Source organism: Rhinolophus sinicus, chromosome 15 (assembly GCF_057876585.1).
Source record: "Rhinolophus sinicus isolate RSI-liver-muscle chromosome 15, RSI-T2T, whole genome shotgun sequence".
Classification (NCBI taxonomy): Eukaryota; Metazoa; Chordata; class Mammalia; order Chiroptera; family Rhinolophidae; genus Rhinolophus; species Rhinolophus sinicus.
The window spans coordinates 33,625,461-33,769,639 of NC_142515.1; the positions used below are offsets into that span (position 1 = coordinate 33,625,461).

At 36.8% G+C, this 144,179-nt stretch overlaps 1 protein-coding gene across 5 annotated transcripts; it reads right to left on the reverse strand.

Annotated features, from left to right (window-relative positions):
- Positions 1–255: 255 nt before the first annotated feature.
- On the reverse strand, positions 256–73,053 carry A1CF (APOBEC1 complementation factor). 5 transcript variants are annotated; one of them, XM_019738644.3, is made up of 12 exons: positions 72,945–73,053; positions 47,221–47,364; positions 32,442–32,576; positions 30,420–30,550; positions 24,509–24,747; positions 18,937–19,101; positions 14,586–14,683; positions 9,978–10,248; positions 7,785–7,966; positions 4,315–4,451; positions 3,463–3,611; positions 256–486 (listed from the first exon to the last, which is right to left on the reverse strand). In XM_019738644.3, exons 2-12 carry the CDS (start codon positions 47,317–47,319, stop codon positions 335–337), a joined length of 1,758 nt encoding a protein of 585 aa, XP_019594203.1. In that variant the 5' UTR covers positions 47,320–47,364; positions 72,945–73,053; the 3' UTR covers positions 256–334. The 5 variants fall into 5 exon arrangements, with proteins under 5 accessions (XP_019594203.1, XP_019594188.1, XP_019594196.1 ...); XM_019738629.3 differs by having other exon boundaries at positions 7,785–7,990; XM_019738637.3 differs by lacking the exon at positions 72,945–73,053 and adding an exon at positions 59,034–59,159 and having other exon boundaries at positions 7,785–7,990.
- Between the last annotated feature and the right edge of the window lie 71,126 nt (positions 73,054–144,179).

Sequence of the window (144,179 nt, forward strand, 5' to 3'; positions counted from 1 at the left end):
GTTATTACTAACTGCACAGTTCTGCTCAGCTGTCTCTCCACTCGGTCAGTGTTTGTAAACATATTCGCAATACACTCAGGAACCTTGGAAGAACAACTTTTAGGGGCAGTGGCTCTTTAGCTTTCTGTTAGATAAAAGGCTCCTTAACTTTCGATAGTATTAGGAGTAACATTCTCAGGTTAAGATTCTATAGTTAGTATAAGCTATACAGTCTCAGGAAAGGCATCATTTTAGGAAAAGTATTACATGTGATCATTAGGGGACTGAGTTAGAGGTTTATTTCTTCTGTATAGAGTTTTGTATATCTTATTATTAAAATAAAAGGCAATTATCTTCAGAAGGCTCCATATGCATCCCCTCGTGCAGTCACTGCAAAAGTGGGGTAGACCTCATATGTTGTATATGCTGCTAAGTCTTGTCCAAGGGTCATTGCTTGCTTGAGCTGAGCTGCAGACACAGGTGCAGTTGTGCCAGGGACAGCGTATCCTGGAGGAGGAGGCAGAGAAAATTTAATGAAAGGGATTCTGATTTGCTTCCCTTTGGCTTATTGTCTTCTTTTTTGGAATATGTGCAAATTCTTATATGTCCATTTTAAAAGGTGCTCTCAGGGAACTCATTCTTTAGGGAACTCATTCAAAATGAGGTCAGAAACCTGTGTCAGAATCACTTCCCTCTTAAATAATTAGAAACATTGCGGATAGATTCCAAGAAACAGAAATTTAACAGGATGCTGAGTTGATTAAAGTTTGCGATTTAGAACTTTTACAGAGGGTCTCAAAATTTATAAAGGAGGGGAGGATCGGTTGGTACGGCATGGAGAATGGGGGCTCTGTGGGTCTGCTTCTGCTGCACACTCAACCCCTACCTCAATGAAATGTTAAAACCGGTTGCTTTAGTTATCTAAGAAGTATGTGTAAGAACTGGGGAGACCAGTAGGAGAAATATTTAAAGTTCTAGCATGTTTTTAGAGTTTAGCACCATGAAAGCAAATACCTAGCCTGCCCACAATTAGACCTAACCATGAAGGACAAATAATATCTTCTCAACCTTCCTTTAAGCTGTTTTTGGTGTATTTGCAGGCCCTGAAGTTTGTCCTCACTCTCAGAGAAACAAGGGGTTTGACTGATAAGGAAATCGTCATGTATCTAGTTGATTAATATTAACTTTTGAAGAAGACAGCATAGCAGCTATTATCTAAAAGCAATATTTCCCTGTTAAAGTTTTGACCCAAACCTAGGCATTTCTGAAATGATCCAAATATTGTAAAAGATGACCAAAAAAAAAAAAAAAAAAAAAAAAAAGAAAAGTATACTTAAGCAATGAATGGGGACTTGATTTAAAAAAAACACACAAAAGCTCATTTGGTTTATGTGCTGTGGAAGTCTGCCCAATCCCAGACACATTGATTTCTTTCTGGTGGCTTCTCAGGAGGTGGTGGCAGGAAACTGGCTGGACTATTAAAAAAAAATCAAATCCACCCCTTGGCTCGTGCACTTTGGGCTGTAATGCTGACTAATGCACTAGTGAAGTTTGCTACATTTCCAAGGATATGAGAAATGTGTTAACGATTACTTTCATAATTTTGGAAACAGTATTTCTAAAGTAAGTAAGTGAAGGTATGTGTAGCATAGATTTATCTCTAGGGATTTTGAATTTTCTTTTCCAATTTGGCTAATTTCTTAAGTGCAGGAGTATTTGTGTTTCAAACAGATTACTTCCTTGCAACCTATTATTGTCTGCTTGATTCCACAGTACAGCTATAAGAGGGGTTCTGATATTCTTAGGCATTCCCACGGCAACTCTCATGCCCTAAATATTTTTCACTTCACAGGAGCGAATAGAAGTGAGGATAAGACAAAACATTCTTGCATAAAAGTAAGTCCTTTCTGAAGTGAAAATAAACTTTAAAATTCTTCTGACAATGGCTCATTTATTTTTATAATACATTACAGTTAGGTGTCTTTAGGGTGCAGCTTTCTGCAAGACAGGGCTTCAACTTTCTCCAAGAACTGAGAAGTCCTGAGAGGTCCCCAGTCAACACCCTATTTTATGCAAAGCAAGTACTGGGCTGATGGCCCCAGTACAACCCAGGGGAGAATTTGCTCTCTGCAGTGGCAGCTGTTCCCTTGGTAACCTCTCAGGGGCACTCCATACATCTCCTGGTTCTACAGAACAAAACTGGAATTGAGGTCACATTCATGTGTGAAGCATGATTAGTTTCAGCTTCACGTGCCTGAGTGGAGGATATATTCACAATTTTTGAGAAATAAAAGAAAATGAGAGTGATTCAGGTGTTATGGATGTGAGGACTACAGAGTTCTCATTCCTTCATATACCCAATGTATGAATTAATCAATCAATATGAATGTCATAGTTCTAAATCTAGCCAGAACTCTTTGATTTGGGCTTATGGGGGGTATACTAACACAACGACATGTCAGTGCGACACATTTCTTTAAAAGAAATAAACTTTCCTTACTAAAAAGGAATGGAGATACTCAAACTAAATGCTGAGGGAAAATTTCCAAAATAAATTTCTTATCTGGTCCTCTTTAATTTCTAGAGGATTCATTTTTAATTATCAGCATTTGTTGTGGGTACCTAATAAACGGGGAAAAGTCTTTTAAGTGTAACCCTGAAGGTATGTTGATCTACAGACAGGCTTTTTTTTTTTTTTTTTTAAAGTAATCAGCTTATGCCCCAGACCAAAATTACAGAACAGATAAAATGAGGTCTGATTATGCACATGTTGAAAGGATCTCTCTCTCTCTCTCTCTCTCTCTCTCTCTCTCTCTCTCTCTCACACACACACACACACACACACACACACACACACACACACAGAGCTTTTGACTTAAACTAATTTAAGACAAATGTGATCTGCATATCTCTTTCAAAAATCAAAGTGATAAAAATAGAATTGAAGGTTAGATTTGGGGAGGGATCCCACGGATTGCTTACAAGCTGATAGATCTTGGCCAAATGACTTAATCTTTCCAATACTTGGTTTCTTCATCTGTACAATGGGCATTATGATAGAACCTATCTACCTTTTGTGGTATCATGAGCATTACTGAGATAATATAAAGCATTCTGGGCATTTAGGTGTGTCTGGCACACTGTGAGAGCTCAAATAGATATCAGCTGTTAATAGGCAGTTCCAAGGTCTCTTGCTAAAAGTAAAAACCAAACCAAAGCAAATCAGATACAGAAAGACTGACTCAAGATCACACAGCTGTTAAAGCTGAGCCGAAACCAGACCCCACTTCTGCTGCCCAGCTCAGTTCTCTTGAATGGTTCATACTTGAATGGTTCATTTATCTGGCAAATTCTTTTTGGTCACAGATGGCGTAAATCGGATTTATTTTGGGTGTTCACAAACAACTCTAGGGTCCACTGTACGAAGAAGGGTTTCCTAAACACTCTCTTCAGGGTATCATTTCTGGTGCAATATTTCCATACCTGGAAAAGCAGTAGCAGCAGCAGCAGCAGCTGCAGTCGTAGCGTCAGCTCCATCAATGGGAATGCCCAGGGTCTGCAGAGTGTATTCGGCTGCATATGTCTTTGCTTCATCCACATAGGCGCTTAACTTCGGAGGTGTGAAAGCATGTCTGGAAAGTGTAGTCAGGGTAGGCGTTTTAAACTTGTGCTACTGAGTCAGGTAAAAATCTAAGGTGCTGCTAGCTTTTTCAGATGATAATAGAATGTTGTATGGGTATTTTTCATTCTCTTTGCTATTAAAACTTCTAAATGTATATGCATGTAAGAATATTTGTGGATTGACCTAGAACATCAGTGATTGATGACATTTCTGGAGCATAATTGTAACTCATTACATGGCTTTTCTAAGATACATGTGAAACACAGTTGTTCCTAAAAATATGTCGAAATGCAGGCTCAAGGTAAAATTCAGAAGGTGATATCCACTAACAGAGAGGTTGTATCTTTGGTCTAAAATTTAAATGACAGGACATGACATTATGTATGAAATGGCAATTTCATATGGTTGAACCTAAATACTACACAGACACATGAAAGGGCTACAATTTTCATATCTATTACATTTTACATCTGCAGTCCTCTGTTGGTTGATTATACTATCTGGTCTTCACTGTCTGTATGAAACTTAGGGGCTTTAAGATGCCAATCTTATAGGTGGCATATACATCCCAACTACACATCTCAACATTTGCGTTTAATGAAAAATGAGTAGGTAGTAGACTTGAATATTTCTCTAATTTAGATAGTGATAAACACATTTAATTTACAAGAGCCTCAGTCTAAAATGATTAGGAACTTGGAGAAGATACCCACATTGCAGGATTCTGGCTGGCCAGAGCAGGAATGGTTATTTTGTATAAGAATAGTTGTCTTTGATCTTGTCCAATGGCAGAGTGCAGTTGATATACTGGCTGTCCCCAGTTATTTTTCTGACAAATTTCTTCTAGTATCTACAAGAGTAAAAAAAGATTTCCCTTTCAAATGTCACATTTACATTATTTCACCAGCTTTCAGTTTTTTAAACTCTGCTCCTTAGAGTTTAAGCTGATATAAGAAGATATAAAATGCCACATGGTTTAATGACTCATAAAATTTAAGATGAACTCAATTTGAACTCCTTTTCAAATGTTAGTTCTATTCATTCATAAAAATCATTTTCACACCATTTATTCTAATGTTTTTAGTTTAGTCCATTAGCTGTAACTTTTTACTAATAGTTTAATTTTATGATTTGCTTGATATATTTATTCCATTTAAAAAAATATGATATTGTAGCACTGTCTGGATTTACTCATTAGTACCCTCCATCCTTCTGTTTATAATGGCTTAGAGAAAATAACCAAGAATACAGTATATTCTTATTTCATATTATTTATCATAGGGTTTTAACTTCACAGTTTCATAAAAATAGAGTTTAAAAGTTTAATGGGTTACTGTTTAATGTTGAGCATAAATAGATAGATGTTGAAAGTTGTGATGTTTTTGGCAAAACCCTAACTCTGGTTATTTTTACAATGATCTCATTTACAGCATCTTCCTGTACGCTTTTTTCCTTCTGTCATTATTCCAAACTGAATCGTGTCTAAAGGCACTTATCTTCTTCATCCTGAAGCCATGTGTGGTGACTCACAAGCCCCAATGCTCCCATTAGTCAGCAGATTTAGTAAACTGTGTAAAATAGGGCATACATCTGAAAAAGTAATTCTTTGGGATAGAACATTGTCCCAGGATGAATCTACGGAACTTATCTCATTTGTTCTAACACTAATCCAGCTGCAATAGCATAACATTTTCCAGTTTATTAAACTTGTAGATTGCTCCTATCTTCTCTATTAACTTTTCCTTTTAATATTCTTGTCTTTGTAGCATTCTTAGTTTTGTAGCATCGCTTGTCAGCTGCAAAACATTCTCCAGGTTCCTGAGCAATAGTAAATTGCTTTAACTGGCAGACATTCTGCCTTCCTGTCTATGCCCATTGGGTAAACACACACTAAAGGAGTACCAACTCTAACTACTGACTCTGCAGGGAAGCTCTTGTTCCTCTGCTCTTGCCGGAAGTTCGTAACTCCACCATGGAGTTGTTCAGGCTCCATGCATGTTGGCTGGGAGTGACATGGTCTTCAGTTTCTACACCATAGTTGCAGAAATTCAGGGACAAATTAGTTAAAGAACTTTCATTAGTTGATACAGATGGTTATTCACATACTAAGATAACGCATGACCAGTTTCTAATTAGGTTTGGTATAAAGAGCAGAGATCATTACTCATGCTATAAAAACTCTTAGAAATGTTATACTGAATTTGTGATGATTACTGGTTTTTATTTTCTTAAAAGATTTGCAGGTATCCCGGTACATTAATAAGGTTCCTTATTTTGAGATTTTAATGCAAGGTAGATTAGATGACTAGTTTTGTGTTTTCTGAGCAGAGCTTCATCATGGCATTTACTAGATTTTATTATAATTGTCTGTATATTTGTCAGTATCCTCTCATTGAATTGGCATATAATTTCCCCCAGTTTTATTGAGATATGATTGACATATATCACTATATGAATTTCAGGTATACAGCATGATGGTTTGACTTACATATGTTGTGAAATGATTACCCTAATAAGTTTAGTTAGCATCTATCATCTTACATAGCTACAATAAAAAGAAAAAGAAAAAAGGAAAAAAAAATTCCTTGTGATAAGAACTCTTAGGATTTATTCTTAACAACTTTCGTATGTATCATACAATGGTATTAATCATAGTCATCTCATCTTATATATTACATTTCTACTACTTATTTATCTTATAATTAAAAGTTTGTACCTTTTGACTACCTTCTTCAAATTCCACCCCCCCCCACCCCCCATTATCCACCACTGGCAACTGCAAATCTGATCTCTTTTTCTACGAGTCTGGATTTTTCTTTTTAAGATTCCACGTATAAGTGAGATTATACAATATTTGTCTTTCTTTGTCCAACTTATTTCACCTAGTATGATGCCCTCAAGGTCCATTCATGTTGCCTCAAATGTCAGGATTTCCTCCTTTTTTCTTTTTAAAAAATATGTTGACCATTTGTGCATCTTCTTTGGAAAAATGTCTATTCAGGTCTTTTGCTCATTTTTTAATTGGATTATTTTTGTGCTGTATATTAATAATTTTTGATGGCAAGGATTCTGTTGTATTCACTTTTGCATCCCCAGAGCCTATCACAATGCATGCCCAGTTAATGGTTTTTGAACAAGCAAATGATTGCTGTTTACCACTCTGATAGGCATTTTTTTAATTGCTTAGATTAACAGGGTTAAGAGAAATCTTAGATGAACTAATTTGTGTGTATAAGACAGCAATTAGTCTTATAAAAAAATACCGATGAGCTTTTAGAAAACCAAGTTTTCTATTTGACTGAAATCATAAGGCTCCTTCCATAAATTTAGGGCTTATACCTTTGGGGTAAGAGTAGGAAAATTTCTTTTAGAATATACAAACTGTAACTCTGGACAACTGGATATTGGTTATTCAGTAAAAGCGTCTCTGCAGAGACACCAGCTGTACCTTCACAGGGAACACTCTAAGGGTTAACACAAGTCCTGTTTTATGTTATTTTTAACCCTGGTTTGTTATTCAGTTTTCGTACTGGAACAACTTTTAATTTTCCAATAATAAAAACCACAGTCTCGTGCCGAAATCTGGAAACTTAGAACTGTGAAATGAAAGCAATAAAAACTCACCATAATGCCACTGCCCAAATATAATCACTGTAGAATACTTGATTTGATATGACTATGGCACCTCACACTTAATGTGAGTAATGATATTACCATAGATTGCGTGGTGGTTTTTCTTAAAAACAGTGTTTGTGAGAAAAGATGTCCTAAATGGTCTATTCATTCCCTCTCGTGCATACTCTTCATTTGCTCACCAACCTGGCTTATGCACAACTGGCATTTATTTTCAACTAAGTTTATTTGCTTCATATTATTTTGTTTAAGGTATTGGTTGATAATTCTTAGTAGCTCTCAGGATCTTTGCATTTCAGTAGAAGATTATTGAAGTTGTCAAATTTTATAATTAAAAAGGAAAAGAGTCTGTAATGGAACAATAGAACTCGATACTCAGCATTCTTTCCTAGTACATTATGCTGATTGGTCACTTTATCTACATAAAAACAAAAAACAAAAAACAAAACAATAGTCCAAGTAGGGATCAAGTCAAATCATTTGATGAAAAGTGAACTAGACGGTCTTTGGTTCAACTTAAAGAAACTATCTCTGGAATAACGTTACCCACCTGGGGAGCGAGTTTAATTCCTTGGGGTTTTAAGGTGACAGGATTCATTGGGGTGAGCTCCATCCCAGGTAAAAGATCGTAGAGTTTGTCTTCTTTCTTGTCTCCTTTGACCTGGTATCCACGACCCAGGCCTGTATATGCCAAGTAGCCACGGCCGCCCAGTCCTCTCACTCCCGCAGCCCCTACAGGTACATTCATGTAAATTTCTAGGAATGTAAGAAGGCATTAAGCTGAATCAAACCACCAGAAAATCACCCTGAATCTTACTGTAATGGAAAAGTTAGCCCAAGTCACATTGATTATTGCCCTGAAGATGGGGAGAAAACTCTAGGATTCTAATGTAATGAAACTCAATATAAGGTGGGGTTCACCATAAGTGTCTTTTTTTTTCCTTCTTTCTTTCTTTCTTTTTTTTTTTTTCTTCTTCTTTTTTAACTACCTGGAAGAAAGCAGTATGTACTATCAAAGCTACTGATGAGTACAAGAACCACTTTAAATTTTTGGTACAGAGAAAAATTTTGCAGTTTCTGACTTCAGTTAACCTTTTGTTGACATTTATTTTCTGTAGAATAATGTTGGGAAAGTGCTTTTTAAAAACATCCAAGCAAAATATGATTACATATATTAAAATCAGTCTTGCATTTTATTTTTTTGTCATTGATCAGTAAATCAGAAACGAATTCTAGCTTTCCCAATGACCTGTTGGAAAACCAACATGTAGAAAGCATTTTAAGTTCACCATTTTCTCTCTTATGTTTTGTCAATATGAGGAGTAAATTTCCATTGAGTTTCATTAATAGATTCCTTTTGATTTTTTTGTTTTGCCACATTGCTACTTTGATTTCCTATTGGTAGCATAAAGATAAAAATGTTAAATTGATTACCCTTCATCCGTGAATATCATTCATTGATTTCTTTCTTGTTATAAGACAGGTATTTTTTTCCTTTGGAGTAGAGTTTTGTTTTGTTTTTTCTTACATTACAACTGGTTGACAACTTATATGTAATGTATGGATTGTTTATGATGTTATTTTAGATTATAAATACATAGGTTTTAATGACATAATTTGTCATTATATAGACTGATTATCCTAAAGGACATCCTGATGATTTCTTTTGCATTACTATGTTAGGGGAAATGATTGTATTATGCGTATAGGACTTTTAAGCCTTTTGAAGACTAGAGCTCTTAGGATGATGGTCAATTCAGTTCTCCTGAAAAATAGTAAAAGACAGTAAGATAATTGTTTCCGCAGTAATCTGGACATGCCCCTTTGCTTCTAAGTCAAGCCCAAGAATAGATTTAAATACACAGTTTGTTGAATTGCCTAGAGTGATGTCATATTTGGAAGCTAGAACTGGGAATCTTTTGGTATTAGCCAGCTCCTAGCAGAACCACTATGAAGGATCCCATTAGGCAGGGACAAACTAGTTTCTTGGAAATAAAAAAAATGCTTTCCTTATTTTTAATATTGCTTGATGTAACTGAACTCAGAAAACTGCTGGAACATTTGGAATTCTTTTAAGATTCAATAGGAAAGATTTATTGTTTAGCAGTCAGATTGAGTTTTTTTTCCTTCTGTTTGTGCTTTAATATTTAGTTACCCATATCCTGAATAAGTAAGTTGATTTCCTTAGTAATGTGGCTTTTTAGAAGGCATAGCACATATTTCCTGGGGGAGGTAGATGAAAGTATCTCATAGATCTGTTAGAATATATTTATGATAATTTGTGATTTATAACTGAAGATGATGCCACCGAGTTACTATTTAACGCACATGTGCCTTGACATGTTTTTGCTATTTGTGGTGATTGGTTTCCATTGGACTGCCTGCTGTCAGGAAGTTTTGTAATGAGTCACATATGATGGCAATATGGTAGTTCAATGATAAGGGAGAAGCTAACAGTTGTGGACCTGAGTTTTAGTCTGTGCAAATTTTACAGGTCCATGCAAAGATCAAATGTGTGCATCAACTCATTTGCATCATGTTGTGACCAAGTTTTCTCAATAACCAGTTGTAATGTGAAAAAGGATTCCTGCTAAAGGAAAACTATTGATGTAACGTTTGATTTTTCATAAACAATTTTCCAGTCCTTTTCTCCCAGTGCACCCATCCAACTTGTCTAAGGCTATTGCAATACAAATCATTTAAAATTAAGAGTTATTCTAAGGCAAGAGCTGATTAGTGTTACCTCTGACAGAAGGGGCTCGGATAATGGCCCTGTTGCCAAGATGTCCTTTGGTGGCTGGGAAATGAAGGCTGGGAATCGTATAGGCCTGGGGGGCATAGAAGACAGGAGCTCCAAGGTAGGCTGCAGTGGGATCATAAACATGACCCAAAGAGTAGGTGTACTCTCCTTGCATCATGGTGGCCCTTCCACCTGTGCCTCGGGTATACCTAACATAACTGTCCTTGTCCACTGGTTTGGCTAGGGTCACTTCAATGGGGGAACCATCCAACACCTGTTGTGTAGAGAGCAAGGAAAAAGCAATAAGAGAAGATATGAAGACAATCAAGTGTGGCTGAGTCCTTGTAATGTGTCTCCTTTGGTGTTAGCCTATTTGCTGCTATGTGTACTGACTGCCTCAATTACATGTATCTTGTCTCTTTATAGGCTGGTACTTGTGTGCCAGTCAAATTTTCCCTGAATGGTTTTATTGATAAGTTGCATATAAGCTGCCAACAGTTTTGACAGTGACAAATTGGCCACCGTGCATTAATGTATTGGTTATACATTTATTATTTGAATATAGTCACTGACACAGACAATTATGTAGTATTTTTAATGTGATATATGTGTTTTAAATTACATATTTATATCATTATATAATTCTAAGACATTTAAGTCAATTATGGATGGAATATAATCTCCACTACCTAGCAAAGTACAATGAAGGTGAAAAGAAATCAATAAAGAGATCTTATCAATTATTAACATCTTGGCATGAGCAGCCCAGTTAGGGCTTTCCAGCTGCCAGCCAGCTAAGTGTTTTTTTTCTTAGAGCAGCTATACAATAAGTAAGTTTTCACTGGGGTCCTAGTCAAGGAAGAGGAATATGTGAGGCTAGTGCATTGTCCCCCATAGGTACTTTCTTATGAAGCAAACTTTTGGTCTGCTGAACAGCTGAGAAGTAACAAACAGGGATGGCACAGGCAGAATTGAGATTTCTCACCTCAATCACTCCTTAAAACTTTTCTTCAAGAATTATTGAAGTGGTTCTATTCTGACACGTTTTTGACATTGTGAACAGCTCCAAATGTTGAAGATAATAGCTGTGTGTAGACCAACATGTGTGACTCACTTCTATGTACTGCTTGCATACCCAATAGACAAAGATAGCTCTCAACAAATACTTGATAGATTGATGTATTTCTTATCAAGGGACTAGGGGTTGTGAGAAAGCATTTGAGGCTTCTTTCAAATATGAATATGATGAGCCTCTATTTTGTATAAAAAAGAGAAATGATATAAAGTGTACCTGCAAAAATCCCCTTTCACACCAGTTAAGTGTACACCCTTATTTTCTGATTTCATGAGTGATTTAGTGGTTCCTGGATCATTGAAATCTCCTGGATAGAGCCTGCTTCGTGATCATCGTGACCATATTGTTCAGCCTCTGGGGCAGCTTGTCCCTAGTTCCATGTATCTACCCTACTTTTTAGTAGCAGGAACCAGTATCAAATATGTTAGATCGGACAGACTGAAAGATAGAATACAGCTGATATTCAACTGTCTTATACTGACGTTGATATAATTAAAAGAAGTAGACTTGGAGTATTGGGTGAACTTGGATATAAGATTTTTTGTATCTTCAGTCCTATGTTGAAGAAGATGAGACACCAAAACTGGTCTCTGCTTATAGGCACTTCCATAGCAAAAACATTCTTAATGGAATGATTCTTTACTGCAAAGTCAGAATTCTTATTGTAAATAGATTTTGTTTTGCATTCCTCTGCCACTCGAATAGTGTTTGAAACTCAATACTGTATTTTAGTTATTTAGTTCAGACATTTCAAGAGCTAAGACAATATCTTATTAATATGTATAGCCCAAGCTCAGCAAAATTTCTTACATATCACTGACATCCACACATACTTACAGAATAAATGAATAATCACATCCAAAACTCAATTCATCAGTTTTCTCTTCAAATAGGCTTCCCTTCCTGACCAATATTTCTTAAGAGTATTGTCCTAGTTTCCCATATTGAAAACCTATGATGACTTGTCCTTCTTTCTTACCCCTATATCCAATCAGTTCCTGGGTGCTTTGAATTTATCACCCGTAGTCCTGTGTAAAGCTCTCTTCTACATCCCATTCGCACCCTAGTTCAAGCCCTTATTTCTTCCCATTTGGGTGACTGTAATAGCTTTTTAACTAGTTCCAATTACACCTCTTTTCCTACTCTATAAAATTTCAACTCTTAGTAAGTTAATTTCCCTAAATTGTAAATATGATCATTACAAATACTGGGGATGCCAAAAAAATGTATACAAATGGACACTTTGGTCAACGTTGCTCAAGCCCTAGTTTGCCATAGTTTGCTGTAGTCAGAAGTGTCTGGATGCTGACGGTAACCACTTTGAGCACCTCTTGTAACTGCAGAAGTAGAATGTGACTTCTTTTGTGACATCTATTGTTATTGCTATATATTGAGTATTACAATTTTAATACAATTTTCCTTTTTAAAATGTGTATGTATTTTCTTGGCATCCTCTGTTGTAAATATGATCATTCATTGCACAAAAAACTTCAAAGTTTCACCTGGTCTACAAATTAAATATGAATATCCATATGCATACTCAAAAGCCTTCATAGTTCCTCGGCAAACTTACTTTTGATTTTTCTGACACCACATTATAGTTAAATATAATTATAATATTTATTTTATATTTAATAATAATGTTGAATATATATTTAACTACATACTATATGTGTAAATTGCTATAAATTGCTAGGTGTAAATATATAGCTTTAAAAATTGGAAAATTTTCTATTGTAATTATTCCAATTTTTTCAATTATTTATAAATTAATCATAAATCAGCATTTAATTTAATAATCCTATAATAAATAATCCTAAATTAGCACTTAATTCATGATTATCCCTTTTTAGCAATCATTATATATACTTAGGAATGTTTCCAAATTGAGAAAGCTTAACCTGCAAATTGTTTCCAAAGTAATAATATTTTTATGATATTAAAGGTCATACTCAATGATGATGAAATAATGTTTTGCTTCATAGACATGTATTTAAATATGCATTAATTTTTGCTTTGCAGTTTTCTTTTTGTATTTTCAAGTCAGTGCTTTTTCCCCTCAGGACTCAAACATTTCTGTAGGTTCTGGAGGAGCTCTTATGCCCGGCCCCTACTGTGTCTGACGGGCCTATGTAGGGACATCCTCTGTCTACCCTCCAGACCTACTCCCTACCGGTCTCCAGCCTCTCTGTCCTGGGAGGGTGCTCTACATGGAGTCATCTTCAGGGCTCCTGGGCCTTCTGGATTATGACAGACTTTGGCCAACGAAGAATCCTGGCAGGAGGTTGGAGAGCAAGATAGCAGTGAGTTTGGGCCATTTCTTCTGGCTCCCTCTCTGAGAGGTCACCTTGGCCTGCCTGTGTCCCTTGAACGAAGATCACAACTTCTCTCCAAGAGCCCTGCTCCATAGGCTCCTCTCTCCCTGAGGTTTCCCTTTGCTTCTCCAGCCCCTGTCCCTTTGACTCAGGAGTGCCATGAGCCCTAGGTTTCTGCACTAGCTCTTTTGATCCCCTACCCACACTCACACCTTTGTAATTAGTGTCTTTGCCATCTGTCTCTTGTTAGGACTGACTGCAGCAAGGTGTAATAGGGGAACCAGCCTTACATGCATTGTGTTCTAACCAAATTGATCTACTTAAACTGTTCTCCAATCATATCTAACTCTTTTCAAATTGCATGCCTCCAAGACTGCTTCTCTTTTGCCATGATTTTTTCTTTTGGAATTCTGCCCGGTTTTCATGGGTTCTCTTAGATAGTCTCACCTCCATGAAGATATGTATTCTGATTTATTATGAGCCACTCCTCCTTTGAACATTCTCCCCATGTTTTGCCTTTTTTTTAAATGAAATTTATCTGTACTTTGCAAAGATGTTTGTTTACTTGTCTTATTCTTCTGGCAGACTTTTAGCTCTTTGACAAGCATCTTTGGTTTGGTTATTTTCATATCCTGGACATTATTTCACATGCTAAGTGGTCTACAGAAGTTTTTTTAATGTTTATGGGATTGATAAGAAAATGTTATATTGGTATCTACATACATATTAGAAGTAAGGATATAAAAGTTTTTCCTCAGTCCTTACTCTTGGCAAGATGAAGAAGTTCTAAACCTTCCAGAATTGGAAGATCAAACTCTGAGGGCAGAACGATAACAGCTACCTTGACATTTTTTTTTTAAATAATCATCAGCCTCCAAAATACTGCACTACAAAGATGATAATCTCTTTGCGTAATGAGTAAAAATTGGAATGGGAAAAAAATACCTGTAAATAATCTACCCCAATAACCTCTTTCTAAGGAATTTTAGGGCCAGTGGCTTGTCCAAATCAGCCAAAATCAGAGATAGTGTTGGACATACGAGCCACGTGTTCATTGTACTTTCCATCACTTCTCTTTTGTTCATCTTAAATGGACTGAGGCAGCCATGTCAGAGATGGAGAAGCTTGAGTGAGATAGGCTTGCAGGATTGTTCTTTTGAATAAACGTCCACACGAAACTTTGATGGAATTCATACAGATTTTATCTGTTTCCTATATTACCTTCCCATTTAAAGCTTTCATAGCCTCAACTGCATCTTCCCTGTTACTGAAGTGCACGAAAGCATAGTCTCGGATTTTCTTCACCCTCTCCACAGCACCTGTAAATAGAGTGAAAGTGTTATTAAAATGTTGTTAAAGAATCTCGTTCCTTACTCAATATGAAAAGTAAAACTTTTGCCTAGAGAGAAGTTAAGTTGGAAACTTTTTAATATTAACTTGCTAACCATTTAACATGCCAATTATCCTCTTTTAGTTATATTGACTTGGGTGTATCTTGAGAGACCAAGTTTTCTTCTTTTATGCTGCTTTTCAAGAAACAGTATAGGATGGGACCTTATGCCAGGGAACATCAGAAGAGGAGACAGGTTCTCTTTTCTTCCTCCCCCTGCCAAAGTTCGGCTATCCTCTTAGATCCAAGGTCACAAGGCAATTAGAGTTTCTACTCTACCACACGGTTCAATGGTTATAAACTGGTTTCCTTAGGAATAGTAATAGTGCTGTAATGTAAAGATAATTTTAAAACATTGACATCCTTCTCTCTCCCCTCAGCATTCAACCTTTGACTTCTTATGACGATGGCTGTACAGGGCAAAATTGTCTCGTCAGGCTGAGAAAAGTAAATAAAGGTATCTGAGACTATAAAACATGGGACATGTAATTAACTAAACTTCCAACATGGTCTTTTTCTTCCTTCTTTGTCAGGTGGGGTAATTTTTGTGACTCAACCCCATGGTTTGTCTTGGTAACTGACAAGTAAGAAGTGAACCATGAGGATCTTTACCCTATCAGCCTTCGCTCCACTCAATCTTTTTTTAAAAAAAGGAACTATTTTTGTTTTATTAAATTTATTGGGTTGATTTTGGTTACTGAAATTATAAAGGTTTCAAGTGTACAGTTCTATAATACATCACCTATATCTTGATTCTTTAGTGCCATCCTCCACCTAGTCTTTCCTAGACTGTTAGCACCTAAGAACAGGCTGTGCATCAGGGGCATTTTCATATATAGCCTTCATCCAGTTCCTACCTAGTGCCTTGTGCTCAGAGGCCACTCAATAAATGTACACAGAATGAGCAAATATTATCACACTCTAACTTCGATCATCCACATTAGTCGAGAGGCATTTCAGATGATAATGGATTTAGGTGTTCTCAAATTCGTCTTTCAGATATTGACATTGGCTTGCATTTTTGAGCAATGTCCACCTCTACCTGCTTTATGAAATTTTGATACATGAAAATTTAGCCTCATAAAACACACAAATTAGAAAGTGAGGAACTGGTTTTCTCTACAATAGGTTTCACCACTTGGCTTATTTGAATGTGTTTCTTCCTTGTTGTATAGAGTTTATCTATTGACCATCATTTGGCAGAGGGTGAAGCAATAAAATATGAGTGGTAATCCATCAGCAATGATGAAAAAGACTCTCTGAAATCATAATACAGGGAATTAGAAAAATATTACTCTGTTCATTATCAATTTGTCAGCAGACATCAATTACCTGAAGAGAAACACAACTGTAAGCCAAAGGGAAGATTATCAGAGGGCATGGTTCTCAGGCCAGGAGTTTCAGCTTCAGTCTGGAACTTAATAGAAATGCAAATACTGGGGCCCACCCCAGACATATTGAATAAAAAACTGGAGACAGGGCTAGCAATCTCTTTTTAACAAGCCTTCCAGTTGACTGTGTTGCTAAACTGTTTTAGGAAAATCAGATTTTGTAGACTGACTATAATTAGAATTTCAGCAGGTACCCTTAGGCCATACTAGGGGAAAACATACATTTTCAGTCCCCAGTTTCCACTCTGGTTGTCGTTTATTTATCTGAGTGGCAATATACTATTTTCGGGTTAACCAGGGTTAAAAAGATACATGCTCAAATATTTGCTGGGAATGTTTTTGTTCCTCTGAGGGATCCAAACTTTAAATAGAAATTTTAAAGAATTAGTTTCCTGCTTCTTTACATAAAATGTTTTAGATAAGTATAAACACATCCTTTCCACTGGAAACAAACTAGTTAGCTCTGATTTTTTTCTTCCAGGACAGCAAAAGTCTGCAAATAATCCACTCTCTGTAATTCAGAGACAAAGAGAGAAAGAAGAAGAGAGAGCAAGGTAGAATACATCTGATTGGCATTTATTATTTTCATAAAAATATGGGGCCTGGACATGTGTCTCCAACATGCATACTGGGAAAGCTGATAATTAATAACTATGAAAGGAAACAGCTTTTTAGTAGTTTCTTATTCCAGCCCCTTCCACACACACAAAAGAAGGTAATGTTTTAATTAGATAAAACTAAGAATTATTATTCACTCTGGGAAGGTAGAAAGTCAAGAAAAAGTCAGGGGTGGCTATGAAGCAATATTTATATGTGTGTATGTCAGTTCCTTTGCCCACAACGAAGTCAACTTTCAGATCTCAGCTTATGTGTCACTTCTCCTAAACACGAGTCTTCTCTGCACCCCAAGAATAGACTGTCATTCCTGTTATTCTTCTGGAGCATCTTAAACTCCTTCCATACACACATCACCTGTTAGCTTCTCCCACAGTTCCTAGCATATAGGAGCTACTAAAGTAATGACAGTTGAATGTATGAATGAGTAAAGGAGTAAGGGTGGGGTATGGGAGTCATAAGGTTGTGAAGAACGTTCTCTTAACCAGACTGATTCAAATCCAGGATTTGCCACTTGCTAGCTGTATGATCCTGGGCAAGTTACTTAATTGCTCTGGGTCCTAGTTTTCTAATTCAGAAAATAATGGAAGTAATAAAGTAATGTACATCATAGGGTTGATGAATAAATGACACATGCTGTGAAAGTGTCTGGCACATAGTGAGGCAATCAATCATTTGCAGTCTCTATATCAGTTATGGAGTTATAGTTGGTGGTATGGAGTCATACCATATACTAAAACGGCAGGGAAAGCAGAGTTCCTGAAGGATGGAAATAGACAAACCTCTGGTGAATCTTTAAAAAGGGAGAAATGACATCCTGACTAATTACCTTTAGGACGAATCATTAGCTTATTCTGTTACACCTGACATAGTACCCGGAGTTGGAAACAGGCAACATGACTACGTGAAGTGAATATTCTCAGGTAGTTTTAACATGATGGTACCATGGCCCATGCTTAGCAACCACCTAGAATTAGTGCCTGGAGACAGAAAATTCTCATTTATGGAAAGGTGTCCCCACAGTGATAAACTTAGGCCAGAGTGTGTTCCAAGACACACTAATCCCACAAGGTGGTCTGACAGAAAATGGGATTTATGGTCCAAATATTTGGAAAATCTGGCATCCTACATCTCCTCTTTTTGGAGACGTTCAAAGCTTATTAGAAGATTAAGGACTCCGATAAGTCCCACAATAAAAAGAAAGCTGTTTAAATTTGCTGAATCTGGTGTTTACAAACTTATTTGACAATGGGCCCTTTTTATCAGTAACATCTGCTAACAGTGTGTAGAATTAATGTTCTGTAGAACTGGCTTTGGGAAATGCTTGTTTGGACATAGTTTCTTGAAATGCTTTACCTGTCTCAGTGCTATAGTTCCAATACGAGGAAAAAAAAAAAAAGAGGGGGACTCAATCTCACGGCTTAACATTGATACTGAAAAGTACTGTTAACAAGATGAGCAGCAACTGGTTATCCTCTCCCACTTTCCCTCTATTCCTTATCCTTCCTCTTCACCCAAATGAGTTTCCTAGACATAATTATCACCTCATTACATATGTACCTAAAGTCAGTCATATTCCATTAGACCAGTGATTCCCAACTGGAGGTATTTTGCTCTCCAGGGTACATTTGACATTGTTTGGAGACATTCTTGGTTATTAATTCTTGGGGGTTGCCATTGGCATCTAGTGGGTAGAGGCCTGGGATCTGCTAAACATCTCATAATGCACAAGACTGACCCTCACAACCAAGAATTATCTGGCCCCAAATGTCAAGAGTATTGAGATTAAGAAATGCTGCATTAGTCTATAGATATGGCCATGTATTCATTAGTACAGTAAATATTTATTGAGCATCTATTATGTGCCAAGCACAAAGACAGGAGCTGAAGAGACCAAAAGAGCAAAAGGGACTCACGGAATTTATAGTTTAGTGAAGGAAATATGTATTTATTAAATAACCACACAGATAATTGTCAAATTATAATATTGATAAATATCATAGGACCATATATCCCTGTTTTCTAATCTGAAGGTAGGAATATAGTTTTAGTACTCTGCATGCAATTATGAAAATAATAAATGAGAGTTATCCTATAAAAACTTATGGGGAGTAATCTGAAGATAAGTGTTTTTAAAGTATGTTTTGTAAAAGTAATGTTCTGTGGTATGTCCTACCTGGTTTAATATTATTGAATTCTTTTTCAATCATCTCTTCAGTGGTAGACAGCATTAGGTTTCTTACATATAGGATTTTCACTGAAGACATTGTATCTTCATCAACTTCTACTTCTGGTTCTGCCCAGTCTACTGCAATAGGGTGTCCCCATAATTGAATTCTTCCTGTTGAAAAGGATTAAACGTATGATGAATTATGTAGAAATCAGGACATTATCTCAGTTCATACTGATGGCCTTTTAAATTGAACTGGCCCGTGAGATCTCTACTGAACAAGAAGAGAAATATTAAAAGAGGTGATTATTGATTTTAAGAGATATTCCAAGTAAATGTAAGCTGGCTAGAAGGGAGTTCTGTATGACAAGTGGCTTATCATAATGATTGAGTATAAAGGGAACTAGGATGTGGTTTGAAATGGAACAGAAATGAGACATCAGTGGGCATGTTTGGGTTTTAGAACAGCTCCCGCAGGGTGAAGGTAGACATTGAAAGTGAGATGGTAAAAAGGGAGAAATGAAAAATAATGGCTTTAGGACTCATACATAGAGTCTGACCTCATGAAACATTAGAAAGTCAGTAAGAAGTATGTTGCTTCTGTTGGAATATGTGTGGCCAACGGCCACAACTGAGCTGTCCTTAAAATGGTGCATGGGCAGGGGTTGGTAGGGCTCAGGCATCCCTACTTTGTTTTCCATCCCTTTCACTTGGTCAGGGCTCCGATCAACTGTGTTCCCTCCTAGTTCTCTCTCTTTCAGAACATGGACAACTCAGGAATCTAAAGAAAACAAAATTAAGAAATCAAAGGGCAATGGAAGAATCATAATGAGAAACTGAATTCTTAAAAGGTTAGTTGTTATCTATGACTCCATATAGTATTATTGTATTTCTATAATTGTGATTCCTATAACTTATTGAGTGTCTTGCACTATACTATGTGTTTCCCATATGTTATCTCAGTTCCTTCTCATAGTAACTCTGTGGGGAGGGGAATGGCTTTCTCAATTTTACAGAAGAGGAAATAAGCTTTTGAGAAGATAAGATACCCAGATCTGTTTCACTTCTTCACTGCTCCCCTGTTTATTCAGCCCTTGTACCCCGCTACACAGCACGGATCCATGTTGAAGTGATGAGAGGAGGGTTAGGGTCAACTCAATTTTAAATTTGATTTAAAATCTTTTTGTTTTTTATTAGTTGTTTTGGAACAATGTTTATCCTGGAAGCAATAAAAAGCTTGAGGGAACAAAATCAGAAATTCTAAGTACTGGTAAGGGATTAGTTGTTTAATTATTACACATGGGAAACAATTATTTTCAATCAAAATGCATCTTTTTATTCTTTGAAAAGTAGTCAGTGAAAGCATCTGTGGCATTGACATTGTAAACCCAAAGAAAAGACACATCCCAGTGAATTAGGTGATCCTAGAAACGCTGGCTCTTGCTATCCCAGCCAGCTAGGTACCTTGTTCTACACTGCTTCCCACAAGACTGTTTTCTTCCTTCCCCTCCCCTCCTCTACCTTTCTAGTCCTTCCTTTCCTTTACCTTCCATTCCTCGTCCTTCCCTTCCCTTCTCTTCCTTTCCTTTCCATTCTTTTCCCTTCATTTCCCTTCCCCTTCCCCTTCCCTTTCCCCTTCCCCTTCCCTTTCCCCTTCCCCTTCCCCATCCCCTTCCCCTTCCTTCCCTTCCTTTCCCTTCCCTTCCCTTCCTCTTCCATGCTTCACACAGACTTTGCGGTTTGTCTTATCCCAAAGCCCTACAGCTACCAGATGACTCCAGTTTCCGTAGCCCAGTGATTCTCAACCTTTGCTCCAGATTGAAAGAGCTTTAAAAAAATACTGAAACCTGGGTTCCACCCAGTGTTGGGCTGGACCCCGTTCCTACCCAAATGCAAGAATAGATTGTGAAATTTTCAGAATTCTGTGAGCCAGTTGACATCACCTTGGTAGCTTGGAATCAGCCACAGTGGGAATATTAATACCGTGGATATAAGCAAATGCTACAAATCAGGACTTTTGATTTTCTCCCGAGAGTTGGCTGTTAAAGATTTACCAACTCATCACTGATCCCTGGACTCTGTTTCCCAATTCTGATAGAAGTGATCTGGACCTCAGGACGCTTACAGTCACCTCAGTTCATTCTAACATGCAGCCAAGGTTGAGAACCACTGTTTTGCACACTGGTTTTTGCCTTCCCAGCCTGGGGCCATTGTAAGTCACCCAGGGACCTGAAGATCTCCAAAAGGCTAACGCGGACAGAAATGAGAGGAGGTATGGGAAGCAATGCCTTCCACAAATATCCTTGTGGAAATCAATGTTGCAGAGTGATTTGGGAAAATAGGCTTTGAAACCAGACACGTTCAAATATCAGATCAGTAATCCTGGCTAGGAAACATAACCTTTCTAGACATCAATTTCCTCATCTGTAAAACTGGGATAATAAAAGTATCGACTTAATAGGTTGTTGTGAAGACAAAAGAAGATGATGCATATAACAGACTCAGTTTATCACTTTTAAATGATGATTCAGTATACATTCTCCTCTTGATTGTCTACCATGGGCTGTAAGTTTGAATCACCTGAAGAGGACTTTAAACACTACCGATACCCAAATCTCCTCAGGTTGATTCAAATTTGTAGCCCACAGTGGACAATCATTATCTTAGATCACTGGTTCTCAAACTTGTGGTCTCAAGAGCAGTAGCATCCTGGGAACTTATTATTAATGCAAATTATGAGGCTCCACAGCAGGCCTACTAAAACAGGAACTCTGGTGGTGGGGTTCAGCAATCTGCTTTAGCAAGCCCTCCAGGTGATTCTGGCTAAAGTTGAAAGTCACTGTTAGAACTGATTTCCAGAACATTTTTAGTATTCTTTGATAGCCTCTGAGTTAGATGCAACATCTTTTTCCCATACATACTTCAGCAAAGATGTGTTTTGTCAAGAGAGAGCTGCCGCCGTTAACAGGAAATAGGTGGCCCAGGAGCCAACACATCATTTTATACAACAATTTTCTGTCTCCAAGTCTGGATTCATTAAGAAGGAAAAGCTTCTTGTGGGCCTTGCTTATCATGTTTCTTAAAGATCTCCTCATTCTTTAAAACTAGGCTGTGGGAGGATTGTCAGTTACTAAATTCGTTATTGTTGAATCTACGGTGAGGTAATAGATAGAGGGTCCAAATGGGTAATGCATTTTACTCTCAGGCCTCAGCAAAGATGAAAGCGTTTGCTCAAGATGGCTTATGCAGGATGATTGTACTTCATGGTGTTAGTTGGCTGATAAGGCTGACTAAAAGCCTGCTGAATGAAACTAGACTCAGCTGAGGCCAACTTAAAGGGTCACCGGCAGGGGGCGCTGCCTTGGATCATGATTAAGAGAGTGGATGGGGAGAGTGAGGTAGCTAGCGTCCATCTTGCGGGATGGTGGGCAGAGAATCCAGAGGGGAAAGTCAGGACCTTGAGTGGAAGCATAACAAACTGAAAATTTCTGAAGCCCAGCTGCTCAGCCCTGCCGACCTAGTCAGCTGGAATGAGGTAAAGACAGAAGCTCTTTGTACAGGTCAGCATGCTGTGGTTATTTTTGTTTTTATTTGTTGGTTTGTTTCGTGAAGAGAGGGGAAGCTGATGAGAAGTTCAATATTCTAGGAACACTGATTATCTGACCCCTAAAAACTATCTTTTTCCCATTCTGGACCCTCTTTTACTGTTATGTTTACCCCCCCCCCCCAATCATTGTGCATGTCTGTTTTTACAGATAATGAAGGAAGAAGGTGATTAATGTGGGCTCGACTAGTGACAGCAGTTTCTCAAAGATTTGGTGGCTGAGCTGGGGCTTTGTGCGCCCTGAGTCAGCAGAGCGAGGGGAGGGATATAGCCTTAGGAATAAAGGAGACAAAAATGAGAGTGGTGTTGTCTAGGACATTGAGGAGTTTGTCTTAATGGAGCGTTTTTATCGGGAAATAGATGGTATCAAATACAGTTGTAAAGACTGGGACCGTGAATGGAAGGCCTTGAATGGTGGGCTCAGGGGTTTACTCTTTATTTCACCTGCAGCAAGGAGTTGGTGAATATTTTGGAACTGACAAATGAGTGACACCATTCAGCCTCTCAGCAGTTGGAGACTGAATTCCTACTTATTTGCCAGAACTTGTTGAAAGGATAACATGATACTCTGTGAACACTAATCTCATGGTAACATTCAGGATGGTTGGGGTGCATCAGAGAGAGAGAGCAGAACTGGGAGAATAATTAGGAGATCTGGAAAAAACAACCGAAGGTTGGGAATATCTGCTTTTAGATTATAATGATGACCTGAGAACCGGATGGATTGGAGGGGTGTCAGTGGTAGAACTGTTGGTGCTGAAGAAAAGCATTGAAGAGGACAGCAAAATAGTAAGCTTGGGTCACTGAGAGGTGAGGTATGCTCCACAAGGAGCTTTGGTGACTCTGCACCTGTGAGTCAGATGACCTGACCACTGGGTAGTGAAGCAGCTTTAACATTAAAAATATGCTCCTCTCTAAAATAGTTCAGCCATTTTGCAGGTTATCTCATTTTTTTTTTGGTTTTTTTTTTCACTGTAAGCTGCCTTTATAAAAATATTATTAAAAAACCTTCCCGAAGCTCAGAAGCCACCGTTCAATTTTGAAAATCTAGAGGATGAATCCTGCTCTTGGTTTTTGTTTTGAAGAATATGTACAAGGGCAATGTAAATCCAGGTTTTTTTTTTTTGTTTTGTTTTCAATTCTGCTGGCTCTCCCATAATGTTCATGAGGAGAATTGATTCCAATGTGTCCAGTCTGTCCTTCTTGAAATGCTCTTATAATTCATTTTAGTACCTTGCTTTGCGTAAGGTTTAGCAAATGTTTTAGAATGAGCAGAGGACTTTCAACAATGTTTCCTAAATTGATATGACTGAGGCAGTGTTTTGGTGTGGTCTTTTAAACTCAGAAATTGATGGTTATTGCCCAAATGGGACCTACCCTGTGGTAGAAGCACCTAAAAAAAGGGGTCTTTCTACAGACCTATTGTTTATATTCCCCCAAGTTAGAAATTATTAGACACTAAGGAGTCATAATAAAAGCATATTACTTGTCATTGGGATAATGTATCACTTGCAGATTTATTTCTGCAGTGTAATGGATAATATACCCTATTTCTAATAAGCCTGATAAATATCTATGTATCTATGAATCTAGATAGATATTTTATAAATTTATATATATAAATACACATACGTAAAATATTGGTTGATATATTTAATTTTAAGAAAATGCTCCACTGTAAGGATTCATGACAAGATTGCTGTAGCTTAAAGTTCCAAATTTCTCCAGTGCGTGTGAATTAGACTTCATGCACAGAATGACTATTTTTCAGAACCCAGACTGTGAAAACGTCAGGGCTCTGAGTTAACTGTGAGATACATACATAAGCAGGATGAAGAGGTTAAAACAACCAAAGATGCAGACCAAAATAAACCAACGCAACAACAAGCACTTGTTTCCTTTGCTAAGAAGCACAGCAGCCTGAGGCAGGCAGGATGCAGAGGAGAAGACTGTTTTGAGCAGGGGTTTGCTAACCTGGCAGAAGTTTCCTCCGGGCCATGGCCGCTGCCCGATGACTCTCATATTCTACGAAGGCGAAGCCTCGGTTTTTGGTTTTATCTGCAGCGCTTGGGTAGACAATGACGTCGACAACTCCTTCAGTGACCTTTTTCATCTCTGATAAGATTTCTTCTCTCTTTTTGGTTTTTGGAATTCCCCCAACAAACAATCGGCAGTTGTCCACGCTGGCACAAACCCCTAAGAGCCGCCCATTTCTGCAAAAAGAGCAGACATTTGATGGGTGAGAATCTGTGTGTGATTCAAGTATAAGACAAGTTGAAAACGTATGGCCTTGGACTTGATATGGCCTATAGCTGTCGGATGCTTGGTTTTTATAGTGATTAAACTACTTTTTTTTGGATTGTTCTTTTGAGAAATTGGAAAATCGGTCAACGTTTGTTCTATGTTTTTAAAGAAATTAAAAAGTATTTGAAGTTGAGTAGCATTGGCTGTCTTTAGATTAGATGTAGATTGGCCAGTTATGGTCAATTCTCACCACTCCCTCATTTATCCCCAATGCTGAGGACATTATACTTGGCCCATTTTCCTCATGTTGACTGCCTGGCCCTGGAGGTATTTGAATTTGCAACTCCTTCTGCTCCCTTTCTTTTCCAGCCAAATAGAGAAGCTACTCTGATATGATTGCTGTTAAAAATAGTCCCTTATGCTTGAACAGATTTTTACATATTGTTTCATTTGGCCTCCACAAAGAGCCTGTAAGATAGGCAGAGGAGGTGTTATTTCCATTTTACAGATGGAGAACTTGAGGCTTCAAGAAATTAAGTGACTTGCTGAAGATTTTATAGATTTTTAAGGGATGAAACTGGCCTCTGGATTCTTAGTTCAGTCCCTGTTTCTTCCACTAAACAGTGTTGCTTAACAGTGGGTTGAAGTATACCTTCATTGGCAGAGTGTAGATTGATTAAAGTTTTCTTCGGACATTTGGTCAAATGTATCAAAAGTCTTATGGGTGTATAACCTTTGACTAAATAATGCCCCTTCTGAAAGTGAACTTAGAAGACAGATGAGCACCAAGATTTACCTATAAGGATAGTTATTGTTACTTAAAATAGTCTGCCTCCAAATTGGAAATGAGCAAAATATCCCAACGTACAGGACTCATTTAATGTACCTCAACTGAGCTGTTGAGTCTGGACATTTCCTCACTGTGTACTCTAGTATGTTTATTACCCTAGTTCTTGCCCACTAAATGCCAGTAGCTACCCGTTAGTCATTGTAAAATGCCTCCTCACTTTTCTAAGTGTCCCCTAGGGTGGACAATACTGCTGCAGGCTGAGAATCACCGGTAAACAAAAGACGGGCATTCATGCTATAGAATGCTTTGCAATCATTAAACATAGTAATGGAGAAGCATATTTATTGGTTAAAAAAAACCAAGACAGTTCATGATATGCTGCTGCATTAAAAACAAAAAAAATAAGGCTACAAATTCAGAATGTGAGAAGGCCCTTTTAATTAAAATTGTATAGAAAATCTAGAAAGACCATGAAAATCAACATAGGGATTATTGTTGGGCAGCGGAGTATGGAGGAATGGTGTAACTTTTATTACTTTGTTGTTTTTGTTGATTTTTGTGTGTGTTGTGTATTAGGCTGTGTGACTTATGTGGTAATACAAAGTTATTAAAAAATGGGTAAACTTAACGGAAAGCACTTATTTGTCATGAATAAAAGTACTCAGCCAGGTGAATGGGAGACTGCTGATTTCTTGGAACTAGTGACTTTTGGTTGTGTGGCAGATGTTCTGACCAGGGTTAGGCTACTGTCCTAGTTGTCTTCTGTGCTTTTCTAAAGAGCCAACGACCACATATCAGACCTGTGACAGCTCCACCTCAGTCTGGTGAACATTGCTCCTCTGAGAATGTGGCTTTTTGGGTGGAGAGGGAAAGGTTTATGAAGTAATCTCTGAGGTTTTTTTAAAAACTTCATTGGAAAAAAGCTCCATTCCAAGATATTATTTATTTGGAAATTGTGTTGTTTTTGGTAGGGGCGAGTCAGGTATCAGCTACCAGCAGGGGGAGCCTAGAGTCTCCATATCCTATTTTTAAAATTATAATTTGTCAGGCTCCTTTCCCAGAATTGTTTGGAGACAAAAAACCATCCCTCAAAAGCTGAGGGAAAGATTGTCTCCAGAAGTCAGGTGTTTAGATGATGCTCAGTGGATATTTGGTGATGAGGAAGATGCTATGGCAATTGTAGGTCTGTTTCACATAAGAACCTTATCTACCCCCTGAGAAATAGTGGCTAAAAGCAAATCTTTTCTCTACCAGAAATGTTCTCTCCCTGGCAGTTTCCACTGACCCAAGGCAGAGCAGAAGTAGGTTGCTCTGGGTTGTCTATTCTGCTATTCCACATTCCATCTATCCGATTCCTTACATTTTAAAGTCACTCTGTGCCTTCACTTTGCATCTGGCATCCAGCTTGAACTTTGACTGGAGTTTTAGCCACCAACTTTTTCTTTCCAAATGCTTTGTCATATTTCTCCTTTTCCTTCTGTCCCTCCTCCTCCTCTTCCATTCCCATCCCCATCAACAAACATTTATAGAGCATCGGATATGTGCCAGACACTGAGATTTACATGCATTATCTCATTTATTTTTCATAATATCCCAATGAGGTAGGTATATTTTTATCTCTATTTTATAAAGACACTAAAATTCACAAAGGATACAGTTACTTATCAGTCACCGTAGTGGAGTGATTATACAGTAGTTCCCCCTTATCTGTAGTTTTACCTTCCATGCTTCCTTTACCTGCAGTCAACCACACTCTGAAAGTGTTACATGGAAAATTCCAGAAATACATACTTCATGAGTTTCAACTTGTGTGCTGTTCTGAGTAGTGTGATGAAATCTCATGCTGTCCCACTTCCATCCTGCTGGGACGTGAATCATTCCTTTGTCCAGCGTATCTACACTGTATATGCTACTTGCCCCTTGGTCACTCAGTAGTGGTCTGAGTTATCAGAACAGTTGTCGTGGTACTGCAGTGCTTGTGTTCAAGTAATCTTTGTTTTACTTACTAATGGCCTCAAAGCCATTCACATAACTTTTATTACAGTACATCCTATTTTATTATTAGTTTTTGTTGTTAATCTCCTACTGTGCCTAATTTATCAATTAAACTTTCTCATAAGAATGTATGTGTAGGGAAAAAAAACACATAGTATATATAAGATTTGGTTTCAAGTATCAGGTTTGGTTTTAGGTAGCCACTGGGCGTCTTGGAAGTATCCCCTATAATAAGAGGGGAACACTATATTCATTATTCATACCCTATCTCTTTTCAAAAAAGTATCGACAGACCCCAGTGGGCAATAATGTATTAAGTAGATACAGCAGACTCTGTTGACCTCCTACATAGCCAGTTCCACATCCATCTCAACTTAAATGGGAATCACCCTACTGTTAAGATGTGCAGATTCAATGAAACATCAAAGATCTTCCAATCCCTGAAACCATATAACTGTACTATTAAAAAGCTACGTTGAAATATAGCTTTTCATAGCCCTTTCCAAAACACTTTAGTACACAGATAGTCCCAACTTCTGATGGGTGGAGAGGGAAAGGTTGATGGTTCAATTTAATGATTTTTCAACTTTATAAAGGTGTGAAATTGATATGCATTCAGTAGAAACTGGCTAGGCTAAACTATTATGTTTGGTAGGTTAAAGTGATTTTTTGACTTACAGTATTTTCAACTTACAGTGGGTTTATCGGGATGTAACCCTATCATAAGTCTAGGAGCACCTGTGTATTATTTCATATGATGGATGCTCAGAACATCTCTGCGTGATCAGGTACTAATGATAAAACTGATGCTGAAAGAGATCAAATGATTTGTCCAAAGGGACCTGTGTGAGACCGCAGATCTGATTCCCACTTCTAACAATCCTCCACATACCAGGCCTGGCCCTTTTGGATCCATGGAGGGATGCGTCAGAGGGGAGCCTCCTTTATATTTTTCTCCAAGACTCTGTTTCAGAATCCAACCTTGAGGCTAAATAGGTAGGCTACAGGTAGTTGCCAATCTATCTTTTAGTGCATGAGGGGCTTAAGAAAAATGACCCAGTAGTTGATTGAATTACAGAATTATAAGAGTGATGCATGACTTATTTTGGGCCTATAGAAAGTGATAGAAAAATAATGATGGCAAATCCACTCTTTCTGTATTCATCAAATTTAAGATTCTATCAGTTTTAAGGTACATCTCTATTTCAGAAAGCAAAAATGTGAAAAATTATATCTCAGAATGGATGAAATGAGCTAATATATAACAGTGCTATCCATCATTTATGGACCTATTCCTGTGTTCAAACACTGAGCTAAACATTTAAAAAATCTTCATGGTACTCCCACAATAAAATCTGTGAAATACGTATTATTGTCTCCACTTTTTAGATGAGGAAATTGAGGCTCAGAGAGGTTGTTACTTGTTGGCATTCAAGTGAAGCCTGTCTGGTGCCCAAACTGTTACCTTTTAACCGCTGCACTAAGCTTTCTTCTAGGTGACCCAGGGTTTCTTTTAAGAAAGGATTTATTTACAGTTCCCTCTCCAAGTGAAGGTTTTAGAACTCAGACAATTTCATGAAGTTAGCCCCATTTACAATGTATGAAGGTAATTATTGATTTTACAGGGTCAATTATGTCCTGGAACCCTTCATAGTTTCATGGTTTTAAATATTATCTATATTTGTCTGACCCCCAAATTTATATTCCAAACATGACGTCTCTCCTGACTCCAGTATCATACAGGCACCTCTTTAGCATCTCCCCTGGAATGTCTAATGTGCATCTCAAATGTAAATTGCCCCAAACTGAGCTCTTCATGTTTCCTGCTAGTCTACCAGTCTTTTCCATCTCAATGACATTATCACATTCACAGATCCTTGGACCAAAATCTGAGGTTTCCTCCCTGAACTCTAAATTCATTCATACTCTAATATTTCCAGTCTTATCTATTTAAACTCTAAAATATATCCCAAATTGAATCCTTTTCACCACCTTCACTACTAACCCCCTTGTGCAACTGGCATCATCTCTTGCCTAGATCTAGCTGTACTACTGCCACAGCCTTCTCACTGGCTTCCATCTTTCAGTTCTTACCCTGCTGTAGTCCATTTTTTCACCAACTGCCAGAGTAATGTCTTACCAATCATGAATCTAAAACCCTCCTTTGATTTCCCTCTTTTGTTAGAATAAAGTCCAAATTCTCAATCACGGAGTATAAGGCTCCCCAACTATATTGCCTTCAACCATCATCCTCTTTACTCTGTCTCACCGTCTTGGCTTTCCTTCCCTCTGACACATTAAGCTTGTTCTCACTTTGGGAATCTTTGCACTTGCTGTTCTTTCTTTCTCTGGAATAATCTTCCTCCAAGTCTGACTGTCATGGCTGATTTTTTTCATTCAAGTCTCAAATCAAATTTTGCTTTCCTGGAGACTATGTTCTTAAATACACCAAGTTAGAGTAGATACTTCCTTACACAACTTTTATCCCATTTTCTGGTTTTAGTTTTTCAAATTCTTTTGAATAATTTTATACATCCTTTTGCTCACTATGAGGATAGGAAAGTATACCTTGATATTTTTCCAATATTTGAAATAGTGCCCAGCAAATATTTATGAAGTAGATAAATTAATGAATTTTGTTTCTTTGAACATTTCACAGAACTTAATTTGGCACCGTATGTAGTACTGATATTAAATAAATATTTCATTAATTGATTTTTCCCTAGGAAAAAGATTAACCTCTTTTATTTCTGGTTTGGCTATCTTTTGCATATACTGTATTAGATAAACTTGATAGACGAACAGATACAGATGCATTGTCTGACTTACTTTTAATCTAGAAGAGGTGGATCTTACCTAATTTCATAATTATTAAGTTGCTTGATGGCATTCTTGGCTTCCTGTTTATTTGAGAATGTTACAAAGGCATATCCTCGATTGTTGCCATTAAAATCCATCATCATTCTCATTTCATAAATTTTACCAATCTATAAGTAATAGAAAAAGAGAAACTCATATTTATACATTTGTACTTCCAAATGAACACACACACATACACACACACACACACACACACACACACACACACACACACACACACACACCATGCTTTCTGAAGTCTGTCACTGCCTAATTTGGCATTTGCATCCCAGGTGGAATGGTTTGCACATTTTCATGCTGGATTCAGATTCATTATCTGACCCATGAGCAAAGTCAAGTTAAACAAAATAAAAAAAAATAAAAAAAGAAGCACAAAACATGCACAAGTGGCATTTCAGCTTGAGTTAATAGAATTTGTTTTTGATAGAGCAAGTGACCTTTTACCACACAATTATCTGGGGAGTCATACAATGCCTTAGGGACCTGAAAACACAATTGTCATCGTAAGGACAATTTCTTGATAGATTTGTCCTTGCCCTCTACATTGGCCTCTGAAGTCTCCATAGTTTTATCTTTATTTGGGCATGCTCTACCACTAATATTTAAAACAAAAATCAGGAACACTAATTTGAACCTTGCTCAACTTTCTTAGCTGTCTTTACCCCCACCATGACATCAAGATGCATACAGAAGATGGGTTTCAGAGGATGATCTGGGGAACCCTGTTATTTACACAATCTGTAGGCTGAAGGTCAATGCTAGTCTTTATATGACTGACCCAGGGCCAGGGCCCCACAGTAGGAGGGCACCCACCATCCCTCTGGCCATAGCTACTCTGCTTTGGCTATGCACTACTCCCTCTTGATACCCCAAATGTTCTCCAGAAATCCAGATTCAACCATTCATTGTTGCTGGCTGCTCTAAAAAGGGTGGTCCAAAGAGATATGAGGAACATATGTAGGGGAGAAGAGGCATTATTAAGCATATGCTATTACTTCAGTGGCTGGTTTCCCCTCATCTCAGCCGCACTCTTTGTTACCCCAAAGTGTTCAGTGAGGGACACCTATTTGTTCTGGGCTTATTAGGAAAGAGTTCAGGCATGTTTCATCTGTGTTTCACATGTGTCTTGGTGCTCAATTTCAGGTTCAGGATATAAGATTCTTATAGGATTAAGTCCTCATAATATGTCCACATGCCAAGTGGGATTGTATGTATAAAGTTAGGAGCAGTTCTGAATCTGAGGCTGAGTTACACACATGCACATGATATTGACTTTTGGCATTCGGGGAAAAGTAGCTAAACTTTCATTTTTGCTAAGTTTTCTAGGAATGTGGTTGTTTAAACACCACTTGGTAAGTTATTGAAAATAACTGTTAATTTTGTATTTTTCCCTTTAATTTGGGGTTTAGTAACAAAATATCATTTGGAATTAAAACTGAGAAATTGTTATTCCCTAATTATTATACAATGACTTTGAGAAGCCGTATTATTAATTTTGTTAATGCATTTGGGCAGACAAGAAATTCAAACTTGCAGAAGAAAATTTTATTCTGGATCGATATGTATAGGCACATGTTTGAGCCGTGACAGACTATTCTTTTTATGTAAAAATGTTGCACACACATTAAATGTCAAGTTGGAGCAATGTCTTTTCTCAGGCAGGTTGTTGAAGTATTATTCTATTATATTTTGATAGACAGGCTGAGTTTGTAGTGAGATGGTGTGCCAGTTGAGATCAGCGATTGAGACATAGATTTGGAAGTCATCAGCAATGATGTCTGTAACAGCTGATGTCAAGATGTCTGTGACAGGATAAAGAGCTGAGTGAAAGCAATGATAATAAGGGGACAGTCACTAACAGGTAGGAAAGTTTGAACTGCTTGAGGAATAACAATTGGAAGGGAAACCATCACTGACCAAGAAGAATGAGTGTGAATGCAAAGTGGAAAGAGTAGTACTTTTCCCTCAAACGGTAAGGAAATTTAAATTTGGACTCACTTTTTCACATAATGGTATAAGTTCATCCTCAAAAAGGTCTCGGGGAAGTTTTCCAATAAAAATTTCACAGCCCCTTTCTGGGGGTGCAGCATCCCAACCCGGTGGAGGGCCACCATATTTTCTCTGTCCATTTTCCTGCAAATCCGGGGGAGGTTGTATCAGGGAGAGAAGAAAACAAGAGAATCTTTAGTTCAAGTTTCTCAATTATTTTTCAGAGTAATTTTACAGTAAGAAACATTTATCATTGACAAATAATAGTTGACTGGTTAGAGGATAAAAATCATAGGAAGTCTCTTTTGTGTGGATTTTAAAACCGTGCTTTATGCTTCAGTGACTTGCTCAAGATAAGCATGTGAAAACTTGTAAAATGCTGAACAAATAAAAGGGGTTATTATTTTTTTCTGTTGTCATTCACCAAAGCCTGATCATCAAAGGATCTGGCTATAATTTGAATCTGGGGCCCTAATTTCACTCTGCAGTGTGGTAGTAAGCGTTCTGGAGCTGGACTGCTTGGCTCTGTGACTCACTAGCTGTGGGGCCTTGGACAGATGACTTCCTAGAACCTCAACTTTCTCATATGCAAAGCGGGTATAATATCAACTTCTGATTAAAGGAGGTAATGCATCAGATATGCCTGGCACAGGTCTTGGCAAATGACATATATTTATTGGTTATTAATTCTCTTCTTGTCTCCACAATTTAGGTTTTTCATATGCCAAACAAGGTAACACAGGACCCTAAATAGAGTCATAGTGAAGATTCCCATTTGAAGGAGGGGGTGGCCAATTTGGGGGGTAATTGTGGAGGTAAATTTGTTTTCAAAGCTAAAAAGATGGTTAGAATTGTTTATTAATGTTGGATCTCTTTGTGGGAAATAATGCTGTTCTCTGTCCACATAGAATTCACTTCTATTTTTCTAACAAACGCTTGGTTAATTTAATATCCTTATTTGGGGAGGAGTAGTGTTGGTGCTTCCCTGCAATGCCAACCATCTTTCATTTTCTAGAAGTTAAGACCTAAATGTAACTTCAGGGGCCGCCCAAGGAAGAGCAGGCTTAATCCACCACTGTTGATCTGAAATAGTTCATTTGTTGGGGAAAGTTCAATTTACTTTCCATTTAGGCATACCCAAGCCTCCTTGTCATTGTATTTTCTTTTGTGATTTTTGAAGAAAGGAAACTATAAGGGACCAAATATCAGTATGCATTACTTACTTTTACAATTCATACTGTAAAAAATTTTATACTGTAAAGTAAAACATAGTAACATATAAGGTAAAAAGAAACATTCCCAAATGCATCACCCTATTTATCATAGAAGTAGTCAGTGTTAAGAATTTATCTTCCTTTCCAAATATTTTCATGTATATTTTAAAAAGACATGTCGTTTAAAGACATTGTTTTGTACAATAGTTGCTTAAAATCAGAGTAACGCGGCTTCTAATTTCACTAACTCTTTACATATACTAACTTGAGTCTTTCTCAGTTATTTTATAAGTGTCAGAACAAAGCCTTTAAATCTGTGCTTGTGAACACTTTTTAAAATCCTAATGATTTATGTTCTGTTGCTTTAAATTAAAAAAAAGTCAGCTAGATGTTCTACCTTGCGGTGATTGCTTTTTGCTTAAAATAACTGGGTGTTTTCATTTTACTAAATATGTAAATATTTGCCTGAAGAGTTCTTGCATTTTTATTTCTTCCCCTGTATTTTTGCAGGATTATCCATTAGCAAAACTTTGGTATCACTGAGAAGTGTGAGAAATGAAATATTTTATACTTATAGGGAAAAAGAAAAACAACCCTTAAAAATCCAATGAGTTCCTAAGAACTATAAATATGATGTTTTCACAGACATATTAAAGGTTTTATGTATTTACTTATTTTCTAACAAATACCTATACAATGCTTACTACAATGCTGGGCACTGTTCTTATCCTCAAACAATGTCAACGGTTAAGGACTGTTACTATCCCAATTTTACAAAAGACACCTAAGCCCAGAGAGATTTAAATAATTTGCCAAGGTCACGTGGTTGGGAAGATTTGAACCCAGGTAGTCTGGTTTTAGAATCCAGCTTAATTGGTACATTTTGTTGTCTTATTATATGGAAGCCTAATCACTTGTAACAGGTCCATACATTTAAATACTTATCTATGAAAAATTTTATCATGCCATTAAATTGCAAACTTTCTGCTGCATTTAAAAATCCTTTTCAATTTCCAAATTTCCAATCATTTCGTTACACAATTTCTTTTTCTTTTTTTTTTTTTTTTTGGTTGGGGGAGAACAGCTCATATCTATTGCTTACAGAGAGGCATATTTATATTGCCAAATTGCAGTCTGCCTCCCTGGGTCAACAACTCTCATTAGATGGTTGATGGTAATCCCTCTGAGGCCATTTCTTTATATCTTAAATGTCTAGACATATACTATTTAAAGGATTATTGGAAAAACCTTAGTATGAATTTGTAAAGGTATTTTCACTCTTTAGGATGAAGAAACCAAACTTTCATTCTATAATAGTAAAGTGGTTATTCCAGAGTTTCTGATTTGACAAGTTTTGTCTGATAGTTTGACAATAAAGAGGCAATGAGCATATTGATCTTTTTTTTTCATTTTTCCTTCAACTTTCTTTTCTTGCTATAATTGCTAAAAATGTCACCAAATTATTTTGTGCATATTGTATATATAGGAGAAGTCATCTGCTTATGAACTGAAATGGTTAAATAGGAAAGCTTATTAATTGTCTTCATGTGGTTTCTATAAACACTTGAAATAAATTCCCCAAGAATATTTTTTGAGATCACAAAGAGTCTGACTGGTTCAGAGATGCTGGGGAGTTCATGCCCTGGAGGAGATTTGCTCTGCGAACCACCCACCGGGCTTGGAATGCACCAGTGGTGGAGGTCCAGGACAGTTTAAGACAGGCGCTGGGCATTAGTCATGGAGTCAGAATAACTGTCCATTACTTGGAATGGAGAGTTGTATGCTGGATTGCTGGTATTTTAGGCACTATTTTTATAGCTGAGGAGTTTAAAATAGATAAAACCCAGTTATAACTGCTCTTTCCTTTCCTGGCTAATGTCCTTCTCATGGAATGCATTCCCCCCAGAAGCACAACTGTATTAATAGTTCAGAGAGAAAGAATATGGGTAGAATATGGGTATCTTTTTTTTTTTTTCCACGAGAGAATGTTCATTCAGCTTTGGAAACTTGTATTTTTCCAATCAAAGACTTGGAAACCATTCACTCTTTCTAGTCACATATAAATAGGTGACAATCTTCAACTATGTAAATTAAAAGTTGAAGACCTAATTTCAACTATAAATCTGGTGGCTTTAATTTAAATATTGGATATTGAGCTCATCCAGTGACTCAGTTTTCATGTCAAGAGTACTTGGAAGTTCCTTCTGTGACAAATATTTTAAGCCTTTCATGATGGAATCAGAGTCTTTAAGAGATTATGCATACCATCTTGATCTTGGATAAAACCACACAACCAGTAACAAATGATTCAAAGTGATGAATCTTAGCATGAAGGTCAAACAGACTGAGTACATTTTGGCCACACATCTGAACATTTTATACATCTGGAGAATCTGGGCAAACTGCCTTCTCCTACAGGAGTTAAAATGACAGCTACTTGCCTTTCCATCTTCCCTTTAAGTTGGGACAGTCGTAGTTATAATAAAGTAAAATTGAGTTCTGTTGCAGAAATTGTAATGGTGTAAACTTTAGTGGTGAACACTCTGTAATGGTGGATGCATTTTCTATTCCAGATTTGTGATATGATTTTGGGGTTTGTTTAAAAAAGTTTGCCCTTGAATCTGGTTCTTCAAATCCAAAGTTTCAGTGAACCAATACCTCTTTAATAAGCCCTTTTCTGCTTAATTAGCCAGAGTTAACTTCTGTTACTTGCATGTAATAGAAACAGTAACAAAAACAACAGCTGAAACAACAGTTAACCTTAACTGAGTCCCCCCACTGTGCTAAGTGCTTAACGTGTATTAACTCATTTAATATTCTCAATACAACTAAGTGGATGATGCTACCTTTGATTTATCGATGAGGACTTCAGGGCACTGAATGTGTCCAAAGTCATACAAGCAGTAAATGAAAAGGCAATTTAAATCCCATGTCCATGCTTGTAATCATGACATCATTTTTCTTTGGTTTTTATATTAACCCACTAGGTTCATTTTAGAGATGAGGAAACTGAGTCCAGAGATATTATATGAGTTGTCTGAAAGCACAATGGTTTAATTTGTTGAGACAACACTAGAAAAAAGGTCCTATGATTCTTGATCTGGTGAACTTCAGGAATGTATACTCTTCAGAAGTCGTGATGACTTTTCTTCTAAGGCTTCCTAGTCTCATAATTCTGCGTGTTTTGGTACACCTACTTTTTTGTTCAACTTCACCAAACATGGAGATCAGATAGTTTGTTGTCTTCCATAAATGAGCTCATTCATAAACCAGGACATTAATGAATGAATTTTAATTCAGTTTTCTTTTTTTCCTGAGTAGTAATTTCTATTCCTTTAATGATTCTTTGGAAATTTTATATTCTAAATCTGGAATCTTCTTTGTGGTTCTTTTTGGTTCTTTGTGTTTTCTTACCAAGAGGGAAAGAAAGTGTCTATGTTCCCTTACTAAACTGCTTTCAGATGTTCTCCTACTCATTTTCCAATGATTATGTAGTTATTTCTGCTCCTGTTCTTTTAGGCACTGCACGATATACCTATGCTAGGTGGCATTTCTAGCCTTCACAAGCATGCCAGTCACCAGGGCTATACCCAGAACTACGGTTCTTTGACCAAACTCTTGGGGACTGTTCGCGCAGTTGAAGCTGATGCATCAAGAACGTCTCTCTGCAATGTGTCTGGAGAGTTCATGCATTAATACCATATTTCCCAGTTACTGATTTGTAAGATTGAATAAAAGTATTTATTAGGCAATATTTCTAAGTCTTTCTTATCAATGTATCACCTATACATCTCATCATGTGATAGGGTTCAAGGCAAATCCGAGGGACCTTGACTAGGACATACCAAAAAGATTCTCTTAGATGTGATTTTTACCTTGGCTCTGCTTATGATATTTTTGTTGCCTAAGGACAATAGGCAGGGCTACAGGGTATATTCATTTTGTTAATTCTGTATAAAAGATAATTATCTGTTTTGTGTGTTTAGTTTGCTCACCTTCACATCTTGTTAAGATCAGTGGATTCGTGTTGGTAAAATCTATTTTAGACTGGGACTTTTTAGAAAGCAGAATCTATTTAACTGTGAAAGGTGGCATTACCCTTATTAGCTATTTTGTTTACAATCTTTGTAAGTTATAAGTAATGTGGATGCCAGATAATATTTTTCTAAAAATAGAAAGAGAAATAACAATCGTGATATAAATAGGATGTTGAAATTTATAGAAATGTGGGACTACAATTAGAAACAAAGAGAGGAAAAGCTAGGTCAGACATAATATACAAATATAAATTTATCAGATTAGTGTTTCTCAGAAGTGTGGTATGTAAGATGATATTATGTAATTTATAGACCAATGCTTCATTTCAGTAGTTATGCATTTATTTTATTGTGTATTAGAAAAATACAATTATTACATGAAACTTATAGCTTTTCCATTTACATAAGTGAGAAAAGTTTACTTTTAAACTTAATTTGAATAGAAATAGTGAATTGATTTAACGAATTCTAAATAAATAATATTATTGGCAGCATTTGTTTACAGCGAAATGCACAAAGAAAGATGCAAATGGCTTTTGGCTCTTGAAAATTTATCTGTTTGTGTCACTGTTCCCAAAACCCTTGACCTTGATCTTGAAAATTATATGATATGGTTCATCCATGAAAACCACTCTTAGCAAATTATCAATCTGTTCCTGTATCACTTTGGCAGGCTGACTGTTAAAGCCCTGTTACCTAGGAAAATAGTCCTAACTTCATTTCAAGTTGTTAGTTGTCTTATGGAGGCAGAACTAATTTCTTAACCAATCATGCATTTAATAACATCATCTTTAATATTTTCCCTTTACATTTAAGGATTATGTGTGGCAAACCATGCTTTAGGAATTCAACATCTCAATATTTTATAAGCAAACAGGTTTTAAAAATGACTTGTATTTTTTAAAGCTTTTTATAATATAAGCTTTTGGCCAATTTATGGAAATATTAAATTCAAGAATATCCTGACACAAAATTAGAACTCAGAAAACATTTTTTTTTTTTTTTTTGAGTATGTATGTGTGTTTCTACATATGAGAACAAGTAAAATGCCAGCGCACTTCTAAGATCCTCTGTTCACATTTTGCATCAAAGTTCACACAACGCTGGACTGCAAAGCATACATTTACTTTATTGATCCCAGGGCCTGCTGTGTCGTGCTCACTTTTGGCTCTGGGCAATTGTCTTGACTCACTGCTCCACAGGAACCTCTCAGTTTTATCCAAGGAATAACTAGATAGAAGCTTTGGGGATTGCTTTATCCACTTTGGGCTTTTATCTTTTTGGAACATAAAATTTACTTGATAGATTCATCCACATTTTTACTTACTTACTTGAGTCACTTTTTGTTTGCCTTTGGAATTGGCTAATATTATAGCAGGCAAAGACCTGGTTAAATTATATGAACTGTCCACATGCAGGTAGACGTTGGTCCATGTGCAGACACAGAATATTTAGTTTGGGTAATTGCTCTTCTGTCCTTTCCTAGTTCAACATACGCCAGGGAAAAGTCCATCTAATGTATTTGTTTTTATGTGAGAAACAAATTTTATACAGTGAGAAGTTTTATACAGTCATTATTCTCCTTACCACACTCCCATGAATTTTAATTTCTGACAAACTAAGAAACTTGACAAGGCACTAAATCTTTCCTGACTTTAAATTCTTCATTTATAAGGGAATAGGAATGACTAGGTGATTGCAAAGGTCTTGTGAGGGTGTTAGGATGCTTGTGAAAGGGAGGCTGACTTTGATAGCTTAGTAAAATGTGGGAAAATGTTTATTGGACGTTTTGTGAGTTAGTCAATAGAATCCTTAAAGGGAATATCGTAGGGATTTTTAAAATCAGTGTATCTCCAATTGCATATCCACACCTATTTCGTTAATTAATTAATGAGTGTTTTTGTACTGATTTAGTTTCTTAAGGAAACTTATGCAGAAAATATATTTCATTCTTGTAAGTAGAGTATCAATATCATTTCCCACAAATAGAAATATAAAAACAATTTGAAAAGAGGGAAGTCATGATCAAATTCTAGCTAGACATTGTTGTTTTCTAAAAGCTCTGAGCCCTAGTCCTGCTCTCTAGGTTTAAAAAGATTAACGGGCGCTGGATAGGTGTTTTAAGACAGACCTCCAAAACTAACTTTTCTCCTCTGAAAGCTTGAAAGAGAATTGAAACTGGAATAATTTTCTCACTATGAAATTCAAAGTTATTTAATGTTGTGTCTGTGGATTATTTAACGTCGTCTCGGCTCTCTCCAGGCACCTCTGAAACAGTATTTAAAAGATCACAGTTGCTGAAGTCCTGGCAAATCCATAATTGTATGGCTCTGTAATCTCACTGTTTTATTCCTTAGCCTAACTATAGTTAGAAACTAACTAGTTTTCTAACTATGTTAGAAAGCTATCTTTGCATTTTATAATGATAAGCTTTTAGGATCTGACGATGAAGAGTCACTTATTTTTGGTTGCTGATTAGTATTAAACAGGTAACAATTTAAAAAATCCTGAGGCTGCCTGCAAGCAAAGTCGAAAGTCCAAAGTGCTTCTATGTATGAGTCATGAAGTTCACACCAATTTTTAAGCTGAGAAAATGGAAAACCTCGTGTGCTTCTGATTTTAGCAAACACACTGTAACACAGAGTTTGCAAAGATTTTGAACTTTATATTGAAGACCTCATATAAAGCCAACTCTCTATTAGGCTAGCTGAGGAGAAAGTCATTGCTGTTGGATAATAGCTTCTGGAATGTATTTCTATTTCTTGGAATGCTGAAGCTCCCGTCACATGTCAGTCACACACATTTTCCACAAAAGCATTCACAGAATTGTTCCTCCATTTGGAGTCTTCCACCCCATGCTAATGGCATTTCTGGCTAGCACAAGCAAGGCTTCTGATGAGCTTTAAAATAAAGTTGGCCTTTGGGTGGTTAGGGTGATAAGCTTAGGAAAACACATGCTTGTGATGGTCTGATTGTCCCATCCTGTTCCCACGCTTAGTCTACCTATTTAAAGAATTAGTATTCATGTACTTGGTGAATGACCTAAGTCCTCGGATAGCAGGGACATGAGCAGGTGGTGAGAACAGGCAATAGAAGAAAAAAGTAGGACCCAGGAGCTATATATTACTATGAAGTCAAATTCCTATTTCTGTCCCTAGGATTTTTGTGTGGTGGTTGGAAAAGAATGTCAATGACACAGTGTTTTTCCATCTGCTTCTTGCTGAGTTAATCTAGATGAAGCCAACTGTAAACACTGATGTTCCAAGTTACTTATGTTTATTTGCGTTGTAGGAAAAATCTTTGCAATTTGAGAAATACCTACGTAAAATTACTAAAGTACGTTATACCAAACCAGAGAGATGGTAGATTTAACTTAATTTGGGGTACCCTTAGAAGAGGGGTGATAAATCAGATTTATGTTGATCTAGCTCCATCCTTTGTTCCTTATGTGAATGCTTGTATTTGTTGAGGAACTGAACACATTAGAATTAAAATATATGGTTGCATTGAACTCCACATAAAAGAACATGCATGGAAAGCAAAGTGTGAGGGGTGGGAATGAAAGACTATTTTTTTCTTAGTGTCATGAAATTGTTCTCAGGAAACCAGACTGACGGCTGATTAACAGAGGAGGAGAAGGATGAAGGTCGCTTATTTCTCTTATTTATCTGCTGTAATCTTGCTGGATCTCGATTTTAAGACATACTAATGTCTTCACTGCTCAAAGGTGTTGTGTATTTTGCAACTGTTTCGATTAAGTAGTGATAAGGAAATTTAGAACTGTGGATTAGTTTCTAACATAGAGTACTAGACTAAAAATTAGAGATGGGGTCAGCGAATTTTTTTTCTCCAAAAGGCCAGATAGTTGATGCTATAGGCTTAAAAAAAACTTTAAAAATGTGAAAACCTTTCATTGCCTGCAATCACTAAAAAAACAGCCTGTAGACACATTTGAGTGATGGTCAGAATTTATAGACCTGTAGTTTTTGTCTCTACTGAATTGTACAATGCAGGGGCTTGTTTTCTAACTGCAAAATAAAAGGGTTAAGAAATAGCAATATGAAGTTCAAACGTATAAAGAATTAGAAAGAATAGCCTATTGAACCCAGGTACGTATCATACAACTTCAATAATAAAGTTTTCTCCATCAAATTCTCCCAAGTTTTTTTACTCTGAATTCTCCTTAGAAATTTTTTCCACTATGTGAGATTTTTCCTTATGATAAAAATAATCCACATTCATTGTAGAAAGTTTGGAAAATAAGAGCATCAAATAAGAACAAATTACCTCAATCATCGATTACATTTTATTTTCCAATGTTTTTATTGCATTTGAATAATTTCTTAAAATATTATTTGGACATTGATATATACAGTTGTACATTCTGATTTTTAACTAAACATTAAAATTTGGACATTTTCCCAAATAATTTCTCTTTGAAATTATAGTTTTACATGACTATATGATTTGGAAATATAAGGGTGATCATATTTTATGTGACCAGTCTTATTGGACATTTAGGATATGTTTATTTTTAAACATTATAAATTCCACTATTATGAACATCTTTATGTCTAAATATTTATCCTCATTCCTTAGGTCAAAGACCATGGTCAATGTTAAGTCTTTAAACAGGAAGGTAGCAACCTCACCTGGATTGCTCATTTAATACCATCTTATGTTGTCAGTTTATATTGTGGATAAATTTATTTTCATTGCAACTAGTTTATATGCATTTTAGGTCAGGTATTAGATCTTATAGTTCTGCAATGCCAAAGCCTCACACCAACCAACACATTGTGTTCAAGAATAAGGCCTAAGGAAACAAAACAGAAAACCAAAACCAAAACCAAAACCCTTTATGTTTACCAAGGACAACCACTGGATTAAGAAAGCATTGCGACTGACAACCTCATAAAAATTTATTGTGTTGTAATGATTTTTAGAAAATAGATTATCAATAGGGTATTGGGTTAAACAGTGCTTAATACATGCCACATTTTAAATAATTTAAAAATAATATATAAGTATCCTGAGTCTACTTTTAAAAGGTATTCAGACTACTTGAGGGTGATCTGTATTAAACGTATCTTTGGCTTTAGTTGTCGTAGATTTAAAATTAATGTACTCTAACCTCACATTGGGTGGAAAGTTTTCCGAAAATGCTCATGTATGAAAAATGTATTTTCTTCATTTTAAGGAGGAAACTCCAGATGGAAGGAGCATCACATGTCACAGAGTCTATGACCCACATCACTGATGCACTGCTGAGGAAAGAATCATCATAATGTGACGTTTTTCTTTGACACTCAAAAAGATATATGGTAGTTTTGGAAAATCTGAGAAGTGTAGTTAAGAGTGAAAAAGTCGGGAGAAAGAGCACCACGCACAATTCCATTGCCTAGAGACAAAGACTGTTTTTTACAAGTTAACATTGCAGCACACTTCCCAAATATTCCTCTGTGGCATAATGCAGCTATGAAGTTGGAAGTTTAACTTGTCAACATTACACAATTTTTATCAATATTTATTAAATTTCTACATTATTCAGGGAATTGTACGGTTTTTTTTTTCTCTGAAGTAGTTTGATAAAAATTTTCAGTGATCACTATCCAAAAATATCCAGTTATATAAAAATGATATCATAAAGTATATTTTCAAACCCTCACAGGCAGGTATTATTGCATCAAGTGCAATATAACAGACTGGCTCACGTTATTAAGTAACCTGAGAAATCCTATTTTTGACAGCTGTATTTGTCCTGCTAGTGATAAGAGAGCACAAATTCGTCACCCTCTGTTATTTTTTAATTCTTGTTTTGCAAGCATTCAACATTCAGTATCAGAGACTGCAAAGATACAACAGATGTAAATCCTTCAAACCCAAATATAGCAATTGTCATAAAATTTGAAATGATCATTTTATGGGTATGCTCCCTAAATTGTATTAAGATATTTATCTTCATTTTTGTAGAGAGGATATTTTTTTTTAAGTAAACCTGATGTTGCTCTCCTTTTTTGATAATCATGTTAATCTTTCCTCTGATCCAGAGTAGGAAGACAGAAGTATTGAGAAAGCTAATGGATTTTCTCTAAGTCATTAGGTTGGTGCAAAAGTAATTGCGGTTTTTGCAATTGTTTTTAACCTTTTAAAACGCGATTACTTTTGCACCAACCTAATACAAAGATTTTGAAGCTGTGTTTCAATACATGTTGGTCTCGTTTTCCAGCCAATTAGTCCAGTTAGCTGACTAGATTGAGCAGATGATAGAATCACAAAATCATGTCTGATAGAGTGGGGGAATGTCCTAGTCAAATTTGTGGAAAATTAAGCCCTCGCACAGTTAAAGGATTTATTCAAGATCATACTACTTGTATGTAGTAGAGAGCAGTCTCTAATTTGAAGTCCTGTGTGATTTTCAATACTCTGCAGCCAAAATCAGGAAGGATTTTCCAGTTCACTCAAAATGATTGAACTGAGTCATGTGTGTGTTTACATCTTGATTAGAGGATTTAGTCTAGATAACTAGGTTTTAGAATTCTAGGTTTCTGCATTATTGGAGAATTTCTGATCCAGTAGTCATTCTGCTGACAAATAAGTATTATTTAAAGGAATTATGTTACGAAATTTAGACTCCACAAAATATTTTTCGCATCCCCTTGCATGCTTACCTTTACAATTGCAATCATACAGATAACCTGATAACAGCTCTTAGTTCTATAAATCTTGCTAGAAATTTTGGCCAACAGTAGTGGAATTATAGTCTTTAAATCTTGGGCAAGTTACCTAACCTCCCTGTGCCTTGTTTTTCTTATCTGGAAGTTGAAGATAATCATAATAGCTACCTCATAGTATTGTTCTAAGGATTAAATGAGTTAATATACACAAAACAATTAGAATATGTGTCCAATAAATCTTTAGTATTATTTTGTTATTATTTGTGATCTATGTTCTCATTAACACTTTCTGAATGTAATTAAATACATAAGGTCAAAGTAATATGCAGATTGTCCGTATATTTTTAGGGGTATTTTATTTGAAAACGTTTTAAATTATAAAGGTAACATAGCCCTATTGGTGTTTTTCCTTTGTAATGCAAATATTCTTAGATCATCGCATTAGGTTTGTAAGATGATCTCCATTGCTGTTTGAGTCTCTTTTAAAAATACATTACGTGCAAGTTTTTTACATAGCTGTAATTATAACATTACAATTTTTTGTTCTGCAGAATTTTTAAAATGATCACTTAATGACTGAATACTACTTCATTTGTAACAGGATTTTAAGATAGAATGGAACTCTTTCGGCCTCTGATTTGGATATGAAACCAAATCCCTGGATCACCAAGTACGAAAAAGAGGTGGAGGAAACTGTTTAAATGTTTTACATTCTTAAGTGAACCCCCACTGCCCCCTCTTCTACACCTGAGTTTAGAAAAAAGATTGAAGAGTTTGAGGGGAAAGTTTGGAGTTTGTTGAAAGATATTTGGAGAGCACTGCTGGTGTGTTGTGAATCCTGGTTCCCCCTAAATGGGAGGAATTGCCCAGTGTTTCTCCATTTATCTAAGGCGGGGAGAGGAGTCGGAGGAAAATCAGAGAGCTTGATTGGTTTTCTCTTCATTTGGGAGCACGCTAGGCTGCTGGGTCTAACTCACTCCTGAGATACCTGCTGCGGAGCAGTGGTTGGCCTGCTGCTTTTGTCCTGGTGTCACCTGTGTTTCCGGGTTTTGCTGGGTCAGAGAATATGTGAGGGTTTTCAGGGGATTAGAGTGGCCATATGCAGGAATAAGGGATTATCTTTCATCTTCTCTAAGAGAGCTGCTTGGAATGTCAAAAAGAGTTCTGCAGGAGGAGATTGAGGCTCAAGAAAGTGGCCAGACAGAGGAGAGGGAAGCCTTGTGAGAGTTCCCCAACCATGAAATTAAACATGTCTCTGATGATCCTGCAAACTGTCCCATGAGCTTACCTGCCAGGCCCAGAGAGGCTAATGCCAATATCAGTCATGTAAGAACTTTCCTGTCCCCTTTCCTTTGCTTTTATCCCTTCCTTCTGCTTCAACTCTAAGACAGGAATTATAGTTAGCAAATTGGCACGCGTAAAGGAGAAAACAATAGAAAAAAATCGCATTCCACCCTGACATAGTTGCGAAAGAGAAATAGCTCTAACTTTGCATGAAGTTAACTTTTTAGTATAGTGGACTAGACCTATTAATTATTTAGTGGAGGATCTTTTATTTGGGGGACAAGGAAAAACCAGTACCCAGAACAAAATTAAATGGACAATTTATATTATTTTAGGATTATGTCTCCAAATTCTGTTTGTTGAATGTAATGATTATACATGTTTGTTCATACTTAATAACTTCCTTTTATACATTTAGGTGTGATATATTGAGGTTGAGGTATTATAAATTATATATATTTTTCTATCATTATATTTTGGATCATTAGAGATTTATTTCCAGAAGGGGAACACTCTTACATATAAATAAAAATGAAACTTTGAAGTCTACCATGAAATAATGCTTTCTGAAATCTTAAAAAAGCCTCAATAAATACTCTTCATTAGGGTGAAAACTTAAAAAATGACTTTGAGCATTTTATTATCTCTAAAAAAGCATGCCTTGATTTACAAGATTAGTTGAAAACTAAATGTAGTACATTTTGCAACAATCTGACAAAGGACACTTGCCTATCTTATTGTTATCCACATATGACATTGGTATTCCTAAGAGCAGACAGGTTTGGTTAAGTTGAAAAACTATGTAGGTGAAGGACAATAGTTGAGAATTAAAATATTTTGTCTTACTGTAGAAAGAGCAACATTATTTCTTCAAATAAGATCATTTCTATGTCTAATATTAGTTTGCTTTTTGATGTATCATAAGCTCTCTAAAGGAGTTATCATAAAGACAATAATGTACAGATAATTTTTAACAACCAACACCTATGAATAGACAGTTTAGGATTTTTTGTTTCCTTTTCAAAAATGCTGAACATGGAGAAAAATTATTATATTGTCCTAAACTATTGGGTTGGTGTTATAAGAGAAGGTCCTGGAATACCTAGGCTGACCAAATCATCAGTCCTTGGATCCCACATCTAGAATTCTTCCTACATCTGCAATGATCTCTCTAGAAACTAATGTTAGTGCCTGGATAGTTTGTTCTCTGCTGTTTCTTGACATACTATTATCCCTTGGTTCTGCTTTACAGACAGCCTTGGATGGTAAATTCCAGCTGCCTTTTCATTTACTAAAATGGCCTTTCAAACCTGGGATAGTCTCTATAACTGTGGACACGGATTCTGCTTTCAAATGACAAGTTAAAATTGAGTTGGTAACTCAGAGTAGAAAGAACATTTCCTGCACGGTCACCTACAAAACTGAAATGATGCAACTTTCTTTACCACTGGAAAGGGACATCCATCTAAAGAGATATATGACTGACTGTTCCCATTTTTGCATCTTAGGACAACTAATATCCCCACTACTCTGAATACAGTGGTGGGTCTCAGCAGATGTCACAAGAAGTTCCTACCTGGACCAAGCTATATCCTGTGCGCTGGACCAGTGCGCGGAGGGCTGCTTCCTTCTGGGTGCCGCTCAATCCATCCCCGGATTTGTGATTTGATTCCATTGAGAGTGATTATCAGCAAAAAATCAGGTTAATTAGGGTTGCTCACTGAAACCAAATTTAAGATAAATTAAGTAAATTGCTGTTGCAAAGTCCAAAATTGTCCTTTTCATGAAGGGCACCTTTAGGAAACATTCTCTATGAACGAGTCATTAAGGTTAGAGCAACTGCCGTGTTTCCCTGACAATAACACCCAGCTGGACCATCAGCTCTAATATGTCTTTTGGAGCAAAAATTAATATAAGACCTGGTATTATATTATATTACATTATATTACATTACATTACATTACATTACATTACATTACATTACATTACATTATATTATATTATATTATATTATATTATATTATATTATACCTGGTCTTATAATAAAAGAAGACCGGGTCTTATATTAATTTTCACTCCAAAAGACACATTAGAGCTGGTAGTTCAGCTAGGTCTTATTTTCGGGAAATGCAGTAACAGCCACCCACAAACAAAGCCAGTTAAATGTCCTCATTAAAAAAGAGTTCTTACCAAATTAAAACCACAATGAAATACCTGTCACAGTGGCTGTCATCAATAAATCAGCAAACAACAAGGGTTGCAGAGGGTGAGGAGAAAAGGAAGCCCTCAAGCACTGTTGGTGGGATTGCAAATTGGTGCAGCCACTATGGAAAACACTATGGAGTTTCCTCAAAAAATTAAAAATAGAACTACCTTACGAGCCAGCAATTTCATTTTTGGATACATATTCAAAGAAATTCGAAACACTAATTCGAAAAGATGTATGCACCCCTATGTTCACTGCAGTGCTGTTTTACAATAGCCAAGATACGGAAGCAACCAAATGCCCATCAATAGACGACTGGATAAAGAAATTGTGGTACATTTATACAGTGGAGTATTACTCTGCCATAAAAGGAATGAAATGTTACCATTTGCATTTACAACGTGGATGGACCTAGAGGATACTATGCTAAGTGAAATAAGTCAGACTGAGAAAGACAAATACCATATGATCTCACTTATATGCGAAATCTAAAGAACAAAATAAATGAATACACAAAACAGAAAACACTCATAGATACAGAGAACAAACTGATGGTTACCAGATGGGAGGGGAGTTGGGGGGTTGGGTGAGAAAAGTGAAGGGATTAAGAAGTACAAATTGGTAGTTACAAAATAGTCAGGGGGATGTAAAGTACAGCATAGGGAATATAGTAAATAATATTGTAATAACCATGTATAGTTATTAGCCAGGTGGGTACCAGACTAATCAGGGAATCACTTCATAAATTATATAAATGTCTAACCACTACGCTGTATACCTGAAACTAATATAAAATAATATTGAATGTCAACTATAATAAAAAAAAAGTTTTTACAAATCAATTTCAGTTCAACTTTAGAAGTAAAAATGAATAACATCCCTTCTCATCAATTTAATTGATGAGATTAGAGCTCATCAATTAAAAGAATATTCAGAATGGTCCTTGCAGATGTGGGAGGAATGCACTGTTACAAAAACAAATCAACTCGTATAAGGTAAAAAAAGTCCTGAGAGTTTTAGCTTCATTTATCTATGTGTTAACTAAGATATTTATCTACTTACTTCCCAAAGATAAATTTCAAGAACAGAGTGTGTTGGTTGCAGATATACAGAACTCATCATGCAAATTACTTTATGTAGTAAAAATATCACCTGGGTTTTAACAAAACAGGAACAGTGGATCCTTTTGAATGGTGCTGGAAGGGCCTGCTAATACCTGGATCGCATACCACATAGACAACTCAGTAGAGGGCATGAAGCCCTTTGTTAAAAATCTAAGAAATTATGGAAGTTTGCATATGTCTATGTTTATGTATGTAGATATGAATATGCAATGTCAGCATGTTATTGCCTAGACTTTCTGTTTGGAACTAGGATTTGAAGCCCATTCCAAATGTGATGGTTGTTCAAAGTTGCAGGTTCCCAGGGCAAAGACAGAGCCCACCAACCATGCTGATGGTTCCAGGTTATAGTGGTACTAGGCCCTGGATGCTCCCAGGTACATAGTGGCTGACGCGGACCAGCTAGGTGAGAGTGTGATGGCTCAGTGAAGGTTCTGTGCTGGGTTTTCACTCTGCGTAATGTGTTCTGCCAGTCAAGACAGAGGAAACCTGTTTTATGATGATTTGAATGAAGTGTAAATCTGACACATTTGACGATAGGCCCTTTAAAAGATTTTCATCCTGTGCAGTGATATTTTCTATACTGATTTTGGTTGTCATTTAAAGACTTAGAATGAAGGACTATTACGAATATAGGAAACTGGGCCAAAAATTGGGTGACAAAACAAAAAAAAAGTGAAGCTCAGGTGATCATTTCAGTAAAATGCAATTTCAAAGTGTTATTAAAATAATCACATTTAAAAAGCCCCTAGACTGGTAGACAAGCATCATTTAGAAAGTAATATTTTCCATATAATTTAGAAAACCAAAGGAAAAACAATACAAGATTCCTGAGCGAGAATACGCATTAGCTGTTATAGGGACAGAAGTGTTTTATGCTCTGCATATAAGCGTGCCCATTCTCTTACCCTTGACCTTTCTAATAATTCTTGCTTGCTTCTGACTCAGATCAATTCAGTTTTCACTCATTTCTTCTCTCAAGAAGTAGTTAGTGCTATGTGCTCCACCCCCTGCTCAACTTTAGGGCATTGTGTTTCATGGGCGGTAGGCTAGCTCAGTTACTGAACATACCAGTTTCTGTGTCTGTACTTTGCAAAACGCAGTGATTAAAAAAAAAAAAAATCCCAACTTTCTATTTTAGCCAAGACAAATTAGAAAGTGTCTTTCTGAAAGTGGCAATTTGATATACACATAGCAAGCTAGGTTGGGCCATGTAACTTCAGTGACACATTTATAGTGTAAATGCTCTTTCTGTGCATACTAACAGGTAGGGGGAGAAACAAGACCCATTTTCAGTTTATAATCCTAACTGGCTGGTGAATACAGTTATAGAAATCTCTACAAAACAATATAAATCCTCTAAAAAATAAAACTACAAAAGACATTTCGGAGATTTACAAAGAAAAACTAGCTTTTAAGATGAGATCTCACTTTTGCACTTTTCCCAAATGTTACTAAAATCGTCTTTTCATCATGACACTCTCAGACTTTCCCCCAGTGCTGAATTTAACCTGCAAGAGCAGGCAGGCCATAAACGGACTTGGGGTCTGATGAGGTTAGTCATGTGTGTCTTACAGATGTTTGAAGGCAAAGTCTGTTGTCTTTTGGGCCAAGCTGTAGATTTGCTTTTGCTGAACTTCATCTTTCCCATCAAAAGAAAACAGTTCATGGTGAAACAAGTTTTACTTACAAAACCTACTTTTAGTTTTGGTTAATAATTAGTCAAGGTGATTAAAGATACTTTACATCAGAAAGGTCTTTTGATCACATATAGAGTCACTCTGAAATTATTAAGAAAATCTCTCTAGCATCTCAATATAGTGTCAAGTCGTTGGAAATCTGGATGGGGAAATAAATTTCAAAATTTTCCATCAGAGAAACTTAATCTTCAGTGTTTATTTCTCAAAAACAACCCACTCTCCCAACGTTGACCTAATCTAAGGAGTGAACTTGAATCCCAGATAAATATTTTTTTAAGCAAGTCAAACTTTTATTTCAAAAACTGGTCAATTTGAAAGAAGGTTTTGCAATATGTTTTCTAATTTAGCACCTTGTAAATTCTTCAGATTTGAGACTGCAATTTGAAAGAGTAGTTCCCAATGTAATTTATTGAGGCAATATAATTCAAAACCTATACAGAGCAGGCATTAACACCATTGGAGCTAACAGAAAACACTCATGAGTATTTATTACTTATTCATTCAGATATTATTTGCTGAGTACTTAGTATCATCCAAGAATTTTTTGAGACACTGGTGATATAGCAGAGAACAAAACAAACCCCTCTCCCTCTAAATCTGTTTTGCAGTGTTTTATAGTGGGTGAGACAATAAACAAGCAAGTAAACATACAGTGTGCTTATGATAATTTCTGAGGAGAAAAAATAAAGAGTGGAGGAGAAATATGGAGTGGAATATGAAGTGTGTGTGTGTGTGTGTGTGTGTGTGTGTGTGTGTGTGTGTGTGGCGGGGGTGGGGTGGAATTTTAGATAGTGTGGTCCAGATAGAACGAATTTGGGAAGAGATCTGGGTGAAGGGAAAGAAGTATTTGGGGGAGAACGGTCCAGGCTGAGGGCCTGGCAAGTTTAGGGTGCCCTCAGGTGGGAGCTTATTGATGGAATAGCGAGAAAGTTCACGTGGAGAGGACAAGCTGAATGAGGAGAGAAGGGCAACCAGATCACATAGGCTCTTGTAGATCATGGTAAGGACTGGCTTTTGCTCTGAGATGGGAAACCAGAGGATCAACCAGATTTTACTTAAGTTTTAACAGGATCCTGTAACTGTTTAGAACACATTGAAGGGAATGGAATGAGACTGGGACTAAGGGGAGAAAAAAAAGCTGTGTAATGCAAACACAGGGTCTGGTCCTGTTTTTATTTAAAATTTTGCTATTTTAAGTTATGAATTTTCTACATTGATTTTGATTTTTTAAAATATTACATTAAAATACCATTTGCCTTGATTACTGTGTTTTTGATACATCTTAAATTTTGCATTCAAGGCAGTGTCTCACTCACCTCACTCTAGTTGGTTAGAGGAGTTAAGGGGAGAGAACCAGTTAGAAACCATTGAAACATGTAGTTACGAGATAACAGTCACTTGGGCTAGCGTGATGATAGTGGGGGCTGATGAAAAGTGGTCAAATCTTGGATCTATTTTACAGATAAATTGGATGCATTGTGAGAGAAAAACGAGAAGTCAATGTTGGCATCCGGTTTTTTGGCCTGGGCACCTGGAAGAATAGAGTTGCCATTAATGGAATTGGGGCGCCACAACTTTGTGGGAGCAGAGCAGGAGCTCAGTTGTGGGCTTGCTGATTTTGAGATGCCATTAGATAGCCATGTGGAGAGGTTGAATGGACAGTTCAATATATGCGTGAATTTTACCGGAGAGTTCCAGATAGCAGACATTGATTTGGGAGCCATCTGCATAGAGATGTTTAAGCTGTAAAATTGGATGAGATCATCTAGGTGCTGAGTATAGAAAACAGGTCCCAGGACTGATCTCTGGGGCCCTCCAAATTTTGAAAGTCAGGGAGACAAGGAGGCACTGGCAAAGGAGAATGGGATGGGGGAAGTCAGAAAGATAGGAGGAGAACCAAGTAAGTGAGGTGGCCTGGAAGCCAAGTAAAGCAAGGATTTTGAGAACAGATGAGTGATCAGGGGTGCCAAGTCCTGCTAAGTCAAATAAGATGAAGCCTGAATAGGAACGCAGACCCCAGAGCTGGACTTTCTGGGTTCAGATCCTCATTCTGATGCTTACTGTGGGTTCTGGGAAAGTTCTTTAAGCTCTTGGTGTCTCAGTATCTTCACCTGAGGAAGTAATGGTATTTCTCTCAGGGTTGTTGTCTTACCTGAGTAAACATGTAGCAGCGGCTTTGGAAGATTTCCTGGCACATAATAAGTGATAAATTAGTGTTAGGCATAAGAATATAAAATATAAAAAGGAGAAAAGGAGAGGCAATATAATCACTAAGTTCGTCAGCTTCTCAATGCAGAGATTTTGCAGTAAGAAATTCCACAAGGTTGTGGAGCAGTACTGCTACCTAGATGCAAGTGATGGAGAGAAGAAAGGGGCAAAGAAATGAAAGTTGCATGGAGAAACGTTACAGACAGTATTACAGGAAAGAATCATGGATACCCCCTTCCCGCCCCAAGCATCTGTTTCCTCATCTGCGAATTGGGGTAACAAGCAGATTGTAAGCAATGCTGTTGTGCAGATGAAATGAGAAAACACCCGTGAAGAAGTATTTTGTTTAGGTGAAGCATACAGCAAGCACTTCAACATGATTTACTAGTCTTATTGCTAAGACTTATGTTGGAGGAGAGAGGCAGAGTGGAGGAATAGCAAAGTGATTCCGGAAAGGGCCTGCTGCAGATGAAAGCACTTCCTTGTGTAATTTCCTTCCCTCTCCTTCTTCCTTATATTCATTCTGGAAATGGGGTGAAAGCGGGGCTAATAATATGAAAAACCAGGGGTCTCCTCTTGCTCTGCCAGCTTTCATTACTCTGCGATCAATGTCTCCCCATCCTCTAGGACTGTTTTTTTCTTAGCAAACGAATACTGTGTTCAAATATATACTTGTTGCCAAGCCTGCTAAGTTCCCCTCTTTTGTTCCTTTACCTCCATCCTGGTGGAAACTCCGAGCCTCAGTTTCCTTACGTATAAAATTATGTTAATAACAGTTTCTACTTCAGAGAATTGTTTTGAAGATTAAATAAGAATACATTTAAAATATAATACTTATAGTGGTTCCTCGTATTTACTAACCATCCAATAAGTGTGAGCTGTTATGTTACTTTAATTATTATTATAACTAATCTCTAATTCCAAGGCATAGAATTTCAAACCCACTTGCAGAGAAGATGAAGTCCCAGCTCTTTAGCATGATGCATTGTTTCCTCACGATTAGATCCCAGACTCCCTTTCCAGTGTCATTCACATCCCCTGCCACTGGGAATGACCTTGTTTTCTGACACTTTCTGGCTCTCTGCTTGGATGCCCTTCACTTCCCTTCTCATATCCGCCCAATTCATTACAGTGACACTGTTGATCCTTCTAGACTTGATTGCAATGCTGTCTGCTCCGGGATGCTTCTTTTAATACCCTCCCTGGGTAACATTGGGAGCCACCTCCTCAGTGCTCTCAAGAAAGCCTGCACACCACTGGACTGTTGCACACAATAGTGTAATTATTTGCTTCTTGACTATCTTTCTCACTACACTGTGAACTTCCTTAGTGTAGGGAGTATGTTGTACAGCACGTCCTCAAATAAAATGGTTTCCCTCAATGTCATTTGGTTACAATGTTAATAAGAAAAACAAATTCCTGGCAGGGGCCAAGGTCTGTGTGGGTTTTCTTCAAGGACCCTGGTTTCCTCCCACATCCCAAAGCTGACCAGGTGAGGTGACACTGTCCTAGTCTCAGTGAGTGTGGGTGTGGTTGTGAGTGGCTCTGCTGTGGATAGACACTTGTACAGGTCAGGTTTCTGTTTTGCATCCTCAGCTGCGGGGATGGGCTCCGGGCACCTTTACCCTGAACTAGAATAAGCGGGTTGGAAGAGTTATCTTACCTGGTTTTATTCGTTTTTCTTAAATGTATGTGTAGCTCATATTTATTTTCATGTTTACTCTTAGAAGGGTTTTGGATCTTTATTTAGAAATTTGGTGATGTTTTTGTGACCAGAAATAAGCTATAGGAACTTAGCTCTTGTTTATATCAATTAGCCTGTGGTAACATGGGTTCATTATAAGTCATTTTCACTTAAAGTCACACTTTCCAAGAACCTCTCAACGACATTAAGTGAGGAGTTACTATACTGATCTTTGTTTGCCTGGAAGGCTTAGCCTGACATTATGCTAAATACTCAATAATTACTTGTGAAACAAATGAAAGACTTGGGATCAGCCTGTTATAAATTACAGTAACATGCACTCGATCAGAAGTAAAATGAATCTGTAGCATGCAATGTCCTAATACTTAGTACGCTTGTTCCAGTCGCTTCCTGAAAGTTCTATCCTGGAATGAACTTGCTTTATGTGAGAAATTGACTTGAGTGGCTTCTCTGCATGTATGAATATGTCATCATATTTGTGTGAGAGACAGAAAAGTAAAATTTTTAGAATGCGAATGATTGAAAAATAGAGTTGACATGTAGATTTACTTTTCTTTTTCTTAATGCCTTTCTGGTTTTATAGTTGCAAATTTAGTGCCTATTTGGTCAAGAAAAGAAAGAACTAGAAGTTATTGGGGGTTCAATATACCTGCCTTCCTGAAAGTCGTGGTGCAGTAGCCTGAACATCTCACCTCATGACTTGGTTGAGACTGCTCAGTAGAAATTTCCAGAGTTCACTGTTGGGCAAGGTCAGAGCTGCTGTTCCTGACCTTTGACCCTGATAGCCCCAGGTCCCAGCGGGTCCTGGCTCAGGGAAGGTGTCAGGGAAACAGAGATAAGAAGGAAGCTGGAAGAGAGAAGCAAGTTGTGGGAGAGGGGGTGTTAAATCTGACATTCCCAAATCTAGACCTTTCAGGGGGATAATGTGTGCTGCTCTGCAATTATAATCCAGATTTGTCAAGAGGAAAAGCATTTATTTTGTACATAAAAAATGATCCCACATAGAGAACCAGATAGTGGAAGGAAAATAGGAGAGATTTTCAAGTGACATTGGTTATTGAGATTTGCCTGAAGTTATGGCAATGCTGGAAGGTTTTAATGCCCTAGTGAAGCCTAAGTTGGTGGCAAGGGAAACAGAGAAAATCGGAAAACACGTTTTTGTTTTGTTTGTTTTGTTTTTTTAAGTTTCTCAAAATTGTAAATAAAGTTGTTTACGGTAGATATATTTACTTTACTTCAGTAAGTTCCACAGTTTTAGGGTAGGACAGGCTTGCGTTTAAATTTCAGTTCTGCCACCAGGATTTGAAATTTTGTAAGATCCTGTTTCCTATTTTAAGAAAATAATAGAAACACTGATACCTATCTTAAGTTTCTTTTTTTTTAAACAAAAGATTAAATAAATCAGATAATGGATATGAGATCCCGTAACATAGTGTTTGGCGTACAGAAGGTGCTAAATAAATATTCCTTTTTTTGTTCCTTATCTGTGTCTTTGTCTGATTCATCTTAGACATCATCTGGGGTTCTCTGCATGGCTATTCTCCTTTCTAGCAATTGTCTGAGGTGAAGAGAAATAATGTTTTGAATGCATTATCTTAACCTCTTCCTTTTGGCTTTAATAATTGATCTAGTTATTTCATTTATGTTTGTTTTCATTTTTCAATAGGAGAAATTGTTAAGGTCCTGAGTCTGTATATCTTTGTGTCTCATTGAGCATTTTGTTGTTATAATGAAAATTAGACACAACCTAAATTTCCAGTCATGAAGAAATATTTGAATAAGCAGTGGACAGTGAAGCTAATAAAATTAATGTTATAGTAAAATACAGGGATAGTGATTCAGATAGATATTTGTGAAACATAATCAAGTAGAAAAGGAAGGCTACAAAACAGAATGTCTCATTTTGTTTGTGTTAATTTTTATATTCACAAAGATTTTGATTATAAAGGCTAACTGGTTAGATCTGGGTGGTGGATTAACAAATTATATGTATCATTCTTGCCTATTCGTCTATTTTCAGCTTTCTATAACAAAGAGCTCTTACTAATTAAAAAAATAAGTTAAATTACATTAATAATTGAATGTCAATGAAGAAAAGTCATATAAAAAACTGTGAGATTCTATTCTGAGGAAACTATCATTTATTAGAAAACAAAAAACATGTTGAAAATAATATGACTAAGCATTCAACTAAAGAACTAGGAAAGTAACAAAATAGACTAAAGAAATTAGAACAAATCAAAGATAAAAGTAAATGAATAAAACAGAAAAAATCTGTAGACTTGATAAATAAATGGAAGAGCTGACTAAAAAGACTGGCACCTTAGCACATGCCTGGCATTATTGACACAGTAAAAAGAAGAAAACCTATTTTAAAAACAAGGAAAAAATGAATATAAGCACTGATCAAGAGACTTTTCAAGAAAACAATGTTTTTATCAATATTGAAAAATATAGATGCAGGGGACAATTATCTAAAAAAGTGTAAATTCTCAAGATATCTCAAGGGTAAGTTAAAAATTTCAGTGAACTAATAAAGTATATTGAAAAATTCAATGCTGTCCTTCCAAATAGCACTAGGCCCAGGCAATTTTATTAGGCAAGTTGTACAAATAATTTAAAAAACAAATAATCCTTTTGTTATATAAATACTTTGAAGTGTAGATAAACTGGAAAACTTATGAAATTATCTATAGACTTATCATATCTCTGATATAAAGGAGACCAATATATCACAAAACAGAAAACTAGACCAATATCACGCATTAGTATAGATATGAACTTCATATAGCAAAGTATCAAAATACTAATATACAATAAACATGATTTTATTACAAGAATACAAAGGTTATTCAACATTAGTAATTCTAGTAGTTCAATTTCCTTCATTTATAAAGAAGAAAAAAACATATGATCATCCCAGTAAACGTAAAAGTGGCACTTAATAAAATTCAAAACCCACTACTGGTTAAAAAAAAAACCAAACTCTTACTAAGTTAGCAATAGAATAAAACATCCTTAAATTGACAAAGAACATCTATCAGAAACATGAATCAAACATCATGTTTAATAGTGACACACTGCAATCATTCATTTTCATTAAAAACAAATCAACTATACAAAAATATTAGAAGTAATAAAAGACAACTGCAAAAGGACAGTTATAAAATAAATGTTCCCTATTTAAAGAGAAATAAATGTAATGAGAAAATATGAACTGTATAAACAAAACAAAATAAGAATAAACTTAATGTAAAGTATCAACATCTATATGAAGAAAATGATAAAATTTTACTGAAGGATCCAAAAGCCTGGGTAAATGGAAATCTTATTGTAAAGATATCAGTTCTTCCCAAATTATTAATCTAATGCAATGCCAATTCCAATATAATTACTTTGAAATTTGAAATGTTGATTCTAAATTTCATCTGGAAAGAAAAACGTGTACTAAATGCCACAACATGTAGTGAAAGTATAGAATTATTTGGAGCCAGCCTAATCAAAGTTAAAATTAAAATAGGCACAGGAATAGACAAATAAATTAATGGAGTAGAAAAGTCTAGACCCATAATTTTGTTTATATTGGAATTTGCTAATAGGTGCTATTTCAAATTATAAGGAGATCATAGACAATTTAAGAAAAAGATTGTTGGCATATCATCTCACAACATACGAGTATATCAATATTCTAAGTGGATCACAGAAATAATCTTTAAAAATGTTGTATAACAGCTAGAAGAATATATGGGAGAATATTTTTATAGTCTTATGATGCAGAAGGTCTTCCTAACCAAGCATATCAAGAGCCATAAATAAAAAGGCTAACCTATTTGACTACTTAAAAATTAAAAACATCTGTAATGGTGAGAGAAAGTGAAAAAGAAGCCACAGACTGGAAAAAAAGAATAGCTACTTATATAATATACGGAGAATTAATATCTGTAATATACAAAGAGTACTTTAAAATCAATAATGAAGAGACTCACAAATCAGTGGGCAAATGAGCAAAGGGCATGAACAATCAATTTACAGAAAAAAGAAATAAAAATAGTTCATAAACATATCATTTAACTGTGGTCATTTTCTTTTTAGTGATCAGAAAAGGAAAAATGAAAAACCAAGATAACATGGTGTTTTTGCCTATTATGTAGAAAAATTTGGAAAGATTTCAAATAATAAAAATAAAAATAGCTAACATTGACTGAACACTTACCTATATGCTGTGTTCTAAAAATTTTAAATGTGATTAATTCATTTATTTCACATTAAAACTCAATGAAGTAGGTATTATTACTCCTATGATATAGGTAATAAACCAAGTTGGAGAGGTTAGTTAATGTGCTCAAGGTTATTCAGACAAGTGGCAGACCCATGGTGTGAACCTTGGTAGCTTGGGCCCAGAGTCTGTGCTCTTAATTACTAAGTTTGACTTCTTCTCAGTGTCCTTACCTTAAAAACATAGGCAAATGGTGACAGGGGGAGGAGGGAGATTAATATCTACCCAGATTCTTTTAAAATGTTGCTGTGAGGAACACATGGCACCATGATGAAACTGATGAGGTTGATATTGTGAGTCTGCATTCTCTTCCAAAGGGACAGTTGGTCTTGGTCATTTAAAGCACTCTGGAAATTTAGCCTCTTTGCTGGAATGAAAATGACCTATTGTAACTCAGCTCATTTGAGTGATGCTGTGGTTGGACCATCTAATGGTTCACTTGGACACATTCAAGATCTGCCCCCCTTTTGGACTTGATCTAAAATGGACCCATGATCATTACAAGCCTCTGTTACACACTTGGTCATACGTCACAGAAATCTCTCTCCTTAGCAGACTGTAGAGTCTTCAGAGGTGACTAAGTGATATATCACTTGGCAGAATCTGACTTGGATTTCATGTGAATTCGTATTTAAATATTTAAATTAAAGTGTTGGTTCCTTCTTCCCATTGATCTTTAGCTCTTTTGGATTGTACAGCACCAGAGAGGAAAAAGTCAACTATGGATCAAATACCTGAAGGAGTAGGTAGTCAGTAGGTAGTGGTAGGTAGTCAAAGCCACTAGTTCCTCTCATGGGCACCAAACACAACTGTTTTGGGAGAAGATTCTCCTTCTATCTCCACCTTCAAACGTCCATATAATTCCTTTTTTGTTTGTTTGTTTTTGCTTTTCCTGTGTCTTACTCTGTTCTATTCTTTAATCCTGTATTTTGTTCTCTCTCTTGCTCCCTTGGTGATAATCTTGGCTGAAGAAGTCACTCATTTTATCAAGAAGGTACATCACACTTTTAAGACAAGGTATTAACTATTATAAAGCAATGTGCTTTAGAAAGTACTGACAGACTTTGTAAAGAAAATTGTTATTTTTGCAAAGATGTATAGGGCCAGCCTGTACTTTGATTACTGTTTACTGATGTTTAAATCTATAAACCATCCTATTTAGAGTCACTCCAAGTTCTAAATAGAGTAACTTAAAACAGCAAAACCTAAGACACTGGGGAAATTGCACCACAGTAAAACTATATATAGAGAAAAACATAACTATATTGGAGGAAAAAATACTATTGGAGGTACTGACTTAGAATTAATCAGAGAAAAAGAACAAGGAGATATAAAATAGACAAATGATTGTATTGCAGTTTTTGTATATGTCATTGTGTATATGCACACATATGTGTACACACACACACACACACACACACACACACACACGTCGCCTGGACAAAATCAGTAAGGACCTATGTTTTTCCAACTTTTTTATTTTTTTAGTAATTCAAAATGAGAAATCACATACAATCTCATTTGAAAAAATGTTACCCAAACTCTTGGGAAAGTTAAGCACATTTGTCTAGTACTCACATCATCATTGTTGCAAAACAATACCAACAGCTAGCAATTTTTTTTGTTTTTGAGGAATAAGTAATTTCAAATAGAATGAAAAATAAATTTATTATTATTTTAAAAGTCTGTCTAAAATTGCATAACTTATGGTCCAGTAGAAACATCTCCTACTTTTCAGCATATTCTCATTAAGTGGTTATTATAGAGGTACATTTTATCTGCTTCAAAAGACATTTTACCATTTATTGGCTTAAAGTACCCTTGAAATATCAATAAGGAGCCTTTAAATCCCTGGGATTTAGCTTGTAACTGTAAATAACACAAGAAAAGATAGGAGAAACGCATTAATCTATGCATATCTTGTCAAAATAGGACTTTGAGGTTTAATTGTAATCCTTAAAATTTTGAGCCATTATTAAAACATACTCCAACCTGGCACTAAAAGATTATTTAAGAATAGCCACAGTCAACACCAGCTGACAAAAATATAAGATTCAGCAGCTATGAAGACTCCCTACCTGGCTTCACATTATAATCACCTGTACTTGGGCACCACCCACCCTACCCTAGAAGGATTCTGATTCAAATGGTCTGGAGTGGTGCCCAGGAAATGGTATACTATTTTAAAACGTCCCCAGGTGATAGTATGCAACTGAGTTTAGAACTCCTGAATTAAGCTCCAGTCTATACATGTTAAATGTCAAAGAAGACAAAACAGTGGAGAGAAATTGAATTCATTCTACCTTCCAAAGAGATAGGATGGATAAATAAAAATTTTTATTAAAAAAGAAGAAAAAAAAATCTATGAAAAAGGTAGCGATTCGATTATAGGAAAAAAAGGGAATAATTTAAAAATTCTCTACATTTTCATAATTTCTGATGAGTAAATGTTTTCCTAATTGCTAGTACTTAGAAATAATGATCTTGAACTACCAAAAAAAAAAAAAAAAAAAAAAGTATACATTCATCCTAGATTCTGGCTGAAGTGATTTGTTTTCAACTCAGTTTCATGAGGACCAACCACAAAGGTATTCATATTACCAGTGCATGCATAAAACTCTGACTTGTCCGGGTTCTGCGTATGGCGAGGAAGCAAAAGCTTTGAGGTCGAGAAAGGAAAGACAGTAGAAAGTAAGGATGGCTTTCAGAAGAGAGAGGAACAGAGGTAGGAAGTATATCGTGAGTCAAGTTAGCAGCAAAGCTCCTGAGCAGATCTGTGAATCCTATTACTGAAGTCCTTTCAGCCTTGTTGTCCAAAATAACCTCCAACATGGGCTCCTCCTGAAGTCTGGATCTTAACTTTTCCTCCTGCTTTCTGTACATATGTATCTTTACTTGTTCCTGTTACACTGCTGCTCCTATTCCCTACCCTCCCTTCCATTACTGGACTTAACCTGAGTTCAGCCAAAGTGCAGAATGAAGCTTCACTACTTCCTACCTTCTGGACACTGCCTCTCTCTGTTGCATACTACTGCTAGATGAGTCTCCCAAAAATGTCCCTTCTAATGTTCTCCTGCTCAAAAACCATCACTGGCCTCATCACTAACTATAAAGAAACAGTCCATTCCCTTAGCCTGACTTTCAGTGCCTGTCATGATCTAGCCCTAACTCTCCTTTCTTGATTATCTCTCAATGAAAGTCTAGAGCCATTCTGTGCTTGAGCCCAGTCGGTCTCCCAGACACACCAGTTACTTCTTAGGTTCCTTTGTACTTGTTTCCCGTTTGCCATGTGCCTAGAATTCCCATCCTTCTTTCCATAATTTCTCTTACTGAGACAAATGCACGCCTGCTCCATCAGGTTCTAATGTGGTTATGTGGTATATATGTAGTAATGCACAAACATAGACATGAGTGTACATATTTAAACAAGGGTGGATAAACTGGCAGCCAGTGTCAGCAGCACATCACCCAAGAGACCTCCGTATACACTCCTTTCCTTCTGTGACAAGCTCTGACACTACCACACCTTTACAAATCCTCCAGCCTCTGCTCAACTTGGATAAGAATATCAGAAACTCTGAAACAAAGATCCTCATAAGTGACTTATTCTTGATGACATTGAAGATTGATTGAGAGATTAATAATAATACTTTTTTAATCCAAAAAGGATTTTGGAAAATTTTAATAGCAGATGAAAACTGTGCATGTGTTGGAGGAGGGCGTGGATGATGGGGAGGAAATGGAGAGCCTTACAATCAGACACCATCAGGAGCTTTCTATTCCCTTAAGGTTATGCTGTGATGGTTAGTTTTATATGTCAATTTGACTGGGCCACAGGGTGCCCAGACATTTGGCCAAACATTTCAGATGTGTCTGGGAAGGTGTTTCTGGATGAGAATAACATTTGAATGGATAGGCTGAGTGAAGCAGACTGCCCTTCCCAATGTGGATGGGCCTCATCCAGTCCACTGAAGACCTGAATAGGCAAAAAGGTTGAGTAACAGGGAACTTCATTTGCCCTGGGACATCAATCTTTCTGGCCTTCAGACTTGAACTGAAATATGGACTCTTCTTGGATCTCGAGCTTTCCAGCTTTTGGGTGAACTAAACATTGGCTATCTTGAGTCTCCAGTTTGCCAAATGCAGATCTTGGTAATTCTCAGCCTCTATAATCATATATGCCAACTCCTTATAGTAAATCTTTTTAGATAGATAGATAGATCTTAGTGATACTAGTAAATAGCACTAGTATCTTAAAGGTACTAGAACAATGACAACACTAAAAAATCTTTATATGTATATATGCAAATATATATCTATATCTATATCTATATCTGTATCTATATCTATCTATCTATCTATCTATCTATCTATCTATCTATCTATCTTAACCAATTGGAATCACAATTGGAATATTGTTCTGTTTCTCCGGAGAACCCTGGCTAATGCATATACATAAATGGTTTGGGTGTTGTCGTTGTCCTGGTACCTGTAAGATCAGGCTACAAATGGCTGCTGTGTCATCTTCAGTCAGTTATGATACCCAACTCTTCCTACTATGCCTGCCTTTCTTAAAGACATCTGGGAAAGAGAACTGGAAGAGTTTAGAAATTCTAGAATGGCATAGCTTCCTGAGAAAAATAGAATTTCTTTGCATATATGCTGACTTTCTAAGTAGACTTACAAATTGGTGAAGTAGTAATCAAAGCATGCCATTTAGATATCCTTCATCCCAAAAGCAGGTATTTATTCAATACTCTTGGGACCAATTATTTATGTGACAGATTACAGAGAGCTGATGAACTTTGAGTGTTGTATTTCATTCATTCTTGGTCTCATGTTATTAAGTCTCTTTTTCCTTGTTGAGATGGTCCTTTTGAACTTAGTTGCTGCATGTGGTTTCCTCAGACCAACTTGAAAAAATTAAGTTGAAAGCTCAATTCTCACCAAGACTGCCAATCACAAATTAATGGAATATACAGATGGTGCCAAAAAATATATATATACACATTTTAAGAAAGGAAAAAAAAACTGTATTAAAATTGTGATACTTAATATATACTGATAACAAAAGATGAATACAAGTCATGTGTATACATCTTTTTGGCACCCCTGGTATTTGATCCTTGAGTGAAGTTTACAAAATCCATCTATCTAAATCTCTGTATTACAATGGCCCAGAAGCAATCTGACCCTTGTCCCTAAAAAGACAGCACATGTTTCCTTTAAAAAAAAAAACCCCAAATATTATATATGTTCTGATTTTATGCTAACTTACATGCACTGGCATAAACTGACCTTACTAAATTCTTGCTCCTTATTTCTCATCAGCCACTGAGTCCTGATACCTCACCTTTCTTTGAATTCCCACTACCATTAATTATGGTCCATGCAACCATCAGTTAATAACTAAATTATTGTCTCAATTCAACCTCTAGTCTTTGCTAACTCTAATGCTATCTGCATAACACTGGTTAGTTTTCTTAAATATCCATTTTATAGTATTCTCCTACTAAAAGAATTTGCATGGCTCCGTATTTCACAACTCTATCAATTAATGTCAACATTTACCCAACTTTGTACTCCATGTTAATTTACAGTGTATACCTTAGCTCTACTCAGGCCAGTTTGAAAGATGGCTAGGAATTAAGAAGGGAGAAGAAATGGACTCGATGAGACAGAGGGGGGAGCAAAAATAGCATAGGTGGTGGATAAGTTGAGTATGGTTAGAATGTTGAATGAAAGTCATAGAGGGAGGGCTCAGGAGGGAGTGGAAATGACAACAGATAAGTCTGGTTAGGTAGGTAGGTAGGTAAGAATTAAATCAATATTTGCATATAGAGATTCTCATCAGATTATGAAGTCACTGGGGTCAGCATGGAAAAATTCTAATAGGACCCTGTGTACCTTAGAAAGATGACTTCATGAGTTTGGTTGAGATTAGAGTTAGAGGCAGTTTAGGGACAGGTGGGAGAAACGAAGGGCAGGATTCTCTCTGGCTGCAGCAATGAGGATGAAGAGAGGGAGGACCGTAACCTCCCCAAGGACAAGTGCTCCTCTTTTTAGCTTTTCAGCTCTTAGCACCGAGCCTGGCACGGAGCAGACACTTCCTACATATTTGCTGAACTGCATGGAAATTTCATGTAGCCCCTCTGACTACTAAAGACTTTTTTCTTGTCCTCATTTTCAAGTTTCACCAAATGAAACTAGAATACACAATATTGTGTCTTGTGTTGTTCATTATTGATTTACAAGTAGGAATGTGTCATAATAAGAAAACCGTGGGATCATGGATTCAAACTGACTTTAGGTTCTAAAGTCATAGTTCCTCCACCTCTTAAGAACTTTGTAAACAGGGGTCAGGTTATTTAATCAGGTCCCAATTTCTTCATTTTGAAATTGGGGATGATGAAGCCTGCCTCAGAGAGTGGTTATAGTGATCCAAAAAGATAAAATGAGTACACAGCTCAGAGTTTGGTATGTGGCACTCAGTAATGTTTTTTTTTTTTTAACCTCTTCTACCTCTTCCCCTTCTCTCTCCAGTTAGGTGGCTCTTCTTTAGAACAAACAATATTGTGCATCTGTTATGTGCATAACACTGTGTTAGGTCTGAGAATTGAAAAATAAAATAACTGTCTTGCCCTTCAGGAACTCCCAATTTAGTATTGTAAATAATATTCATTTTCCAGCAATGTAAGAGACCTTGGAGGAAGACGTGGTCAATTATCTTGGGGCTGGGATTGGAGCTCTGGAAAATTCTTCATGGGTTCCTTGATCTTAGGGACAAATGTACAATATATCTTTATATCCAACAGAGCAGCTAGAACAACGCTGAGCTTAAACAAGGGGTCAATCAATCGATTTTAATGGGTAAATTAACATAATAATCCCAACGGTACTCCTTGGAGCCTTTTTATCTAGCCATTTCCCTTAAAACGGACACTGACACCAGCCCCTTCCATGGCAGTTCTGATGCCCCATTTAGCTCCTTCCCCCATCATTTTCTCTTCAGAAGTCTGTTGCCATGCCTGTGCAGGGGACTGAGTTTGGGGCAGGTTATATTAGTTCATTCTTGCTTTTTTGTTGTGCTAATAACCATCGTATTTGACAGTCTGCATCTTTATACCTGGCTTTGAGTATTTTGATGGGTTTTTTTTGTTGTAACTATGAAAACAACAGAGCTTGAGAGGTTTGCACTCTGGTGTGAGGAATCAGATTTCTGTTTTGGTTCCCTTGCTAATTACCTAGGTTCCCTTAAATCATTCAATACCTAGGAGGCCCTGCCTGTGATAGAGAACATCTCTGCCTTGGAAAAACTGCAACAGAATCAGGGAGAAATTGTTCCAAATTTTCACCACAAACCCATGGTGGATACAGTGAATTTCTAAGCCACCTGACTTCCCGTCTAAAAAATACTTTCTACATGTTGACCTCACATCTTCTCTTTCTTCAAACCATTTTCTTCTAGTAAAGCACTGTATCATCCACACAGAAATGAGATGAGAATGATAGCAATAGCTAAGGCATGTGCACACTTACTTGGTGGTGTTCTAAGCATTTCATGTGTAATTTCTGATCTAATCCTCAAAACAATCTTGACTTTACAGAAAAGGAAAACAGACACAGAGAAGTTAAATAACTTGTGGAAGGCCACATAAATAGGAAATGGTGGAGCCGGGACAGCCCCGGTGTTCTGGGCCCAAAGTCTTCTGCTTTAACATAATAATCGTTTCCCACCTCGCCATGTTAACACCGTGCATCAGAGCTTTGCTTCATTGGCATTTAGGGAATCTTCTGAAATCTTGAGATACTGAATTATTATTATAGGAAATATTTGGCTTTATGGTTAATTTGAAAGGCAAGTAAAAATAAGCATTTCTAGACATAGATTTTTCTTTTATCTGAAAATATCCTGAGGGGCCATATAATGGCATTTCCTGGATGATTCAAATATAAGTCAATGCACCTTTATTAAGTAGCTTTTATCTAATGAGGGAGCAACATGGAGGAATTGTTATGTGGTAAGTGTGATGCTCAAATGACTTTAATAATAAATCAAAATTATTTAATAGGTTAAATAAATGCTTCCTCAAAGATCAGACAAATACCTGCTGTTGAAATGCCTTATATTCTCTTTTGGTTAGCCGTGACATTTCCACCATGGACCATATCTCCTCTACATCTTCTCTTCCCCACCATCAAAACTTACTTGTCCTATGTGCCATTCCCACAAGGCTTTACCAGACTCCTCTGCCAAGTGATTTTAGGCTAAAGTGTTCCTAAGTGCCCCTCTCACTCACACTCTGCATCCCAACCAATTTGTATTTTAACAAGAAACTTCTGATAATATACTCTGATTATCCTAAATGAATAACACTATTGAGGCTGGCGAAGCTATTATTTGGGAGCATCTGGGTCCTAATTTAAAGCTCCAAATTAGGTCAGTTTAAATATAGGACTCCCTTAACATCCAGAGACCTAGCAGCCCAATTATTCTTTCCCTGGGGAGAAGGGTGTGTTCTCTAGGTGGTAGGTGCTGTGTCCTCCTAGATGCTAACAGAGTTTTGGTGTGAGGCACCTAAGTCATTCAGGACAATTACTTTGCATTTTCGGAGATGCCTTCTCTATGTTCACGGTGCCTGTGCCTGCCTATATTTCCTCTGGGATCTGGGCCTGGCAGCCTCTCAAAGTCACAAAAGAGGCCTCCTTTATCTGAATCTCTGGCTGTGTCTGTCCATGAGACTGGGCATAGCAACAACGGTGGGACTCAGAGTGAAGGGAATATTCCTCTTAACTATAAGGGTTCTGTTAATGTCTCCCAGAATTTGTGTAGAATCAGGCTGAATTAGAAATGCGGTCCAGTGAGAGGTGGTATACAGGAAAGGACCTGCCTGAGGATTGGGGTCGTGCAGTTGGGTTCTCACCCTAACAAAAAGTGGCTTTCATCCTTGGGAAACTCGCTTAGCTTTTCTCTGTCAAATAAAAGACCTCACAGTTTCTTTCTAGTTCCAAGATTCAGTGCTTTTCAGTGTTTCGTTTATACTCTGTTTGCAGGGTGGTATATGCCGGATTGCTGGAGTTCACTCCTGTTTCTACCACTTATTAGCTGTGTGACTTAGGGCAAGTTTATCTATGTCCATAAGACTTAACCTCTTTATTGGAGAAATGGCATAGCAATATTACCTATTCAGTAGGATTCCAGAGGATTTAACAAGTTAACTATGTGCCTGTCACGTGACAGGAGTTATATAAGGAGGTAAGAGCTGTTATTAATACTATTGTTATCATTATCATAGATAGTCAGGTCAAATTTGTTGGCAGTAAATGCCTTAATTGTGAAGTACTGCTAGGGATCTTCAGGAAAGACGATTGGAAAGAGGATTCCTGAGATGAGCATTTATATGTGCCAACACAGTTCCCCTCCAGGGTACCAGATTTTGACTTCTGACTTCTGCTGCAAATCATCGAAGGCATTAGGTACTTAAGTACATCTAATAGGTCAATTTGCTTCATGCAGAAGGCCCCAGATAAAAAAATAAGCACTAAACACAATCTAATAGAAGAGCTGGGTAGAAGAATACTAAAGGTGAGTTAATAGAAATGAAAAACAGTTGTATTTACATATAATACTCTGCTAGTGCCCTGCCAGCCTTTTAGGAGATGCTAGAGAATCCTCCCTTTACTTCTTTCACTATGTTAGTTATAGCATTTGTACTAGTTTAAACCTTTTTAGGGTAGTTTTCCTCTGGGATCTGCCTGGCACTGGTTTTCCTCTCAAATTCCATGTGGATTCTCATGCCTGCTCTCCATAGTGTCACCTAACCTCTTCGTTAACTTATCAGCAAATCAGTTAATGTCTAGAAGTCTCCCTTCATGATCAGCACTATGCTGCATAAGCAGAGCTAAACTTATCCACTCTAGGCGAGAGCAACTTTCAATTCACTAGCCTTGTACAATTGGAATGAATAGTGACTCGGCATACTACATCGACAATGAAGAAATTTGGCATAAAAATATCTAAATGAATTCTTTTGTATAAAATGCATTGTCAACTACAATCATCTATAGAAATAAAGTATTATAGTAGTTAATTCTGCTATATAAATCTGGTGTTCTTTATATAAATTAGGCACCCCAAAACAATGATCATTTTTAGCAGCCAGAGGAAGAGAAGGCATTACTACATCACTGAAAGTGAAATTTTATTGCAAACCAATTTGTTCACGTAGTCATTTCATCTGGCCAAATTGCCATGTATCAATTCTCTTTAGCTGTATTATTTACTGGGGCAGAACATAGTACATAACCTTGCAAACTAGAGGTAGTTATCTTAATCTTTATTATTTCCCTTTTAATACCCTATTGAAATAAGCAAACCTGAAAAATGTTTTCCCTATGGTTAGTAATACCTCCATACATAAAATTACACATACATATCTGTATGAGGGGAAAAAAGCTTCCTTTATGTATCTTAAAAAAATTAAATTAGAAAGCTCAAGATACTAGCATATTTTAGTCAAGAAAACCATTTCTATAAAAGAAAATATTTAAATTTATGGTTTGGATCAATGAAAAATTCAACACAAAATTTTAATTTATTAAAAATTCTAAATAGTTTTTAAAAACTGAGAACCTAGTTGGACTAGACTTGATAGAGTAAAATGACAAACAGCTTTCCTGATCCAATCAGCAGTAAACATTTGTTAATAACTGCCAGGATTTTATGGTATTGGGCCAAGGAGCAGATGGGATTTAGATTTCTAACACCGAATGTCACTGCAGTAGTGCTGCTCCTTTTCCAGATGCTTTCCCTGGGGGCAGTTTGGACTGTTAGAACTGCACTTTAGAGGAGCCTGGTTACTGTTTTCATGCATAAGATAAAATGGTGTTTATCCTCTGTCGATCAATACTGTCTTGTTTGAACTTATTGAGTCATGTAGAGACGCATAAGGTAGGGAAAACCATTGTGCAATAGTACCTAACATACCACCCAGCTTTCTGAGGAATGACACCATGTTTCCCTGAAAATAAGACCTAGCCGGACCATCAGCTCTAATGCATCTTTTGAAGCAAAAATTAATATGAGACCCGGTCTTATATAATATTAAAATAAGACCAGTTCTTTTATAATAAAATATAATATAAGACCGGGTCTTATATTAATTTTTGCTCCAAAAGACACATTAGAGATGATGGTCTGGTTAGGTCTTATTTTCGGGGAGCAACGGCAATATTTTAAATGACAGTTATTGAGACAGATTTTTAACATCAAATAACTGTGTGATGAAATGAACCACACTGTGACAGGGTGTCCTGTCGGTTTCAGTGAAAAGGGAATTGGGCTTTTAACTTAGAGTTTTCCTGAGTAACATTCTCTTAAATAAAAGTATATATATTGTGTGTGTGTGTGTGTGTGTGTGTGTGTGTGTTTTAGAAAAAAAGAAAATTATAGGTTGTTATCTTTCTCCGAATGAATGTCATAGGGTTACTATTTGTGGCTAATCCAAACTCATTATTTGTGTTCAATTTTTGATTTACACTATATTAGTACTGTTTTGACAAAGAGGAGCTAATGGGTAGGTTTGGGAAGTTTTAGGAAATTTTTTCCGGAAGTTGTTACAAATAGGGGAATGGAAAGGGAAGGGAGTTTTGCTAAACTCCTACTATGTGCTAGGAACTGAGCTTAACCATTTTGCTGTATCATGTCATTTAAACTTCACTAAATTCTGTAGGGCAGATTTTACCCCCATTTCACATTTGAGGAATTCAAGATTCCGGGAAGTTAACTATTATGTCCAAGGTCACAAACCTAGGGAGTTTTAGAACAGGCATTCCAACCCAGCTCTGTCAGGAAAATAGTCCAGTGTCCATGCTATAATTAATTTGGGACATCTCTAAGATAGACATGGTCCTGTGTGATGGGAGTTGGCTAGACTGTAGGTCTAATTGAATTACGATGATTTCAATAGCAATAATTTCAATCAACTGTTGTTGTGAATGCTGGACATGGACTATAAAAATGATTTGTTCTTTCTTAATCTGTGTTCTGAGAAACTCCCATCACACAGGACCATGCCTTTCTGAGACATTTATGTGCGTTCCTGAAAGACGTTCTGTTGTAAATTAAGCTTAGAAAACAAAACATTGCCTACTCTCCTAGATATTCACAATGAATGAACGTGTTTACACATAGAGTAAATCCCCAGTCATTGTGAGTACAGTTTAACGGTGACACTCTTGGACTCGGAGTCAGACCACCCGGTTGGGGAACTTGGCTCTGCTGCTTCCTCACTGGGTGATGTTAAGCCTATTAGGTAACTTATTTGTGCCTCAAATTTCTCACTTGTAAAATGTTATAACAGTATGTACATCATGTGGCTGTTCTAAGAATAACACGCGATAAATGCATGGAAAGTGCTGAGAAGTGCACTTGCCAATACAGTGCTTAATAAATGTCTGTTGTTATTGTTATTACTCAAAACACTCATATATTAACAAGACCTGCTTTAACTTGTCAACCACCATTTCCTCAGCTTACTTGACAGTGGAGTCACTTTTGTGAGCCACATTTATTGATGTCCACTGAATACAGAATAGAGATGTGTTTGAGATGATACAAACCAACTTGGTATTAGCCCAGTTGGAGATAATAACTAAATAGTTAGTGTTTTTATATCCATTATGTCATTTTATTTGCCCATACAACTAATTTTTTTCTTGTCAACTCTCTTCCCCCTGCCCTTACACTTAATAAATAATAAATTGGAACAGTAAAATGTGAGAATTGTTTCAAATAGGCAGTATCAACATGATTCCAGAAAATATGACCCTTACAAATGACCCTGTAAGTCATTTGTGTATTATCCTGTAGTTAGTAGGGGAGGGCCTCAGTGCTTTGACAAATAAGTCATTTCATTGTATTTCCAGAGCTATACTCTTATTGTATGCATTTCAGCACACATTATAAAGGGTGGTTCAGACCAAACCAATAGATCTTTGCTCCTAAATTATAACTAGAGTTGAGCTCGCCAATGTGTATTTTGCAAAACACTAATCCTGCACAATGAACAAATGATGCTGTGTTTTTCATCTTCTTGGAGCTACACATCTGAAAAGTTCTGTAGTAGATAAGCATGTTTAACTTGAAGCCCATTCTTCTTAAAACTTACTCTGGCAATTATAGAACAAAAGTATTTCAGAGAATTGTAAGAGGTTTTTGGTAGGAATGGGCTGTTCCTGGTAAGTGCTCTGGTTGATTTATTTCTTTAGATAAAATATCATCTTATTTTGTTTGTGAATCATCTTTTTGTAATGAACAAAAAGATTTGTGAAAATATATCCACTGCACAGTTGCTCAAACCATCCTATAAGGAAAAGATCTAATAATTAGGCATCACAGGGATGAGATTTAACACACTCAAAGTCAATCATTTGCCATGATTATTTTTGTTTTGTTTTGCTTTGTTAGAATGAAAAGTAAATAGTTTAGGGCATTCCTTTCGTTAGTACAATAATAGCAAAGAAAATAGCAAGAATTCACCAAGGTGTTTTTTGTTTTTGTTTTTTCTTTTTCTGGTGGTGGTGTAGGATAAAGGAGGGGAAAAAAAGATAATTGAATATATTAAATCTAAAGTATAGGAATTAAGACCCATACAGAGAACTCAGAATCTGACAGTCTAATACTATTTCTCTTGTTAATTACGTTTTGAGCTTCCCAGGGTACTAGGACCAGGACAGGTAGGCAACCACAAATCTCCCTGCAGTCTGACTATTGCTAAATAAACTTCTAGGAAACATTAGCCCTATTCTTGAACCCGAAGTGGTAAGTGTACATTTTTATAGCCTCAGAAAATGATTAAATCAAGGAGCAAAAGATGGCCGCCATCTCATTTTGAGATTATATGCACATTTCAATATTTACTTTTGTTTTCAGGTTGCTTCATTAGTATAAAAACAAATCAGAAAAATCCCCGAATTAGGCTCTATAATAGACATAAGTAAACGCTGTTTTCATTGCATTTCTCCTGATCCACACTGCATAATTTGACAGTTGAAATTTAAAAAGCAAAACACATGAACCATACCTGAGTGATTTCAGAGATCCCCACCCGGAAAAGGTTTCCTTGATTATGGAGAATTCAACGTGTCACTCTGGTTATGTTCTAATCATCATATCAAACTCCAAAGGTTCAGTGGCTTTAGGTTTGGTTTACAATTCCTGGGAGTTAAACTTTAACTCGCCCTGTCTCTTGCATCCATACAGCCCTTTGACCGGATAATTGGGTCACTACAGCCCAAACAGAATCTACAAAACTACTGTTGTCATTTGTTTACAAAATTAATGAATTTTGCATTAAAACACATTGATGTGAATATTATTTTGAAGCTGTTTTAGCAACATATAAAAAGTGGAACTCACTGCATCTAGGCAATAACCTTTTTTATTTGTTGGCTCCCTTGTTTTCTGCTACGCCAAAATGACATTAAACTTAAGGTAACTTAGGAGAATTTTTTTTGTTTTCACACATTTTATATTACATGGAGTAAAGTATGGAGTTTTAGGTCAAGCATGAAGATAAAGACTAGCTTACTTTTGTAAGCTAAAATACACAGAACATTTATGTAACCAAGTAAACAGGGTCAGATCAGGTTGGGGCAAGCATGCTTCCTTTTATACAAGCTGCTTATTCAGATTTGCAAGGAAGCCATCACTGTGAAAGCATAATAATCAGCTATGTACTGGAGTTATATGCGAGCTGAGGTTATTGTTGATGGCTTGAAATCTCAGCAGTAACTGTGTTTCTTGAAGAATAGATGAATGGTATTTTCAGAGATATGAACTCTGCATTCGAAATTCTCTGGGAAGAATTCTAGTCTATAGAAGAAATTCCTAAGGATAAAGTCCACTTAAACAAAGAAACAAACTAAAACCCTCCTTAGTTTCAAGTACATTTTAAGGGCTTATAAACCACAAGCCCCAAAACTAGAATAGAGGTCATTCTCACTTGGCTTCAGTTCTAGTAAGAGGCGTCTAATTTTCTCAAGTAGAAAAGCACAGAATGAGCCGTCCTTCCATTATAACAACACAGAGGAAGGGAAGTTAATGAAACATATCTGAGAATATAAAGCAGAGGCAATAAAACATCCTGTCTGATTGCTGGTCCTGCCTCCAGTTTGAGGTTCTCAAATCTGTGGAGGACTTGATTTACCTCAGTCTCTCCCAAAGTGTTGCAGAACAGGGTTTAACAAAAGTACCCCAGGAGCAGTGGTTTTGTCCTGAAGTTGTGCCCCGGGAGTGAGACCTCAGGGAAACGTTAATGCCCCACCCAGGTAGTCAGCTGTATGAGGGTCATGTGCTCTCCATCCTCCTTAGGAGGGGATCCCCCTCACCAAGCAGTGCTACTGGTTTTTCTCGTGAAAGCTCAGTACCTGCTTCTATGGTTCCCAAATATGTGAAGAATTCTAACCTTGCCTCTGCCTGGTCTGCCTCTTGTAAGACTGTTAGTCTTGGGAGGGCTTCCTTTGTTAATTTGTGTGATTGGTGAGAAATGAAGATGAAGAAAGGAAAGCCAGTGTTGTTAGGTAACTGATGGCAAAACCAAAATACCACGGGTATAAGAATAAATTATAGTTACTAATTATAACATACATAAATTTCTTATTTCCTGGGTTCTGGCACTCAACAGAGAGGATTATAATCATGTTAAACCAAAGTGTTAGAAATTAGTTAAAACAATCCTAAAATCTGATAATTCAGTCAGGACAATTTAAACATTACTCATAAGAGCCAACAGCAGTAATCAATTTGGTGGCATTATTAGGATATTGCTGGGAAATTTTTTTCCTTTTTATTTTCCTTAACCATATTTTGTTGCAATGATAGGAATATGTTGAATAGCAATAGAAAGAAAAATACTGGATTGGATTTTCACTTTCTGAAGGTTATTTAGGAGGTGGTCAGTGGCCCTGGAATAAAGAGAAACCTACCGATCTGAACGAGATCAAATTCATGACCTTGATCTCATCAGTCTAATCAAGGGAAATATTATAGCTGTACCTAGAATGACAAGGCTTGCTTTTACTTTGTAAAACTAAACCTGGTTTAGCCCTCCTGGGGACTCATTCTCTTGGGAGGGACAAAGCAATAATCAAATAAACTGTTATACAGTATTAGCAAACAGACAAATCTGGTTTAAATAATGGCTGGTAAATATTTTCTGTTTATTCTACAAAACATTACAGAGGATCTACTATCTGCTAGGCATCATGTTAGATGGGTGATTATTTAAAATGAGCGTTGAGTCTGTTAGTCGGCTGTAAAAATCAATAACTCTGTCGTATCCAACATATTAAAACCGAAACAGAATAGAAAATATCAAGTGAATTCCATCAAGAAAATCTATGTAGTGTTCATGAAACTTCTGGTTCAGTTACATGTATGTGTGTACTGGTTGTGATGTAAATTTTTTTTTTTTTTTTTTTTTTTTTTTTATGGTAGAGCACAATTTAAAAAGCTTGGAAAATACTGTGTTAGTCTTTAGGGATTCAGTGGTTAACAAGCCATTATAGAGTATGTATATGCATTAAGCAAATAATCCCCCCAGAGGTTAACTCTGCTGTAATAAGTTTCATGAAGGAGAGATACAGGATGCTAAACAGCATAAAACACAGGGACCTCATCTAGTGTAGGACTGGGAAGGAGTTGAGTAAAGTTGTATAGAACACCAGATATTTAAATTGAGGACTGAGGGATGCATGGCATGGGAGGGGGGCATTCTAGTAAGTGGAAATGGTCCATGTGGATGCTCTGTGATTGAATGAGTTTGGCACATTCAGATAACTGGTAGAAGTCCACTTGTGAGGGGCAAGAGGGAGAGAGGGGAAAGTGGCTGAAGGCCAACTCACACAGATTTCCAATGTTATCCTGGGTAAGTCACTGATAGGTTTTAAGAAGGTGAGCCACATGACCTATTTGTGTATATTCTGGGTGTAGAGTTGAGAATAAGTTGCCATGAGATGGCATTGCCTGCCCCTCTTCTTTTTTACTGAATTATAATTGACATATAATACTATATTAATTTCTCCTTTTTAAAATCAAAATATGCTTGTGTTAGAACTATTTTATCCATGCACATTCAAATAAGTTAATGACTTGTATTGGAGGGAAGCAAAGCATCTGACAGAGACCAGTTACAGAGGGAGGTGGCAGGGGATGGTGGTGAAGGTTAGGATGGTGACATTGGAGCAAGTAAGAATGAACAGGGGGAGAGGTTTGCAAAGTGGACTGTAATCAGGTCCATAGTCGGTGCTCATTAAATGGTAGCTGTCATCAGTTATTTGCACGTGAATTATTTGGCTTGTGGATTTTAACTAATATTGTCTTTAATATCAGACGAATTTTGCCACCCAGCAGACCTGGCATATTTAGGTAAAATTCATTGATTATGGCTGGCGTAGGTTAAAACCTAAAGCTTTAAAAAATTAAAATATAATTCGAAGCCAGAGATTGTCGAGTGTAAGAAGCTTCCCTCCCAGCCATTATCCTCCCTCTCCTACATCAATAAAAGATTTCTTTACCGTTTTCAGTTCCTAGGAATTCAAATTCATTTGGGATGTTAGGTGGTAAGGTGGGCGTATTTGATTAACAGGAAGGGCATGTTCTAAAGAATGAAAGGACCATGGCAGACACACGACATAAGGCGAAAGCCTAATTCTGTTTCTTTGCCTACTGTGTAGAAAAGCTTTGATCCTGAAGCTGGCACCTGAGGAATGTCGTCTTGTCGCTCACTTATGGGCTATGTCGCCTTAAGCAAGTTTCTGCGCATTGTCTGCATCTCAGTGTCCTTACGTTCAATGAGGAAAACGTGTTCCTTCCTTATCTACCTCACTGATTATTAAGAGTCAAATGAATTGGTATACATGAGAATAATTTGAAAACAATAAATAAGAGTACAGAGTGGAATAATTACAGAACAAATTAAATCTACACGCTCCAGCCTATGTCAGTGCCACTTCTTGTTTTAATCTGTGAAATAAGGACTTCTAGGATTTATGCCTGCTCTTTGAGAGCTTCATAGCTTTTCAAACCTAAAAGCTTGATGCTATTCTTAATGCCTACAAGACTCTGAAAGATACCACAATTTGATTTGGTGGGTTAGAATCCATCTGTTCTCGTAATGTCGTATCCCAGGATTTTAGACTTCTAAAAAGGTATTGATTTTGTAACTAGAGCCATCTAGTGTTGAACTGATCAAAACACACACACACACACACACACACACACACACACACACACACACACACACACACACACACACACACCAGACAAGATTATGGCATAACCTTGTTCTGTAATCTTTTTTCCCCTTCCACACAATTGTGCTACTCCTCATGACAAATTGATATTTTGAATTCAGTTTAAAGAAGAATCTGAGAAGTTAGTAATTTCTAGTAACTTAGGCAGTGTCTTAATTTTTTTTTCCAGTAAAACTAGATCTGACCACTATAATAGCCTGCAATCAAATCAGGTCTAACTAAGCCAATCCAGACTTTCTGCATCCAAATAAGAAACCATTTATTAACTAAACAGGGCAATTTTTAAAAAAAATTTAAATAAATGTTGAAATAACTTGGGGGTTAAGAATAACAGAAGTAGACTAATAAAACGCTGATTACATGTATTACTACATTTTCAAACCAAAAAAAAAGAAGGCTGAAGTTGATGGCAAGATTATTGTGAAAAAAACACAATTTTTTGAACAAAACTGAGGCTGCTGCTTAATGGGCCTAAATTGTGTTCATTGTGCTTATACAAAACGAAAACTTACCTTTCAAATATGCTTTGCGGTTTCCAAAACACTTTTATTGGGTCTTCTTAACAACCATATCAGTATTAAGAGTTGATGGAGTATAATATTTAAAAGTGCGGGTTTTGCAGTCCAAATGCTTGGATCGAAATCTCAACTAACCACTTACTAGCTACCTAATCTCAGGCAAGACTTTTAACCTCTCTAAGCCTCTCTTGTCACATCTGGAAATGAAGATAATAATAACCCTGGCCCCACAGAGTTCCTGGGAAACTCAAAGGAGAGAAGGCAAGGAAAGTGCGTAGCCCGATTCATAGTAAATATTTACCTATATTCATTTCATATTAATCAATTTTAGAATGAGTCTTGAAGGTTAACTGTCCTTCTCCCATTCTCCCAGCAAACAGAAAACTCTGATTCCATGTGATCTAAAATACACCGCTCTTAAAACTAGTGTAGCTTGTTGGAAGGTCCAAGAACATCTGTATGGTTTGCTTAACAATACCATGCATTTACATTGTGGGGTTAACAATGTGAACATGCTGTGAGAATCATGAATGACTGTAGAATTAAAAACTGGAAGAAGAGAAGATGAGATAATAAGAGATTAAATACTTGTGCAAAGTGGTTTTATACCAGGAAACAGCACGGGGCTGGGACAAAGAATGCAGGCTTTTGCTATTTACTCACTGAGTGATCTTAGACGTTTTTGTAATGTCTTTGAACATCAATTTTCTCATCTGCCAAATGGGACTGATAATCTCTAATTTATCATATGTGGTCAGGATGAAATGAACTATATGTTTGTACTGTGCCTAGCACACAGTATGTTCCTGTCTCATCCAGATCTCTTTCTACTACACCATGATCCATCCAGAGCAGGCAGACCTGGGTTCTTTTCCTTGTTCTTCCACTAAAAAATTCTATTTTCTTTAGACTTCTTGAGAAGGCTTTTACTTCCTGAATCTAAGGATATAAGTCTTTAATCAGTTCTACGAAATTCTTTGTCATCATTTCTTCAAATGTTGCCCTTGAATTCATTCTCTCTATTTACACTCTGATTACATACATTTTGGCAATTTCTACACATATACACTCCAGTTCACCAATTTCCTTGTCAATAATGTGTAATCTGTTTAACTCATTTTAAGCCATCTATTTAGTTTTTAAACTTTACCAAATATATATGTATATACTATACACACACCTACACACATATACATATGTATGTGTATATATGTATATGTGGGTATATATCTTAGAAGTTCTGTTTGTTTTCTTAAACAGAGCTATGCATTCTTGTTTAATTTTCTTTGTTTTCAGTTCCATCTTTTACTTCATGAATCATGATAAACATTTATTTTATATTATGTATATGAAAATCACAGTATAGGAAGTGATTAGTAGTCAAATTCTTCTCTTTGTTGTTTGTCAGCCCTCTTTCAAGATTTCTTATGCCCTTGTGGCTTTGTCATTTTAGATTGTGAGGTTATATTTAATGATGCTTTTATATGTGGGAATCCTGGACCACCTTAGTTTACCAACTGAGTTGAGGGAATGTACCTCCAGACAGGTTTTGAATTTGCTTCTTCTGGGACACTTTCCTATATAATTTGTTAGCTTGGGATTTATGAGACAATGCAAGCGATACATATATACACACATACGTGCATATACGACATATGCCTTAAAATTTGCATAAAGAGATATCAATGGTTATTAATGTCAGGAGAAATTTCATCTCATCTAGATCTGAGATTGAGACAGACAAGTCCCGTTTTCATTTCCCTTTGCCAGTGGGTAGATGATTTCCAGTCTCTATTTCATTGTGGGCAGTACAATTCCATCCAGTTCCATTCAAGAGTCCTGGCTTTATGAAGGGGCTCAATACCAATACCACACCATGCTTCTTTCAGGTCCAAGATCCCCACATGGTTACTAAGATCTACTCCACTTGGTTACTAATATCAGCTCCTGCCAATTTTTGTTTTTATCTCCTTTGGATTTCCATTCCTTCTTGTGAGACCTTGTAAGCTATTCATTTATATGAATGTGCTATGTTCTATACATCTTTCTAGGTATTTTAGTGAAAATTACATATACATTTGAATTGGGTTTGGATTCATATAATAGGAAACTCAAAATAGTGCTAGTATTGAAACAAGAGAGACGTTTATTTCTTTCTTACGTAAAATAAGTCCAAGAGAGGCACTGAGGGGGGCAAGGTGGCTCCAAGATTTTATCAGGGACCTGGGCTCCTTCCTGTCCTCAGCTAGGATGTAATCTTTGTCTGCGTGTTCCTAGATCCTGACTGAGCTCAGCATCACATCTGAAATCGGACTACAGGATACAGAAACAATTTAGAAGCTGTGCCCCTCTCCTTATGGAAACTGTTCCCCAAATCCCAGTCAACACTTCTGCTTACATTTCATTGGTCAAAATTTGGTCGTATGGTCTCACCTCAATCCTACTTGGGGGAATTATTCTTTCAAGGCTCCCCCATAAGATCAAGGTTCTTTTACTACGAAGACAGAGTTGCGATGGGTAACTAGTCTTTTCCATCACAAGAAGTTTTTCAAGCTGTCTAGGCTGTAGAATTGCAGCTAAAGGAACAACTTTCATTGAGCACTTGCATCACACTTGGTACTGGGGTTACTGGAGCCAGCAGGCATTGTCTCTGCTCTCATGGATCTAGAATGATATATTGTCATATACATAATAACTTAATTATTAGAGAGAAAATTTCATGTCTCTGAATGACTTCAAATTAGGGACTTTTGTGATGGTTAATTTTATGTGTCAACTTGACTAGGCCATGATACCCAGATATTTGGTGAAACATTATTCTAGATGTTTCTGTGAAAGTATTTTTTAGATGATATTAACATATAAATCAGTAGTCCTTGAGTAAAACAGATCATATATATGTGTGTGTATATATATATATATAGACACATATATATACACAGATATATATTATATATATATATACATATATATGTGTGTATATATCTATATCTATATCTATATCTATATCTATATCTATATCTATATCTATATCTATATCTATATCTATATCTATATCTATATCTATCTATCTCATGGTTTCCCCAAAATAAGACCTAGCTGGACCATCAGCTCTAATGCGTCTTTTGGAGCAAAAATTAAGACCTGGTCTTATTTTACTATAAGACCGGGTCGTTAATATAATATAATATAATATAATATAATATAATATAATACAAGGTCTTATATTAATTTTTACTCCAAAAGACGCATTAGAGCTGATTGTCTGGCTAAGTCTTATTTTTGGGGAAACAGGATATATATACATGTATGTATATGTGTACATATACATACATGTATATATATAGGGGGTGCCAAAAAATGTATACACATGGCTTGTATACATCTTTTGTTATCAGTATATATTATTACAATTTTAATACAGTTTTTGCCTTTCTTAAAATGCCTATACATTTTTTGGCACCCCTTGTATATACATATAGGGTATATATGCATATGTGTGTGTATATATTTATCAGGGTAGCACTATATATGTGTGTTTGTGTGTGTGTGTGTGTGTGTGTGTGTGTGTGTGTGTATATCACTTGACAGAGGCAGGCTACTATAAAACCTATGTTAGAAATTTATTAATCAAACAGGAATGATAAAATTTAAAAAATGGACATCAATAAGTACTTGAGGGAAGGCAACTCTGTGTACCAGAAACAGCAATTCAAAATGTAGACTATCTGAGAATTATCCTCAGATATATTTGATAGGAATTAGCATTCATAAAAACAACAACAATAAAAACCTGGCTATTTAAAAAAATTTTTAGGCAACTGAAAATATTCACTTCAGTATTATTTGAATTTTGACAATAAGAATATACATGTATGTAGTCATTATTTATAACACTAATTATCTTAGAAGTAAAATCTATATTCTACTATTGGTAAAGAGCATGCTAAATAGATTGGTTGGTCAAGAGATAATAAAACTGAATTTGACATGTTAGGCTGGAGGTGGGTCAAGAAAAGAGAGGCTGGGAGGGCTCACTTTCAATTTCATCCTCATCATATAAATAAATGGCAGTTACACTGTAAAAAAGGCTTTGAAGAGGGGTGCTGCCCTTTACGCCCTGTATGATCATTGGCACCCTTTCAGCATTAACTTCCCTTCCAACAGTAAAACTGCGATTCTTTTGTAACATGAGCTTCTTAAAGTCAAGTGCACAGGAATATCAACTTTAGAACTTGGTTCTAGGTTTGAATTGGCAGGTCAGTCCTGGAATTTGCTGGCATGATATGGCTGAATAGTATTGCCTAGTGGGATAGTGCAGTGGCTAAGAATTTTGGCTCTCAAGCCAGATTTTCTACTTAATTAAATTCTAGCTCCCCCACTCACTAACTATAACATATTGGTGCAATCATTTAAATTTTTGATGCTTAGTCTTCTTTCTAAAATGGAATACTTTAAAAGTGCCCATTTTCTGGCACACACTAAGTATTCAATGAATAGTATCTGTAAATTATCGAAGTAAACAAAAGTTCCAATGGTATGATTAGTTTGGTATCCAGAAAGAATTACTAATAAAGGAGGAAGAGAAGAGTTCCTTTATATTGTTATTTAACACAAATATAAAAGAGAGAGTGTAAGGGCTCACAGTATATTCAGTTTAGGTCAAAACCTGAATTAAAATGTGTGCTTGGTATAGAGGGTAGCACTATTGTATCTGAATCCAGGGGTGAGAGAATTGGAGAGGAAAGCAGCTCATGATGTAAAATGCATCCCAAGTTGTGTTTGCTTTGGCCAACTAAAATATTTCTGGATTTTGTTGCTGGAAATAGTCTGACCTGTCTACACAAATTACATTTAACCCATTACCTTCACACAATGGAGCAGCAGTGAAAGTAGAACAACCAGACTTTATAACCTCACCCAATTCTGTTCACTCAGTTGGAAAATTAGCTTCATTTTAATGGGAGTTATTGTGGATTTGTTTGCTGCAAAAGGGACATTCAACCAAAACATCAATTAAAGACACATTGAATTCAGCAAGACCTACTTCGCTGAGTTTCTTTGAGTTCAAGTGTCTGTTGACTTTATGCCTGAGAAGTTGTTTTCTTTTCTTTTCTTTTTAAAAACATTTTTAGTGGGGAAGTAGATTGACATTTCGACCATTCTGTGAACTTCATACATTTTTGTATAGCTATAGCAAGGACAGGCCTTATAAATGATTTCAGCTCAGTAGAGCTGTGCTCTCTGCACTATACAAAATAAGCAGTTATTCCAGGTTGATAGAAAAAGCAGAGAGTCAGAAAGATTTCAGTTTAAATCTGAGCTCTAGCCCATGATTTTTGAACCTTAGTTTCCTCATCTGCAAAATGGGGGTTCTTATACTTCAGAAATGCTATGAAGAGTGAGTGAGATGAGTTCTCTGTTTAAAGAGCTTGCTACTGTGCTAAACACACGAGCATTTAATACCTGTTAGTTTCCTCTTAGGCTGAAGGGCTAATGGTCCTTACCTTGCCTAACTCAGAATAGACACATTAGCTACTCTAAATGAGTCTAAACCCAGTTCTTCCAGCACTGCCTCAAGAGGTCAAATGTATATACATACAAAGTCAGAAATCAAATCTAGTAATTGCCTGTTCTACTAGTTCCATATGTCTCATGACTCTATTTAGGAGCATTTTATAAAAAGCTTTTGAGAGAATACTTATTAACGTTTAGAACAAATGCATTCTACATGTTTTACAGATGTTCCTTTAAAATAAACTTTATTTTTAAAAGTTATAAATTTAAAGACATATTGTGCAGACAATATATAGAGTTCCCATATATCTAGCACCAAGTTTCCTTTATTATTGATATCTTATATTAGTATGGTACATTGGTTGCAATTAATGAACCAACATTGATACATTATTTCTACCTAAATTACCTCATTCAGATTTCCTTAAATTTTGCCTAATATTTTCTATCACAGGATCTTATCCAGGATACCATATTACATTTAGGCATTTTGGTTCTTGTTGGCTACAACAGTTTCTCATACGTTTCTTGTTTTGATGACCTTGACAGTCTTGAGGACTACTGATCAGGAATGTGGCTTATTGGGATTTATCTGATGTTCTTCTCCTGATTAGATTGGGGTTATGGATATTGGGGAAGATCACAGAGGCAAAGTGATATTTTAATTACATCATATCAAGGGTGCATACTATCAACATGATTTATGACTTGCTGTTGCCCTCCATTCTCTAGCTGGAGTAGTGTTTGTCAGGTTTTTCTACTGTAAAGTTACTCTTTATTTTCCCCTTTCCATACTGTACTCTTTGGAAAGAAGTCACCATGCAAAACTGACAATGAAGGAATGGGGAGTTATGTTCCCCCTCCTTTAGGGTGCAGTAGCTACATAATTTATTTGCAGTTCTTCTGCATGGGAGATTTGTCTCTTCTCCCCCATTTATTTATTTAATAATTTATTTAAATCAGTAAGTATTCATGGGTATTTATTTTATACTTTATGACTTTCTTTTCTTGCTCATCTTGTTCTAGCTTTGTCTCTTGGGAGCTTTTTAGTTAATTGCTCTGTCCAAGCACATGTTTCACAATTGTAATTTTATGTATATTTGTGTGATTTTTTTCATTTTATGTAGTTTTGCACACAAAATTATAAACTTTATGGGGACAGGTTATGTGTCTTATTTTGTTTGATTGTCTATTCCTGTATACTGAATACTTGGATGTGTGCCTGGAATATAGTAGGTGCTCTATGAATACTGAGTGGGTAAATACATGAATGAATAAAGGAATGTTTCAGACACTGTGTAAGGCACATTACATATACCACTCCTAAACTTCAAAGCAATACTGAAAGGAAGGCATTATTATTCCCTATTTTATAAATAGAAAAATTAAACTCAGAGAAGTTAAGTAACATGATCAAGGTCATAGTCAGTAAATGAGAACTTGAACCCAAGATTGGCTGACTTTTTGTACGTAGGCAACCCTTAATATTGCTATTGAGAAATATGTTAAGCGTTGTCAAAAGTCTAATTATAAGGTTACATCCATGTATCTATAATCACCACTATTACTATTTCTCTGTCTCTTTCTGTTTATCTGTACTTATATGCAACCAGATATTATCTATTTTAAAAATGGAACCAAAAAGTTCAGTATAAATTTCAAGAAAACATTTACAACTGTCCAATCCTTCACTCAATGGTTATATCTTCTAACCATTTCTCACCTATTTCATTTTGCAAGAGGAATTCAAAAGTTGAGTAAGCTACATATTTAAATCAATGTAGGTTAACCCAATATACTGGTGAAAATTAAATAAAAGACCATTCTGATCTGCATGGACATTCTCAGAAGGAACCCCTGGTTTTATTTTATTACCTTCGAAATTAGTGAGGGGAGGCAGTGTAGTATAATGGAAAGCTAGTAGGCTTAGGGAAGCAATTGAATAACCAGGTTTGACCCCTGGCTCTGGCATTTCCCAGCTGGAGATCTCAGTCACCTTCCCTATCACTTCCAAGCCTCAGTTTTCTCCTCTATAAAATGATGATGTTAAAAGTGTCCACTTCATAAGTGAAGATTAAATGGGGCATTGTGTATTAAGGACATAGTATTGTGCCTGTCACATACAAAGCAAATACTTGATAGCTCTTGTTTGATTTTCATTATCATTGTTATTGTTCTGTTTCTTCTCTGGAGATCAAAATATATTTGAGTTTGTTTAAACACTGTTTCATTTTAATGGAGGACTGATGTGGAATATATGGAGACTCAAACTGAGAACTCATTAACTGCACATGACTGATTTGGGAGAAAGTTTAGTGTCAAGATGAAACTCTATTTTTCGTACAGAAATATTCACTTGAATATATTCACTCTCAACTTGTATTTTAATTAATAAACGTAGCTCCCAGGCTCTGTTCAATTGCTACTTCTCATACTCTGTGAAAAACATGCCCACCCCCTTTTTAATGACCCTGAGTGCAGACCATCATTTACTCACTTAAACCATTGTTTTTGTCTAAACCATTGATACTAAATTCCCCTTTGTATTGTGATACATCATGTCAAACACCACTCGTTCAGGTTGGATGTGTTGGACAATGAATATAATTGAACCTATTGCCAGCCAGTTTCCATGCCCTTTAAGAACTGCTTTCTTATACTGTGTAAAGTTTCCCTGATGACTCATCATTCCAACAATAAATCACAGTTGTCTTATAGAATCATTCAATTCAGACCCTCTTCTTGGCCCCAATTGTCCAGTGGTTTGAAGTGATTTTAAAGATGCAGTTAGCAGTCAGTGATAACAGGAGGTAGGGTGGCCTCTCAGGTGACATGTTCTCACATCCATGGTTACGGTCCATTGCAGCAACAAGCACATTAATTTGCACATATACTGTATTTCAGTGATTCTAAAATGCACATTTTCCGTATTTTAATATCTTAATGTATCTTACAATCGCTGTTGACCTGACAGTGGATGTGTTTTCATTGCCTCCACATGCATGTAAGCATTTGAAGAATGGGTGTCATTGGGTTGGAAGGAAATTCTGAAGATGGTAGATGACCATTCTTTAAAAAAAAATCTGTTGTTGGTGGTCTTAACGGCACAGAGAAGGATAGTATATGGAAAAACCTAGACCTACCTACTGAGTATGACTGAGCCAGAGTGAGTGTAAAGTTTTGAGATGACCTTAAATTTGTTTTCCATGCATCCCTTATTATCATCTATAAAGAGGAGATATAATAAAACTCTATGCCCAAATAAGTCTAAAAGAGCTATTTCAATAAGAAAGTTTTTGAAAAAAATCTAGTTGATAAGAAAATATAACGTCATAGGGCCATGTTGTTCTTTTCTGAGTGGCACCTAAAATAATGCTGTGTCTTTCAAAGGATGGCATATTAAATTTGGTAAAATATGGCAGCTGGATGTGCTCAGGTTGCACAGGCTTTAAGTTTGTTCTAGAGCTTCTGGTTTCATTTTCCAGCCAACACTCCACTCTTGGTTTAATATGTCAGCCTCATGCTTAGGTTGGCTCAGACCTCACATCCTCATACAGCAAAATCCAGAGGAAGAGAAAGATCTTCACGAGCCCATTCTTCGATTGACCTGTGTCTGCAGGAAAAATGCTATGCACTGCTTGGTTTAAGTCTGGTTTTTTAAGCCATTTATTGGCAAAGGGGAATTACATTCTCATGATTAAGATTAATTGGGGTCAAGTTTGAAAACCACATGGGCTGATACATAAACAGGAAAAGATGGGAAGAATGTTGAAAGGCCACCACAGAGTGTTCACTACAAATCTTTTCTTTCTCTCTGTTTTAAACTAATAGTATCAAGGCACATTTTTTTCAAAGCATACTTTTAAAGTTTAATACTATTGTTGAAACCCAAATCTCTTCCTCTTACTTGATTCAATAAGCATCATAAGCATCACATTTTCTGGTCAGTATTTGCATAAAATGTAATATATTTGCAGTTGTCACATTTCCATATGTGCAGAGTTGTAAAATACCTTCTTGAAACAAACATGTATAGAATTTCAGAATTATTTATTAGAAAATTCTAATACTTGAATATTTCTATTGTACCATAAATGATATCAACATGTCAGAGAAAGTTAGGTGAGGATATTTTAGCATAGTATATATTAAAATTAAATACTGTTCTTTGGGAACAGTTGGCTGGTATCAGCTAAGTGTCTTTATAATCTAGCGCCTGGAAGAGAGAATGGTTGCCATTACCTGGATATGAATGAATAGATGGGATAGCTTCTACACTGCAAGTTTTTGTTTTAATTTATTATCTGTTTTACTCTTGGGAAAAAGATTCAAGAAGACACTAAATATCAGTGATTTGTAGATACAGAAAAGCAGGATCTCTTTTTAAGAGGTATGATGTAATTCTTAAGTTATGGACAAAATGGCCGGCCGCGTCCAATTTCCTTATCAAGGGAAGGGCAGTTGGACCTTCTGGAGTTGGGGTAAAAGGTTGGTTTGTTATTCTTCATAACACAGTATTAGAAGCCAGAGAATGGATAACAAGTACATTGGAGATGGAGCCAGAATTAGAGCTTGAAAAATGTGTCCAAATGTATTAGAGCAAGAAAGTTTGGAATTAGGTGCAGAGGAGTCAGAAATTTGGGGAAAATAAGAGCAAAGTTCTCAGAGGTGACCAGTAAGGGGGTGTGGATGAATCCCATTTGGGCTTTCAGTGAAGGCACATTAGCAGAGTGGTTAAAGCAGTAGGCTCGGGTGTTAGAGAGACTTAGGTCTAAATTCCAGCTCTGCCATTTACTACCTACTTGACCCTCACCTAATTGTGTAACCTCCAATCTCAGTTTTCTTGTCTTTCAAATAAGGATAATAGTACCTACCTCATTGTCCTTCTACTGGGTTTATTTCTTTCTTAATCTATTCTAGTCATTACCTTTTTTTTCTCCCTCCTTTTCTTTGAGTAGTGGCTTTGAGGCTTTTAAAAGGTGTGCACTGAATCTACTGAAGGAAATCTGTATTTGTCAAGATTTTTTTTAAAAACATTTTTTAAATTAGTTTCAGATGCACCAAACGATGTAATAGTTAGACATTTATCATTTATATCCCTCACACAAACCCCCTCCCCCCATCCTCTACCCCTCTGACATCACACACAGCCATTACATTCCCACTGTCTCTATTCCTAATGATGTACTCCGCTTCTTGTAAATATATATATATATATAATTGTAGTTGACATTCATTATTGTTCAGCTTCAGCATCAGGTGTACAGTGCAGTGATCAGGCAGTCATTGCCTATTTTATTTCATTCATTAATTTATTCACTGTCTGTCCTCCAGAAGATAACATAAACCCTATGGTGGCAGCTTTGCTTGACTCATTCACTTCCATATTTCAAGCACCTTGCCTAGTGAAGACATAAGAAAATAAGGAGGTGATTTAATGTCTTTGAATAGACATGAGGGGATGGAGTCAAGGCGACAAACTGAATGGACTGGAAGGAAGAGGGGTACAGCTCAATGTTTCTTCAACTTCAGCATGTATATGAATCTCCTAGGGATCTTGTTAAAAGTGCAGATTTTAATTTAGTTGGGTTGGGCTGGGGCCTGAGATTCTGAATTTCAAATGAACTCCCAGGTGATGTCAAGGCTATGTTGCAGGGACCAAATTTTGAGGAGCAAGGTCTAGAGAAATTGGGTCAGATACTATAGAGATTGGGACTGTGTTTTCCTAAACTTACCAGGGGATTGTGATGCATGTCAATGTTGGAGAATTGCTGGGGTTAATGAAAGAAGAAAAATAGAGATTTTAGGAAGCATGGGTTGGGATTAAGTGAATATCTAATGACAGTCAAAGAGGCTAAGAGTAATGTATGATAATGCTTAAGAGGAGTTCTGTGACCTATTTTTTTTAGATCCCATTTGGGCTACGTTTTTATTAGATCAAGGAAAAATAATGCCTGCTGCGCTGATTCCCACATTGCTAAATTTCATATTGCTTAAAATGAGAAATGATATACCTCAGCCAAATTAACGCCTGCATATTCTCTGGTCATCTTAAGTTGAATGCGTCTAAGCAGTTTGGCAAGCACTGCAAAGACATAGAAAACTTCTCTAGTACCTCGCGCTGTTTTGTGAAGAACCAACTATGCCTAATAAATGCAATTTGTCTCTATGGCAAAGTAATAGAACCCTTATTGAAAATACTGAGGAAAGAGTACCTAGCATGTGTTTTGGCTTTAATAAACTTTTGATTCTTTTTCATATTTATGAGTTAAATTTGTTTGCAAGGTTTTATTTAGACTGCATTATTAGTGGTTTCATGTTAATATTGAAGAAGAGAAGAGGATGTATTAAATGATATTTTGTAGGTCTTTGGCCTTAGGCCACCTCTACGTACTATTGTTACATGACTTGAATGATGGAAAGGAAAGCATAGTCATTAAATCTCCAAAGTAGGCACAGCTGGTACCTCATGGATGGAATCTAAAATTGTACTTAAGTATTTTAGTATTCTCTCAATAAGTATTTTATTGACCGACTGATTATATATTCATCACATCCAAAAAGGACTCAGACTCAACAAATATTTGAGAGTCTGTTTTGTGAAAGCCCTATGCCAAGTGCTGGGCAGAACAGAAACTGAAGACAAGTGGTGACTTCTAGGTGCTTGCAGCCCGAGGAAGAAGGTAAGACAATTACCTGAATTACTAAAATAAGGTACGTATGGCTAAATCCTACCAGTAGTGTCAACAGAAGCCCAAGGGAATTGTAAGGAGGTGGTGAATTGTCATCAGCATGAATTACAGACTTGATTTGGAATTCAACAACACTACTTAACATGTAAAATACATATGCATTTTGAGTCTGCTGTCAGAGAAAATTTATACTACATCCAGGTGCTGAGCCAAGTTCTGGGATCTTGAAACATATATAATTTTTTGGTTACCTTTTTATGGGAAAAAATATATCAACGGACTCATGCAAATGAAGGACTCTGACACGTGGGCTTCAGTAGTGTCATTGTAAATTTGTTTCTGACTAGAGCTAGAATCTAGTATCATGTTTAGTAGCAAAAGTCTGAAGTAATCAAAGTTTATTAGTAGAGTTCTGGTTAAATAAATTATGACACATTTTATAATGGAATATTATGCAGCTGCTAAAAAGGATGAGGGGGATTTATATGTACTGATACAGAACAACCTTGAAGACATTATTAGGTGACAAAAACCAAGTGCAGAATGGTATAGTGTGCAACCATTTATTTAAAAGGGGCGAACATACATACACAGAGATATGCTTACAGGTGCAGTAAATAGCTCTGAAACTGGTATCATTGTTGTTTTGGGAAAAGGCTACAAGGTGGGGAGTCCATGATGAAAGGAGACATATTTTTTTTACCTCATAATCTTTTGTACTATTTGAATCTACCATGAGTACTTATAACATTTTGAAAATAAAGTAAAAAACAGCAACAACAACCCAAACAAAGAAGAACGTTTGAGGTAGGCCTTGAAAGAAAACAGCATAGGTACCTGTTTAGTGGTTGAATACAGTCCCCAAGTTGGGTCCCCATGTTGAAGAAGCTCTTTTGTGGAGATTTTAGGGAGCCACTGTGCAGAGGACTCACCTGACAGAAGCCATTTTTTGCAAATACTCATCTGGCAGCCCTGGTGAGACAGAATGGAGTCAGTATGTTATTTCTGAGCCAGCTACTGGGGCAGAAGAGATACAAGGATTTGGGCAGTATCAGGCAAGCAAGAACAGGAACAAAGAGGAGTGGGGAAGATTGGGAAGATAGACACATTAGAGTCGGGAAATGCATTAAGATATGGAGGGAAGCAATACAGAAAAGGGCCAAAGGAGTGCCCAATTGTGCATTCTGAGATGCTTTGGGGGTCGGGGGGCGTAATTCTTAGTAAGTGTACACTGTTGTACAAAACTATTTATTTGTGAAAGCTCCTGTTGCTATCGTCTCTTTAAAGCTCCTTCCTTTCTCTTCTCAATTACTCAGGGAAGGACAGGCCTTCTCAAGGACCCTGGCTTTGCTGAGAAACCCAGGGGCTTTATCAGAGGTTATTCTTAGACCTTATCTTTTGAAGTATGGATGGAAGCATAAAAGTCATTGGCCCACAGAAAAAGGAAATCCCGTTCATTGTGCATCTCATGTATGAGATATGAAGTGTGGATAGAGTGAGCAGTCCAAAGAGTAAGCCTGTCCTGGAGCTCTGGGGTACCTTTTCCCATAAGCTGAATAAATGGCTACCTTCCAGGAAAGGCTCCCTGGGACTTACACAGATAATCTTGCCTCCCTGAGGATGTTTCATGTTCCTTCAATTACAGACAAAGATTTTTGTTCTTCGGAGGTCAGGAGAGAAAGCAAATTCACCCTGTTTGTGGTAATTCAAGACCTTCATTTCACATTGGGATGCAAAGAGTTCACTTTCCAGAGAACATGTTTCCATAGCAGAGGGCATGTGAGTGACTGGGAGAAGAAGAGTGTGACTTCAGTGGAATGCCGCTGAAATGGTGCAGGTAAGATAGACAAAGTAAGGATCACTTTTTTGACTTTGCAATGCTGCCTACCTCCCATCAGGAATAGCACACTTGAGAGTGGAGGTGATTTTGGGTTGACTTGGGTAAGGCGTTTCTCAAAATGGGGTCTAGGATTACTTGAAATAGAAGCATCTGAGAACGCTTGTGAACAATCAGATTCCTGGGATCTACCTAGGCCCCAGTCAATTAAACTCGGGGGGTGGGGGGTAAGGAGCAATGGCTTGGGAGTCTGCATTGCAACAAAAGCTCCCTGGTGATTCCTTTGCCCACTGAAGTTTGGAAATCAGTTCCCTAGTCATTTAGGATTTATCTCCATTCTTCTTCTCTCCCAACTTGGCCTCTATTCTTCTCTCCTTTCTTCTCCTCTCTTCTCTTCACTCTTTCCAAGTATCCTTCCATCCCTGACCTTTCTCTCAGCTCTTAAGCCATGTCATTCTGGGTTGGCTGCCCATCTTCTCTGCTCCTACAACACAGGGACTTACCTTCATTATAGCACTTATCACATTGTCTTGTAAATATATTTACTTGTCTGTTGTCTACTAGACTGTGCATTCTTTGGGGCCAGGAGCTGTGTATTTTACTTTTGCATATCTTGTTCTAGAATTCTAGGCATTGAACACCTTGCCAAAGAGTTTCTCAATCACAGGGTGGCCGAGATGAGATTTGTTCTTTATATCAGTGCAGAGCTATGGCTTTCAAAGTGTTGAATGAAATCATGTCAATTCAATGATTTCTGATTCCCCCTTTGCCTTGTGTGTCCTCAGCAGGAATCTCATAGGAGCATGTATATGAGCTCATTCATGGAGGTACATCTTGTCTTCTTTACTTAGGTCTCTCCTGGGCTTCCTCTGCCCCAACACTGTTACCCACTTCGGCAATAAATAAGAGCATAGGCTACCATTTATAAAATTCAGATAAGAAAAACAGAATAGGCTAAAGCCAAATTTCACACAAAAATAACGCCAGAGCATGGGGCTTACATTAACTGCTCATACCAGAGATGCGAAAACAGGTCAGTGACAAATTTAGGTCCTGATCTAATCATGTAGTCTGGAAGGCAGCCAGCATGTCAGGACAGCTCAGATAGTGGATAGAACATGTTTGTCTCTTCCTAGCAATCTGCTGGTAGGCTTTTAGCCTCCATTTCTCAGCAAGAACTGCCAAGTACTTGCATTAGTTTACAAAGCACTTTAAAATTAATTCAAATCAGGCCATAGGTAGTTATGATGGAAGTTGTTGAACCTGAGTCAACGAGGATCCAGAATCATTTCTAGGATTTATTTCCCTTACCTTTGTCCCTTCAAAAATCAATTGGCTTTCTCTGTAGCCAGAAGTTTCGTGGGCTGGAAAAATGTGGATCTGAAATAATCAAGTCTTCAAGGGTCCCTGGCACTTGGAAGTGCTTGGCGTGGGACGTAGGCCTGCTTCTCATACAATAGACAGAGCCAAGTTCCAGAGTCAGGTGAAAGAGGATGGCCTAGCACTGAGGCCCATTTGGTGGGTTTGGGTTTATCGTCTGAGTCCCCTGAGGCTTAGGTGAAGTCCATTTTCTCCACCTGCCAAACCTCCCTCAGAGCTTCAACCCCACTCCCATGCCTGCCCTACTGTTCACTCAAAGTTTTATCTGTGCCTGTGGATGGGATGAGGGATCAACTCATTATTAGACATCCTTACAATAACCTGGACATGCACACCTGAGTCCAGGGAAACATAATTTCGGTTTGATTTGTATCTGACTTACATGGAATTTGCCAGTGGGGTAGAGTATGGACATGGCTCCGCTAGTCTCATCCACTTGTCTTCCCCAGAGGGTAAGGGCCACTCACAATTCACACTCTATCGGGCCATCTCTGTTAACTATTGTTCTCAAGGACACTGGGGAAAATTCTTTCTTCCTTTGGATCCCCCCCCTCTCTCTTTTTTAAGTTAATTGTAATGACAATTGTTAGTAAAGTTACATCGGTTTTAGGTGTACAATTCTGTAGTACATTATCTATATATATATATCACATTGTTTGTTCACCATCCAGAGTCAGTTCTTTTTCCATCACCATATATTTGATCCCCTTTACCCTCATCTACCACCCTCCTCCCCCCTTACCCTTTGGTAACCACTAAACTATTGTCTGTGTCTATGAGTTTCTGTTTCATTTGTTTGTCTTGTTCTTTTGTTGTTTTCAGTTTTATATACCACATATCAGTGAAATCATATGATTCTCGACTTTTTCTGTCTAACTTATTTTGCTCAGCATAATAATCTCAGGATCCATCCATGTTGTCGCAAATGGTACTATTTCATCTTTTTTTTTTACCGCTGAATAGTATTCCATTGTGTATAAATATCACAACTTCCTTTGGATTCTTTTTAATTTTTACCTCCTTTGCTCGCTCTCAGATCCCTGCCTTTTTTCTGGTGTTGGCTGCCAGTCATGCAGTTCCATCTCTGCCACGCAGGGTGGACCATGGTGGAGGGTGGTACTTCGAAAGGTGCTCAGACCTTGTAGGTGTTGCCTCAGCATGACAGTCAGACTCTACTATTAGGTTGGTGCAAAAATAATTGCAGTTTAAAAGGTTAAAAATTATCGCAAAAACTGCAGTTACTTTTGCACCAACCTAATATGATGGTCAACCTTTTAGAGTGCATTTTTGGGGTGCATTCTTCCTTTGCTTTGAGTTGCATCACAGATTGCACCTTTATGTTCTCTAGGTCTTTGAATGTACTGGGCCCCAAGAGTGGGAATAGCTCTGCCTCCCAGCACACATGTGAACCTGCCTCTTTGGCCATTGCCTCCATAAGTAAGATAATCATATATCCTGGGTCTCATTATTGGGAAGTTATTTCTGAGAAGTATGATGAGAGAGATGGGGAGATTGTCCTGGATTATCTGGACAGAGTTGATATAATCATAAGGGTTCTTATAATCCTAAGGGACACAGGAAAACAATCAGAACTAGAGAGGAAGGTAATGTGTTGGTAGAAGCAGAGGGAGAAAGGGCATTTTGATGCAGGGCCATGATCCGAGGAATGAGGACAGGCTCCAGAAGCTGGAAAAGGCAAGGAAACGGATTCTCCCCTAGAGGCTCCAGAAAGAAGCAGCCTGCCCCAACACTTTGATTTTAGCCCTGTAAGATTTATTTTGGCTATCTGGCCTCCAAAACTATAAGAATAAATGTGCATTGTCTTAAGCCACTAAGTTTGTGGTCATAAGAAACTAACACACAGTGTATAGATAGTGTCTGAGAATCACTGAACCTCACTAGAGTTGTTGAGGGAATTAAAAAGATAACTAATATGAAAGTGAATGTCATATATCTGTGTGTGTGTGTGTGTGTGTGTGTGTGTGTGTGTGTGTGCGCGCGCGCGGTATGGTCTCACTAAAGGGTATTTTGTTTACCGAAGGCAACCAAAGCAAACATTAAGATGGTTATATGCTTGCTCAATTGCTGGAACTGTGTGTTCTGAGACAGTATATATCATCTTAATTGGATAAGACTGGAAAAGATAATTATCCTGGGAGGATATAGATAGTCTTACTTTGCTCTCTATCCCCTTGGCCTCTGTTCACTCAAGAGGCTGAACAGTCTTATAAAGGAAATGGTTTGATTTTTGCTGTCTGATTCAGTTGTTTGTTTTCCTTATCTTTACAGATAATGGAGTTATTTTTATTTAAAACACACACACACATAAATATACCATTTAGAGTTTTGTATTAGTGGTACACTTTCCAATTTTGAATTAGAGTTTTTCAAAGTAGTGTTTTCTTTTGGATTCATGTTATGTTTTTGATTTTTATTTGACTTTCTTTTTCTTTTATTATTCATTTGAATCTGATCTTTTGATTTCATTTCTTTTTATGTTTTATCTATTTGAATCTTGTATTTTTCTTTTACTATAATTTAACTGTCCTAATTCCCGTTTTCTTTCTAACAGTATTTTTTCCTCTTATTTTGTTCATTGTTTCTGTGTGTGTTTCTTTCTTTCTTCTTCTTTTTTTTTTACCAACATGTTAGCCTACAATGAACTTATTATCTTTGTTTTGATATTGCTCTCGTTTATGTTTTCCTTTCATTTTATTTAATTTTGTTACTTGTTTTTATAACTAGCAGGAAGTCTGGTCTTTGGAGAATAGGGAAACAACTCCACCATAAATGGAAAATTTGTAGGCCTCTTTCTTTCCAGCCAGTTTTGCAGGTGTTACTCTTAATAAAAGTCACATTCCACTGAATGTTGTTTCTCAAACACTCACACCTCTCTAAGTATATGTCAGAAACACCTTTGAAGGACAATCATGGCTCTCCCTGAAAGATGGAAGTGAGAAATGAGAGTGTGTGCTGATGTCCTGAATAACCACTTGTTCTCAAGTCTTTGGGGGAAGCTGTTCACAGAAAGGGGAGCAGCAGAGATGCTTGGGGTTGCTTCTGGGAGGACTAACTCACTTCCCACAGTGCCTCCCCAAACTGATATTCCTGTCTTGGGTAGGGCCAGAGGTATTGTAAAGTTCCACATGTTCTTCAAATGCTCCAGTTATTCTTCCAAGTTTTATTTTCATAAGTTGTATGAAATATAGAATTTTGAGGGCACATTTTCTGACATTAAAGACTTTAACTCTGTGGCAGTCAGGATTTTGGGGTACGATAAACAAAAAAACAGGCTTTGGTTAATTGAATCCTAAAAACAATTTATTTCAAATATATTGGGGATAGGTCTCTGGAAGGCAGGAGAACCAGGCTCAAAGCACAAGCAAGACCAAGGGAGACTGGGCATCAGAAATTATTATGCAAGTTTACACCACGGGAACAGTCTGATTGGGGAGCCACCATTGGTGGTGATACAATCACTGCCCTGTTAAGGCCAAAGAGTCTGCAATCAATAACTTTAGAGTTGCCTTGGCACCCCTCATTTCCACTTTCCAAGATTTAAAAACCTCTGTAGGAGCATTCAACTTGTCAGGCCTCAGCCATTGTCTCTTACTTCGGATGTCAGGGACAGGGAGAGGGATAATCTCCCTTTGACTTCGATAGTGGGACGCAGATTCCTAAAATAGGAAGGGTGTTCAAATGATGGGCAGTCAAAATATTACAGATGTGCACTACAGATTCTCCTTTCCAGATCAAGTATAATGGCAGTGGGAGATGTTTGGAGTAGATCTGTTGGTGCTTTTCAAGCTACACTGTATCAGAAGCTCTCTACTCTCATTATAAGTCTTATTGAAGTATCTCTTTTTGAAGTCTCTTAACTATTGATCCTTAAAGTCAAGATTTGCAATTAATTTATCTATCAAGGGGGGCAACTTTATTCTCTTCTCTCTCTCTCTTTTTTCTTATCAGATCATATATTCTTAAAGCTGGAAGGAGCCTGAGAGATAATGGCATCTATTCAATAAGGACATTTTTGGCTACAAATGATGGAATACCCAAATAAAAATGAAATATAGAATGAGACATTTTTCAATGATGTTTAGGGTTGGCAATTCAGTAGCTCAAAATAGGCAAGGCCCTGGGTCAGATTCTACATATTCCTCTTAGCTTCCATGTCATGGTTGCATGATGGCTAACACAGCTCCAGACATGAAAGCTTTCAGAGGTCCAGAGGACAGAATGCATTTTCTATAATGAGGAAAACATTTCCCAGAAGACTCCAGGAAGTTTCCATTGGCCAAGACTGGTTAGGTGCCCAAGTCCTAGCTGCACAGGAGGTTGGAGAAGTGACAATGGTCCTTTTAGCTTCTATAGTGGGAAATTAGCTGCACAAGCAAGGAAGGAGGAGAGAGAATTACTCCTGGAAACCAAGAGTATTTGCTTAGGCATCTAACTCAGCACTTGACTTTTGAAGAAATTGAGTCCCAGCAGGGTTAAACAATTTGTCCAAAGTCAGAAGATTAGTCAATGTCAGATCCAATAATAGAGCCAGCAGACTTAGTTGGGTACTCCTTTGACTCTGTTTACCATTCGTCTAATATTTAATAGGTTCTTATTCATCAAAAAGCTGTTTTTAAAAGACAAAAAAATTATATTTACTTTGAAAGTTTCCCATGTCATCAAACACTTCACTCTTACCTGAGCTCTGTTATGTAATCATAGGATAGTTGAATTTGTGGGATTGTGGAACATTTCATAGGCAGTTTTATATTAGGAATGATTTTATTTTGTATCTTCCATGGCATAGTTTCTTGGAGCACTGTCTACTGTGTGCAAGTAGACAATTTGCCATCTGTAGTACATTTTTTATTTTCCTCAATAGCTAAGATTAGGGCTCACATACTGGGAGGAAGGAGAGGGAGAAAAAGACAAAGGGAGATAGAGATTTGAAGAGATGAGGTAGGTGTAGAAAAGAAATAAAATTACATTGTTATGAGGCAGAGCCAGTCCAATCTTATGAGTTGAAAAGAGGACAGTGTAGAGGCCACTTGGTTCCTCTCTGGATCTGTTGGGAAGGGCACTAATGAATATCTCATTCTATTTGTCCACTTGTTTCTATGGTACTCAATATTATGGACACAGTGTACCAAGTCTGAGCACCCTCTTCTCATGATTACTATAGAAGTGGGCAATCGTGGTCACTAGATGATCCATGTGGATTTTTGTCTTGTTTCAATACTAACTAGGTTCTGAAGGTAGAGGGCTTAAAGTGAAGGAGAATAAACATGATGTGGGAGGCAAGCAAACAAAAGTGAAATGGATTTGAGCCAAGAGAATCTGTGATAATTGGAAAGGAGGAAGAGGGGAAGGGTCAATCGTACCATATAGTGACCTATAGATATTTCATGATAAGATATAGAAGCCAGATTCACTTAAAATGTTTCATTGCCTGCTCCTACCCAGACTTTTTGAACATTCTACCTTATCAAGATCCCATGTTGACAGCCGTACATACACTGGAACTTTGACACTTTCTGGGTACAAATAAATGGGTCAGGAGTGCATACATTACCCAAACCTGCCTGAGCCCTGGTACATCACCAAATTTTATGACTTTGCTTGAAAAGATGAATGGGACTGATCAGATTCTCACTCACATACTCTCTCCCCATTTCCCTCCTTCATATTTGAACAGAGGAACTAAGACTGACACTAGTTGGTGATAGGTAGAAGGGCTGAAACTTTATGATATAGAGTTGAAACTGCTGGCCACATTAGCCATGTACAAGGTTAATTAGGAGAAGAAGCTGGTTGAGAAAGCAAGATGGACAAAACTCAGAGAAAGAAACAAGTTAGAAATCTTATAGTCCCTGAAAGATAAAAGAGAGTAATGGAGAATAATAACTGCCTTTGATCATTCTGGTTTACAGTTAAAATGCCACTGAATGCCTGTCTATTCTCACTTTCTGTCCCTGGTGCAGGAAACACCCGTACTCCTATCATTAATCCTACTTTGTATTGATGTTAGTATATTTCTGCTTCTGTAACCAAAAGAAATGTAAGACACTGTAGCTTAGATGCCAAATAGCCTGAAAGTTCATTGCCGGAGGCTTCAAATCTTGAGCTAAACTTTATCCTCTCCCACAGTCCTCATTAAAAAGTATTATTTCTTGAAAAGCAATGCTCACATATATCATTATGTGTCTTCTATAATGGTAGATTCTTAATCTACTGGGGAAGGTGAATTGTAAATCAAGTAAAGAGCAGGAAAGAAGGGGTTACGCATGGATTTATGCACATAAATGTGAATTATTTTTCAAGCGACTTTGGGAGAGACCAAAGCACTGAATGGGAAAAAGAGGGTAGAGGGATTTCAGAAACAAAACATAATGACTTCATCATTCTATAATAAGTAGGGGCACTTACTTATTATAGAACAAGAGAGCTGTTCATACTGAGTTATTGCCCTGAAAGTAGGGATGGGGTCAACTCTTTACCCTCACATACTAAAAGTGCTTGGTCTCTAGCAAACATGCGATAGTTTAAAAACATTAATTGAAACTAGAGAAAACAGTGCTTGGGACGTAGTTGTCACTGATACATCACAAGAGTTCCCTGGAAGACCTTTAAATTAACCATGACCCCAAGAGCTGTCTCATGTTTTCTTTTCCTTTTCATCAGTAAAGTTTAAATAGCAAGGGAGAGCTACATAAAATGTTAAGCGATAAGTCAGAGATTTTCTGCTTGAAAAACATTCCTTTAACTTTGAAGTAAGCTGATATTAAACAAGATTGCTACTTGTTCCCACTTCTACCTTTATATATATAGAAAGAGGACAAGGTGGCCCCTAAAAAAAAAAGATTAACCTGGGTTGTCCTGCAAAAGGTATGGTAATAATGTTTTTTAGAGCTTTGATGTACTTTGCTTATAAAACCTTCGATCTAGGCTTAGAAAAGATAGCTACAAGTTTTAGTAGTATTATTAGCTCCTCAGTGCAATCTCATATTCTAAAATTATGGTTCTAAAATTACTAGTACAGAATTTAGGACACTCTTCCTAATTTAGGTCATTCTTCCCTCCCTAATTTAGAATTCTTCCTCTAAGAAATATTAGCAGAACAGATTTCTGTAAGAAATCAGACAGTTTTGGCAGGACTTCAGGTATGGATGTGTAAAAAATGAGTACCACTTTCTCTAAATCTAAAGTTTATGTTTATCTAAAGATCAGTCTTATTTATACTTGTTTGTTGAATCAAGAGCCATTCATTTTAGGGACGTAGGCTCAAAACTGCACTACGGGACGTGTAAGGAAATAAAAGCTACAAAATCTCAGCCAAACCAGGTTGATTAGTAAAAATCTATCCACGATTGTACACACCTGGATGTGATAGATGATTAAAAATATATCTTGGCAACCAGAAGAGAATACCAGAAGAGAATATCCTTTTATAAAAGGATAGAATTTTATTTATTTTCAAAAGGGCTTTCAACTTCTAAAGCTTATGTGGGTTGGGATTGGCAGATGAGGTGTGGAAGGGAAGCATATCATTGAGGAAGATTAAATGAATAAACTTTGAAATTCTCCAATGTTACAGAACCACAAGCTAATAGGCTTCCAGGGACTTTTCCCTGATTTTAAATTTTCTGTGATCCAGAGCTACAAACTCTATGGGGTCAGAAGAGACTGGGTTGGTTAGATATTTCAGCGCCAGTAAAGAGTTGTGAAATGAGACGGTGCCAATATCAGAGACTCAGACCACTTCAGAGGTTATGTTGGTGTTGTGAGTAGCTTAGATGAGTTAGTTTCAGTGCCTCCTTTGTGGGAGGGATGGTGGAAAGCAAAAATAAAAGAGAGTAGCTGATGCGGCCGGTTTCTCTCCCTTTTCCCTCTAGGAGTAGAAGAAGACAGGAAGGCATAGGTATTAGGCTGAATCACAGCAGGGCTGGGGTGTGGGGGCGGAGCCCCAGAAAGAAGTTTCCAGGCTCTCGGCCTCACATAGAAAGGTGTTGGCTCAGGTAGTAAATGGCCAACTGTGATTGCATGGCCATCAGCTGTGGCTAGTTGGCCGTCAGCTGTAACCAGTGAGCCATTGGCCACTAATATAACTGCTGTGGCTACGAGGAGGAGGAAGGAGAGAGTGGAGGAGAAAGAATGGGGGCTAGCAAGAAGATGGCGGCTGGGCTGGCAAGCGTGGATGGCGGTTTGCGGACAGTGTGGATCCAGCCTCCAGTGAGAGTATAGTGCCGCCAGAGAGAATATAGTGGTATGACTCCCCTGCCTATGGCTCCGTGGGTGTTCCTTTTTGGCTTCACCATATCCTGCGTTCTTGTATGGGGAGCGGGAGCGGAGACACCGACGGATGCCCTGCACGACAAATGGCGCAGCGAGCAGGGTCTCCCGCACGACACATGGCGTAGTCGGCAGGATATGGTGCCAGCCAAAGCTCTCCAAAGGACGGTGGAGCAGTTTGTGCATGTGAACACCCCGTCTGAGGAAGACCAGGAGGAGCAGCTGCCAGAGAGCTGGACCCCCGTGGAGGGGTGGGAGGATGTGGACGGTTCTCCCACCAGCACAGGAAAAGCTATGCAGCTGCTGCAGAGATGGAGCCCCGTGGAGAGGTGGAAAGATGTGGACCGTTCCCCAACCAGCACAGGCCGGAGAAAGCAAAGGTCGTTGCAGCCCTGTGGGCCGGGGAAGTTCCTGCTCAGGCAGCCCGGATGCAGGACTTATAGTCCCAGGAGGTAACGCTTGCTGAGTCCTCCGTGGGAGATGAGGGTGAGGTCAAGGTCGTCCTTCACCCCAGGACAGCCCTGGCGAATGACTATGGACTATGGGGAATTGCCTTCCATCCCGAATTTAATGGACCGCTTGACTGTTTGTTTGGGAACTGTTGTTAGTGGAACTGGGGGATATTTGCTTTTGTCTCTTGACTGGCCGCCATTGAGAATATGTAAGCACCTTGGTTGTGAGTCGCTGTTGTTCCAGCAGGGTACCCTGAGAGGCACAGAGAGAGTGGCAGTGCCCTGAGATCCCTGGCTGAGTCCAGGAAGTCTGGCTGAGCCCTGAAGATACCCTGGCTGTGCCCAGGAAGTCGGGCTGTTCCCAGAGAGAGTGGCAGTGCCCTGAGAGCCCTGGCTGTGTCCAGGAAGTGTGGCTGTGCCCACAGAGAGTGGCAGTGCCCTGAAAGCCCTGGCTGTGTCCAGGAAGTGTGGCTGTTCCCAGAGAAAGTGGCAGCGCCCTGAGAAATCCTAGCTGTGCCCGGGGAAACAGGTGGTACCCTAAGAAGTCCAGGAAGTCTGGCCGTGCCCAGAAGCACTGGTGGTGCCCTGAGAAACCCTGGCTGTGCCCAGAGAGCCTGGCTGTGTCCAGGATATTGCATTCACCCCCAGGCTCCTCGCACAGGTCCCCTCGCGGAAGACGCTTGTCGCGTAGATTGTGAGGCGAGAGCCTGTAGGGGTGGAGTGTGGGGGCGGAGCCCCAGAAAGAAGTTTCCAGGCTCTCGGCCTCACATAGAAAGGTGTTGGCTCAGGTAGTAAATGGCCAACTGTGATTGCATGGCCATCAGCTGTGGCTAGTTGACCGTCAGCTGTAACCAGTGAGCCATTGGCCACTAATATAACTGCTGTGGCTACGAGGAGGAGGAAGGAGAGAGTGGAGGAGAAAGAATGGGGGCTAGCAAGAAGATGGCGGCTGGGCTGGCAAGCGTGGATGGCGGTTTGCGGACAGTGTGGATCCAGCCTCCAGTGAGAGTATAGTGCCGCCAGAGAGAATATAGTGGTATGACTCCCCTGCCTATGGCTCCGTGGGTGTTCCTTTTTGGCCTCACCATATCCTGCGTTCTTGTATGGGGAGCGGGAGCGGAGACACCGCCGGATGCCCTGCACGACATGGGGCTATCTTAGCTAAATTATAAAAAATCTTAAGGTCTTTTGGAATGATCATATCACTAGCTCAATTTAACTTGATCATTCCTATAGCCAGTAAAATAATTCACAGTTCTGGCTCAGCCACTCGGGAATTTTCCACCATGACTCTCCATTGATCAGGTAGCAACACACCTGCCAACCTTGAGTGATGTCCATGCTTAAGACAAATTTCCGTAGCCATTTCTATTCAAGAACCAGTTGTTTCGTCTCTGATGCTTTAGCTGTGACATTGATTTCAGGCTGTGATTTTAGATTAAACAAATTCTGCAGACATGTATGAAGCTGATCTTTGGCATCCTTGGTTTCTGATGTCTATTTTTTTCTACAGTTTTATTCATCGAGGAAAAGTCATTGAAAAAATGACTTTTTATTAAGACAGAGATGACTTTGTGAATATTTTCTTCCAGGAATGTTTTCATTTTAAGGATTACACAGAGACAGAGAACTCCAATTGAATAAATGGTAGGATTTCAATGCTTGCGTGGGGTCATGACACATAACCCAGGAGCTACTCTCATGACTTGTAGAGCTTCACTTTACACTGCTTTTGGTATCCCTGGAAAGGTGGAGGAATGACTGAGGGGAAAAGAAGATTATAGGGGTATGAACTATGTTGGTATTGAACTAGGTTGATATTGGCAAAGTGATGAGATTCATGATGAATTATTACTTCAAACTGTGCTGCTTCCATTATGTTATCATTCCAGGAAGGGAAGAGCTCTCTCAGCCACTTTGGGCCTTTGACTTTTTGTGATTCATGCTCCTCTATCCTCAAACCTCGTGGGAGAGACCAAAGCAGGTGACCAACAAGTCCAAGGCAGGGAATAGGGACAAAGATAAAAACTCTCATCCTTTGTGAGTATGAAGCAAGTCAGGGCTCAGGCAGACGCTGGTATTTCATAAATTGTCTTCTTATCCTGCATCAGATATTCCTGCACCCTTGACTCGAGGCTTTAGGGGATAATGCTTTTTTAAACGTTTTGTTTTTCATATAGTCTTAGTTTCCAAGTCTGTTTTCAACCCTGGACATCTAAGCCTTTATCTGCCCTGTGATTTCGAAACAGACCAAGATAGCGCTTAGATTGGAACTTTCCCGGCACCAGGGAATCTGAGCTAGTCATTGTTGGCCTGAGAATGAAATGTGCTCATTAACAAAGAAAATTGGAAACTAGGCGGCACTTTTCCATTAGTGCTTTGCTTTCTGAAGCATTAATGGATAGGCCTTGCTACTGCTCCAGAAACTATTAATAATTCTCCCTTTGGTGCTCAAATACAGTACTACTGACCCACACCATCAGTGGGGCATGAGAATTTTTTAAAAATTTAATTTTTTGGACAGTGCTGATGATGCATATTATGTTAATCAAGTTATTTTGGTTCTGAGTGATAGAAAGCTACCACCACTAATTTAAACCAAAACAATAAAGAAGTAAACCCAGGCAATTTGTTATAGAAGTGTATTTTACGGAACTAAAAGGACAGATTGCATCTGGTCCTTATGTACCACTGACATCAGAAATCAGGAAACCATCAGGAAATCAGTTTTCTTTGTCTTTTGTTCATCCCAGCTTTTTATTCCAGGTCTACCCAGTTCTCAGCAATGGGATCAATCTAAGTGAATCTGGCTTCCTGGAGATCAGACTTGTATGGCCACATTACTACCAGCTTTTTCTTTAATGAGCAATAAGTAGTTAACATGACCAACTTCCCTGGTTCACCTGGGATTATCGTGGTTTTAATATTGAAAGTCCTGCATCCTGGCCAGTGGGAAGGGTGCTTGCCCTACATGCTGCAGTATTGCATGTGGAAAGAGGATGGATATGTGTGGATTCTGGGAATGCAGATTCAAGTTCAAAGGAATTGGAACCAGAAAAGACCCAGAATGAGACTAAATAAAAACTTCACCATTAGTCTCTTCATCTTGTTTAGTTTGAATTCAACCAACTCATATTTTCAAAGATAATTTTGCCAGTTATGTTATAAACATGTAGGCACAAACTATATCTTCCAGGAAGCAGCTCCTATAGATATATTCTCACCACCACTGTCACTTCCACTGCAATGGATAAAGTGACCCACCAAACAAGACAGTTCATTTTGACCGAGATAATTACACAGTTATGGCTGTTTGTTTTTGTTTTGTTTTTCATTTTAGCAATGGCAAAGCTACTCCCACACTATTTGATTTTGCCTCAGTTTCTCTCAATTCAGATGTAATAGAAAAAGTAAACCCTGTACTGTAATGAAAGATTCTTTATCCTTTTTCCACCTTCACGACTTTAGACCAATTAACCAACTATCTTTTTATGTGTAGTTCCATAAGAAGACATTTTGAGTATGGCATTTGCATGACTACTTAAACAACTGAAGTATAATTGGATTTCAACTGCATTTTATTTTCCTCCTAAAGACTCATTAATATAGGGGCTGGCCTGTTGATAAAATATTGAAAGTCTTGATATAAAGCAGGCATTTGCTTGAGGTGGCCTAGGTCCCACAAAAGGGCGATTTTTTGCCCCCAGGAACATCAATGACATGGCTGTAAACTAGTATATTGGATGGATGGACACTAAATTGTATAACCAGTTTCCTCTTACGGAGCTTTTATCTAGTTTTTCCTAGCACATGCAGTGCTTCAATAAATATTTGTGTACATATAAATATCTTGGCATAATTTTGTGGATATTTCTAAAAGGAAATTTCTAATATACTAGAATTACCAGATCCAAGAATTTGTCCTCCAAGATGGCTCCACTAATTATTCTTACCAATAGAGTATGAGAGTACTTGGCTTCCCATATCCTATACATTATACAAGTTAAATATTTGCTTATCTGTGTGTAGACAGCCGGTTAGAATTATGTTTCTCTAATTACGAATGAGGCTAAAATTGATTGATATCTTGATTGTATTTCTTTTTTGATGATTGTTCATATTTTTTACCCTTTATTTTTCTATTTAATTGTTTATTTTTAATGTGTATAGTTAATGATTTTTGAACTTTATTAATTCCTTTAAAAAACGGAGGGAAATGGATACTGAAAAAAAAAAAAAAAGTAAACTCTATTGTTAAATAGTAGCAACCAGCTGCAGCAACAGAAAATACCCCATGTTTTAGATTTCTCTCCTTTTCAGAAACCTCCATTAAGTTCTTTTCAGTTTGCCATTAGTGAGTTTTTTTAAAGTTAATGATCAAAAGATATCTCGATAGGCAGAATCATGAACATAGGTAAATACCTATTCAATCTTAGTAGTGAGAAATAACATAGGATGAGTAGTATTGTACCTAAGGGCTGCCAGTAGTAGTGTATTGTAGTGTAGATAGAACCATTATTAATTGTTGAGGTGGAAGCATCTCTGTTCTTGAACAGTTTTGTAAAATGATATTTCAAAGTATGAAAACTTTGCCACTATCATTATACTGAATAGCAAAGCTAGCAAAGCCATCTACATATTTTTAAGTTGTCAACTTCTTTGGAGAATTTTAGAGACTCATACCTGCAACTTGCATTATCTTAATGGATGACTTCAAGTCTTCCATAAAAGATTATTACTGGGGAAAGTAATTTTTACTGACATGTGACTTATAATGGAACTTTAAAAATGTTTTGTGGGCCAGCCCGGTGGCTCAGGCGGTTGGAGCTCCATGCTCCTATCTCCGAAGGCTGCCGGTTCGATTCCCACATGGGCCAGTGGGCTCTCAACCACAAGGTTGCTGGTTCAACTCCTTGAGTCCCGCAAGGGATGGTGGACTCTGCCCCCTGCAACTAGCAATGGCAACTGGACCTGGAGCTGAGCTGTGCCCTCCACAACTAAGACTGAAAGGACAACAACTTGAAGCTGAACAGCTGCCTCCACAACTAAGATTGAAAGGACAACAACTTGACTTGGAAAAAAAAAAAGGCCTGGAAATACACACTGTTCCCCAATAAAGTCCTGTTCCCCTTCCCCAATAAAAATCTAAAAAAAAAAAAAAAAAAGTTTTGTATGTTTTCTCACAAATATTCACCAAAAATGTGGATTCAATCTTCTTTTTTTTTGTCTGTGCCTTTTTCAGCTTACCTCACAACTTCTGCTGAAGACATTTTTAGATGGACTGTTATTTCTTCTATAAAACAAATCATTATGAATTAATTAGCAATATACATATTAAGATTAAATATGATTTTAAAACAGATTTAAAATGGTTCTCCACAGAGAAGCTGAATAAGGCTTAGCAATATTTAACTCTTTTTTTCCATTTTTATCACCATTATTGTGATATAATTGACAAATATAATTATAATATATTTAAAAGACACAATGTAATGATTTGATATACATATGTGTTGTGAAAAGATTCCCACCATTGAGTTAATTAATACATCCATCACGTATTTACCTTTGTTTCTTTTGGTGATAACATTTAAGTTCTACTCTTTTAGGAAATTTCGATTGTATAACGTACTATATAACATAGTATTATCAACTATATTCACTATGTTATAGATTAGATCTTGAGATATTATTCATCTTATAACTGAAAGTTTATGCCCTTTTACCAGCCTCTCCCTATTTTCCCCACCCCTTGCCAACCATCATTCTATTCTTCGTTTCTATGATTTCAACTTTCTTTTTTTTTTTTTTTTTTAATTCTACGTATAAGTGATAACCATGCCATCATGCAATATTTGCTTTTCTCTCTCTGGCTTATTATACTTAGCATAATTCTCTCCCGGTTCATCCATGTTATTACAAATGGCAATATTTCCCTTTTCTTTTTTAAGATGGAAAAATATTCCATTATATATAATGTATATAATGGAATATATATATATATATATATATATATATATATATATATATATAATATTCCATTATATATAATACATAAATGGAATATTTATATATTAATACATAAATGTATTTAAATATTATATTAACATATTTAAACATATTTAAGTTTTATATTTAATAATTAATCAAGTATTGTGGAGATTATAAAATTAATATTAAAAGGAATTGAAATCATTTTTGTTATAAAATTTTCAAAACTAAACTCACAGACTTTGCAATACAGACATTTAGGCTATTGAATTTTTTCTTTTAAGTAGCATTATTTCTCTGCACGTTCCGCCTAAGATTTCAATTTAGATTCTTTTTCATTCTGGAATTAAATGCTGAAATCCTGTGTTTTGTTTTTTTTTCTTTTTTTCTGCCTTCAAAGCTTTTATTGCTATTCGAATGGCAATGAAAAGGCCATCCCTGTATGCTGATATTTAAAGTAAAAGTTCCATGCCACACATATGAAAATAAGGACAAAAAAATGAAATTGGAACTTCCCAGGAAAAACTGTTATTATATGCCAGAATGGCATAATAGGTCGTGGATGGTGTAGATGCCTGACCACTTCAGTGTACAACTGAAGCTGAATAATACTGAATGTCAACTATAATTTAATATATATATATAGTCATAGCATGTGGAGAACAGCATAGGGAATAGAGTCAATGGAATTGCAACAGCTATATACGATGTCAGAGGGGGTAGTAGATTGGGGGAGGGGAGTTATCACTTTGTGAGAGGTGTAAATGTCTGGTACATTGTTTTGTACACCTGAAACTAATTTAAAAAAAAAATCTCTGGCTTTTAAACAGCCAATCAGTTCCCAATGTGCTACAAGACTAGACATGATTTGGATACTGAACTTCCTAATTTGGGTTGTTTTCACTATCCATAAATCTCTGTAGCAGGTCTAGGTTAATATGTTATATATTATATTATGGACTCTAATAGGTTCTATTAAACTGATATAGTTAATCTTTATATTGATCACCCAATAATAAGTTAATTTTTCTTGTGACATAATTAAAAGATCATCTAAAGGAATAATAATAAAACTGACTTTTCTCTTAGAGGATTACCTATATTATAGAAATGTCAATCTTTAAATAGTTTCTTAACATGGTGGCAATTTACCATAAGGTGGAATGGTCTGAAGTTGGCCTCACAGAAAGGCGGCCAATTTTATAGGATGGGTCAAACTCACTCTATGTTTAAGGCATGAAGAAAAATGTTTATAAAGACAATTTCCTGGTAGATTATAAGTGATAATATAGAGAAGCAATGTATCTTTTCGGTTTTAGAAACTTTCAATATGATACTTAATTTTTGACTACACAGTCAATATTTCACATTAAAATGTAACATCTTCTTTTTGGAAGCATTAGAATTGTTCAGAGAGTTTTCCCTTGATTTGACATTTTAGATATTTGCAAAAAACTATGTAAAAATTATTATATATATCATTTTAAATGGCTGCATAGTATTCCAGTGCATGAATGGTTCATAACCAACACTCTATTTTTTGTCATTTAGGTAATTTCCAATTTGTCACTATTATATATTGCTGAGATGAGTTTCTTATAAATTTTGTTTTAGGATAAACTTCCAGGAATTAAAATTATCAGTTTTAGTGTAGGAAAATTTGAAGGTGTTTGGTACATGGTCTCAAAATGGAAAAGTTGTAAGAAAATTATACTAGTTTATAAGTTCCCTGATAGCAGATATTTTGTTATCTTTTTAGAGTATTGTTTCCTAACAGTTAATACAGCCTGGCATACAGGTACTAAAAAGTATTTTTGCCTAACTGACATGTATCTTTACTTAGAGTTATATTGATGAAGTTATTCTTAATGAGCCTGGAACCAAGCTATCAACAGAACATCAACTTCCTTTGAGTACTAATTAGTATTAATATCACAGGAAAAAATAAATCTCACTATTTACCTTTCTTGTTTGTTTCCTAACCTTAGAGCAAAAGTAAATAGACTCTGGGTATATCTGTAAATAAAATCTTTGTTTTTGTAAACTTTTAAAGAAACTGATTGATTCTTTTGTAGGTGTTGGTGGTGATGGTAGGAGTGGTAGGTGTGTGTTGGGGGGCGGCTGCAAGGATGAAGTGAAGGCAGAGATTCACTCTCCCTCTTTATCAGTTTAAATATTTAACCACGTTGGCTCCTAAATACTCTTTTGTGATTCCTTCAATTACAACATAATTAAAAGGACATAGCTGCAAGTTTGTAACTTTGATGTAACTATATACTCACAACAAATTTCAGAGTCCCTTTTAAAAAACATACTTGTTTTGCTCAAATTGCCTACAGCATTGTAAATTGGAACACTTAAAAATGTTTTTGAGTTGCAACCCTTTCTGAAGACATCACAAGTTTGTAACACTAGGTGGCATGGTAGAGATATCATAATATTCTTGGAAAGGGAAATCTACTCCAAAGCATAGAAATCTTCAGCTTTGAGAAAAGCAGGGATCTGAAGTAGCAGAATAGAGCTTTGATATAAGTACAAGTGTGACTTATCTCTGTGCTTTTCAAAGCTATTAACTGAGTGTATATTATGCCTTTTTTCAACTTTATTATACAAGTAATAATGCTTATAAAATTTAAATAGTATAGAAATGACTAAAAGTGGAAATCACTCATTATCTCATTACTCCCAAATTTTCACTGTTAATTAACCTTTTGGTAAATGTTCTTGAGATTTTCAAACTTCTTATTGCATATATAAACATTTATAGACAGATGGATATAGGTACATGGAAAATGCTAATCTGTAACATATATTTTACATGCATATACCACAGACATCTTTCATGTCACTAACTATACATCAACACACCAAAAAATTATGGTTACAGAGTTTTCTATAGAGTAGATTTACCATAGTTATTTATTTAGTTATTTATTTCTTTAAAAGATCTATTATTTTAACTTCAGGTTGTTTTAGAATTTTTACTGTTGTAGACAATGATGAAATTGGCATCCTGTTTCCAATAGTCTATTTACATGTTTTCTATTATTTTCTCAGGTTAAATTTCTAGGTCAAATGGCATACATCTTACAATTTTGACACATCTATTGTCAGATTGCCCACCAGAATTATTAGACCAATTTATTTCCATTATTGCCAAGAGTGCTTCAAGGCCCATTTCTCCACCACTTATGCCAGCACTCGATATTCCTATTCTTTTGTTTTTCAGTGTAAGGGGGTGGGGGAAATTGTGTCCCATGTTTTATTTTGAAGATTTGAAAAATATTACTAGTGAGATTATTCAGTTTTTTCTTTCTTTTTGGTCATTTATAGTTTTTTTTTAAATCACATGCTTGTATGATCAGTTGACTACTCCTTTGGGATATTTGTCTTTTTCAGTAAAAAAAAAAATTTCAGTAAAAAAATTTTTTTTTTAGAAGACAATTTTTTAAAGAGGAGTTTTAGGTCCACAGAAAAACTGAGAGGAAGATATAGAGATTTTTCATACATACCCTATGCCTCTATGCATATCTGTCTCGCATTGTCAGTATTCCCCTCTAGAGTGGTACATTTGTTATAATTGGGTGAGTATGGAGTATGACACACCATACTCACCCAAAATCCATAGTTTACATTAGGGTTCACTCTTGGTGTTGCACATTCTGTGGGTTTAGACAAATGAATAATGATATGTTTCTATCATGATGGTATCATAAAATATTTTCTCTGTCCAAAATATTGTCTGTGTTCTGCCTCTTTTCCGCTTCGTACTACCCCAGCCCCTGGCAACTATTGATCTTTTTACTGTATCTATATTTTGCCTTTTTCAGAATGTAATGTAGTTGGAATCATACAGCATGTAGCATTTTCAGATTGGCTTCTTTCACTTTGTAAAATGCATGTAGCTTCCTCCATGTCTTTCCATGGCTTGATAGTTAATTTCTAGCTTATCAATTACTTCTTTCATCGATTGTGTCTTTGGTGTTGTAGTTAAAAAGTCATCACTATACTCAAGGTCACTTCGATTTTCTCCTTTGTTATCTTCTAAGGGTTTTATAGTTTTACATTCAGGCCTATAATCCATTTTGAGTTAATTCTTGTGAAGTGTGTAAGGTCCATGTCTAGATTTATTTATTTTTGCCTGTGGATGTCTCATTGTTCCAGTAGTATTTTTCGAAAGGACTCTCTTTGCTCCATTATATTGCCATTGCTCCTTTGTCAAAGCTCAGTTGACTATATTTATGTGGGTCTATTTCTGGGCTTTCTATGCTATTCCTTTGATCTGTCAATTCTTTCACCAATACCACACTGTCTTGATTACTGCAGTTTTATAGTAAGTCTTGAAGTCAAGTGGTATCAGTCCTCCAACTTTGTTCTTCTTCAGTGTTATGATGGCTGCTCTCAATTCCAAGAAAAATAAGAAATCACTAAAGGTTAAGTAGGCGGGTGACATGATGAGGGTTGCCTTTTGTAAAGTTCACTGTGACTGTGATGGTGGGAGTGGATTGAAAAGGGGCTAGAGTAGATACGGGGGACAAATGTGAGGGCTCCTGCTGTGGTCTAGGAGAGTGAGGATGGTAGCATGAAGTAAGGAGGTCGTGGTGAAGAGCAGAGAGAGTGATAGCTTGAGGAGATGTTGAGGAAGTGGGATTGGCAGACAAGAGGGTAGATTGAAAATGGGCTTGAGGCACAAGGATATGTCCAGGATGACTCTACATTTATGGCTTTTGCAACAGAATGGATAGTGATGTGTACTGGAAGGAAGGATATACTGGAAGACAGACAGGTATGCGGTAGAAGAGCAGAAGTTAAGTCCAGAATAGGTTGCAATTGAGATGCCTCTGAGACATAAAAGTGGAAGTATCAAGTCAGCAATTAGATATCAGTTACAGAACTCAAAATAGAGATCTAGAGAAGAAATACACATTTGGAAATTGTTGGTACGTGTATGTGAACTGAAACCATGGAACATGATAGAGATTATATAAGGAGATAGTGGGAAAAGAGAAAAAGGCCTAAGGCTCAGCCTCAAGGAAATCCAACATTTAATGCCTAGACAGAGGAGTATAGGCTTGAAAAAGAACCCAAGGAACAGCCAGAGAGGTGGTAGGACATGTAAGAGAATGTGGTGTTCCAGCACCACAGGCAACCCCTTTCTATTTGCTGTGTATGATCCCATTACTTTGGTCATGGTTATTGGCCAAGAGGTAGGCATTTGACTAAAACACAGCTGTTCTGCAGGCTAACCTGAAGCACGTTAGATTTTCTGACACACATACTCTCTCCAGCAGGAGCTTCCTACTGGATGGTGAGTAAATGAATAAATTGGATCCTCTGTCTTGGAGATGCTGGATGCCATACCCACAGAAGTGTACTTGGAAGGGAGGGCGAAAGCCAATGACCTGCAGAAATGGGCAGAGGCAAACAGTGTAGTTTCAATCATGGCAGAGCAGGAAACAAGGATCTCCTGTTACCCAGGGGAAGGAGACAGCCCCGTGTCTAGAGTTATGCTCAATTCTCGATAAGCTTTGAATTTCTGAATTATATTTCCTTCTATGTAAAGTCAGTTCGTGTAGCTATTTATTAGTTTTTATAAGCCCAGGTCACTTAGTGATCAGTCTTGTCATTCTTATTTCCACATGAATACCATATTAAAGAAACTTACTACAAGGGGAATCTAAATCTCTTCCTCACAACTTAAACTGCCCATTCTCTCTCCTTCTGCAGGACTTTCCATGTTTTTATTTTTTCATTCTTGTTTTCACACGAATTTCATCCCTTCAGCCTCTACCAGCCTTATTCTGATTATGTCCATGTGTATTCTATGACTTCTTTTATGTACAATCTCCAGTAAAACTCATAAAGCACAACATACTAGTCCAGGTCTGGAGTAGTTTTGCATTTAAAGAAACATGGTCCCCAAAGGAATTTTTGTCTTATCTTTCACGGGACTCAAGCAGTTTGTCCACACCCACTCTTATCAAAAGCTCCTTTTCTAGCCCTGACCTCCAGAAAGGGTCTCAGTCTCGTACCACAATAGACAGTGGCAGCAATAAGAGAGTGAACTTAATTAAGCTAGGGCGATCAAATGTCCAGAGCTTTGTATCCAATTGATTCATCCTAATCATTAATAGTGCCCATTTCCATTTTCAAAAGTGCCTCCCTTGAAATAGAATCAAACTGATGAAGCGTGGGCCCCTTAGAGACCATGACTTTCATCTCATTCAGTTGTTCCATTCTGGAACAATCAGGCCAATGTGTCAATGATAGGTCTTCAGTTGATCAGTTCATAACAATATGTGACAGAAAGAGCCTGTTAACTTGGTTGTGAAGCATCAGTTTAGGAAACATGTCATAATTAGAAAGTATGTCATTAATAACAAAATGCATATTTTTATTTTTTTCCTTAAAAATCAAGTAAACTGGGCATAAATACTTCTCTTTTGTGAAGTATTAGAAGACTTCCTAAGTGCTTAGCATAACAGGCTCTATTTAGCAAGATTTGGTCTCCTGAGAATAGTTCTGACCTGAAGTCATCCATTTAATTTTGTTTTCTTTTTTTCCAAAATGCTCTCTTATACCAAAAATGAAAGTGAAAAATAGCTATATTTATAGGTCTCTTAAATGCTGTATATATTGTTGAAATAAGTATTTTGTAGCCACCTTTCTTGCTGTTATATTAACTCATTAACTGTGGTCTTCTAGATGAGGGTTCTCATACATTATAGTAATTGATGACTTCTGTTTTCTTTGTTATATGGGTTAGGAGTATTGGACTCTGATCTCAAAGCTCTGAGTTTGAGTCCCACCAGTGCCATTAATAACTGTGTAACTTTGGAAGCTTATTCAATGGCTTTAAGAGTTAGTTTTTTCCTCTGTAAAATGGGAGAAAATGATAGTTCCAAACCTGTAAATTTCTTGTGTACATTCAATAATAAATTGCATGTAAAGCACACTGCTTAGCATAACAACTCAATAAATTTCAGGAATTCTTGTTATTTTGACAGTAGAACAATGGGTTTCCAAATTTGAGAATCTATATCATCCTAAGCAGTTCTGATGTGGTTCTTTCAACATTTCATGTAAAACCAATAAGATTTTAAAAAATCTTTAGATGTTCATAGTGGAGAAAAAAATTACAAAATGTCTCCTCCCATTGATGGTATAAGAAAATTCAGACACGAAGTCTGTTTGAAAATAAAATTTGGCATCCCAGGATAAAACAATGCATCCTTTTAGACATTTGGCTTTCTTGACTTGAGCAGTTTGTGGAGTTGGCCTGTTAGAGGTAGATGGTTTTATTGTCAGATTGCAGTGATTAAGTAATAGGGGAAGTCTTATAAAATATCAGTCTTAACTTTGCATAGTCAGTCAGTCCTTAGGGACTGCAGTTGTCATAAAACATCTGAATGGAAAAGTTGTATCACAGGAAAACATGAACAACTTTCTCATAAAAGTTGACTCCATCCTCTGTCTTCCTCCCTCAATTGCTTTGTTGTAGAACAGTGGCTTAAATGACCTGGCATTAGCTGTTGTCACTTTTTGTTTCTTCACCAGTAAAAAAGAGAAAGTAAAAAAGACAAGCCTATGGCCACAATAAACCCATAAAAAATAGCTAAAATTTAAGATAGCAATCCTTTTTTTCTTTCTTTTTTTTAAATTTAAGTTTATTGGGGTGACAGTTGTTAGTAAAATTACATAGATTTCAGGTGTACAATTCTGTATTACATCATCTATAAATCACATTGTGTGTTCACCACCCAGAGTCAATTCTTCTTCCATCACCATATATTTGATCCCCCTTTACCCTCATCTACCAACCCCCTTCCCCCTTCCCCTCTGGTAACCACTGAACTATTGTCTGTGTCTATGAGTTTTTGTTTCTCATTTGCTTGTCTTGTTCTTTTGTTGTTTTTGGTTTATATACCACATATCAGTGAAATCACATGGTTCTCGGCTTTTTCTGTCTGACTTATTTCGCTTAGCGTTATAATCTCAAGATCCATCCATGTTGTCACAAATGGTCCTATTTCATCTTTTCTTACTGCCGAATAGTATTCCATTGTGTATATATACCACAACTTCTTTATCCATTCATCTGTTGAAAGATATTTTGGTTGTTTCCATGTCTTGGCCATCGTAAATAAAGCTGCAATGAATATTGGAGCACATGTATCTTTATGCATAAATGTTTTCAGATTTTTTTGGTAGATACCCAGGAGAGGGATTGCTGGGTCATACGGTAATTCAATTCGTAATTTTTTGAGGAACCTCCACACTGCCTTCCATAGCGGCTGCGCCAGTCAGCATTCCCACCAACAGTGTATGAGGGTTCCTTTTTCCAACACTTGTTACTATTTGTCTTGTTGATGATAGCCATTCTAATGGGAGTGAGGTGATATCTCATTGCAATCCTTTTTCTTTTGAAACTTTTTGTAATAATTTATTTGCTCTGTTTCAATTAAAAAGTTTCCTATATTATATATCTAAAGCACTTAAAATATGGGTAGTTGACTTCAAGTGAATATTTAGAGCATTTTTTGTCCCCAAATTTTTCACTCTGATGATGACATAATTAACATACTGCTTATTATCACAGATGATGCTATTTTCAGGACCTCCACAATGATCATAGCATGGACTGTAAAGCTTGCAGATGATTGATTTATATAATTGGGACCACTTAATTATACTTGTCTTTCACACAGCCCGTTTTTGGAGAACTTCTCTGTGTAACATGTTATCTCTTTCTCAGCTACAGCTGGCTAGGAATTATAGGAAAGGCCAGGGTTGGGTGGAGGAATGGATAGGCCTGTCATCCTGAGGAGTATAGAGACAAACCCTTTTACTCCTACCTCTTGGCAGAACTCTTGACCTAAGGACTTTTACTCAAACTCTTCTCATATGGCCTTCATTTTGTCTCTGCACTGTGGAAGGGAGGGTAGGTAGAGGGTCAAATATATGGTGATGGAAGGAGAACTGACAAGGTGGTGAACACACAATGCACTATATAAGTGAAGTATTATAGAATTATACACTTGAAACCTATTTAATTTTATTAACCAATGTCACCCCAATAAATTTTATAAAAATTAAAAAAAAGAAAATTAAAAATGCTTTCATAAGAAAAACATAAAGATCTTCAGCTTGTCAGTTAAAAAAAAAGAAAAAGAAAAACTGAAGTCATGCTGGCATTGATGAAAGTGGGAACTGACTCATATTTCAATAGTTTCACTGGAAGTCTCAATGGTAAAGAATGTGGACTTTGCAATCAGACCTGAATTTGAAGTCGAATTACCTCACAAACTAGATGTGTGACCTGGGATGTACTACACAACCCAAGGTCACAAAGCTAGTAAGAATTGGAATTAAGATTAAATTCCAGGTTGAGTTACAGCATTTATAAGACTGAATAATTCATATTAAATACTTGTGTATGTCCACTATAGACAGAGTAGGCACCATAGATAATTTAAGGGGTGTCTTAAAAGACACACAGAAAAAAAAATCATAGTGCCTAATATTTTTATCATTTTTATTCTTTTTTATTAAGATATCGAAAATCTTAGTGATAACTGCATTGCGTGTGTGTGTGTTAACTTATTAAACACTTTTCTCCCTTTCCTTGGTTCTCACTCTTTGACCCACTATAATTTACTTCTCTTAATCATTTTATTGAAAATGCTGTCAAACGATGTTGTAACTGTGCAAGTTGTGTCGTTAACATTTTTCATCTTCATCTTACTTGACTTTTCCACAGTGTTTGATTCTCTTTATCAATCATATCTTTAAACTTTTTCTGGATTTTTATGTCATTACCCTGACTTGGTTTTCCTCTTATCTCGCTCATGTATCCTTCTGAGCTGCCTTCCAGGGTCTAAGTTTCTCTTCCTATCCTTTAAATATTGGTATTCCACACTAGTTCCTCTTCTGTTTCTCTTTTTATACTGCCCCTAGATGGCCACATTCAAATCTTTGTCCTCAACTGACATCAAATATACTGATGGCCCTCAGGATTCTCTCTAGCACACAACTTTTTCCTAAGATCTAGTTCTATATTTCCTTCCATCTGCTTGGACACATCTACTACCTCAGTGCATCACAAACATTTCATGTGTCCAAATATGAAAATCATCTCTCGCCCCCATTCCAACATATGCACCTTCAAGTATTCTCTATTACTATGCCAATTTCTAAACCAAGAAAACCCTTCACCTCTGTATTCTATTCCTCCTTCTTCAAGGTGGGGAGAAGTGTCAGAAACCATTAGTTCCCTATTTAAAAGCTATTCCTGACTTTTTTCTTAATAAGAGTTTCCTGAACTTTGTTTGCAGTAGCCATGTATTTAGATCAAAGGGATGAGTCATGCCTTTTTTATTTTTGTCTTGGAAATCCCATTCATTTTGCCAGATGCACATTTATACAGCCCCTCTTTAACCTAGTAGGAGTAGCCATGTGACTCATTTTTTCCGATAAGAAGTAAAATAAGTTATCTGGCTGACCTCTTGGAGAGTTTTTCTTCTTTGATAAAACTGGAGAAAGGTAAACTTTGTCCTTGTCCCCTTTTTTTTCTCCTTGGGATACTGTCATGTGAGAATGATGCTTGGACGGTGGCAGCCATGTTACTACTGTTGGAGAGAAGCCTTAGGATAAAAGCCAATATGATAAGGATTGTGACCCAAAAGAATGGGGTACTGTCTATGAATTGAGGTACAGTGTCCAAATGCAGGACTATAGGAAGCTACTGGCAGCATAAGTGTACCCAAAGAATGGAGGAAAATGAAAAAGTAAAAATATGAAAATTTGCCAGCCTTGGCAGTCATATTCAATTTTGTGCAGCAAAATGTAAGAGAAACGTAACTTAATGGAGAGCCATAAAAATTAAATGGATGGGAAGGAAAGCCTACTAAAACATGGAAAAATGTGCAACTATGTATTAAATAATAAAATCTTAAAAGCTTAATTAGTATAGCTACAAAGAGATTTATTATGGACAGGCTTTTGATCAGTTCATAATACATACATTTAGGATGCTGTAATGCAAACTAAGGCTTCACATTTAATATGCAGATAGATCTAAATCAGTTGTCATTTTCCTCTTACTTCCTCGTCTTGCGTTCTGTTACGTTTCAGTATGCCGTTGCCCAACTCACTACCCAGACTCTATACCCCAAAGTCATGCTTATCGACAGCTTCTCCTTCCCCCAACGTCTGCATTGTATAATAGCAATAAAGGTAATTGTTTTTATAATATAACATTCTTTCTTTTAAAATGTGATTAGCTTATAATTAAACACATTCAAATAGAGATCTTTCCCCGACTTAAAAAAATCTCAGGAAAACCCAAGGAAAATTATGAAAAATGAGAAGTCAAGTTTAGATGGCTAGATTACAAGGACACTGGAGTTAGCTCCTAACATGATAATTTGATTTGCGAATTGGCAAGTCAATCTCAAAGCAGCCTGAGAGAGAGTCAGTAAGCTAGATCTTATTGAGGTGAGAGAATCAAGGAGTATTGATGGTTGTGCTTCAGTTGAACCTTCTACCAGTCAATTGTTCAACAATCAGAAGGGACCAATGTTATTGGCTAAATTGGTATATATTTCAGGCTTACTAGAATGCTTTATAAGAACCAGGAGGACACAAATGCTGTGAATGTAATTACCTAATATTGATCAGTGATTTCTCAGGATCTAGAAAAATGGGCCAAATTTAATGAATGTACTCTGGTAGTATAATATACATGTGTCTGAGGTCACATCTTCCAGGGGCTAGAAACCCTTAATGGCTTCTCATTGCCAAAGCAGGAACATTAGAATGTGATATATATACCACCGCTCTCCTCCCTTCTCTCTGATTGTGACTTTCTTGATGAGTCCGGAGTAACCGCAGACTACACCTTTACACAGCTCTTTAGGAAGCCACAACCACAGGACTGGAATTGGCAATCCTTGCTTATAAGGTAGAATCTCAGCCTGTAGACATTGCAAACAAGGCCTGCCTATTTTTATTTTCATACCTTGTATTCCCTGTCTTATAACTTCAAGCTCCATCAGTAATGAACTATTTGAGATTCTTCCAAACATTGAGCTCTTTCTCATACTTCTGCTCAATCTATCTGCTTTGCTTGACATGTCCTCCCCACCCTCCCAAGTCTTCACCTGGTTAACTATCACTCAACTATTTAGTCTTTCTCTCTCTCTTTTTTTTTTTTAACATGAGAATTGAGTCCGTGGATTCATATATTGGAAGTCTCTTTGGTGATGTTTTGAAAAGCCATTAGGGTATTCAATCAAGGAATAAACTTGGTTACCTTTACCACAACGTAGCTCTTCTTAGGTCCTGTGACTCATAAAGTCATTCAAGAATATATTACACAATTAATTTACTGCACACTTTTTCTTCTTCCCAGCAATCTGACTTACTCCTGGGGTCCAGGGTAGGTAGCCAATGTCATCCTATTCTCACCATCATTGTACTTCTCCACTCTGTCAGAAACTTCACACAAAATCTTCTCCTTTCGGCCCTGTTCCCCTTCCCCTACTTTCCCACAAAGGACAGCTCTCCAGATGGGTCGGTAAAACCAGCAGTTCCTCACATTCAGGCAGACTCTGAATCCCACTTAGGCTCAGCTGGACCCTCAGACATGCTGAAAGTACCTGTCATGAAGAGTTGAATTCATTTCCTAACATTACAGGCAGGCTCCTTCTGGCTTTAGGAACTTGAGAAGGGGAAAGCCAAGGAGACAAAGAAGTAAAGAAAATGGTTTCTGTGTGGGTTGGGGTGAAGAATGGAGCAGACTGTAAGATGAGAAAAGAAAGATAGTTAAATATTGACTCAAAGTAAAGCACACCCAAGAACCTTTTAAGATTCCTTACTGGACATTGCAATCAACTTTTTGTAGTCTGAATGTGTGTCCAGCACTGTGTCAAAGATAGGAAAGAACTCTACAGAAATTGTAGACACGCTTTTTTTAAGGAGCATGATGTTCTTGAAGATCAGATCTATACAACTGAAACAATTTAAAAAACTTAAAACAGTGTAGGAGCAAGGATTGTCATCCTGTGGCTTTGAGAACCCCTATGCTTTAATGGCTTATGTTTGCTTTGTTGAGAAGATAGCAAGGAGAATGATTATTTCTAGCTCTTCGGGGGAGGATCTTTATCACCTCTTCCAACACTAATAAAAACAAAAATCCAACTAGTCACTTTAAGTATTAAGTAGCACAAACATAATTAAGCCTGCTGAGAAATATGTGACATAGGCAGATACGTTTTTTCCCTCATTGTCCTTGAGCTTTACCTTAGCTCCCATTATTGGAGAAAGGCTTTCAAGGACTTCTGGAAAGATATCATATTTAGCTTTTTTATTATTTTTCTTTAGGCAGAAGACCCTGCTCTCAGTGGAGTTGATAACTGGCATGAGCTAAGGATTCAAGCTACTATAGGAAACTAAGTAGTTGCCCTTGTTGGTGAACTGTAGTCATCAGTTTTGCACCCTGGTGTGGACATCAAAGTAATGTACAAAGCCTCCAGGTCCCAAACTGGAAATGTCTCCAGGAGGAATAATTCAGTGAATTAAAAAAATGCACTGCATTTTTTTATGAACTGCTTTGGGTTCCTGGAAATGTCAGTTATATAAATATAGTGGATTATGTCATTTTTAGCACCATTACTTGGATAGAATACAAGTATTTTCCCTCGGGCATGACACCATGTAAATATCTGCCTACAAACTTACAATTACACCATAAACCTTAACATATCCCAAACTGAGCTACTGCCCTTCCTCTAAAATCTTTTTCATATTCAGCAGTCTCCTTTGAATGACCTCACCATCCATCCACTTGCTCAAGTTAAAAACATGAACATTATTTCTTATTTCTCACCTCATAGTGTCTCTCAAACCTATCTGCTTCTCTCCATCCTCACTGTTACTACCCTAGTTCAGGCCATAGTTATATCTTACCAGAATAATGCAACAGCCCCAAGCAGATCTCATGCCTCTGGTGTTTGATGTGTCTGATTCATTCTTCACATTGGAGCCAGAATGATCTTTCTAGAGCATACTCCCCTGCTTCAAATCCTTTTAATGGACACTTAAAACTGTACACATATTCAAATTCACTTTTTACTTGTACAGTTCTGTGAGTTTTGACAAATCCATAGAGTTTTGTAGTCACCACTACAGTCAAGATATGCAACAATTAACCTCACCTTCAAAAATATTTCCTCATGCTGCCCCTTTTGTAGTCAGATCCTCCCCGCCAATCCTAACTGATCTGTACCTCATCTCTAGTTTTGCCTTTTCCAGGAAGTCATGTAAATGGAACGATACAGCATGTAACCTTCGACTCTGGTTTCTTTCACTTGTCATAATGCATATGAAATTCATATGAGACTCATATGCAGAGTGTGACATTCCTTTTAATTGCTGAGTGGTAGTTCAATGTACCGTAAAACTGGTTCGTACTCACTTCATCTGTTTCATATGGTGGTTGTGAGCATAAAAAAAGCTTCCTTTTGGTGTAAGTGAATTGAAAAAAGTCCCAGACTAATGTCAGCACATGAGAGCACTTAGCACAGGGGTTCCACCCTGACCTCTTTTCTGTACATCCAGTTGCTTTCTGGACACATCCGCTGGGATGCCTCAATGGCATCTCAAAAACAACATGTGCAAAACTTCTCCTGCTTCCCTCGTCTCCCCATCTTAGTAAATAGCAACTTGTCCACACAGTTGTTCCAATTTAATCCAGAGGATTGTCCTGGCATCTTTCTGTATCTTACTCCTACTTCTTTTATCCAAATAATCACCAATTTCTGTTGTTTCATCCTCCAAATTACATCTCGAGTTGGTATTACCATCTCTTCTCTGGATGACTGCAACAGCCCCCACGTGGTCTCTTAGTTTCTACTCCTTCTCCCAGTCTGAACCATTCTCCTTGGAACAGAGTGATCTCTGCAAATTTCAAACATTTCTGATATTGAAAAACAAGATTTCTGAGGGGGAGGTCTACCTATAGACATGTCTATCAGCAAATATGTTGCCACTTCACCCAACAGAAGGTCACAATTATTCTGAACCATGCCCAATGTTGAATCTTTCCGCAGACAATTAGGTTATATTTAATATTGTAGGGTAATATATGCCAGTGGAAACTTTTTCAAAATAAACATTTCTTAGATATATATTGCCAGACCTCGCCTTACATTGAATTACAATCAGTTGCCATCAACACTGTTTTGAATGAATAGGATTTTAGTTCCAAGAACAGTAAGAATGACTATAAAAGTAGAAATGTTTTATCCTTCATCAAGCAGCTATTACCTTATAACTATGAGGGCATTTTTGTTCTTAACAATGCATGGGAAAAGTTCATAGTTTAGATATATACTAATTTAATATCACTTAAAACAATGAGTGTTCCAGATACAATGAATTTTTTTTAATCTCTTGAAAATTCAGGATTGCCGATAGCTTATACTACGCTAATGAGAACAAAAAGGGGAGAAAACATTTGATTTAAAATTCCTGGGATTTAAGTAATATTTTTCAGATGGCTTTATATCTCCCGCATAAGATGCTTCCTAATTGCAAAGGGAAAAATAATAACTTTATAGGAAAACCTGGTAATTGCCACTTTAACACATGATCAAAGTTAAACATTCACCAATAATGGGACAAACTGACATCAAGTGCCTCCCGATATGGTGCATTGAGACATGTACATCATTGATTGCTGCCAAAAGTGCAAACCTGAATTAAATCATGAAACATCAGACAAAGGCCAAATGGTCTGAGATGTACTCTTCAAAAAGTATCAATGTCGTAAAACACAATACACAGAAACTATTCCAGGATAAAAAATATATAACTGAAGGCAACTTATGATCTGGTTCCTTCTTTTACTATAAAGGATTTAATTGACACTATTGGCAAAATATAAATAACATTTATTAATTAGATAATGGTATGCATCGATATTAATTTCCTGATTGTGATCACTGTATTCTGCTTATCTAAGAGATGCTCTTGCTTTTAGGAAATACACAGTAATATATTTAGGGGAAAAGGGGTCTTTTGTCCACACTTAATCTCAAATTCAGAGGGAGAACGTATGTGTGTGTGTGTGGGTGTGCAGAAAGGTAAAGGGAGGGGAGAGTTAAGGGATAAGGTAAATATGATAAAATGTTTACATTTAGCTAATCTGGGTAGAGGATAAAAGGCTATATGGAATTTTGGTACTATTTTTGTAGTATTTTACTTAAATCTGAAATTATGTCAAAATAAAAATTTTGAAGGAAAAATAGATGTTACCTACCTTATTGTGTTAAAGTCTTTTAGAGACTTAGTCTCTTTGAATTAATACTTTCCCACCTGCCTGAAAATGATTCTTTCTCAGAAAGAAAACCATCATCTTTCTTCTATTCCGCTTTGTTCAAATGCTCTCTCTGTTTAGAGGATAGTAAGATTGCTTCTTTCTACCCAAACAGGGTAGTCTGTTTTGGTAGCTTTTATAGAACCATGTTTATATTTGTATAGTTTAACATATGATACATACAATAATCTGTCACACGACAATTTTACTTTTAACACAATGGAATTATATTTACAGAAAACTGGGGCTCCACTGGACTTTTACCTAGGAATTTTATGTTTATTGTTAGTGAAATTTGTGTGTTCCTTGACAATGTTATTATATCCCCCCTTCACAAGGCATACAGGCCAGATGCTGGAGAGGGTGGGGTGGGGGGGATAAGGGTGAAAGAATTAGTTTATGTCCAAATGTCATTTGCAGTGAAGTTAGGAGATGTGACACTATCGAAGGCCAGATACCCATGTATAAAACAGGGCAGCCCCAAAGCAGATTTACTATTGGCTGATTTACTATTGAATTATAGGCCATAAATGTTGGTTGGATGTTCAGATTTCAATACAGGCTAGTGAGGTTTATGAAGACCTAAATTCCATTGACAGGCAGAAGATGGAGGAAAGGGTTAAGGGCTCTGAGGCCAGACCAAACTGGATGTTGACTCTGATCTACCAATCTGATGATCCTGGGAAGGTTCTTCCAGCTCAGTTTCTTCATCTCTAAAATCAGCAAGATGATTCCTACTATTAAGGGAGTTGTAAAGAGACGATGTTGACAAATCACCTTATATAGAAAAAGCACTTTATTCATTAAGTATGCAGTTTAGGCTGAGTGCTCATGGCTTATCTGGAAAAGAGTGTATTAATAAAAATGATCAAATCCCTTTAAAAATTCAGAAATTAGATATATTGAGTTATATGTTTTAATATCTTTGATATAATAAAGGTCTAGTTTCTCAGAGGGAAGCTTGCCTACTGCCTACAAATGTTTAAATGTTTTTAAACAACTCTGCTTATATTTAATAAAGTGTAATGATTATAATTATTTTATTTTATTTTTAAATGCTTGTTCTTCCTAATGTGAGACTCTCCCAGCCTGGGCTGATTTTCTTTAGGCATCTGTATTAGTGGTTATTTTACCAGTCCCAAAACATGGATTATGTACGTTAAGACACTACAGGATAAGGGAAAGTTTTTATAGAAACTCCATCTCATATGTTCTGCTATGTCCTCCCTCCAACTTTGAACATGACCTTCAGTTGTCAGGCTTAAGTGCAGTAGTTTTATTTGGCTGTTGAACCTAATTATAATGAGTGAAATGCTCTAAGACTTATCACAGATGAGGTGGAGAGCCTTTTTCAGAAATGTTGACTTCAAATAGATTTTGTGGCTTAATGTATTTGTGGCACCTAACAGCTGTGTGCTACTCCTAGAAACTTTAATCCATTGCACTGATTATGTGGCACAGAAAATAAAATGTGGGCGAAAACTTTAAATTTAAATTGTGTGTGTAAATGTTTATGTAACCATGAAACACTGTGAAAAATGTACTGAGGCTCTCTTAATTAGATTTTGCTTGGTAAGGAATTGAAAATTTGTTTGAGATTTGACACCATTATTTCTAAGGGGAAGATTCTTCTCACACATGAATTCAAATGGTTTGGATACACTGTCTTTTAAACAGCTTTTCAGTGACAAAAATGGTTAGAGTCTTTATTGAGTAAACATCAAGGTTTTAAGACAAAGAACATTGGAAAACATAGTGCCATTCTTCAAAGAACAGTTTACAGTATTTAAGGGTAAATTAAGGCATTCACCTGTGAAAACCTGTAGTAATAGATTTTTTAAGGATGTGTTATCTTTTTATGGGTTATAAATACAGGATTTTAGATGCAGGAGAAGATCTATGTAAAAAGGGAGAATTAAAAAGAATTTTGCAGAGAACGGTGAGTGTTAAGAGAGACTTTAAAGGAAAATTAAAATTTACATAGGCAATGAGCAGGGCCTGATTAAGTATTGCAAATTTTTGTGTGTATTAACTTTGTGTAGGAGGTCTGACAATTAGGTTTGTGAACTTATTGCAACGATGTTGCTAACCTGTTTTGATATCAGAGGAATTGTTCATGATGAATTTGTACCAATTGGACAAACAGTTAACCAATTTATTATTTGGAAGTGCTGAAAAGGCTGCATGAAAAAGTTAGACAACCTGAACTTTTTGCCAACAATTCATGGCTCTTGCATTATGAAAATGCACCAGCTCGCAAGGCACTGTCTGTGAGGGAGTTTTTAGCCAGTAAACAAATTCCTGTATTGGAACACCCTCCCTACTCGCCTGATCTGTCCCCCAATGACTTCTTTCTTTACCCAAAGATAAAGGCAATATTGGAAGGAAGACATTTTGATGTCATTCAGGACTTCAAGGGTAATACGATGACAGCTCTGATGGCCATTCCAGAAAAAGAGTTCCAAAATTGCTTTGAAGGGTGGACTAGGTGCTGGCATAGGTGCATAGCTTCCCAAGGGAAGTACTTCGAAGGTGACTGTAGTGATATTCAGAAAAGTGCTAGAACTCATCCTACCACTTTTTCTAGGATGAGTTCCTGAATTTAATTGTCTGAACTTATATGTGATATTCTACAATTCATTGCTGTTTTAAAAAAAAATAATAAAAATTTTTAGATCAGTTTTAAGTTCACAACAAAATTGAGTGGAAAATACAGAGAATTTTCATATAACCCCTGCTCCCACCTGTCTCCTTTCCATGTGTGTGTGCGGTACACACACACACACACACACACACACACACACACACAATGTCCTCCATTATGGACATCCCACACCACAGTGGTGTATTTTTACAATCAATAAACCCACATTGACACATCATTATCACTCAAAGTGTATAGTTTACACTAGGGTTTCACTCGTGATGGTGTATATTCTATGGGTTTTCACAAATATATAATGACGTATGTCCATTATTGTAGTGTCATACAGAATAGTTTCAACACTAAAAGTCCCCTGTGCTCTGTCTATTCATCCCTCCCTCTCCTCAACCTCTGGCAACCTCTGATCTTTTTACTCTCTCCATAATTTTGTCTTTTCCAGAATGTCATACAGTTGAAATATGTAATATGTAGCCTTTTCAAATTGCCTTCTTTCATTTAGTAATATGCATTTAGGTTTCCTCCATGTTTTTTCATGGCTTGTTAGAGCATTTCTTTTTAGCACTGAATAGTATTCCACTGTCTGGATGTAGCACAATTTATTTACCCATTCACCTACTGAAGGGCATCTTGATTGATTCTACATTTTGGCAATTATGAATAAAGATGCTATAAACACACATGTTCAGGTTTTTGTGTGGACATGTCTTTAGTTCATTTGGGTAAAGGAGCATGACTGGTGTATCATATGGTAAGAGTAGGTTAAGTGTTTTAAGAAACCACCAAACTGTCTTGTGAAGTGGCTGTACCACTTTGCACTCCAGCGGTAATGAATGAGAGTTCCTGTTCTCCACATCCCACCAGCATTTGGTGTAGTCAGTCTTTGGACTTTGGCCATTCTAGTGGGTATGTAGTTGTATTTCATTATTGTTTTAATTTGTGTTTCCATGATGACATATGATGTTGAACATCTTTTCATATGCTCACTGGCCATCTGTATATATTCTTTGTTGAGGTGTCTGTTCAGGTTTTTGCCATTTTTCAATCAGGTTATTCATTTTCTTTGTATATTTTGGAGAACAGTCCCTTATTAGATGTGTCATTTGCAATTCTTTTCTCCCAGTCTGTGGCTTGCCTTCTCATTCTCTTGACATTGTCTTTCACAGACCAGAGTTTTTAATTTTAAGAAAGTCCAGTTTATCAATTATTTCTTTCATGGATCATGCCTTTGATGTTTTATCTAAAGTTGTCACCATACCTAAGTTCATCTAAGTTTTCTCCTATGTTATCTTCTAGGAGTTTTATAGTTTTGTGTTTTACATTTAGGTCTATGATCCATTTTCAGTTAATTCTTGTGGAGAATATAAGGTCTTTGTCTTGATTCACTTTTTTTACACGTGGATGTCTAGTTGTTCCAACACCTTTTGTTGAAAAGACTATCTTTTTCCACTGTAGTGCTTTTGCTCTTTTTTCAAAGATCAGTTGGCTATATTTATGTGGTTTTATTTCTGGGCTCTATATTTTGTTCCATTGATTTGTCTCTTCTTTTGCCAATTCCATGCTATTTTGATTACTGTAGCTTTATGGTAAGTCTTGAAGTTGGGTAACATCAATCTTCCAACTTTGTTCTTCAATCTTTTATTGGCTATTCTGGGTCTTTTGCCTTTCCATATAAACTATACAATTAGTTTGTAATTATCCATATAATAATTTTCTGGGATTTTGATAGGGATTGAATTGAAACTATAGATCAATTTTGGAAGAACTGATACCTTGACAATATTGAGTCTTCCATGAACATGGAATGCCTTTCTATTTATTCAGTTCTTTGATTTCGTTCATCAGATTTTCATAGGTTTCATCACATATAATCTTGTACATATTTTGCTAGATTTATACCTAAGAATCTCATTTTTGGCAGTGCTAATATAAATGGAAATGTGTTTCCAATTTGAAATTCCACTTGTTCACTGCTGGTATATAGGAAAGTAAGGGACGTTTGTATATTAACTTTATATCCTATAACTTTGCTACAATTGCTTATTAGTTCAGGATTTTTTTTGTTGATGCTTTGGATTTTATGCATAGACAATCATGTTATCTACAAACAAACACAGTTTTGTTTCTTCCTTCTCAATCTCTATGACTTTGATTTCCTTTTCTTATTGCATCAGCTAGGGCTTCTAGTATAATGTTGAAAAGAAGTGCCAAGAGGTGCCATCCTTGTCTTTTCCTGATGTTAGTGAGAAAATTTCAAATTTCTTACCATTAAAGTATGATGTTAACCATAGAATTTTAAAAATAGATATTCTTAATTAAATTGTGGAAGTTCCCCTCTCTTCCTAGTTTTTTGGGAGTTTCTACTATGAATGAGGGTTGGATTGTGTGAAATGCTTTTTCTGCATCTATACGATCCTGTAAACTTTTTTCTTTAGTCTATTTACATGATGGGTTACGTTAATCAATTTTCAAATGTCAAACCATTTTGTACACCTGGGATAAATTCCACTTGGCCATGGTGTCTAATTCTTTTTACACATTATTGGATTTGATTGTCTAATATTTTGTTGAGAATTTTTGCATCTATGTTCAATGGAGACATTAGTCTGTAATTATCTTTTCTCATAATGTTTATGTCTGGTTTTAGTGTTAGGGTGGTGCTAAACTAACCTCATAGAATGAGTTAGGAAATATTTACTTTGCTACATCTTCTGGAAGAATTTGCAGAGAATTTATATAAGTTAATCCTCAAATGTTTTGTAGAACATACCAGTGAACCCATCAGAGCCTGTGTTTTCTGTTTTAGAATGTTATCAATTATTTATTAAATTTCTTTAATAGATATAGGCCACTATGATTTTAATGCCTTCTAAGTTCCAGAAAATATGCTAGGTGAATATATACATATATTCCTCAGCTACTCATTTGGGAAATTGGGTGTAGGTAATTGTTCTAGACATTTGTGGTTGAATTCTCAATCTCTCTTCTACACTAGATGTTTATAAACCATTCATGGTCATTTCATTCACCTTGCCAAGGTGGACTGGTGGGTATGTGACTCAATTTAGCCAAAGATACATGAGGGGAAGACTTCTCAGTGGGTTATTGGAAAAGCTTCCTTTGTCATTGAAAAGAGTCACAGAAAAAGACGGTCTTTATTCTTCCTCTGGATGTTGTCTTGAGTTGATATGGATTTGTAATAACTATATAAGAAGAACCAGGGTTAGGTTGCAGGTGATGCTGAGGAGGTTAGAGAGAAGTGAAGCTAAGAAAGTGGAGACAGGATAATCCATGAACCATTATGCAGACAATCTGCAGATTGCCCTACTCTTGGACTTAGAATTATCTGAGGTAATATCATTTATTATTGTTAGGACATTTTTTCTATTCTTTGCAATGAAAAACTTTCTATGAGATACAATTTTCTGCATTTTATGCGTGAGCAAGCTGAGGCTTAAGAAGGTTAAATAACTTTCCCAAGATTGCATATCTAGTAAATGTCTGAGTTTGTATCTGAACCTGGGTCTATCTCATTCATTTGCATATTTCACCACTGTCCCTTATACATAAATAAATATAATAAATTAATAAAATCCAGAGTAAATAGTATTGACAACTGTTATTAATGCCTGTGTATGAATAATCTTCTAACAATGATGTCTGTTGCTCTTGCGCAAAATGTACCTTTTCGTATGAAGAACTGGTTTTATAGAAACTTAGTTACGTGAATCTATCTGAGTTTATCTTATTTAGACAAATCATTCTAAACCTAAATTAATCCTAAACCTAAACCATTCTAGGGCTCGCAAAGATATGTAGTGGCTTGAATGGTGACGTCTCCCACCCCATTCCCCCCAAAAAGATATGTCCACCCAGAATTTGTTAATGTGACTTTATTTGGACAAAGCATCTTTGAAGATGCAATTAAGGAGCTTGATGAGATCATCTTGGATTAGGATGGAGAAGACAACATATAGGCGCAGAGAAGGAGGGGAAAAGTCACAGAAACAGAGAGGATGACTATGTGAAGATGAAACAGATATTGGAGAGTGAAGCATCAAGCCAAGGAACACTAGGAGCCACCAAACCTGGAAGAGGTAAGGAAAGATTCTCTCCTAGAGACTTCAGAAGGAATGCAGCTTTACTGACACATTGATTGCAGACATCTGGCCTCCAAAAATTAGAATATATTTCTGTTGTTAATTCACCAAGTTCATAATAATGTTACAACAACCTTAGTAAACTAACACAGGGCTGGCTGTCTTGACTTAAAAAATTTTCCACCTCCTTTCCTCCAAACAAATTTGTCTCAGTATTGACTACAGTCTCAGTCAACATGGTAGAAATGGCTAACTGTGTGTTCTACCTTCCATGAAGTAGAGTTGGCTCTTAGAAGTGGTTGCCCAGCTATGGACTATATTTTCTAGTGCTTCTTGCCTCTTGGCCAAGTGTGTATCTTGTTCTGGCCAGTGAAATGTGAGCAGAAGTGATGAGTGTTACTTCTGAGGTAAGGTAGTTAAGAAGAGTGCTCTTTTCCTACTTTCTTGAATCTTCTCTAGTGGCTGCATCAGGAGACTCCACAGTCCTAGAGGATGACAGAGCCACAAGATGGCATTGCCACCATAACTTAGTAAAGCACGTGGCACTATGGAGGAGAGTGGATTTCTTAAATAAAAGTGGGATTCTGTCAAACAGGAGAAGGGGAGGTAGGAAACAGATTATCTACCACAAATGCTTTATGTTCGTATAATTTGTTGTTGGAGTAGCTTTGATGGAATTCAGATAGTTTAAAAAATGCCTTTCCAAGGAATACATTCTCAGCTTGTTATATAATAATAATAGATTTAATTATAAAGTATTACTTAAATATTAATGAAGCACTCTCACTGCATACTCATTTATTTCTTATAAGAATATTGTCATGTAGCTAAAATCAGGTGAACTAACATTAGAACTAAGAAATTTTCATTTCTAATTCACAGCTCTTTCTGCAGCAGCACCCATTTACAAATGAAAATGCTTGTCTTCTTCTGGGACACATGAGCTTATTGCCTGTGGTGAACATGTGCTCTTTGTTTTTTTGTTTTTTTGTTTATTTTTTGGCTACCTGGTATACGTTTCCCTTTCTTTTAGTTGATGCTAACCTGATCTTCTGGGAGAACTGCACCTTCTGGCAGTCTTAGCCCAAGTGTTTCAACTAGAGTTGACGCTATCCCTGATTCCAGGGATGTACATGCAACTCAGACTAGACAATCAAAAATGGCATTCCTCTGGCATGTGACCCAATATGGGCCAATGAGAGTCAGGTTTAGAACTTTCATTGTGTAAGGAGAAATCTAATACAAGAAACTGTACTGTGGGCAACCATCTTGCTAACCATGTAAAATCTAACAAAGAAGGCAACAGAACTGATACATCAGACACTTGGATCTGAGGACACTATTTGATTCCCTGAACCCTGTCAAGCCTGAAGCCAAATTTACTTACAAGTTCTTCACAAATTTCTCCCTTTTGTTTAAATCAGTTCAAGTTGAACTTTATCAACTTTTCATGAAATCGAATTTACCTCATATGGATAAACAGTTACGTAAACAGGAGAAATTAAATACTAGAGAAGAGCTATTTCATTTTTAGTTACTTCTAGTTTCAGAACTTAGAGCCAAAAGTTTGAGAAGATACAGCTAGTCTAGCTTTGGGAACAGGATCTCCTGGCTCAGGATTTTGAGCCCTTCCTCAAGAAGTTTGAGTCATAGGAGCCCAGCACATGGAGAAGCTCAGTGAAGAGCTTGTTGAATATTGAATGAATCAGAAGTAGTGTGGACTTCCATAAAGCTCCAAGTATGTGTTCATGCTTTATTCCTGAAATAAGTTATTCATACTTAAAACGTAAGTTATTCATACTTACAACAGCTCATGGTTTAACATTCAATGAGAGAAATGCTCTTTTTTTCTCTTTCTTTATAATTACTTCAAATATACTTTGTGGAGAATAACACCTGGAATTTAATTGGGTGCATATGTGTGTGTGCACATGTGTGTGTGCATGTGTGTGTGTGTGTGGGGGGTATTTTGAGGGGAGAGGGCTGACTAGAGAGATCTCTTTGGCAGGTGGTGGAATTTTAAAATGTAGTTAATGTTTTGCCTTTGCCTTATTCACATTTCTCCTGCATTATAACCTAGAGTCAGGCTATTTAATATGATTACCAGGTCATGATTAAGGGTTGTGAATGACCTTTACTGAATTTCTTATTTTATTTCTTTAGTACATATACAGCAATACATGCATCAAAACTCACAGCTGTGTTATTTCTGAATCCATGCTACTTTAATGTTTATAGGCATTAATGGAATTTGAAAAATACAAGTTTTTGTTCATTTCAGAAGAAGGGGGGTGTTTTTAACGGCTTACTTTGCATTGATTCCCTACCTGTACGGCCTCGAAAAGGTAGGTCCTTTGGTTTCTGCCTCCAATGAGCAACTGGAAAGTATAAAGTCAGAACAGGGATGGAATAGTGTGTGAAGAACAATATTTAATAATATACAAAAGCAGGAAATCCTCTCATCCATTTTTTCCTTGGTTAGTGGGCTCTCATGCAGAATGTAAGCTCCTTGAGGTCAAAATTCTTCTCTCTCCAGTTCATTCAGTACTTAGCAAGAGCCTAACACATAGGAAACACTCAATATTTTCTGAATGATGATCAAAAGTATAGATAAATAAAGAAACCTTCAGAAATTAATAAATAATGAAATGGTAAATTTCTTCATAAAACTCAGGCTGTTATCACAATTAGCTTTATTCAATCCTATTAACCATAAATTCTGACCAGCACAGGCACAGCTATGTTACTTATCTTTGTGATACTTTATTTATTCAACAAGTAATCCCTTTGAATAGTCAATCTCCTGTTGCATTTTAGGACTGATGTCAAGTATTAGCTAGGAGTCATCAACAAATAATGGTAACACCTTCCAGGTGGTTGAAAATGTATGGGGGCATTTTTCTTGGTGTTACAATGACTGCCTCCACTTGCATTTAGTGGGTGGGGGTCAAACATGCTAAATAGTCCATAATCTGTTCTACTATTAATGGCCATTGAGGTTTGTTTCCAGTAATTAAAAACATTCTGTACTTGGTTTCCTTATAAGATTTCTTTCTTGGAGCATATGTACAAGAGGTTTTCTAATGTAATCAATGGCTTTCAAACTCTTAATCATAGCAACAGTAATTAATACATTTTATGTCACAATTACGAAACACACATTTGTGTGTGTGTAACAAACACAATTTTAAGACAGTACTATGTGTTATGCACTCTGACTTATTTTATTAAAAAAGAATGCTGCTTGCAATACACTAAATTTATTTTCAAAAGGTACGTATTTGTCAAAACTCGGTTGAACAAGCAAAGCTTTAGGGGCATGCCTAGCAATGCAAGTATTAGGTCAACAAGTAGGCTCATATTTAACTTTTCTAGTAGATGCCACGCTATTTTTCAAAGTTGCTCTAACTTACACCTGCCAAGAATAGAGAAGATATTCTGTTGCTCTACAACCTTGCATTTAGTCATATACAATTTCACATTTTTTTCGCTTAACATTAATATGAACAATTTCTGGTCTTAAAATCTGATATTTTAAATTGTGGCATAATATTTCATTTTAAGTATATATTATCATGTATTTGACTTTCCCTGTTGTTGACACAACTATACTTCCAAGGCTTTTGGTAATTCTATAATGAAATCATTAATTATATATATTATATAATAAATCTTCTGTTGCATCTTAGGACAGATGCAAAGTCTCAAAAATATTGAGTCAAAGGGAGTAACTGTGTTTATTGCTTTTGATATGTATTTTCAAATTACACTCCAAAAATTTTTGTATCTACTTGCTTTCAGTTGAACCCAGGTTTTCCTAATTTTGACTGGGTAAAATCAAGTTTAACTGCATATATAACATTAGACAGTGGTGTTCTGTTTATGAAACATTACTCTTAAGTAGATTTGGAAATGTGTTTTCCATTCTCCATATTTAGAACTGTAAATGTAAACAGAAGTATGGAAAGAATTTCCAGCCTTAACACTGTATTAATTCATTTCACTTTAATAGATGTTTGTCTCGCTGTGGATAAAAATAACACTGTACTAGCCACGAAAAGGCCTAAATTTTAATTTTGTCTCTCCTCAACCATGTGACCTTTAGTAAATCATTTATCCTCTCTGAATTTTCATAGAATAGTGATGTTTGGCGCTGCTGTGCCTATGTCCGTGTCCATGTGAGAATTAAATGACCCAGGAGAAGAGAAACCGTCAATCGTGAAACTGGTCAAGTGAAACAAATGAAATCATAAGAAATTCATATCAAAATATTTAGAGTCTATCTGGTAGATTTACTGTCAAGACATTGGTCTTGAATAAATAACTAGATTTTCCATGACTTTTTACCAGTGAAAAAGGCTAGGTTTCACATCTAGCATACAATTCTTCCTTATTTGTTTTAATTAAAGCTACCACATTAAAGAAAAAATTAAGCTTCCCATAATTGAGAAAAACAAACAAAACAATGCCTGGACCACAGCAAGTTGAGGTCCTGATTTAATCGGTATAGGATGGGGTCTGTGCTTTGGTATATTTTTAATGCTTCTTAGGTGAGGTCGCTGTGCAGCTGGGAAAGAGACCTTCTAGAACTATGCTGTCCGTATAGTAACCACTTAGCCACAACTGGATATATATACATATACATATATGTGTATAATATATATGTAAATTGAAACTAATTAAAATTAAATACTATTGAAAAGTCAGTTCCTTGGTTCCAGCAGGCACATTTCAAGCACTCAGTTGTACATGTGGCTGAGTCGGTGGCAACCACATTGGTCAGCACAAAAGAACTTTCTTGTCATTGCAGAAAATCTGTTCGATAGCATTGCTCCTTTTAAAAAAGATTTTTATTCTGTTTTCTTAAATTTAGGTAAAATTTACATACAATGAAATGCACAGATCTTAATTGGACTAGTAGATGAGTTTTGATAAATGTATGTACCCATTTATCTAACTCCCCAATCAAGATATAAAACAAAATTCACAAAGCTTCTGAAAGTTATTTCATTCTCCCTTCTGGTCTACCCTCACAACTTACTGGTGACCACTGTTCTGACTTTTATCACCATGGATTAATTTTGCCTGTCTCTAATTTAATATAAATTACTTCTTTTCATTAAACAATAGACCACTATTTATGCTTATAAAAGTCATCACATTAGATTTTCAGTGAATGCAGTTGATTTAAATGTCTAATTTTGATGAAGAAAACTTTCTAAGAATTTCATAGTGTCGACACGTATACATATACATACACATACACAAACACACCATTCTTGAAACATATACTGTTGGTGAAGAAAGAAAATTTGATAAAAGAGTAGTATTTTTTCCTATCTACTCATTCATTCATCAAATATTTATTGTGGCCTTATTGTACACTAGTCAGTGTGCTAGATCCCTGTTTCTCACCTACCTGTTCCTCTCCTTATATTTGTCATGTCTGAGTTATACCTGTTGTGATAACTTGCTGTTTTTCTAAATAAGTTTGTTCTAAAAGTATTTGTATCATTAGAAAAAATGAAAATAACCATTAGTTGCCTTAAACATAAAGGAATGTTTTAAAAATATAAGATGGAGATTTCTGGCAACAAAGCCTAATTATGAGGGACTTCAGTTCTATTACATAAAAATTGCCAGAAAAAAGGTAGCAATTGTTAAAGTTTTAGCACATATCTATCTGAACTCAAAAACAGAGAACTCCCCAAATGACAGAAAAGAGAGAAATCAAAGGCAGAGTGGTGAGCAGGTAGGACATGCTGGAGGCCCACTGGGATTCTTGTTCCATTCATATTCATGAAGGCCAGAAATCCAATAGTCAAGCTGGGACATATGAGGGAGTGGAAAAGCTGAAACTGAGACAACACCCACCCCTATCCCACAACAAACAAACAAAACACACACACACACACACACACACACACACACACACACACACACACACACGAGTGAGACTCAAAGAACTTCTCTGGCAAAAAAAAAAAAAAAAAAGCTAGGATGCATGAAGTCTGTGTCTGGATGGGTAGAACATTTTGGAAAGTAACTGAAAATAAATAAAAACTCTAGGTCTGTGGTAATGGTTAATTTTATGTGTTAACTTGTATGGATCATGTGGTGTACAGACATTTGGTCAAACATTCTAAGTGAGAGTGTTTTGGACGAGATTAACATATGCATCAATAGACTGAGTAAAGCAGATTGTCCTCATCCAATCAGTGGAAGACCTGAGTAGAATAAAAAGGCTGAGCAAGAGGGGACTTCACCTGCGTAATTCATACATACACACATGTACATATACATGTACAGATACATATACGCATGTACATGTACATATACACATACATATGTACATGTACATATACATACACATACACAAACACATACACATATATAGAGAGGGGGACAAGGAGGGAGAGAGGGGGATCCTATTGGTTCTGTTTCTCTGGAGAACCTGACTAAAAACACCTACATACCATGTTGAAGCTGAGGGGAACAGGTGAACTTTCTTCCCGCTCCCTGGCATATAGAAACTGGGAACACAACCTAAGTAAGCTTAGTCAGTCAAAACCTCCCACTGAGACCTGGTGGGTTTGTTGAGAGACCAGGGCAAAAGCCAGACTCAGTTAGCGATGATCTTGCAGTGACTGACGCAGAATCAGAATTGAGTCCAGTGGTATGTGGCTGAGTGACCATGGGTGGTAGAAACCAGCAGCCAGGCATCCAGCATCCAGCATCCAGGGGTTGGTTACAAGGCTAATTTCAATAGCATCAGAAATGTGAACTCTGGCTGGATCTTGAATATGGCCTGTCTCCCTTGATCTCAAGCATTCTGGCTGTTCTGTTTAAGTTTGCTACAACTGGATTCTGTTTCCCAGCAGGCTATTGGAAACTCACTAAATACTGTGAGCAGGGAAATGACAAGATTGATGCTATGGGTTTGTGTCTCTATGTTCATAAATGTTAATCACTTCTTATGATAACTGTCTCACCCTCAACATACACACGATGGGATCCTTTTTAAAACTAGGATTGCATTTTCTACTGTGTTATTTTAGATCTGGGTCAGATCTCTGCTGTGAAGAGTAAGTGTAACCCAAGGTGTGAATCAAATGACATGATGAAAAGGTCCCAGCTCCAAAATGTCCATCTTTCTCACCAACTGACCACAGAACCTCCTCCCTATCTGATAATTCCAACCAATAGTCTCCATGTGTTAGTAACCATTCCAGGTGACTCTGGTTCTGCCTGTCCTCCAGCAGCAAAGCAGAGCTACCAAAGGATCAGATGGATCAGATTTCCATCCCAGCTTGATCAAGGACTCGTGTGACCTTAAGCAACTTGATTACACCTGACCCCTCAGTTTTCCTTCTCTGTAAAATGGGCATAACAATAATGCTTGACTCGTGGAGGTTTTATGAGGTTTAGATGAAATGATGCTTGTGAAGAATGTCTCATGGCACGTAGAAAATGTTTACTATGTAGTAGATATTACATTAAAACCTTGGAAGTTCAGAGGGCAGAAGTATGTGACAGAGATATTCAGGTTCTGGGAGGTTGGAAGAAGCATTACACGTTCAAGTCCAATTTGAGCCAGGTTCAGTTTACAAAACTCATATTTCTGTAAGTTCAGTCCCACATTTTATAAAGCATATTAATATATATGCAGTCTCACATTTTATAAACCATTTGTATTTATAAAACATATTAATGTATCTTTTTAAATATTGAAAAGATGCTTTATGACAGCTTTCTTTGAAATGATTTAGTATTAATAACACATTTGACTTACGAGTACATTGCTTAAAAATTGTCCTTATACTTTTGAAGTAATAGACCTACAGATTTTTCCCATGGTAATAACATTTTTATAAATATAAATTTTTTGATTCGGCTTCATATGGGCAGGGGAGGTTTCCTGTAACTTTTGATTATGAAAAATTAACACACAGAAATGCTGATAAAATAGTTAAATTTGCACCTTTATCCCCTCCAACTGGATTTAACAATTGTTTACATTTTGCTATATTTGTACTCTATTTATACACAATTTTTTATTGTGTATAAAAATTTTTTTTGTCTGAAAAATTTGAAAGTAAGTTGCCAGGTATCATAACATTTCACCCCTAAATACCTCAGCAGAAATCGCCTACATAATCATAATCCCTTTACCACACTTAACATTTTTACAAATTCTCTAATATCGTCTAATAGCCAATTCATTTTTAAATATCTTTTGTAACTGACTCTTTTATACCAGGAGCAATAAAGTTACAGGCTTGAATTTGGTATGTCTCTTTTTCTGTTTTAATAATGAAATTTTTCCCCTCATGACATTGACTTTTTCAAGAATCCAGGTTCCTGGTGTTTTAGAAGCTTCCATTCTAGATTTGTCTATTTTTTTATGATGTTGTTTAACTTGTATCTCTATCTCCTATCTCTTTTATTGCTTTTATTCCTTTTAAAAAATACGTTAGATTTGGTTTTTGTGGTAGATCACACTCCTTTATTTTTTATAAACTGATAGGTCTAGATTCTTGATGAGTTCAGTTTCAGCATTTTTGGAAGACTGTGTCACAGTGATATTGTGAACAGTCACATTGCATCAGGGAATTGGATCATTTCAGGTAGTTGTAGTGCCAGAGTCCTAAGCTTGAACACTTGGTAATTGTGATGATCCCAGATCTCTCACTGGGAAAGTACATTTTCCCCTTTTGCAAGTATTAAGTAACATGGAGGGTAGCACCTTGCAACTGTGAAAATGTACTGCTTCTCAATAACCTTTTATCTAATGATTTCAGCATTTGTTGATAATCCCTGCCTGAATTGATTATTACATTGGGTATTACAAAAGGGTGATCGATTATTATTCCCCCTACATTTATTAACTGGTATTATTTCTCTCCCTCTCTCTCTCTCTCTTTCTGTCCCTGTTTTTCCATCTAACAATAGATTTATACATTTAATATAAAGCCATTAAATTTAACAATAATATATGAAGCTGATATAATGTGATATAATGGTACTATTATATATATATATATATACACACACATATACATATATATGTATATATATACTCTTTATATTTATATATATACATATATATACTCTTACTCTTTATATATATATATAAAGCCAACACATTTTCTTATACATGTTTAACTCTTGAAAAATTCATAGCCCCTGTTCCACTGTAGTGTCTAATAGATAAAGTAGCTTTGATTTGAACTATTTCTAAAGACATGGTCAGCATTAACCAGGTTTGATTGTACTGTTCAGCACTGTGAGTGAGTCAGTCAGCAGGTGAGGAAAAAAATGTGTGCTTAGGAAAAAAATAGCCTGCCTAACGTCCAACGACCCAAGAAGTCTGTGTGAGAGCAGAGCATCTGAGGGATGAGATGGGGCGGGCGCAGGAAAATCACAAGCTAATGTATCCCTCTGTTATCTCGTGTGACCTACTATGATTTAAGTCAAATCAACAAATGTGTTATGAGTGTTTATTCTGAGTAAAAAAAATACTTTACTAGTAATCTTTTTGCTATTTACTTTTGCAAATTTTAAGAAGGGTTAGCCATTCACTTATTTCTTCATTTATGACAACTGACTACACACCTGCTCTGTGCAGGTTAGAGCGTTATCTCTTGTCTAGAAGAGAAGAACCACACCTAACCATTCATGGCAGCTTAGAAATGCTCATGTCAACACTCACATCCAGGTGGACAATCTTCTCCAGGGTCGTAATTCAATTCAGTCTCTGTCAAATACTATTTATTTCCTTATTTGTTTTATCATGCTAATTTGAGTGGTGTTTTGGTGGTCATTTGCTTTCCTGAACTGTTTCTTAACAGCCTCCAGTAAGCAGGACTATTTTAAGGGCTATTTTTAAAACTACTTCTAGCACATTAAAAAAAAAATGAATTCAGAGTTCATGATCTCTTTTGAAGCAATTACTTCAGTAAAAGATTTTTCCCCCTTAATCGTTTTTCAGTAGTATAATGTTTGGCTGTACAGTGATTAGGAGTATGATTTAGGCTCAAAACATAACTGCAGACATATGTGAGCTTGGGCCACATCTCTTTTGATTTGTAGTTTCTTTATGTGTAAGATAGAAATAAAAATATCTAGTCCACAAGACTATTAAAAACACTATTTAATTGACCCCCTTTACCCTCAGATACCACCCCTCTCCCCGTGATATAGAGGTGATGTATTACAGAATTGTATACTTGAAAACTATGTAATTTTACTAACCATTGTCACCCCAATAAATTTTAATTAAAAAAAGAAAATACTCTATAAGATAATATATGTCTCATTGTGCCCAGAGCTCAATAAATGGTACCATGATAGCAATGTTATTAATGGCAGTGTTTGGCACTTAAAAATAATGCCATATACATTTATTTTCTATTAACAAGTGGTTAAGGGAAACTCTGAGGAATTTCCCTTTGCTTTGCTTGCTTCTGATTTCACTTTGGTGCTATATAGACATCAAGTTCATAGCTCCCTTCATGTCATTTTTCCCTTCAAAACTGTTCAGTTATTTGCAATAGCTTATGGAATAAACACCACATTTTCAAGGCTAGTTTTCTAGGACCTCTGCCAATCAAACCAGATTGTTCACTGTTCTCCAAACTCACTGCATAATTTCCTTTCACCTTCGTCAGACTGTTCCCTGCACACTGAGACTCTTCATCCCCTAGTTTCTTCATATTCCTGCCTCTTGGTGTCCATTTTATGTTAGTTCTTTGATGCCCCACTTCAAGAACCTTATCCGATTACTTCCACAGAAGACAATTGCTTCCTTCTTCACAACCTCTGTAGTCTTTTTTCTGCAGCGTTTTAGAACACAGCCCTTTTATACTGCATGTTATTGGAATTTCTGTAACTTGAGGGTCATTGGTTTCTTCCCCTAGCCTCCTGTAATAGCTTACCTCTTCCAAGTATGTATAGGAGTTCACCAAGTCATGAACAGGAATTGACAAATGTATCTGGTCTGTTACCATGTAGCTTTGGCAGTTGTATTCCTTTTATTCAGCTTCAGTTTTACCTTTGTGGGTACCAGGAATTCACTACAGTCATTTCCTTTGCTTCTCCTACCTGGTAGAGTAACTAGGTGCTGTGGTTCCTACCTTCTCTATTCCCCCAACCCCACCCTGTTGTGGCCTTCCCAATTCCAAATCTGCCACTGCTAAAACATGATGAAATTGCAAAATGGGGGTGACCACCTATCTCTCTTTTTGGTTCCGCTTGAGCCTTAAGCACCTACGAGGTTTAGTTCTTTTTTCCTCATAGCTTTCCCTGCTTCATCATAGGTGTCAGGCCAAAGGTCTTGACGGCTGGGCCAGGAGATAAATTGACAAGGCAAACACCATGCTGTAATCCACACCATCTCTTCCTTCTGACAGCTGAGGCTTTGCTACTGATTAAGCCTTTGTCGGCTTGCTACGTCTCCCTTTAGAATGTGCCATTGTCCAACCAGACCCTAAGGGCCACTTAAAAAAAAGAAAACCTCTCTCCAATACCAGTTTGCCAGGCTTGTCCAGACATGTTTGAACCCCAACTTTAGGTGTAACTAAGGCTTCTTCTGACATCTCCACTCTATGTTTACCTCCTATGAGCATGACTGGATTGTAAACTTCCCTAGAGCAGAGCTCATCTCTGCGGGGCTTCGAACATAGTAAGTTCTCACTAAATGTTTCTTTGATAAATGAATTAATGAGTGAAAATAATAGTAGCTAATATTTTTTGAATACTAGGCACTGTTTCTATGTTTTATATTCATTAGCTTGTTTAATCAAAACTCTGTAAGAAGGTACCATCATTATTATTATTATTATTATCATTGTTATTATTATTCCAACATGTGACCCAATACCCTCCATTTGGTCCTGTGGATCCACTCTCCACCCTCTGTACCTGCTCTCTGTCCCAGGAGATTGACTCATGTGGGCTACCTCAGTGGGCCTCCCTTTCCCTTTGGTTTGTGTGGGTTTGGGCTTTGGGAGGCACTGGCAGGAGATCAGAGTGGGAAGAGAGAGGGATACTTTGCTGGCCCCTTCTTTGTGATATTCCCTTGCGCAGGCTGGGACCCTCTCCTGAAAGTCACAGCTCCTCTCAAGAGGGCCTTCATCTCAGGAGGTTTTTTACTTTCTCCCTTCCCTTGTTTTTCATACTAGGGGTGGTACTATCCCACCATTAGGAGGACCAGAGTCCTTTACTGTCCATAGTGTTTTCCCCTACACTTAGCCCTCCTGTATGTAGATAATCCACTCATTAAATCTTCTAATTATATCATGTTTAGTATGTCATCCATGTCTCTCTGGGACTCTGAGTGTAAACCATGTTACTAATGAGGAAACTGAGGCCCACAGAGATTAAGGAAGTGCTCAAGATCACTATACTAAAAATAGAGATTTGCATGCAACTCAATGGCTTTAACTATCACATCGTGCGTCCACAGAAGAATCGCATGTGAATGCTGGGAGGCCGTGTAGTACAGTGAGTGAGCACATTGCCACTGCAGGCATAAAGACCCAGGCTTCAAAACTGGCTTTGTAACCTAGTTAGAGTCTAACCTTGGGCAAACTATTTTACCTCTTTAAGATTCAGTTTCTAAATCTGTGAAATTGGAATGCTTATGATCCTTGAGTTATCATAAGGTTTAAAGAAATGAGCTAATTGATGTAAAGTGTTAGCATACTATCTGGCATATAATAAAGACTCAGTAATTATCATAAAAGCTATTACTAAGGGGATTATTTGGAACTATGGATAACATGAGAAAAGTTTCTTACAAGATACCTTTACTCAAGGTCCTTATATTCCAATGGGGAGACAATAAACACATGAATAGTAGTAGTAGTAATAATAATAATAATAATAGTAATAGAAATAATAATAGTAATGGGAAAAAATAATAGAATAGTGGATGGTTAGAACAGTTAGATATTGGAACTAAAGGGCTCCACGGAAAGTGAAGAAACTCATGGTTCAAGATACATGGGCCAGGTTTCATTTTGTTTCTTCAGTTCTCTCTTGGCGCTCATTTTCTTGAATTGGCCGTCTTGTTGAGTATGCAAACACCTCCCAGGCAACATGGATTGAATGAACAAACAGATATCAGCTGGGTTCATCATGAACCTTCATCCTGGTTTTAATTCTTGTGATGATAACCTTTGCTTT

Bases quoted from the DNA above. Each gene is read 5' to 3' on its own strand.
- A1CF (XM_019738629.3), bottom strand. From the start codon at position 47,319: ATGGAATCAAATCACAAATCCGGGGATGGATTGAGCGGCACCCAGAAG. The intron at 19,102-24,508 runs GTTAGCAAACCC...CCTTTTCAACAG, and splicing joins CCGGAGGAAACTTCTGCCAG to GAAGAATTCAATTATGGGGA. The intron at 10,249-14,585 runs GTAATATAGGAA...TCTACACAACAG, and splicing joins TGAAAGCTTTAAATGGGAAG to GTGTTGGATGGTTCCCCCAT.